The 112,959-nt window shown below is 36.4% G+C and overlaps 1 protein-coding gene across 1 annotated transcript; it reads left to right on the top strand.

Moving 5' to 3' along the window:
• The first annotated feature begins 397 nt into the window (after nt 1–397).
• Nucleotides 398–52,605, top strand: otog (otogelin). Its single transcript, XM_041276374.1, has 52 exons — nt 398–401; nt 911–1,009; nt 1,179–1,336; nt 2,674–2,795; nt 3,207–3,415; nt 3,761–3,891; nt 4,156–4,262; nt 4,820–4,929; nt 5,028–5,153; nt 5,689–5,797; nt 6,164–6,210; nt 6,872–7,017; nt 9,195–9,327; nt 9,459–9,636; nt 10,292–10,416; nt 11,153–11,365; nt 11,664–11,829; nt 12,912–12,986; nt 13,409–13,452; nt 13,800–13,965; nt 23,331–23,438; nt 24,876–25,014; nt 25,636–25,770; nt 25,972–26,118; nt 26,543–26,662; nt 27,133–27,249; nt 30,361–30,517; nt 30,809–30,835; nt 31,205–31,372; nt 32,330–32,608; nt 36,285–37,172; nt 38,433–39,868; nt 40,171–40,348; nt 40,862–41,007; nt 42,957–43,046; nt 43,411–43,597; nt 43,809–44,029; nt 44,371–44,509; nt 44,612–44,800; nt 45,124–45,333; nt 45,515–45,619; nt 45,970–46,074; nt 46,396–46,497; nt 46,684–46,782; nt 46,864–46,904; nt 47,001–47,076; nt 47,486–47,664; nt 47,949–48,053; nt 48,790–48,909; nt 49,168–49,213; nt 51,556–51,635; nt 52,311–52,605. The coding sequence occupies exons 1-52, from the start codon at nt 398–400 to the stop codon at nt 52,509–52,511; spliced, it is 8,808 nt and encodes a 2,935-aa protein (XP_041132308.1). The 3' UTR covers nt 52,512–52,605.
• The last annotated feature ends 60,354 nt before the right edge of the window (nt 52,606–112,959 follow it).

Raw genomic sequence — 112,959 nt, forward strand, 5'->3', positions numbered from 1 at the left:
GCAAGTAGTTGTTGTGTAATTGTTATAGTGATTATACCCTCAACATTTTTTTCATAAGCAACTGAATAGGTCTAACAGTATTTAATTCACTTTAATTCATCCCTATTTAAAGTTTTCTTTTGGATCAGATGAAGGCTTTGGTCAGCATCACAATAAAAGTCAAAGAGTGTGCTTTTTCACCCATGCAGTGGGGAAATATAGGGTGGGGAACTTTCAGATCTCGCAGACAGATAAACAGCAGGCAGAGAGGCTTTGTATTGTTATGGGGGCGTTGATGGTTGCATTCAAGGGGAGTGAAATGCAATGCAATGATGACATTCTTCACTACCTGCCATATGTTTCGAAGCTGAGATAAGAGACTAATGGCAACTGCAACCACTGAAGCTTAACGTTAGCCATGGGTATCGCTGTCGTGTAAGGAAATGCTGAAGAAGGAATGAAATACTATAAATGGAAGAACACATACAAATTCTGAGTTTTAACAATATTTTCTTTTTTTGGAGAATAAGCATACACATCAGTAGTTTTCTTTTTGTATGTAGCATTGGCATGTTCTAGCAATTAGGCATATCTAATCCTCCAGGCTTTTGTTTGAACCAGAAATATTTTTTCAGTGCTGCTTTACAGTATGTCATGTGCATATATAAAACCGCACTCCTGGCTTTTATGGGCCTCCACCACAGGGTACAATACAAATTTTAAAGGCACTTGCTAAACAAACATCTTGCCTGCTGGGTGAACTTGAGGACTATGTTTTACAGATCACTGAACATAGACAAGAAGAATAGTAAAAGTAGATTCTGCTTTCCTTATATTTTTCTTTCCATAACTGTACAATGTATACATGTGAATTCTTAGCCTGCATCCTTAACATTGTGATCATAATTTTTATTTATTGTGTGTATTGCAGAAGCCTGTTCCTTTCCTTGTCTGAATGGGGGTGAATGTGTACACCCAGACTCATGCAACTGCAGCCAATATCAAGCCACAGGAGATCGGTGCCAAACAGGTTTTAGCAATATTAATACAGCATCTGTGACAAATGACAACTTGGCCTAGTTTTCTGCATGAGAAACGCTGGTTTTATGTGCATGTTTGTGGTTTGCTCGACTGATTTTTAAAATGACGAGGGTAGCAAGAATGATTTGAAAATGATGATTGCTGCACTTCTGTTTTAGTTCCCAACGTAGGTTACGAAAGAGACATGATCTGTCGGACGTGGGGACAATATAACTACGAAACATTTGATGGACTTTATTATTACTTCCCTGGAAAGTGCACTTACACTCTTGTTAGAGAGTGTGGTGAGGAGACCGAGCCTAGCTTTGTGATACAGGTAACTAACATTTACGTATGTACCAAAAGAAGAACAAGGTACTTGACAATTGAATTTATGAAAAGTGTATCATTGAGTATGATTCAGCATTATATGTAAGCAGCCTTTTGTTTTTTTTTTATGTTGCTGCTTTTTTTTCCATCTTTTGTCATTGGAAGAATAAACCAGGACATCATAAACAACAAAGACAGTACGAGTCAGCTTTAAACAAATGCCAAACATAGCCTTTATAATAATAATAATAATAATAATAATAATAATAATAATAATAATAATTATAACAATTATAATAATAATGAGATTTAAAAAAAAAACTTTACTTGCCTGGTCTGTTGCAAGTCTGAGGATCACTGTTGGTCAGTGCTTGCCGATCAATGATTTCCTTTGTTCTTTATGACTTTTCTTAGTAGTTCACAGTTTGCATTGGCAATGGCACAGCACAACACCAAACTGAATTAAAAGACATTCTACAGCCTTTTTGCCATTTTTATTTTTGATCAAACAATTGTGCAAGTTAATGTCATCCAGAATGTTCTCAGATCAGCTGAGCCCCCTGGTGAATTCATATTGTGTGGGAAATCTGTTTTTATAGGCTTATAGCTTATTCTTCCAGATCTTTTTTTTTTTCGTTCTCATTTAAATGTTTTATACATAGGGGCTCCTTTTACTGGACTTTTTCTTTGTCAACTTATCTAATGGGAATTCTCTTGCTTGAGCCCCAGGGAAAATATTTATTCTGCAGATTAGTGAAAGTGATCTCACCACTAGTTATTTATGTCAATTACAGTTTAATTCCGTAATTACCTGCCCAGCAGTCTATCACATCTAAAACAAAATTGACTATTGTTCAGAGCAAATCTAAAAGCCTCTATTTCGATGCAATCAAAGAGCAAGAGATGTTTTAAAAGAGTTTTCAAGAATAACAAATCCGTTTTTTTCTATGAACCATGATGGTTTAAAATGTGAAACAAATGTGAAGAAGATACGTAACACTTTTTTTTAATTGGACGCTGTGTTGAATCCACAATGATCCACAATAATCCACATTAAAGTCTATAGGGCACTGTATGTGCAAAATCCTTCATAATCACTTTGAAAGCTGACAGCAGTATTCATAACATTTTAAATGTGTCGTAGCATTTTCTACTGTAAATCGATACAAAATATTTAATAGGTCTCAGTAATTGCAGTTAAATTGTTAATTGCAACGAGTCACAGATAGGCACTTGAGTTTTCAATTACAGTACATTTGGGTTAGCCCTGTCGTGTGTTATTGCTTAAAAAAAACTACTAATGGCATTAACAAGTACCTTCTTTGATTTCCTTGTACCTTGTAGGTTCATAACGATCCAGAATGTCATTCCTCAGCGTATTCCTGCAGTCGCTCTGTGAGCTTGTTTTTTCCGGTGGAAGCAGAACTCAGATTAAACCGGTATAATGTTACCTATAATGGACAAAGGTTTGAAAATTGTTCTTTTTTTTCTTGTAACAGAAAATGTTCTAACTCAAATTCATTTCTCTTCACTGATATTGTCTCTAAATGTAACATAAATAAATCACAAATCATAAGTCTGGATATTGTTTTGTTTTAAATAAGTATAATAACCTTGTCTTTATCAAAATACACTAAAGACACTTTGATGCCTATTCTGAAACAAGAACAAGGCAGATAGGAATAAAGTCATTTAAAAGGTATAAAACTTGTAAGAATCTACTCAGAACAATACATTTATTTGATCCCTGTCTGAAAATGTGTCTTTGCACTTGCTTGAAAATAGGTACCCACTGTAGGCAGCTTGGAAGATTATATACTTGAAAATGCCATATCATATCACTGAACAAATGTTATCCGTATTTGTACACCCCTTAGTATTGAGCTCCCGCACATTGTCCATGATGTGGAAGTGGAAAGAGTTTCCCAATATACTTTGGTTACCCTACAACATGGATTCACTCTGGCCTGGGATGGAAGCACTTCCTCAGTCTATATCAAAATGAGCCCAGAGTATGTGGGGAGAACCTGTGGACTGTGTGGCAGCTTTAACGCTGATATACATGATGACCTACAAACCAGCTATGGTAGGCAATTTTAGACCTTGCATTGAAATAATATGAAGCTCCATTAGGGATGTCAGAATGTGTTTTTATTCCAGGTTAAATTGGTTATATGAGCTATATGAGAGTTCCCTTTAATTTACTATTGTTTGGTGCACTTGTCAGTGTCTATTTAAGGATTTCAGAAGCACAGGCAAAGGAAGCCTCTTCCTACTATCTTGAATTATTTGAAAGGAAATCGTGGTTTCGCTGGGGAAGACATTTCTAACAGCTCCTGCAATTATTTATTGATATTTTGATATTACCCACTGATCAATGAAAATATTCTCGAAAATGTGACATTTGCTGTTGAACTTTGTTTTTCCTCAGATTTATTCACTCACGATACAGCGATCTTTGGAAACAGCTGGATGGAAATGGTTCCACATGAGCATTCTTGTCCCAGTGTGCCAGCAAACTACCCATCCCCATGTTTGACTCAAAACTATGAGACCCGCCAGGTGTGTGTATCACCCACTGTACTAGAAAGCAAATGTATAAAAAACAATACTTATTATAAACAGTTCAATATAATAGTAATCCTGTAAAACCTATTGTTGAAGAATTGCATAAATTAAAGAGAAAGTGTTCTAAGAGTTAACAGAAAGATAACTTGATCAAAATATTTAAACCATTGGCAGACAAAGGCATTTAACAATTCTAACCTTTTCTTCACAGCATGTCTTTTTGGACTTTTGCTAAATATGATGTCTGTTTAATTTCAGAAAGTGCAGGAGATGTGTATCCTGCTGCTTGAAACTCCATTTAAAGAGTGCCATGACTTAGTGAGCCCCTTTCCTTTTATGGCCAGTTGTTCAAATGATCTCTGCATGTAAGTATCTTCATGAACTACTGTAACATTTACCAACAAACCGAATAGAGCTAACAATAGGGCCTCATCATACTACTAGATTATTTGAATAGATTAATTTTATGACTGCTTCCTGTCACTTGCAACAAACACCTTGTTTAGGTGGAGGAAGTTAAATGAATGTTCGGGAGTGGTTTTATACTAGGGTGGTGTAAATTCCAATGCTGTACTATTTTTAAGTAGTTAGACACCTTGCTTTGCCTCTTCCTTTAAAGCTTAGCCATCAGTGGTAATATCTCAACATTGCATTCATTACAACTTGGTGTTATTTCTTAAATGCAAAAGAGTATAGCATTACATACTACCCTCCAAAAAGTAATGGAATACTCTGTGTCTCTGGAAAGTGCTTATTTTGAGTTCACTTGAGCAGAATATATGGTAACAAAAAATGCACTAGGATAGTTTTTATATTTGCATGCCATGTAAGTACATTCATAATTATAACACTTCAACGCAAACATGATTGAATAAAATATGAATATGATCCTGTAATTGTAACATTGTGTTTTTCATGTAAGAGCTGGGACTGATAATCAGGTGCTGTGCCAAGCGTTAGCAGAGTATGCAAGAGCGTGTGCTCATGCTGAACATCCTCTGTATGACTGGAGGGAAGTGATTCCAATGTGTGGTATGTACCGAGTCGACTTCTCCAATCTGATATCGCTTTGCTCAATTATAATGATGGTCAACATTGACTGGCTTGCATTGCTTTTGTCTTTGCTGCAGCAGTGGATTGTGATGATGAGTTTACATACAGGGAGTGTATCACCTGCTGCCCTGTCTCTTGTAACATTGATAAAATGTGCATTGATAGTAAACTTCAGTGCCTGGATGGATGCTACTGTCTGGAAGGTATGTATAACTTTTAAATTAAATTTGAAATGTTAGGATGGCTACAGTGGGCTATAGCTATAACCCTTAGTTGCATAAAGCCTCAATATTGGTGCATCCTGTGTATAACATCATGTTTCAAATGGTGTAACCCTTTAAATGCATGTTTGAAAAATCCAGTGACCTTCGAAAGCAATACAATTGAGACTTTAGATTACAATGGGTTTCACTAGTACATTTATTAAGAATTTGAATATGTTTTTTAAGTAACAGGTATTTGAGTGCCATAAGAGTATCAGTGTTTTTGGTTTTAAATCTGATTGTCTCTATCCATCTACAACCTTATATAACATTTGTCAGTAATATGTTGTACTATATCAGTCTCATTCAGTGGAAGAATAAAGTATATAGTCAATTACTTACTGCAGGTAGGAGTGATATCTGTTTTTTTCACTGTGGGGTGAACCAGCTACAGGGAACCATAGATGAGCTAAATGGCCTGCTCAAGTCTGTACAGTACATTCTCTCATGTTCCTATATGATTTCATTGTTATAGATTTGATTTATGACAATGGGAGCTGTGTTAAGGCCACTGATTGCCCTTGTGAGTACCATGGAATGCTCTACTCCACTGGGCAAGAGGTTCAGGACGAATGCAACAGCTGGTCAGTCCTTCTCAGTCTCAATTGTACATGCTTTAGAATTATAAAAAGTGACATTTCATTCATTCTGGTTTTTAAGGTTTAAGCTTTATAGTATTTATACTTATATTTAGAAAGAAAAGTTGTACATTTGAGTGCTTATTCATTATAGTGTTTTTTTTAAGTAATAACTTACTAGCTTTACATGTTTGTAAATGCTAGATGAGTAACATTTTTTTCTTAAATCCAAGCTATTTTGATATGTTAAATGCAGTACAGTATATTCAAAGAAAATAAATTGTTCTATGTACTGTACCACAATTTGTGAACTCCTCAATTCCATCAGAATCATAATTGAACACATAGGATAAGTGTAATATTCTGTTTCAGTTCTTGTATGGGTGGATCCTGGAACTGCACGGAATATAGCTGTCCAGGTAACATGCACTAATTATTATTATTATTATTATTATTATTATTATTATTATTATTATTATTATTATTATTATTAATTTATTATTTATTAGCATTTATTTATTTATTAGCAGATTGCCCTTACCCAGGGTGACTTACAGTTGTATACAAAATAAAATACATATCAAGAATTACAGTACAATTAAGAACAAGATACAAAATACAATGACTTCAGTTCTAATGCTATAACTATATATATATATATATATATATATATATATATATATATATATATATATATATATATATATATATATATATATATATATATTGTTATAAAACAAGCAGCTTTAGAAATGACCACTACAGGTGTGAAACTGTTATTTCTGCCCACTTTTTAAATGTGGCAACTGTGAGTTAGTAAATGGAAAATCACTCAACAAAGTCACATTCTGTAAGGTAGAAATGGACCCCTAGAAGTCGTGTTTCAAACCACCTCACTTCAGAAATCTACTTTTGAAACATATTTGCTGCAATGGTTGTTAAGCATGGTAAGTCATGATCTTGGTAGAAACAACGCTAACGGGATATTGAACAGGAAAGAAGTTACATGCTGTGAAAATGTAGATTTATATCAAAGTATCCATTTAAGCTGAATAAACCTTTCTAATACATCTCACCTAGGAGAATGCTCTGTTACGGGAGACATTCACTTTGAGACATTCGATGGACGTGTGTACACATTCCAAGCTACCTGCCAGTACATCCTGGCAAAAAGCCGCAGCACTGGGAAGTTTACCATCTCGCTACAAAATGCACCATGTGGAGCGGTGAGCGCGTTTTCCTTTTCAGGGATTGTAACAGGGATTTGTTATGTATGGAAAATACTAGGGCAGACACAGAGCAGTGGGAGTTGACACAACGCACAGACTCGCAGATTTAATAAACACAAGTACTGACATTAGGTTACCAGCAATGGTAGCCCTAGTGTCGCATTTAATAAACAAAACCAAACAAACAAAACTAAAAATAAAAGTTTGCCACACAAATGGCAAGCACTAGTCCAACTAAAAGGAAGATCCTGCCCCAGGAACCTACTTATGCAAACTCTCTCCACACTGTTTGGGATCAAGATCCCCTATAGTGCTCTACTTCTGGGCTCCTGGAGTCCCGACATTCTCACGGCGACTCCAGACTTCAAACTGCCTTTTTGGCTAGGCAATGCCTTCACGAGCACAGTCTTGGAGTGGAAGGGTTTTGTGTAGTAGTTCCTGTGTAGTGGACGCTCTCTTTCTTGATGTCAACAAAGCAAGCTTTTGCTCAGCGCCCTTCTGTATGGCTGTGGCCGTGCTGTAGCCTCTCGATCTTATTTGAGCACCGCGCTGCCTCCCTGGGCACGCCCCCCAAACAATCCCTACCTTCTGATCAGCTCAGCGCCGGGTGAGCCTATCTGCTCAATTAGTTCCTTAGCAACACATCTCCTGTTTCACGTCCCAACTGCTTCCATAAAGGCACACATGCACCCAAGAACCAGCGACAGGGTCTCCCTGTCAGAGTAATTGACAAATGTTTGTTTTTTGTTGTTACTATTTTTTGTTTTTGTCATTGAAAGGCATGAACAGAAAAAACATTGCTGCTCAGGTTTTATGTTAAGCCATAATGCATTCCACAACAATAAGATACAGGAAACTCTATGAACAAAATACATGTCTTTAGCCAAAGTTATAAGAAAACTTTTTCGGAATTTGACAATAATGTCATTACACCCAATAGGTAGCATTCAGTGATTGAGACCTTTACCATGAGTGTCAGTTGAAGATAAAAGGCCCTCTCTCTGAACTGTAGTATGTAGTGATCAAACCCCCTAATACTCTGACAGGTACAACGTGAAAAGCTACAAAGGCTGTGATCCTGTCTGCTACAAAGCATGCAATCTTCTAGTGCCACTGAGCTGATGATATTAAAACTCATCCTGCGGCAAGTGGAATCGGTATAAAATGTCAGACACATTCTGGACAAGGAATCAGACAAGCAATTGACTCGGATTACCTTATCTGTGTCTTGAGTGACAGTCTTAGCGTCTTTGTAGTTGTAGATAAAGAGAGTAGTTGTGTTTAAAAAAAGAATTCTGTAAAGTGCCTGGTGAAAGAACCAGCAGCTAATGTGAGAACACCTGCTGATTGACAGCTATGGCAATATTATGAAAGAAGCAATTCAGAACGGAGATTTACTGTCAGGTTACATTTCTCTCACTTAAGACTAGTCCTGGGGAAAGACAAGTTTTCTATGCTTGTTGATTCTTACAACACACGTTATAATTGATTGCTGTAGCTCTGTGGGGAAGTTCACAGGTTGTAAAACAGGCTAAAGAGACATTCACTGATAAGCAGCTAACCGTAAAGGTAGACAGGTTACAGACATAAGTGTTTGTAAATATACTTGTTGTAATTGCATGCCATTTAAAATGCCAATGCTCTAGATGTCTTATAGTGTTCCTTGTATGGAGAATCCCTTGTATGTTCCATTTATCTTTGCATGGCTCTTTTTCTTATACTGTATCTTATGAATGACTGGCTGATTCATAACAGAAGCAGAATACAATATTGTATGAAGTGGTGATGTTTAGTAGTGTACAGGCAAAGTACACATTTATTGTAAATATGCCAAAATTGTTTGTGAAGAGCCCATAGTGAAATAGCAATACATTTCAATCTGATGGGAATTGAAGACGGAAATTTACCATGCATGTTTGAAATTGGACCATATGCATAACCACATGACTGAAATGACACACACATCCATGCTATTATTTCTGGTGGTGTCCCCATCTCACACGCTTTTGCTCATCAGGGGCCCAGTATTTCAAGTATTAAAGTAGTCCGGGACAATACATTTCAAACCTGTAATTCTTAAACATTTTGCAAGTGTTATGTCAGTGGTGTGTATTAACATTAATTTCAGATCTCTGTTGGTAATTTATAATTTATTAAAACTCTTATGTCTGCAGAACCTGGATGGAGCCTGTATCCAGTCAGTAAACATCATTGTAGATGAAGATCCAATGAAACAGATCACAGTGACTAATATGGGAGAGGTGTATGTGTCCAACATGTACCGAATCAGCCCACCTTATTCAGACGGTATGTGTAAATCCCATACAAAATGCATTAAAAAAAGCATTAGAAGCATGCTTAACATTTTCAATATACAGAGCATTTAATATAATAAATATAATCTAAATGTGATCTCTCTCTCTTTCTTCCTTCTTAAGCTGTATTTCAGATCCATGAGCTCTCATCTATGTTTTTGCAAGTTAAAACTGAAGATGGATTGCGTTTGCAGTACAACTGGAAAGAGTTAAGGCTGTACCTGCAGGTAGATGAAAGCTGGAAGGAAGACACTGTAGGACTCTGTGGAACCTTCAATGGAAACATTCAAGATGATTTTCTGTAAGCATTGCTCTTGAACATGGTCCTGAACTTGTATGTTACTTTACAGTGTATGCATTTTTTTTTATACAATGTACTGAAAGCTAGATGAAGTAATGCAATGACAACCCAGTACCAATGTAAAGATACATTTTACTTATTAATTTCTCTATTTTCCTTGGGAAATTATATTGAGACATACTCTTGCCTTTAAATAATTTGAAACTTAGCTGGGGTTTGGGACTATTTTTGCCTGTTTACTAAATATCTTGCTATCCCTGAATAGACAATCATTTGCTTTTCAAATGTATCACACATACTTCATTGAGCAAGCCATGTAACAAGTGCAGTGGTTCCCCAAAAGATTCTAGGGTTAACAAATGACTGGAGGTAGGATATGTACTGCACATTTATCCCTATTCAAATCTACCTTGGTATCCTTGAAAATATAATTTCTCCCTTTTCAAAAACAGGCAAGTTCAATGTCAAACCAAAAGACATCCATTTTACTACCAATGCAGAATGACTGGGTGGGATTGTATTCTTCAATTCCCCCCATTTAATGCATGAGTTTAGTAAATTCGTAGTACACTAAATATGACAACTTCATCCTCAAGCAATTACTAACACATGTTTTACAGGAGAGTAAGTGACTACAGCCTCTTCTTTTCTGCAGATCCCCAGCAGGAATGATTGAAAGCACGCCTCAGCTGTTTGGTAATTCTTGGAAGCTGTCCTCCTCCTGTGTTCCAGTCCACAACATTCCACAGCTTGACCCATGTGACATACACCAGCAGGCAGGTAAGTCTTGGAAAGCATATCCTGTAGAACCAGTCCACTGATAGAGTTACCAAAAACTATCCAAGTAAATAGAACACCACGATTAGCATCCCTCAGGTAGGGAAAACAGTTTAAAGGAAACAAGAAGCTATCTGCTGCTCGGCAGTTCAGATGAAATCTAACAAACATTTAAAACTTAGGGTTGTACTTAAGTAATCTTAAGTAATTAGGTGCTTTTAATTAACATATAAATAAATAATCTTACAAGCATTCTCCATATGTTATGTGTTTCAATATATATATATATATATATATATATATATATATATATATATATATATATATATATATATATATATATATATATATATAGCTCAGCTCAAAGAGCCCCAACGTTTCGATATGTTGAACATATCTTTCTCAAGGGAGCCCATATATATATATATATATATATATATATATATATATATATATATATATGTTTACAATATGAAAAACAATATATATATATATATATATATATATATATATATATATATATATATATATATATATATATATATATAAATTGTTTTTCATAGCTGTAAAACATATCAATACATATCAAACTATTTGGCAGCCATGGAGAGCTCACTTATAAATCTTTGGTAATGTTAGAGAAGCACATAACCGAACAGACAGTACAACCTTGTTGTATTGCGAGTTGTCATATTTGTTACAAGTTGAACCTTCCTCCTCATTTGCATTATTTCAGCAGCATCCTACGCATCTGAAATGTGTGAGATCCTAAATAAAGAGCTGTTTGCCCCGTGCCACGAGTACCTGAGTCCCACAGCCTTCTACCAGCAGTGTAAATCAGACACCTGTAAATGTGGGGAGACCTGCCTGTGTGGAGCTCTGGGTCATTACACTCGACAGTGCAGAAAACATGGAGTCATTATAGACTTCAGAGCTCACGTATCAGAGTGTGGTAAGTGATTATATTAAATGTAAAGAGTTTACTGTAGTTCCTTCATTGTGGGATGGGAAGCAGTTGGCTCCAGCCTTAATAATCATCGCTTTGCTTCAGCTATTCCTGAACAAATGGGAATAAAATGTTATCTGATCATGTACTGTACCATGGGTATTAACATTTTTGTAAATTCTTTGCTCATTAAAAATTCCATATTTAAAAACTCGTTTAGAATTTTAAATTTGAAGTTCTGTCAGATTGTTCTAATAATCAATGTTACATATGAAAATACACCAGTAATATGTATATTTTGCAGCTGCTCAATGCCAGGAAACAATGGAATATGGTACCTGCATCTCCTCCTGCAATAGAAACTGTCGCTCCCTGTCCTTGTCCGAGGCCTGCGGTGAGGAGTGTGTTGAAGGCTGTGTGTGCCCTGGTGGCACTTACTACAACAGCAAATCCCAGAAGTGTGTGCAAAAGTACGTAACATAACTGTATTTAGACATTGTAGACACAACAGTTTAAAGGGTACATTATTATTGTTTTTGTTATTTCATAACACACAAATTTTGACCGTGAACCTGACTTAAATTGTTTACATGGACGTTTCAAAGTTCCTTTTGGGGAAAGGACAGGGTGTACAAAAAGTTTTCAAACAACACTAGTTTTTACAGCAAGTGCAACTGCACTGTTGTTACTGATTCTGTCCCTTGTCGTTGAGATGAAATGAGGTTAAAAGCTCTATACCCTTACAAAAGTTTACTATGGTATTTTGGCAGTTTTATCATACTGTTATGTTAACGTGTTAAATTGTGTGTTTTTAATAGTGTTGCAGTTGACAGGCTTGGTATGGATCTAAGCAAAGTTACATTAAGAATGTGTTCACATATTTGCTTTAAAAAAACAAAAAACAAAACATGTATAAATGGTAAATGGGACTTAGAAAGAATGATAGGAGTAAAATAGGGTTAACAGTTTTTGCTTTTTAACTTTTTTTTTTTTTTTTTTTTTAATATTACCTCAACACATAAAGCCTCATAGACTTGTGCTTTGCAGCATTTGAAATTGGGTACAGTAGTTACAGTACAGTACGATCCCAAAAGCTGGCCAGTATATTTTATTTAGAGATTGTGCATGTTACTGTAGCTTTGTGTCTTTGTTCTAAAGTTGCATTAAGGAATTTGTAGTGAAACTACCCATTCATTCCCCAGGAACCTGTGAATGACACAGATATCTGATAATCAGCACTAAAGGATTTGTAATACAGAGCCTGATGTGTTGCAACAACTTATACATTACAAAGACCTTTTCCTTTCAGGAAAATAGGTTTAGAATGAACATGTGATTTCAAGTTACAGTATATACAATAATTATTTCTTTTTTAAAACTGCAGAAAGGAATCTCTTGACTACAAAGGCACTAGCTTCTACTGTGAATTGTTTATGAAATCCCAGAATCCTTTGCTTTAGCTCTAGCTGTTTTAATGGAAGGCATTAAAATAAATACAAATAAAAACTGTATACTGTTTCTAATGTGTTATTAATTGTAAATATCTTTACAGAAATGAGTGCTCTTGCAATTTCCTGGGAGCGGAATATGCACCAGGGGATATAATCATCATGTCTTCTGGAACCCAGTAAGACCTACTATATTTTTTATAAACAACACACCTTGTGAATTAGAAGTGCATATTCCCTACACAACTGTCTTATAATTTGTCAATGTACCTGGGTTTTTCAGTGTATAGGAATCCTATGGCGACAGGGCCACTCCACAGGACCTCTGACACCTATCCAGTGGTCTGGGAATGTGTTGTCTCAGACATGTCCTGTAATATTTTTTTTAGTTTAGAAATCACACTTTATATATTATATATGAACTTTCCCTTTTAAAAATTAATCAGAAATTTGAAGTGCCTGCTCTGTTTTCATTATGCCTTACAACAATTTATTAAGCTTTTATCATGGCATATTGTAGTTTCTGTAGTAATATATTTACTGTACAATACATCCTAGGTAAGCAACATTATATGAACTAACAATCTCTTAATCATTCTAGAATTTGTAAAGATGGCCAAATGATGTACCAGGGTCCCAGTATTGGTAAGAGTATTTATTTATTTTTACTTGCAGTATGTATAAACAATATCTCTGGCAATGTTTAAAATGCCAGCAGTTAGTAACACAAACATATCAGAATAGACAATAAAAATGTTTTCTAATGTTGCTACAGCTACAAAATGATGAAGTACAACTTATTATATATATATGACGAATCAAATTAATAATAATAATAATAATAATAATAATAATAATAATAATAATAATAATAATAATAAACCAAAATGTGTCTGCACATAAGTGCAAGATTCAAGAGTATACCTAAGTATAATACATATTGTTTAAGTAGTTGTAACACATGAAATATTATGCGTATGTGTGTTTTGCAGACACAAAATGCCCCCCCGGCCAGTTCTATTTCAAGTGCAGTGATTCTTTAGATAGTTCTACAGTGAGTAAAGGAGTAACTTGTGAAAGGACATGCGAGAGCCATCTTCTGAACCTCACCTGCTCCGGTCATGGTCACTGTGTTTCTGGATGCATTTGTCCACCTGGGTAAGTCAGAAAAAAAAGTATTTAAAATGTTTAGTTTCAAATATGTTTGGGTACACTTATTGAAAGGCTTGTTCTGATAACACGTTCTTCAATACTTTTGGAAATAATTTGTAGCAACATATTCAACTTTTTTTTCATTTCTGGATGTGTTTATGTTTAAAAAGAGTTCAGCAGGTTCACTAGTTGATACTTTAATGACCACCTGCCCTTCATAATGCAAAGAAGACGACTGATATATCAGTATTCTGGTTGAATGTTTACTTGATTTATTATAACCAATGGGCTCTAAGGATATCTGGCTATTAGCTTAGAATGGCTGTGTGTTATTTAAATAACTACTTGAGGTATGGTACTAAGGCATTCCTCACTTTACTTGCTGTGTTTATTTGTCAGTCTACAACTGTTAATCAAAGTAGAACTTCATTGATTCTGAAAATAGTTTATGAAAGTACCTGCTTTTGCAACCATTGACATTTTAGTTTATCACAAAAAGTTAACTTCCCTGACTTTTGTAAGAAAGTTTAGCATCTTTCTAAAAATCACTTTATTTCATTGCATTGCTTTATTAAGTTTATTTTTAGGACAGTACTTCTATACGTACTCTAGTTTCTTGGCAGGTAAGTTCACACCCTCCACAATCTCTAGAGAGTTTTTTGGTTAATCATGTAGGAAACCAGCTATTACTTCAGTTCGATGTGGGTGTAGATCAAAGCTGGTTCAGGTCCAATTTGTGGTGGAGACACAGGGCGTAGTGAGACCATTGTTGTGCGAAAAAGGAAAGGAAGACTTATCAGTTCAGGTACCAACAACCCATGAACACTGCCTGTCTGGGAAGGTCAGTAGTTACTTTGGCTAGTTTTGTGTATAAATGTCTTTGTAATGTCAGAGGGAGTTAGCTAATCCTTTCCACTCTTCAATTTCAAAACCTTTAAGTGTTACTTATTTTAGAATCTATTCTAAAGATCGTATTACTTCCTTTTTGGTCGCATGGTAAAACCACTGGGTTTGTGGTTCCCATCATATAATTATCCTTCAGTATACAGCACAGAAATTTAGAGGCATTAGGAATAATTTTCAAGGGGGATTTCCAGGTGCTGTAAAAGGTTCCAAAAATAAAAATCATCTGGCGAGGTCAGGGTTGATCAAATCAGCACCTTAGTTTAGCTGAGTGCACTTTAGGCATACCTTCAGTATGGAATGCATTACACTTCATTACGTTAATCTTGTAATGGAACATGTACCATAATAAAAGTATGAATAAACAATCACTGTGTAGACTCGAGACTTCAGTATCTAAAATGGTAGACCTATAGCATTCAGACTGGGATAACTCCATCTAGCTCAGGGCTGACCAAAAATTGCCATGGACACAAAGTTTTACTAGTTTATAAAATTTCAGAAAAATCATGCATTTAGGGGTATCTGTGCACAAGTTACGACCACACAATCAGAAATTGATTGTAATAGGTGCGAGCTGTAGTAATGCATTTTTAACCTTCTCACCTCTCGGTGGCTAGATCAGCGAACACATAATGATCCTCAACTCTATTCCTCTTGACAGATCAAACGGAGTCGAGTGTTCTTTATGGTGTGATACCTTGACACTTTTCCTTTAATCATACCATATTAAATTTGTTTGCAAAAGATGCTTTTATAGCAACGGTACATTATTACACTTTAACTATTACCAAATTGACAATACCATTTAACCCTATTTCATTACTAATCATTCATGTGTATTTTAATTATTTGTTTTTAAATAGGATTCTATTCAAATGAGACTTATTAAAGATTGTTGTTTCATTGTTTCAGGAGCTACCGTCACCCTTTCCTTCTTTCTGCAGCTATTTTGCGCTCACTTTACTTTTCCCAGACAGAATGGCTTTTGTTTGAGAAGGCAGCGAGGGAACCTGACCTATTTTACTTCATTATTTTTGTATTCCTAAAAGACAGCATTTTAGTAAACAGGGAGAGCTAACTGGGCTCTTGTTACTGAAACCACCCACTTACATATGTAAAATACAATACACATCACTTGGCCAAATATATTGCAAATACATTTTCCAATTTTTTTTGTTGTCGTTAAAGTTTAAAAATGAATACTATCAAATGCTGAATATGGTTTTGTGGCAATCTTCATAATAGTTTAAGTAAATTTGCCATTATTTAAACAATCTTCTTAGAAATAGTTGAAAAATTGTACCAGAATAGAGTATCTTACCTTTCTGTTAAAAAAGCAATAGTGTAGGCATGTATAAACTACAGTGATTAAAAAATCTGAAAATGAAACTGTTCTAGAAGAGTTTGCAGCTATCAGTACTGTCATTTCAACTTGGATACAGTAGGTTTTCAGTAAGACTGCTTGAATCCAAAAGAAGAACGACGAAAATAATAATCATCTTGAATTAATTTGATCTTCCACATCCAGGTTAAGGACATCATGGCTAATAATTCTTTTTCGAGAATGCAAATTAGTCTAGTCTTTTTACATAATGTATTAAATGAAAGATGATTTTGGTAGAAGTTTTCTATTGTCTTTCAATCCTGTATAACCTTTTAGTGCAATATCAACTTTAATCAACCATGGAGCCAAAAAAAGAGTAAAATGGCCTTTATCACCTTGACCTTTAGCAAAACATATTTAATTGTAAAAATTCTGTCATGAGAGATTCATAAATTCCGTAACTTGATATTGTGGCATATAGTTTAGAACAAATAGTGTTACAAAGACCCCTTTTACTGCAAATAGAGACAATGAGTTGTGACTATTCATGAAGCTAGGTGCAGGGCACTTTGAGGCTGAAAATGCAGCACTGAGGACAGACTATCATGGGGTGTTTTTTGCGTACAGGAAAAAAATCAGGCTGAATGCAATAATATATATATATTAAACTCATTGCTTGCTAGTGCTGCCTCTTGGTCTGTTTATTGCTGTGATATTGAAGTGTGCAGGAGGATGGCCAGAACAGGTATAAAGTCAGTTGATGTGGAAAATATTTGCTCTTGACATTGTGCAGTTCAGTTTAGAAATGTGTTTTTTCACAGCAATAGCGGTTCATTCGGGCTAACTGAGTGTTATGCCCACCCTGTTTTTAATGTCCCATGCTATATAATGGCCCTTGGAGGGGAGGATTTAGTATGCTAGTGGTGACATATACATATCCGGGTCAAAAAGCACGCCACAAACTTGGCATCTTGTATGCCTGGGGGCATAACTCCTCCTTGTGGATTTTGATAATTGCAGTCCAATTAGTTTGGGATCAGGGTAGGGGATGTCATTTCTGCAGAATGTTTTATTATACAGTATAACTAATGCAACTAGTGATATCAAAGAAGAGAATCAAAATAAATGCAAACCAAGTCTGACAGTTTCATGGGTAAGACAGAAGAACCTCTTCTATCCAAACTGTTTCTGGGAGGTTATTCAAAAAGGTCATGCTAATAAAGCAGCACCAGATGTTTGACTGATGGAAAGGTTGCGAGGTTACTCTTTCAAAGCAGAAAAAGAGGTCTGGATTAAGGGGGTTCTACTTTGCACTAAAGAAAAGTTCAAGTTCAAGAATCCTGTTAACCCACTGACTTTCTTTGACTTCTAAATGGAAAGCAAGGGCCAGTGCACTGCTCAATATGCTGGTCATGCCGGGAGAGGAATAATAGAGTTTAGTATTACACCTGAGATTAGCAGTCTCTGCCATGGTCTGTAAAAGCAGCTCTATCCAAACTGTTCCTGTCTGCATACCACTTCACAAGGACACAGGTTAGTTGCTAAGACGTTTGATATCCACCTTCCCTATCTTCATTCATTTCTGTCACCACAAGTATTTATGAAGCAGTATTCAATTTGCTGTAAGAAGATTGAGAAAGTGTATAATACTCTATGCTTTTTAATTATAAATGAGACTTTAGAGCTAATGAGACTTTAGGGTCTTGAAACTTGACTCAATCTCGGGCAATAAACTGCCACCACGATCAATTATACAGCAGACAATGAGCACTGCCTCTGACATTATTGCTTAATTAGTACACTTTTATCAAAATCTATTTATTTAGTTGTCTGGTTTTTGGAAAACAGGTGTTTCTTTGGCAGCAAAACTATGAGTTAAAACTGTTTGAAAATAGCATAGTTTTAAAATAAAAATGATATAAAAATATTAAAATACTGAAATATATTTAATTGCATTGGATTATTTAAATGAATGAGCCAATATTATTAAATATCAATATCTAAGAAGAAAACCCACTTTATGGTCGCTGCAGAGTATGTTTTCAACAGGCAGTGTCTCAGCTCCCTAACAGCCCTAGGGAGACAGAGCCGAATTAGTTGGAATTACTTGGTTAGTTTTATGTGGGAATAGTCAAGGAATCTCCTGTCAGAGTTGTCATCTGGAAACCAGACAATGCTTGTATGTAATCCCCTTTAATTGTGAGATGGGAACTTCAACCCCAGAGAAGCCTGGGGGCAGGATTAATATATTACAACAAAATACTCTCAGACTCTGGTCAGATTATTATAAAATAGCAGTAATTACATTGTGATTCAATACATTGTACAGTAATAAACGCTGAGGCTCAAGTCTATAATGAACCTCCTGCATTCTTGTGAAATTGCATTGCAGGTGCTTGTGATACAGTTTTTAATCAAATACAAATATTAAAAAACTTCTTAAACTGGGTCTTTTTTCATTATGCTCTTTGTTATATACGATTTCTTTAAAATCAGTCAAAGGAGAGGTTTAGGGTACATGCAGAGCGGTGCATCCTTGTGCTTTGGCCTATTGTTTTGTTACATAGATGAACTTCCTCTCTCCTCTCATTCTAAAATGTTATCCTCCAAGTCCATTCTCATGACATATCCCGCAAAAGTATGAGAAAGGACTTAAAACAAATTAATAAAGTTGATGACAAATGGAGTTCTGTGATTAAACTCCAGCTCTATACTGCATACTTATTTGATCTGTCGCTGCCATATTCATTAAAATAGCTGGGGAGAATGTCAGCACAAATCAAACAGCTCCCTGACCCCTAAGTAGTGTGGAGAAATTATTACTATTATAAATATCCTAAATAATAAAGGACTAAAATAATAATAATAATAATAATAATAATAATAATAATAATAATAATAATAAATTATTATTATTATTATACCCATGCTTACAACAGGAGAGAGAGAGAGAGAGAGAGAGAGAGAGAGAGAGAGAGAGAGAGAGAGAGAGAGATATTTAATTGTATAATATTGAGAAGGCTGAATTGTGGGCAGAACAATGCCTGTTCCCCATAATACAATGGAGGTAAACAACCGTGGTCGTTACAAAGACTATAAAGCATTCCTTCAAGGTAGCAGTGCGCACATCATTTGGATTTGAAGGTCTGGGTTCAAATGTCCCGCTGCTTTTATTTCAAATAAAGATATATAGATTTGAGGGTAAAGAAATTCCTTAAAAATACTGTTATTTACCTTGACAAGTCATTGATACTAGGCTGATAATGTAAAACCCAAGAGTTTTGTGATGATGGAGAAGTTTGGGTATTGATAGCTTATCCAGTGTAACACTACTATAAATAGGAGAAACAGTTCCTGTCAAGATTTATTGCAAGTTAGTGCTGTGTACCTGAAGGGAGCTGTACCGTGTGGTACCTAATTTGAACAAGAACTTAATTCTAAAACCTCTGAGCTTTTGTAAACTGTAACATTGGACAATGGGAAACACAACACAATATATTCCCACCATGGCCTTCAGGGAAATGTCTTGCTAGGAGTTTCTTATACCCCCCGCTTTGCAGTTCAGCCTGTGTAAGGAGCGGCAGCTCAAAGGCTTTTGACTCATTTCCTTTGAGAAATTCTGGCATGCACCTTTCTTTTTTTTTATTATCACATTTGAAAATTGGAGCATTCCAGCAGTAATGAAGTTCTGCAACTCATCCAGGGTTTTTTCTCTCGATTCTATAAATCGCTACTTTTTTTATTTATGCAATAAACAGATGGCCTGGCAGATCAGTGACCGGTAAGATCCTTAAAAGAATTCCTGAAAACCTTTTTTTTTCTTTCTTCTAGAGCATCAGTGCCTTTTAATTTGAACAAGAAAGGGTGTGCAATTCATTAGAGAAATTGTAAATTTGCAAACTATTTAAATAAATATTGCATAGATGCTGTTTGCTGCTCTGATAGATATGATTGGAGTGGGGTACCAAGTCATTTATCGAAGATTAGAATAGGTAATTGTAAACTCCAGCTTGGATCAAGTGGCTGAATAGCTGCTCCGATTAAAAAGATTTTAATTTCAATAAACTAATACATTTCTTATCTCAACCATGTAATGTTAGTCAAGCATATTTGAGGAATGCAGGTTTATTTACAAGAAGATGTGGTAGTGACTTATTGCAATAGTTATCAGGCGTGTTTTAAAATGAACATATATATTTTTTAAATGTTGTATATTCCATTTGCTTTATTAAACCATTATGCCCTGACTTGACACACATTTAAAACATATTTGGCATGATTAACCTTAATCATGGGCACCTCAATGTTACCTTAGTTAGACTTGGTTTTATATTTTTTTTAAAGCCTATTGTTATTTCTCTATCCTGGTAAACTAGCTGATACAATTACTAGAGCTAGGGTACAATTTAGTCATGCTTTTTGGAGATTTTTTAAAATAAAATTATCAATGTGATTGCTACCCTGTGTTGTATGAAGACATTTGTTTTGTTTTCTTAAAATGTGTATAGATATCGGAGCGTTATTCAATTGTTACATTAGTTACGGAATTCCACAGGGTAAATGGAATAAATGTGGCCATTCTGCAAGTTGCTTACTTCATCCTGGCCAGAGGCTTACCAAGCCTACTGTATAAGCTGTTGCCTCATAAAATAAGCATACATGTTACATTGTTTAATATTGCACCCTGTAATAGTATTCCTAAACTGCTAACCCAGTTAATTAGTTGGCAGAAGTGGTGCAGAATGAGTCATCTACAGTGAGAACACTTTTCTTCACTTCCATATTGTAAAATTCTTTACAGATTTAATAACTGGCAAAACCAATGTACACTAGAAAAGTCAGCTACAGGTTTGGGGTGGGGAGGGGTGTTATTCCTCATTAAAAAGCCCTCAACCATAAAATTAAATAAGCAGTTTAGTAGAAATTAATTTATAATTATGGCAGCATGCCCCAATGCAGTTAAGTGCCCTTTGTGGCTAGAACAGGTTTGCTTCTATTTTATTAAGCCCTTTACAAGAAGCTGTTATTGTAAAAATGCTGTGTTTTTAGTATAGAAGATAAAGCGACTGTAGCCAAATGTATGTTTATACTTCAGCACCTTTCCAGTTCTTTTGAAGTGACATGTACTGCAGTTTTGTATTTTACGGGGGTAGGGGTGTGGGTGAGAACTAAAGGTAAGGTCTTGCCATCTATGAAAAGGGAAACCCACCTTACAAAAGTAGGAGCAAACAACTTTAGAGTCATTGGGGTGTATTCAATTGATATAAACATCAGCACCATTTGTGTATCACATCCATGACTGTGAAAGCCAAACGTCTAGCATTGTGAGTCTCCTACGTGTATTTTTACCTGTACAAATATGTCAAACAATGAATTACAGAACATCATTGTGGTTTAAACACCAACAGTATTTAGAACCACTACAATTTTTGATCAATTCAATAACTGGTTTATTTATTTTCATTAAAGTTCAATTAAGACTGGGGCAAAAGCCTCTTTAGTGAAGGGTACTCCAAAATACAGCAGATACTTGCTGTTGTTTTACCATCTGGAAGATATGCAATTTGATTGGAGTCTTGCTTTGTTTCGACTACTGTTATTTTACAGGTCATTTGCTACTTAGAGATAGAGACTTGCAGTTAGATTGAGTCAACGATGAAGCTATTGCATGCTGTTGCTTTGCAATACATGGTACATATTTTCCCTGTTCTTGAATTTCATGATTGGTTTCAGATACTACTCACATTTATATTATAAAACTTACACATCTTAGCCAGTCAGGTTCTGAGTAGAGAGACCATTATTTTAAAGGTAAGTGCTCTCTAAAAGCTAAAAGGACTTTAAAGTCTAGGCAATCTCTTTAAGCAGCGACATCAATTTCAAGCAGCCTGCGATATAACCTTAAAACATATTTTAAAAAATGTCTGCATGCAAGAAAAACATTAGTTTGGTTTATTATATCATTAGTACCCTCTGCAGCAGCCATTTCCTGTAAATAATTGATCTTGTCTTTCATTAAGAGCGCTTGCATTTGGTTTGGGAGTTCTAACTGTCGCCCAGGTCGATTATTGCATAGAACTGATAATGATTGCTGCAGCAGACATGCATTCATGATTAATTAATACTCTTAATGTCTTATATCGATCCAAATTTAAAAAGTACAGCATATTGGACTGTATTCATAATACATATATGCATCTAAGAACATAGAAGACTCTAAGTAAAACGTGTACGTGAACAAAAATACATTGGCTATAGCTCATACCTTACAATGTGCATCTACTTTTTAAATTATTTTATAAAATATGACTTACTTAAAAGATAATAATCAGATGATTTAGTAGCTAAAGGATGAATTGTTGTAAATTCTTTGATCTGTTTTCTTGGCCTGGTAATAAAGAACCCTGTTAACACCGCTTTATCTCGGGTGTAACATTACGCAGATGAACCTTTGGTTTGTTCTGACTCTTGTGAATGTGTTGCTTTATTGTCTGTGAACATGGCAGTGGGAATATTTCACTTCTGAGTATTACAAGGTTAGTATCAGGTACGTCTTTAGCATTTTGGAAACAAAATAAATTGGGAAATGAAACAAAGAACATTTGATTTAGAGTTTGTTCCTCTCAGAAAAAAAAAAAAAGCTTCTTAAATAACTTCCTATTTTTTATATTCATATTATTGGTTATTATTTTTTTGGATGCTTTCTTAATACTTGTATCAAATTCTTAATGAATTTTTTTTTTTTTTTTTTGTTTGCTTTTACTTTTCCAGAATCATACTGTTATTTTAAAAATTGAGCACTAGATTGATTAGTCATTTCTACAGACATTCCAAGTTCCTTTTTTTTTTTTTTTTTTTTTTTTCTGAAAGGAAAAAGTACCAATTATAGTAAAATGAGTAAAAAATAAATAGATAAATAAATCTAAGGCTACTTACACAAGCCCCTCAATCAAATATCTCAACTTTTTTTTTACTTAATTATTCCCTTCTTAATGAAAAAGAAAAGAATGATTTGTACTAAAGAGTATTGAGAAACCCAAGAAGTAATCCATGTAGTTTTACTAATACAGTACTCCTTGGCCAATGCATGAACTACAGTACTTAATGTAATTAATATTGTTTATTCTGTTTTAATTTGTAGGTTTTTGAAACATGGTGATGAGTGCTTTGAACCTGTTGCGTGTCCGTGTTTGTGGAAAGGAAAAGAATATTATCCTGGGGACAAAGTAACTTCTCCATGTCACAGCTGGTAAGTATACACCCAATGAATTAATGGTACATGTGTATGTTTTGACTGCATGATATTTTGTACCTAAAAATAATTTGGAGGAATCTCAATTTGAAACATAAATCCTGCATCTAAAACAGTGGTCCTTGTAATATAAAGCCCTGATGCTACCAAGGTGTGGACCTGTACTTTAATTTTAATTTGCACATCCACTAAATTTGCCAGAGACGTGATCACTAACCAGCCAGCCAGCAAATCTGAAGCATTTTTTCCTACATGACTGCTGAAGGAGTGGTATGAAATTACAAGTCTATTTTTCACTGTACTGTAATGATAACACATGGTCTACTTAATTTAGTAATGTTACAGTGTTACAATTACACCTATTTTATATTTTTCTTAACCTTTGTAATTACATTAATTTTCATATTACATGCTTTCTAGACTGGGCTATTTGAGTAACAGGGATATTTTCAACAGAATTTATGAAGGGGGAAAGTCCTGCCTTACTTGACTTGGGGAAAGTGTGAGGAAAAAAAAAAGTAATTTTAAATCTCTGGGGATTCAAAATGATTATACACCCAGACACGGCTCTCCCATTTTTACTATGGAGGTCAGTCATTCTGCTGTTAGTAACAGAAAAGATAATTAATGACACCTGTTCTATAACCAGTGCTTGCTGATGATGAAACGTTTCACATTGATGCTTGAGCCCTGCTCTCAAAGCTTACTCTTTCATTTCACGACAATGATGATGTCAGACAAATCGAGGTAAATAAATAACTTTAAAAGGTTGTAGTATAATAGTGAAAGTGGCATTGCTTCATTATTGGTAATAGTGAACCTGCAAAGTTTAAGAGAGGACCACTGCTCTAGAATATTTTCCTACCAATGAAACAAATAGAACATTTTGTATGTATTATTTACTGTTCATTCTTTGTGTGTGTTTAATATGTGTTTTCTTTGATTTATTAAAAAATGGTCAAATAATATAGCATTTCAGTAATATTTTTGAAAATTATTTCCCGCTTGGGCTTGATTTGAACCCAGATTGCACAGACTAACTGTGGGGAAGGTCACTTGATCATCCAGTCCCTTTGTCTGCTGTAAAAGCTTCAAGCCCGCTAAGTTTTTTGTGACTTGACTTTTCCTTCTGGGGATACAGTAAATGATTTCACGGTGAACACAGTCATAGAGAAGCCCATCTTTCCCATTCATCTTGGAGATTCTTGCAGCAGTGTAGGAAGAAAAGATAAGGATGACAGCTTACTGAAGTATAAAATGGTGATTCAATATTTGGCAATCACCTCTACACTTTTTGTGGATAATTGTAGCCTCGCTATAAAGGAAATTATTTACAGATCCATTAAAAATGAGAGGAGTTTTAGCATTACTTGGTTATAACTGGTCTTTCTGTCAGATTTGCAAAGGTTTGAAGAATAATAATACGCTTTTTAGTGTTTGCCAGCATGGATCATTTCAATGCATCTTCCATCCATGCCCATCAATGTGCACAGTTTACGGAGATCGCCACTACAGGACTTTTGATGGACTCCTATTTGATTACATTGGAGCTTGCAAGGTCTATTTAGTAAAGGTAAGAACTATGAGGAAACTTGCTTCTATTTCAAAGTACAGTTACACAGAACAGTACACAGTACAGAATGTAGTTATATAGAGCATGTTAGATTCTGTGTATTTTTTTTTTACTATATCAAAGATGATGGTGTAATAGACAAATGTAATTACCATTATAAAAGTTTGCTATGGCATGTTTGATGGTATTCTTCCATTTTTACCATGCTTTTCTTGTGGTCATACTATGCATTTACCATAGTTGGTGTGCTGTGTTTTTTTTGTATATGCTTTATCATACCTCACTTTGCTTTACAATGCTTGCATATGCTTTACCATGCTTTCCCCGTGCTTTATTACACTTTGCTATGTTTTTACTCTGGGAAACCTTTGTAAGGGCAATTATTAAACACTGGGGCCAAATCTCATAAACTGTTTAAAACTTTTGAAACAAAAATCTGTTTTGAGGTATAAGTAAAGTTTAAATGAAATAAAGAAATCCCTAGATGGATTAATACAGAGTTAAAGAGCTGCAATATTTAGATCTATCGCTGTTTAGATCATTAAAATTGACACACACACACACACACACAACCTTCTCTTGCTTATAGCTATAATGTATATCTGTTTTTTCCCCTTACAGAGTAATATCGATTTAACTATGAGCGTCTCTGCAGAAAATGTGGATTGCTATGAAAGTGGAGTCATCTGTAGGAAATCGTTATTAATCAACATCGGGAGGTCGTTCATCGTGTTTGACAATGACAGTGGAAAACCAGTAGGTTGTGGTACTTCATCTATAACTCATAGCCATAAATAAAACTTCAAGGAACTAGATGTCCATTTTCAATGTCTTACTTCTGAGCTATTTTTGTTAAATATCTTCCAATTAAAATGCAGGTATTGACTATAAAGAAATAGCAGCCTCATTGGAATTTGTGTTTGCCATTCTTAATTATGTATATTGCTTCTTGAACAGAACCCCTCAAGTCTGATAGATAAGAGGCAACCTGTATTTATATGGCAAGCAGGTTATTACACCATTATCCATATCCCTACCGAAGATGTTACTGTGCTTTGGGACAGAAAAACAACCATACATATCCAGGTTGGACCTCGCTGGCAGGTGAGCATTCATTCATTCATTCGTTCATTGATTGATTGATTGATTCATTCATTCATTGGTTCATTCATTCATTCGTTCATTCATTCATTCATTCATTCGTTAATTTGTTCATTCGTTCATTTGTTCATTCGTTCATAGATCAAAGTACAGTACAGAGCAAAGGTTAATAAATAGCAGTATTGCACTTTTAAAGGAGGAAAGCATCCTGACCAAATTGGGGAAAACATAACTTTACATGGTGACGATTTTTCTCTGGTTTTAGAGAAAGCTTGTGTCGTATGTTATCAAATCTGATGGTAATACAGGACACAGAACAGGAGTGACAATGGGCCAGAGATATAGTTTAATTAACTACATTATCATTTTGTTGTTATGAAGGAAAACATTGCAAAGGTTAATATTGCTGACATTACTTTTTTTTAAGGGTAAATTGACTGGACTCTGTGGGAATTTTGACCTGAAGACAGTAAACGAAATGCGAACCCCTGAAAACATTGAATCTGCAACACCGCAGGAGTTTGGGAAGAGCTGGACAGCTGCAGAGGTAATAATGTATCTGAACAGCGTTGTGCTTATATTATATTACTTCAGATTAAATAAGGATCACGCAACTCAACTCAGTGTTGGGATGCACACGCCAGCAGCATTACTGTACCAAGAGCTAATGTCACGTGAAATTTGGTCCTCCCTGGAAAATGGTCCCCCCCCCCCCTCCCCCACTGGACTAAATTTCATAGATCAGACAATGGAATCTTCAAAATGCTCAAAAAAAAAATATGTAAAAGCATGCTCGTCACATTCCTTTTCTGCATAAATGATAATATTTTGAATTTTGATCAATTCACAATTCTATAAATAATTGATCACCTTCTGAATGGTATACTGTGCATCACTAGTGAAACACATTTGGAATTATTTTTACTTTCTTTAAGATTCAAGTGTTTTAAAGTGTATGACATATTAATTATACTATAATTTTTTGTTGACTTTCCAGTGTTTTTGTTTTCCAATTAGTGTGTGAACAGCCCTGATATCCGCAACCCTTGCAGCATGAATCCTCTAAGGGAGCCATTTGCCAAGAGGGAGTGCAGGATCCTGCTGAGTGAAGTTTTTCAAGCCTGCCACCCTGTGGTGAGTATAAGTAATAATGCTTACATTTTTTTTTAAAACCTGTTTTGTATTGTACATGTTTTGTATTGAATTGTGTAGGACTTAAATGGTCTGCTTGTTATATTTAAAGGGCAGTTTAGAGCATCTAAAATGTCAGAATATTTCATGTCTTCCCTGTTTAAAATCCTATTGTGGGCGTTCTCTATATTCTCCGTTGCCGTCTCCGCTCAGATCATTATTTACCAGGCTTACTATCCGTTCCACTTACCGACTTGTTTCAATCACTTCTACAGACTGAATTTCTGAAGCAATGGGGCTTAGAAATTAGCATAAGAGCTCAGAACTGTTACAATAATTGGCCATTTAAGTTAGGAGCAAGTTTCGTCATAGTTCTTACAATTACTAAATAGACCTTGACGGCTCCAAATGTAATCAAATAGGAATCAGTTGAAAGTCTTGTAGTGATCTCCTTAATTATTAGAGAGAGAGAGAGAGAGAGAGAGAGAGAGAGAGAGAGAGAGAGAGAGAGAGAGAGCTAGAGAAAGAGAGAGAGATTTTTTAAGAACAGAACATTGACTCATATCTTTGCCAGAAACCTAAGAACTTAAACAGCTGTTTCAACCATATCCAATCGTATCAACTCAAGCAGAACATGGACTTTGTCACTCATAAATCCTCAATCTTTGAGAGGGCTTTGAGAGGAGGAGGGGTCTTAAAACTGCAGTTCCTTTTTGTACATATATACACACACTATAGCTCTGCCAACTGTTTTAACCAGTCCCACTGTTGTGGTGTATTAGATTGTCACCTGAACAAATTTTAACAACAAGCTTTTTCTTTTCTATTTCTAGTTGGTAGTGTGCTCTATTAGAACACTCTAACCTGCAATAGCTATTCAGAACAGGTTTAGGCAGGAATTTGGGATTACTCTAGGTGTACATTCCGACCTGTCTGAGAAGAATGTCTCATGAGGCAGAGACACTGCTAATGCATGCAGTTCACTAGGTTGCTGGTTTTAGGACTCATATCAGATGTCCACCCCCACCATAAGCTCAGAAGTATGGAGTTTATACTTCACAGTACAGCTCTTACTTCCCAACATGGAAAGGGATCCTTCATAGGTTTAAATTAAAAGACTCTTTGATAAGCCCTGAGTCTAGTGGATGTGAAGCAAGACAGAGTAAAATGCTAAAGCTTCTGAGGAGTGTACTTCTGGGATACAGCTCTGACGTGTGAACCTATAAAGGCTTTTCTAACACAACAAGAGAAACTCTGGGTCACTTAACTGAGTGCAGACAAGTTTATTTATTTGACATTTTGTGCAGCATGTAATACAAAGATTATACGATATGTAAAATTTTTAATGACATTCATGGGAGCCTTAGGATTACCTTTGCTTTGTCTATTCTGAGCTCGTCACAACTTGCATTGATCAGATGTTCATTTATGTACTTCTCTGTGCATTACTGCCTTCTGATACAGGCTACAGGTTAACATTATACACAATTATTTGGGTGAAACAACATATTTAAGAGCCTTTCTGTTTGTATTTTAAAATCTGTTTTTGCAGGGTTCCACTGAGATTAACCAAGTTGTTTACAGGAGCTTGTCGGTAGGAAGCAAGGCCATTTAATAATAATAATAATAATAATAATAATAATAATAATAATAATAATAAGCCTCCACAAAGTGCTGTGCATAAAAACACAAAATTAAAATAAACAATAAGAAAAATATAAAAACTGAAAAAAAGCCAGTTTAAACAAATACGTTTTAATGGCGAGATTTAAAAGAAACCCCAAAGATTCAGAGTCTTTTGGAAGGGCATGCTACAACCTAGGGGCATAGGAACAGAAATCTCGATCACCCTCATTCGTAATCTGGTCGTGGGGACACATAAGAGTCCAAATCAGTGGACCGCAAATTGCGTCTAGAGGTATAAATAGAGACACACCCTTCAAAGCCTTAAAAGTCAATAGCAAGATTTTAAAATCAGTGCGAAACTTAACAGGAAGCCAATGTAAGGATTCCAGAACAGGGGTAATATGATCACCAGATCAAGGCCTTGTCAAAACCCTGGCTGCTGAGTTTTGAACAATTTGTTTAAGTCTGTGGATGAGACAAAGGCATGGACCAGTTTCTCCGCAGCAGGCATTCCAGCCAAAAGTGTATCAAACCTAGCTTGCAAATCTTTCATTTTTTATTAAACATTCGTAACCTCGTTACTCTCTGACCATTCACCCTCTTTAATGTAAAGTTTGATTAAATGGACGCTGCTGTTAATATGAATGTCCTGCTTGCTTGCATCTAGGTATAGCAATCTGTTATAAAATGTTTTAATAGGTTGTTCTTCCATTTGGCAAATGCCAGTAACTTGAGGGCAGCTGCAGAGTAGACTTCCCTAGTCTGTGACTCTGCTTGCCAACACACCTCAGCCCTGACCTGGGGGCGGGACCACCCACTTCTAGACGAAGGGGGGTATCGTTCTTTGCTGGTTCAGCTGTTTTCAAGTGTTAGTTTGGTGGTGTGGGTCCAGGGTTGAGCTGAGGCCATCAGGCTTGTTTAATCTAGCTAGCCTAGAACCCATGACTAGGAGAAGTATTAATATGCATAAGACCATTTCATTGAACCATTCAAAGAATAGCAAGTTTATATGACCTTAACCTGAAATAGATTTCAGGTGCCCACTTTTGTTAGCACAGTACCTACAAGGATGTTTGCTTAACACAGCAATTCACACCAATACACACATGCAAATCATTTTAAATTTATTAGTAACCGCCCCCCCCCCCCACACACACACACATTTCAGATCAATCCAACAAGGCGATCACAGGTTTTAAGCCACACAGTCTTTCACAGAAAACAAACAAACAAGAAAATATGTTGCTTGCACTGACTTAGTTAATTTATCATGTAAGACTCTTTCTAGAATTAACACTAAAGGAGTCAAAATGCTTTCCTTATACATTGCTTGCTGTCTAATATAATGGTGCGCTCCACCTGAATAAACATTAATGAAAAAATATTTTAATTGTATTATTTTTATGAAATGTATACTTCGGCATCTACTAAGTCGCACAATAGCAAACCAACACAGAAATAACATGTCTGACCATTTTTAACGAACAGGTTGATGTCACCTGGTTTTATATGAACTGCCTCACAGACACCTGTGGCTGTAATCATGGGGGGGACTGTGAATGTTTCTGCACCAGCGTCTCGGCCTACGCACATCGCTGCTGTCAACAAGGAATAGCCGTCGACTGGCGCTCACCCACTGTCTGCCGTAAGCATTATTGAAGCTAGTTTACTGACTGCTCAGAATATCAACTGGAAAAACTACCCAGGGTCGCTGGGTCTGTCACACCTTGAAACTGCATGATAATTTGTGTATCTATGGTTACTTCTGTTGTCATCCCTGTTATTTTTCATATTTTTGTGAATTATTATTATTATTATTATTATTATTATTATTATTATTATTATTATTATTATTATGTTAAAATGTTTAGCTGAAAAATCCTGTATGTTAGCAACATTTAACACACACACAATATTATCTTTTTGTCTTTTGCAGCGTACGATTGTGAATTTTACAACAAAGGTAACTTTTTAAATATTATTATTATTCAGCCTATCTGTTATACATGTTTCATATTAAATGTAAATTATGCATTTGCTAGATATTTTTCAACATCTAACTATGTTTATTATGGAAGACAATTGCTTTACAAAAGGTGGAACCTGCAACAGGAGACAATATCTAGAGAATTGCTGTTAGACCTCTAGAGGGCAGTAGATCTTTATTTCTAAAACGATGCTGCTCTCAATTTATGTTGTAAAAGAAAATCCTAAGTCAAAGATGTTAATACATTTCTATTTGAGAAGGGATTTCTGATATCCAAAATAACAACCAAGTTACTTGAAAAGAATTATGCTATGGCATTCAGTAACGCATTACTTTTCTCCCCAGTTCTGGGAAAAGGCCCTTTCAAACTAGTCACTTACTTGGAGAGTGAAACAGTCTTGGCAGCCAATTTCTCTGGCGGTGCTGCTTTCCCAGTACAGGGAGCCGTCTCCTTTCCAGGAGTGGCCATGCTCTTTATGCTGACCCCAGGATTGTCCAGGTCCAGACCACATGGTGAGCGCACACTGGAATCACATTCACTCACTCTCGTCAACATGGCATGTCATTGCATTGTGCACACTGAGAACGTATGTGCAATTTTCAAGTGGTAAATAAGAGTATAACTCCCTCCTGTATTTTATGGGCTGGGTGATTCTGTTTTTCAGGGTGCCAGTTTACATGGTAGTAGGAACAGGTGTTCCCCACTGTGAAAGTAACACATTTGGAGGTATAATGTGTACAAATAGCTGATCTCAAATTAACATTTGCTTCTAAAAAGCTGCAGTTAGCACAGATACAATGCAAGTCAGACTATAGACTATCAACACTGTTGGGTGCATGGCCCATGTGTTTGTTAACGTCTCTCTATAGCAATGCTCTGCTGACACAATTAAAATAAAAAGTGAATGAAAGGACAAGAAATCAACAGCATTAATTACATAGATCAAATAGGTTAAGTGTACGATTTCATCTTAAGAAGGCAACTGTTCAGGTTATAACACAGGGAAAACACAAAAAGAGAAAAAAAATAAGAGAAAAAAAAGAGAAAAAAAATGTTACTGCCAATATGTCCCAATAATGTGTAATGTGGCCATTGTCTAACATCAGGGCCTATCTATCAGAAATATATATATATATATAATATATATATATATATATATATATATATTATATCTATATATATAATACCACTAAGTATTTCTACCTCTGAATATGTATTCCCCTATGTAACAGGTGTCCCTATCTATAGACATGATATACAGTATGTAATCTATATTCTACTTTCAAGATAGCTGTTTCTGATCTGTACTATAAAATTAGGGTGCTGCATTACATAAACTTTGTATTACTTTCTAACTGAATCTCAATTTCAACAATAACACCATTTAAAAAACAAAACAAAACAAAACAAAAAAAACACTTGCCAATAGAGATGGTTTTTCTTTTAAATGTATATTTTTTATTTCTCAGATACAACCCTAGTTTCATTAGAGTCTGCGGAAAGGCCAAATTATTTCCTGCATTTGGGACCCAGTGGATACCTCCGTGTGAGCAAGTGGGAAGAGAGTGAGCGATTTCAAGAGGCGTCTACGTTTATTATTCATAAGGACACTTGGCTTGCAGGCTATGATTCCTTTGAGTCCTACATGAAACCTGGGTTCTTTGTTCACTACATGTTGTCTTCCATCCATCTAATGAAATATAACCACTCTGGAGGCTTCAGGCAGGCAACCCTTTTTAAACTTGAAGGTCAGTAAAATAATTAGCAGTTTTTATTTTTCTTGTCATGGATGAGATGGGTTAGGGTTAGATATCATTGTGAAAACAGACATTGTAAAAGAAAAAGAAAAACTAAAAAAAAAAACAGCCAGACTTGCAAAACAAACATCATGCCCACTGCAATATACTACTGGTAACTTTATGAATGTCCAAAAGTTTTCAGGTGGTGTTATGCTTGAAATGATAAGGAACAGGGGCTTTAAAATATGTAATATTAGATACAAATCAAGAACATTTAAAACATGCAACAGCCTTATAAAGAAAGTAAAGAGGAAAAGGAGTCTGTGGTCCATTTGTTAATATTTTCAAAGGGAAAACAGTTTTGAGGACAATGAGGATCTAAATATTCTAATTGAAAAGTAACAGCATCTTACAGTGGGTCCTCTGACACTTAAAACATAGAACAAGGACTGCATTGAGACAAAGTCACCCACTGGTATATGTTTCATAGTCTGCTGTTAACAAAACAATCAATGCATGTGTTAATGGCTGCATTGTGAGTCTGCTTATGTTTTGAATTGCACTGTAAAGGCAGACCTATGCAGCTGTTGACTGGCACACTCCAACTCCACAGAAATGACAGGTTTTGTCAGTGCCAAATGCCTGTTGTCCACCGGCAAATGTCTTTAATCATGGGGATGTTGAGATCTTGAGAGGCAGCATGCATGGTCTGCAGCTAAGGATGTTAAAAAAAACATTAAAGTCAAGCCCCTCTTCTAAAAAGGCACTAGGAAGAATTCGGTCTTCTCTTTAATCTTAAGGGAAGGGGTAAGGGGTAGCGGCCTAAAACCGAGCTGCGACCCTCGGTGGTGATGCAGTAACATAAACTGGTATGCCATTTAAAATGTAAAGACCTCGCTCTCCAGCTCTTTATGCCAAAAATCTGATCTATGCCAATGGAAAACTAAAACAAATGACAAACAAATGATTGTGAGGCATTTCATTAATTACCACATCCGAGGGCTCAGATTTCTGAGATGTAAAAGCAAAGCAACATGGGACTCAAACCTTTCCCCAACACACTTCTGCAGGCCTGGCCTGCTGAGGCAGGGTAATTACACAGTCTAAAAATATATCAGCATTTGTTTTAGTTAATGGAAAAGTTACACCAGAGTGCAGAGGCAAAAGCAGATTGGGTTTCCTGCTGACTGCTGTAAATGCCTGGCATATTAGATCTGAGAAGGTCCATTGGGGGTGCAGCAATCCCAGAGGACGGAGAGGATGAGTATTCAGGACAGAATAATAGGGAATCTTCTGACAGCCCAAACTTACTCTTACAACTGTTAGTCTGATTGTCCAGTTTTGATTAATTTAACAGGACTTGATGTTTGTGAAAGTGTTTTTCCTATAAGGGTTTGCTGGCCTGTGTTTAAATACACAATCTAAGCTTAGAGAAAGTTTAGAAAACAATTTTCATTAACTTAGTTATAAAATGATATAAACATTTCAACGAGAAATCTTTGTCCAAAGTCGTCTGAGTTACATTTATGTTATATAATGCATTTTTAGTACTTCTAATTAAGTGATATAGTACACACAAAATATTCTTTAATTTACTGTAAATGTGGTAAAAGCAATCATTATGGTTAGCTGATGTTGTTTAAAAATATATATATATATATATATATATATATATATATATATATATATATATATATATATATATATATATATATATATACAATGTATAGGTATAATGGGACAGTTTATTTTGAAAGGAAAAGAAAACTCACAAAACCAGTAACAACTTGGAAAGTTAATAGACAAAAAGCTGTGACAGTTGTTTTGGTACTAGTTATGTAACATTAACAGTTCAGTTGTTCTTTCAGAATTGTCCTTTTTGTGTAAAATCAGTGACAATTCTGTTTTAAATGTGTTTTAAATTGTAAAGACCAAGCAGACATGGTTGAAACAAGTATTAAAATACTCTTAGGAACAGTAGAGGGCAGTATATGCATTTTACATTACAGCTTTGTATATTTAGTCTATACTTTTTTTGTTTTGCAACTCTTGTATGCACATGACATTATGTAGAAGGTAGTGTCTTCACTGAAATAAAGTTGCTTTGTGAGCTTGCAGAAGTATAGTTATTTCTAGGACCTTTTGTAAGCACTTCCTATGCATCTTCTTCTGGAACAGTCACTGCCAACCGGGATTCTGCAGCAATTTTCCTATGTATTATCATTAAGATGCAGTTATGTGTTTGTATTTTTTTCTAGAAGCTGAATTCCCATCCCATTCTACCTGTCAGTGGAGATATGATGCCTGTGTGAGTGCATGCTTCAAAACTTGTAGCGACCCTGCAGGAAAGGCCTGTAACACAATCCCAAAGTATGTGGGGAAATCATTTTTATGAATTCTTAATTTCAATGAACGTGAAAGGATATATTTTTCATTCTCATCAAACACCTACATTTATTCTTTAGAATATTTTAGTAAAGTACTGGTAACTATATAAAAAAAGAAAACAACCTGTAAATTCAGTTTTGTTGTAAGTATTGATAGTCAGTTTGTTTTGACCTCTTATTAATAGCCCTGCTATCGTACTTATACAATAAATGTGCAATAGCTTGCAGCCTACATATGGTTTCTATACATTTACTTTTATTCAGGTTGATGTACAGTAGCTGTTCTATGAAAGCTTGTAACTTGGATTAACTTGTAAATTTGTATACGCCTCCATAATGGCAAACACCTTTTTAGTTTACTTTTCTACATTTATTTAATATTAAGCACCAGTTAGTTATTCAAAGTTGTATGTTCTTTTTAAAATTGAAAGTTCTTTTTAACCTGTGATTTTAGAGGGCAATAGTCTTGTTGATTGTTAACCTCTGCGTGACATCAGAGGGCAATAGATCTTCAACTATTAATCCGCTAGAGTGACTTTTTTTGGTCAAGTGAATACGTATGAGTTGAAATCTAAGGGTTTTATAAGAATCAATAAAAAGTGTTTCCTCTTTCAGAGTGGAAGGATGTATGCCACAATGCCCACACAACATGGTGCTGGATGAAGTAACCCAAAGATGCGTCTACCTCCAGGACTGTAAGCAATATTTTATGTCAGAATATTCTTTCAAAATTCAAACAAATATTATTTTTTGTTATTATTATTTGAATTAGCTGAAGAAAATGTACCATAAGTAACATATTACAGTAAAGAAATCCCAAATGAAAAATAAACCTGGTACCCTATCAAATTACCTTAAAAACAAAGGAGATAAACTTAAAATATTCAGATACTTGTCTAAATTAATAGCTCTTTATTTTTTATTTTTTTTTAAGGGCTGACATTATTTACAACATTGAATAAAAAAAAAAAAAATTGGCTTCAATGAACACTTTCTTCTCTCCCCAGCAGGGTGAAAGATTATCATGATATTAATACAGTAAAAACTACACTTTGCACGTGCTCTTCGGCTTATTCGTTGAGCCCAGTGTATATTACATCATCACTGTAAAATATCAAGTTTCTTAGAAGTTGAAATATTCATTCCAGCATCTGTTTAATTAAGCTTTAAGCAATAATCTTAGATGCCAAAGCACGGGTGCTAGGATTTTACTTCTGCCACAAGTAATGCATTTAGTTTTTTTTTTTTTTCTTAAATATCTGTACTTATCTAACAGTTGTTTTATTATTTATCCCCAGGCATTAAGCCAGCAGTTGCTGTTGACCCAATCACTCCCCAAAGCACAGTATCAACACCTGGAGCTGTCACTTCACCCTCTGTTAAAGCTACTGTTTCACTGGGTTCAACCCTGCCCACCACTGCACCCACTGCTGCAGCACGAACCACAACAGAAACACAACGCACCCCCCCAACACCACCAGAAGCCTCTTCCATGACGACCATCTCACCCAAACCTTTAGGTCCTACCATTCAGACCATGCCGGGAAATGATACAACAGAATCATTTTTTACAACTATCACAACACAGGCACCTAAATTCACCAAACCTGAAGGAACGGTTACTTTTTCACCGACAGTATCCAACTTGACGTCGGTTACTGAGTCATTCGAGACAACTGCAAAAACATCTGCGACTTCAACTAGCACCCCGGTTAGCACAAGTGAGCTTCAGCCTACACCAAGTTCTCCATACACCACAGAAACAACCACAGAAATCACAACTGCCTCTTCTGCAGCTGGTGCATTTTTGCAGACCACAACTACTAAACTACCAGAAACCTCCAAAGTGACAGCTATTTCTGCAGTGCCAGAAACAGAGTTGCTTCCTACAGTGGACTGGACCGCAAGTACCATAGAACCACAATCCAAAGCCACCACAATACTTACAAGCACATCCCCCCGACCTCTCGAGGAGACAGAAAAGACAACAGTGTCTTCAGCTGAAGTAACTGGTTTACCTGTTTACACAACCACCAGCACAGGGCCAACAAAACAACCAGGGACTTCAAGATTTACAGAAACATCTTCTGCAACAGTGGCCCCTACAACAGTGTATGTAGATACCGGTACAAAGGTGGCGGATAAAACTATTTCTCCACTGACTACTAAACCCCTGACTTCTGAAAGTACAGCATACTCTTCTCCATTTAAAACTGTAAAAACATCAGCATATACCACTCCAGACACCAAATTACCCCTTACTACTGAAGGAATAACTTCACAAAGCCCTGGTTATTCTCCTCCAGTTGAGACTGGAAAAACAACACTTACAAGTGTAGAGACTAAACCTCAACTTTCTACTCAACTAACAACTTTACAAAGCCTTGGTTATTCTCCAGTTGAGACTGGAAAAACTACACATGCTACTATGAAAACCAAACCCCCACTTTTTACAGAATCAACAACTTCAAAAAGTACTACATATGTATCTCCCCTTGAAACTGTAAAAACAACAGCACAAGAAATTAAGACACCACTAACTACTAAAACAGTAACTTCAGAAAGTACAATATATGTATCTCCATTTGAAACTGAAGAAACAATAGCATCTACGGCACATCTAACTGTATCTGAATCTTTGGCAGCTTCTACAGTTTCTGCAGGACCAACAGTGTCATTAGAAACAACTGCATATCCTTCAGCATACACACAGACTACTGTAGGACTTATGACTGAGAAAACCACTTCATCATTCCCTACTAAACTTACAACCACAACAAAAGCAACTGCATATCCAATAGAAAGGGTCAAAACAACCCCTGCTTCAGCTGTACCTTTAGTTTCCACAGAGATGGGCAGAACCACACCAGAGTCACCTCCAACGACAATTGCTTCAACTGAGACATCATCATCTACTCATCAAGTAGGTGCGGAAACCACCAAAACCACCATTTCTGCATCAACTGAAGAAACTACAGCAGAAACAGTTGAATCGACATCTGCTGAGTTGACAAAAACAACCCTAGTGACGTTGCACACAGTGGATAAGGTGGACAAAAATATCACAACATTAAGGACCCCCACAGTGTATCCATTCCTAACTGAACTCTCTAAAACTACCTTAGAACCTACTAAATCTGAGACAACAGTAAAAGTAACACTGTATTCAATGGCTTCTGAGAAGGTCTGGACAACAATAACCTCCATTACATCTAGTGCTGTATCAAAATCAGTAACGAGCTCCACCACCCCAACATATCCAGGCTCAACAGAACATACTGCAGAGACTACAACAACGGGTTATATATTCTCCACAAAGCCTGTTATGCACCCCAGTACCACACCTTCACTAACCTCTGAAGAGTTAGTTTCTACCGTAGCTACTGTACCATCATTACCACAGTTAACCACCTCCAAGACAACATCTCTCTACCAAACTCTCCTAGATGGAACTTCATTAACAACAGGATACCCAACAGAAAAGAGCACAGCTGAGCACTCAGCCAAGCCAGCCACCCCATATCCAGATACAGCTGCAGAAACAGTGCAAAGCAGCTCTACAACTAGCCACACTTCCTCAACAACTTTAATAGAACCATCTACCACCAGTTTGCAGACTGTTACTTCACAATCCATGTTCACCTCTGAACCAACAACTACAGCAACCACCAGATCTGTTTTTTCTACCATAAAAAGTACAGCCGGGACAACTCCCTTTTCATCTGGTACAACTAAGGCAAAAGCACCAGTATTACTGTCCACAACTGTTCAGCTGCTTGGTTCAACTCTATCTACAAGGAAAGTGACAACTTCATCAGAAACTCTGCTTGTTCAGACACCTGTAACTTCTAAATTGTCATCTCTAACCACTTCTCAACTGAAAACTGAGGTAACAAATGCTACAGCAGTTACAGGAAAGGAAGGAGCATCTACTGTTCTTCCAAAACAAGAGGTGTCTACAACACTGTTAAGTGCATCTTCTGAATCGCATGCACCAACACCAGCTGTAACTTTGAGAACAATGGGTACTTCACAGGTGGCACCTGAAACAGCGAGCACCGTTACAACCACATCTCCAACACCAAAACCCACTTTGAGTACAACACCTCATCCAACCACACAGTCCACTTCATCTACAGAAACACCGAAAGAAAAATGGACAACTATAGGCAAAACCCCCACTGAAGAGGTAACTGTATCAACAACGACAGTACCTCTTTCTACTCATACCACTTCACTAATCTACTCTCCAGTCACAGCAAGTACTGTCACAACTGCAGCTACCACTACCATATGGACAGAAAAGCAGACAACCCAAGCAGTCACTCCATCCAAACCAGTCACGACAGCGAGCGTCACTGCTGTACTTAATACCACAATACCAGCCACAACTGGTAAAGAAACAACAACATCTATTACAACTGCAGCCCAAACCTCCACTACGTCCTCATATAAAACAACTCTACCAAGAACCGGTACTGGTCAAACAACAAAACAGCCGGCTTCTACACTAGAATCAACTGCTGCAACTACTCAGGTTACTCCAAATGCTACCACAGCTGCAGAGAGTCTGAGGACCACTTCTTCTGAATACTGGTTAACAACATCTAAAGAAGCTGTTAGCAATATGACTGTATCTGTTCTTAGTACTGTTTCACCAGCTTCATCAATACCAGTAACAACAGCTCAAACACAGAGTTCTTCTGTATCAGGGCCATCAGTATCAACCTCCACCTCATATACAAATGCAACAGAGTACTGGTCCACTCAGACAACAGCACCCCTACTCAGCAGCAATGAAACATTGATACCATTATCACCTCAGTCAACAAGTGATCATACAACAACAACTACTTTAGTTACATCAACCAAGATGTGCACTGTAAGTAATTTATGTTGACACGTGATAATATACAGTACTTCAGTGTAAAATGCATAAAATTAAATACAGGCTACAATGGTGTGTTTGTGAATTCAGCATAAACCTAGAATTGCTGTACATACTGTAGGAAGTCAGAGTTATAAAGCTGGTCCTTTTATATACTATGTTTTGTGGTAGTTTTTCGGTAGAATGTAAATGCAGTACAGTAGCTTAGGAAGCAAGAGTGTCAAAGCTGCGGTTAGCTTTGTTATTTAAAAAAAAAAAAAAAAAAATTGATTTGTTAAATTATATTTTTTTTACAGCCTCAATATTCTGAGCTAATTGATGAATGCACAAAATATGTCTGCATGAATGGACAACTGATGCTGTTCAATAAATCCCAGAATTGTCCCTACAATGCAACGCCTCCTAATTGTGGTCTCCTGGGATTTGCTATACTGGTGAACGGTGACAAGTGCTGTCCACAGTGGGATTGCCCCTGTAAGTTCTGAAACCTGCCTATGGAGCACAGTTCAGTGTTACATGTAACTGATACTTTAGATCTTTTTTTTTTTAAATTAGCAAAAATGGTCGCATTTTACAGGTGCAGATATAAATGTCTTTTGTTTTGTACTGAGATTTGATAGCATTACAAAACATAGAAAAAATACAGTAATGAGAATATAGTACTAAAAGATATTAGTCAAAAAAAGAAAATGGATAAAGCTGTGAATTCAGTACAAGGATTAGTATGAACAAACTTTGCTTTGGCTACATTTCTATAACACAATCTGCAAATTATGAACCATACCAATGTCACATGAGCAGCCTAATTTTATTAACAGGTTTTTTAGGTGCATTGCTTCCTAATAGAATCAAGGAAAGCACATTTAATCGGGCAGTGGTACTGCAGTACAGTTTTAGATCAGGCTAAGCAAGACTTGGAGTTTTATTGAAATACAATGCAAGCTTTTCCCATTCTAACATTGCTCTTTTATCAATGTATTTCCCTAGGTCGCTGCTCTGTTTTCCCAGATTTAAACATTATTACCTTTGATGGTAATAGTGTGGCCATTTATAAAGCAGCTTCCTATATTGTAACTCAGCTGCCAAACGAAACCGTAAGCATTCAGGTTCAAGAGTGCCAAAGCTCAGACACGGTATATTTTTCTGTTTTTAAACTTTTTTAATTCTTAACTTCACATGAAGCATTGCTTGTTGGTTTAACATGTTTGTAAAAGTCCATCATAGATGGATGAGTGTGCTATAAGTTTTTTTAAAACCATTGGATTTACAGTTATACTTTTTAGAATGTTTTTAGTATGTATTTGGTTTTGTTAATTTATATACAGTACTGTGCAAAAGTTTTAGGCAGGTGTTAAAAAATGCTATAAAGTAAGAATGCTTTCAAAAATAGACATGTTAATGGTTTATATTTATCAATTAACAAAATGCAAAGTGAGTGAACAGAAGAAAAATCTACATCAAATCAATATTTGGTGTGACCACCTTCAAAACAGCATCAATTCTTCTCGGTACACTTGCACACAGTTTTTGAAGGAACTCGGCAGGTAGGTTGGCCCAAACATCTTGGAGAACTAACCACAGCCTCATTTGCTTCTCTCTCTTCATGTAATCCCAGACAGACTCGATAGTGTTGAGATCAGGCCCCTGTGGGGGTCATACCATCACTTGCAGGACTCCTTGTTCTTCTTTATGCCGATGATAGTTCTTAATGACTTTCGCTGTATGTTTGGGGTCATTGTCATGCTGCAGAATAAATTTGGGGCCAATTAGATGCCTCCCTGATGGTATTGCATGATGGATAAGTATCTGCCTGTACTTCTCAGCATTGAGGAGACCATTAATTCTGACCAAATCCCCAACTCCATTTGCAGAAATGCAGCCCCAAACTTGCAGGGAACCTCTACCATGCTTCACTGTTGCCTGCAGACACTCATTCATGTACCGCTCTCCAGCCCTTCGGCGAACAAACTGCCTTCTGCTACAGGCAAATATTTCAAATGTTGACTCATCAGTCCAGAGCACCTGCTGCCATTTTTCTGCACCCCAGTTCATGGGTTTTCATGCATAGTTGAGTTGCTTGGCCTTGTTTCCACGTCGGAGGTATGGCTTTTTGGCCGCAAGTCTTCCATGAAGGCCACTTCTGACCAGACTTCTCAGGACAGTAGATGGGTGTACCAGGGTCCCACTGTTTTCTGCCAATTCTGAGCTGATGGCACTGCTGGACATCTTCCGATTGCGAAGGGAAGTAAGCATGATGTGTCTTTCATCTGCTGCAGTAAGTTTCCTTGGCCGACCACTGCGTCTACGGTCCTCAGTGTTGCCACTTTCTTTGTGCTTCTTCAAAAGAGCTTAGACAGCACATCTGGAAACCCCTGTCTGCCTTGAAATTTCTGCCTGGGAGAGACCTTGCTGATGCAGTATAAGTACCTTATGTCTTGTTGCTGTGCTCAGTCGTGCCATGGTGTATGACTTTTGACAGTAAACTGTCTTCAGCAACCTCACCTTGTTAGCTGAGTTTGGCTGTTCCTCACCCAGTTTTATTCCTCCTACACAGCTGTTTCTGTTTCAGTTAATGATTGTGTTTCAACCTACATATTGAATTGATGATCATTAGCACCTGTTTGGTATAATTGTTTAATCATACACCTGACTATATGCCTACAAAATCCCTTACTTTGTGCAAGTGTACCTAGAAGAATTGATGCTGTTTTGAAGGCAAAGGGTGGTCACACCAAATATGGATTTGATTTATGATTTTTCTTCTGTTCATTCACTTTGAATTTAGTTAATTGATAAATATAATCTATTAACATGTCTATTTTTGAAAGCATTCTTACTTTACAGCATTTTTTCACACCTACACCAGTACTGTATATATATTTTAAAGCAACTCAAGTTATTTATATGAGTAAAGGTGTTTTTTGTTGGTACATAATTTATCATATGATGGGTTAAATCCTTTATAAAATGTCATTGAATGGTTTTTAAAAGAAACGTCTTTATTTGTTTAAAGATGTCCAATTTTCACAAAAAGAGCACACCTTTAATTCTGATATTTTCTTTTTTTTATGTTGCATCACAGCTTCTATGGAATTTCACTAACCTGTGCCTGATAGCTCTCAATATAACACACAAAGCACATCACGTGCTGATTGATCGTCTACAGAGAAGGGTACGTCTTTTGGTTACTGTGCTTTACCATAATTCACTAGTCTTTACAATGCTTACCTATGCGTTACCATGCTTTCATTATGATATATCACACATTGCTAGGTTGTTATTATAATAAATACAGCACCCTATTCCAAGAGGATACAACAAAATATTAATTTAAGATATTTTAACATTTTCAGAAAGTTGATATTATTCAGGATTCTGTATATTATTATATTGTGAAAGCCTTTTATTGAGATTTGAAAGAATAAACAAACAATAACATGCAATTATAATATATATTTTATCCCCCCCCCCCCCCCCCCCCCCCCCCCCCCCCCCCCCCCCCCCCCCCCCCCCCCCCCAAAAAAAAAAAAAAAAAGTTGTATGTGAACTCAAGGTATGCGCGGCCACGCTTTAGGAAAAATGGATTTGAAATCTTGGACACTGGTAACATGTATTTAATTAAGACCCCAGCTGGACTCAAGATCCAGTGGTTTCACAGCACAGGAATGATGGTCATTGAGACAGACAGTCCCAGCCACAAGCTCACCACAATGGGATTGTGCGGTATGTATTGGATAAACCGTTATTATGTGCAGCCAACAAATATCATAGAAATATATATATATATTAATCATATAATATATATATATATATATCTATAAGATATATTATAGATATATATATATATAATGCCTTTTTAAACAAGTGTTGACACCTGCCGTACGTGGATGTCATGGTATATTACATTTGCTTTTGATATACCAACTTTCTGCAGGTTGCTGTGATGGAGACCCAGCTAATGACCTCACATTGTTCAATGGGACAACTGTGAGCGAAAGTGAGGACCCAACAGTATTTATTGACAGCTGGCAAGTGCCAAACACAACAAGCTTCATGGGACAGAACCGCCGCCGGGAAGTGAACTGCTCCACCAGCGACTGCTCTGAATGCTTAAGCATGCTCAGCAACCAGACCTTCAGCAGCTGCCATGCTTTTGTAAGTTTACCCTTTGAAACACTGGTTTGACCTTGTAGTTATCCACATCTACTTTGCCTTTTATGTCCTAGGGGATTCAAGCTGAAACAGCCTTTCGTCTTTGGACCAGGTTCTGTAAAGATTTAATTTAGCCTGTTTACTGTACCTATTTAGAAAGTAGCAAGAGGGAGTGTATTATGCCGTATACACTAAACATTAGTTTCCTGCCTTCTCAAACCACTGGTGTTATTCATAGTAAATGTACCAATGTGGGCCAATTTGCTCACTGTGGAATATCAGACCAAATCTTTGATTTGAAAAGAGTTACTTGTTACTGATGGGGTCTCATTTTGGTTTATTAGGTCCCACCCAAAATGTTTTGTGAAGTGTGGGTTCGGGATGCAGAGTATGTGAAGAGCCCCTGCACAGCACTGGCTGCGTATGTGGCTGCCTGTCACAAGTTCAGTATCTGCATAGAGTGGAGGAGTCCTGACTACTGCTGTAAGTAATCACTTTTAAAAAAATCAATCGCAATGACTATTAAGTTATTGATTGATTAAATGTTCCAAATTTCAATTTACCTTCTTTTTTTCCCTCTCTCAGCGTTCATGTGCCCTCCAGAGTTAAGATACCAAGCCTGTTTGCCAGCATGCAATGCCAAGACTTGCCCAAACCACGAGTTTGATTCGGATCCAGAGGAATGCTCGGGACTAACTGAGGGCTGTGTTTGTCCAGAGGGAACACTCCTTCATCGCCCATACTCTGCTCTCTGTATTCCCAGTGAAAAGTGTGGTATGTGCTTACAGTAAAGGCCATAAACAGTTTTCTTGTTTTATAAGCATTATTCACCAGTGCTCATAGAGAACTGAGACAAGAAAAAGCAAGGAAAATTCACCATATTAGTTTTCACATACTCTACAGAATTAAGCTGATTCTCCATGTAAACGGGTAGTAAGAAACTCCAAAAAAACAGCCAAGATTCTTCATCCAAACAGTCATACAGCAAATCGTGTATCAAAAGAAAACATGGGTGATCAAACATATAAACACATTTCAAAAGTGGGGTAAACCATATAAAATCTGTTGCATGTAAACTTAGATCTCCATCATTACAGCTTGTACGGACAGCTTTGGGACTCCTCACGCGTCAGGAGAGGTCTGGAAGGCCTCAAAGGATGGCTGCTGCATGTACAAATGTGACAATGACTCCATCATCCCAGTGGAGTATAACTGCACCGAGGTGCCGGAGCCTGTCTGTAGCAAGGCTGGAGAAGTGACCGTTAGTCTGGCTGATGATAAAAGCTGCTGTCCCCAGAAAGCTTGTGGTATGTACTATAGAGCCATCTATCTAATCTGAGCGAGTATTACCTCCCTTATATAATTTGTTCATACCACTAGCTACAGTTGTACTGTTCTAGTGCAATACTTTAATAAAAGACTATTGTATGTAGCAACATGGGTCAGTAAGTAGTTGCTTTTTTTATTTATAATTTATTTTTTGTCTAGTTTGCAATCAGACGCTATGTGACCAGTATGCTCCAGAGTGTAAATATGGCGAAAAACTCGTTTCCTACTACAGAGATTACTCCTGTTGTCCAGATTATATATGTGGTAAGCATAGTTTTATCTGATTAAATATATAAATACAGTACTGTTAATACGTAGTAATTCCTCTGTAAAGATGTATGAATCCTAAAACTTTAATGATCCTCAGATTCAGTGTCTCAGGAAGAACTACAGTTACCTCCAGGGGACAATGCCCTCAGCCTGTGGCTTTGGGCAGTATAGTCCCCTGGTGGTAACTACTGTATAGTTCTTCCCTCGGGGTCGATAATTTCCCACTATCAGCCTCCTCTCCAGTCCATATTTACTATACAGTAGATTTTAAGATGAGAGGCAACTTCAACACTATATAAAAAAAAGTATTTGGCTATGTTCATATATTCTGTTTGTTTCTTTAGAGTGTGACCCAGACAGGTGTGAGTCTGACATTCCAACATGCAGAGATGACCAGACCTTGATTGCTACCCGGACTGAGGGGAGCTGCTGCATGGCTTACATCTGCAGTAAGTTCTAATGTCACCGGACACAGGCCTTAAACATCACCAGTAACTACGAGAAAACAGTATTCCAGCCTATTCCTGACCATCCAATTGAAAATCGAGGTTGTATAAATCATATATGTTATTATATATTTGTACATATGTAATACAGTGGTTATCTGTATTAATAGACATTGGTATAGTGTGAATATGTTTCCTATACAGTTGCACATATATAAAAGGTGGTTATATTATATTTTATAGACTCATACAGTACCACATATGTTGGTATGGTGCGACTGTGTTTCTGATTTAAAGTAATTGTTCTGTTGAATTTGTAAACAGTGTGTGGGTCCTGCTCAGACACTATTCCTACCTGCCAGGAGGGAGAGGTCTTCACAGTCGATGCAAACAGCACAGACAGGTGCTGCCCTCCTTACCACTGTGGTGAGTTTGAATCCAGTGCAACAAGCACAGCTAACTGCATGTGAAGCAATAGAGTCTTGTACCATAAAATCAACACCTGTGTATATTTCACATTCTATATAAGCTGCAATCATTTTATAAAGCATACTGCAGCAAAGTGAATTGAAAACCAAAATCCCATGCTTTTACTGTCTGTATGTTTTTCAGTTTGTGAAACATATCGCTGTAGGGAGCACACATGTCCTTTGGGGATGTCTGTGGTGACAGTATGGAGTCCTGATCTGTGTTGCCCGTTGAACACATGCGGTAAAATCATTATAAGAACTTAGTTTCTGTTTGTTATTCTTGCTTTTCGTACAAACTGACAATTTATTTTTCATTTTCCAGAATGTGCCTGTGACACAATCCCTAAACCACAATGTAAACTGGTATGCAGACTTTACAAAATACATGTTCAAAACTTTTTTCTTTCTGTGTTTTTCTTTGTTGTTGTTGGTAATTTAATGTACTCTTTGTTTCAAAAGGGAGAAATGCTTCAAATTGACAGTGAGTTCCTCACAGACCCTGAAAACCAATGTGGCTGCTCCAAGTACAAGTGTGGTAAGTTGGATAATGCAGCATTATATTCAAGTAAGAAATCAAGGAATTGCATTGTAAGTACACTAAGTAAATGGAAATGCAACTGTTAGTAAGACAAAGAGCCCGGTTTCCAAAAAGAAACTTAGTCTAAAATGTTGACAAACATTTCGACTGGAAGACTTTTTCAATGTCTTCAATGGTGAAATGAGTTTTAGGCCATCAGGTGAGTATTTTATAGTTATGGATGAATTATGTTGGTAATGGGGAAAAAAAAAATCAGTCTTGAATATTGTACAGTATTTGTGTTTTTTGTTAAAATTGATTTAATGCATTTGAATCTTTAAGATTGTATTTTTCTTATATAGCTTCATTGGGTGAAAAATTCTAGGTTAGCAGCAGTTACCTGGCTAATTCTACAACTCTTGTTCAGTGAAAGAGCAGGTGTGTGTGGATGGGGAGCGGGGAGTCATGCGACCAGGGCAGACACTTGTTGAGCACACTGCTGAGGGTATCTGCTATACTACACAATGCACCTCCCATACCGATCCAGTAACCAGCTTCTACAAGATCCAAGCCAGCAGCACTAACTGCACAGCTCAGTGTGAACCAGTAAGAGTCCACTTCATATACAACTGAGTTCAGTAATAAAACAAACATGTTAGACAATAACTTTCTTTTGACCTGCACAGGTAATCCTGCTATACAGTATATTTAAAGATAATTACAAGGTCCACAGTAGTTTAACAATATTTTAACCTGACCTGGGTTTGAACTCTTCATGTTGCCTTAGTAAAGATGAATTGAATTGGTGTGTTTTCTCCAGTTTTAGATTCCAGCTTTTCAGACAAAAATAACACAAACTTTTTTTTTTTTTTTTTTTTTTTTTTTTGTAGAACCAGGTTTACAAACCTCCTGACGACCTAACAACATGCTGTGGAGTTTGCAGAAATACATCTTGCATTTACCAAATGGATAACGGAAGCATTGCTCTGTATAAGGTTTGAAAGAGTAACATTACTCAAAGTTTGCATGAAGTAATCTGAACTGTCTTCAGAGGGTCGTGCCACACTTTAATCAGGTGTAGAAGGACATCTCAGAAACTCTCTATTGAACCACCGCACAGTGTAGATTTCTTTTCAGATATACAGATTCATTCATAAATGTATCAACACTTGAAAATTGAACATTTTATATCTTGTAGGACATTTACTTAGCTAAAAATGTCATTCTACACCTAACTAAATGACCCAGGACAGGAATGTTGCAATAATTCTGCACCTATTCAATTGCACTTAATTATACAATGAGACGATATACGCACTGCATGTATTTTTTTTTTTTATTAACCATCAATAATGCAGTACAGCTTTTCACATCCTGGGGACAAACTTATTATTTATGTCAAATTCCATGACTTCAGAAGATTAGAAGGTTTCATTTTTAAACATAAACTGTGTTTGTCCATTTAACGAAAAAAAATGTAATCTTAAAAGATGGTGATAATCGTAACAGTTCCTTAAAAAAAAAAAAAAACTGGTTATTTGACTACATTGAGAAGAAAAGAGACTTTCATAGTATTACAAGTATTTCTGAGTTTTTCTTGCATTATTAAAAATACTACTACTTTTTTTCAAAATTTCCAGTGCAGGACATTTCCATTTTAGCATAACACTCACTGTACTGTAAACATGTTCAATATCAGTTAATACACAGTTTTCAATCCCCTTTTCTCAGCCCGGTACGACATGGATGTCCAACTGTAAGAGGTACGAGTGCATGGATACAATGTCAGGACCCACCCTCATCAGCTATTCTATTAGCTGCCCACCTTTTAACGAAACAGAGTGCATGAAGGTCAGTATGAATCCTCTACCACCAATCCCTTTCTGTACTCCACAAGTAATGAAGAACGTAAAAAAGAGATCTTCAATATGCAAACAAAATGAAATGCCTGCTGGAAGAGTGTATTGCCAAAAATGACCAGGTTATTAAAATGCATTCCCCTTAATAATGTTATGTTGATACATTTATAGGTGGCATTCCCAGTGTTACTAATGTACTGTTTAATCTAGTGCTATACTTGAAACAGTAATCCTTACCGTCTCATCCTAGATTGGTGGAACAGTTATAAGCTACATGGATGGCTGCTGTAAAACCTGTGAGTACATTACAAAAAGAAGACTGCTTTTCATTCATCAGCTCTTTAGTTGACATGTAGTGATGCACACGTGTAGAACTATAATTTTTTGCTGTACATTTCAGTGTGTTATAAAATGTTTTGTATTTCTAAATGCATCTTTATGTAACACCATATCACTGGCTTAGAGCAAGGACAATGTAACTTAGCAGAATCATAACCAATCAGATCTATATTTTATGCAATTTCGTACTTATGGTCTTGACTCAGCAAATTAGATTGTCCTGCACTGTAATTCCCGACACACCAATTGGAAAATGCAGAGAACCTGTTTCTAAGAAATGGTCTTGCTTAGTCACTCTCTCTTAAAATTAAAACTACCAGGATAATTCTGGTGATACTATCTCGTTTGGAAACAAAAATTGATCCAAATGTGTTCTTTTTTTAGTTTTAATACATTTTGCAAGAAAGGAAATTAGGCTATTAAATATTGTTTCATGCAGTTATTATAATTGTGCTCTTTTTAAAATGTTTTTAATGTTAAATGCTGTTTTGTGTGTGAAACTGCAATCTGATCAACATTAACAATCTCACCAGGTACTGGAATATCCCTGTTTCCATTCCCTGTTAGCCCATTGCCTCCAACAGTTAGCTTGAACTGTGACAAAGGTACCAGTTACTGGAAATCAGTGACTAAAAGTCTAACCATCACCATTGTTGATTTCCAACCATGTACTTCCCTAAAAGAAGATTCAGAACTCCAAAACATGAAACCATTTTTTTTTTTCTCTCCCAAACTTGCGCTGATGACATGTAAGACCCAGCTGCCGATTTTTCCATTGTGCACTGTCTGGGCAGTGCATTGTTGTTTGCCAACAATGTACTGTTGGTAGTGTCAGTTAGAAATCCTCTAGTTTTACTGCATGTTTTAGTCAATATATCTGTGCATTTGAAAATGTGCTAGAAACTAATCATTTAGTTTTGTGAAAACATTAGTAGGGTATCTGCCGTAACACTTTGGGTGATGTGGAATTGTTATTATACACTGTAAAACAGATTAGTCTTTTACAAAAGCAATTATTATGGAATAATTACTATTTTATATTGTTTGAATGCACTGAAAACAAACCTTGTTTTTCTTCACCGTTTTCAAAAACAACATACACAAACTTATCAAATTCTATCACAAAAATATGAATACAAACAATGGAATATATGCCAGATTACCCAAATGTTTACAGTAGTATCTAACATTTAACATTTTGTTCGTAAACACTTGAATTGCTTTTATCTGATGCTTTTAAAAACATGTATAATACAACATATTGTTTTATTTATAATGTTTTTATTTATTTTTTTATTGTTAAAAGAGGTCTTTTGGTCTGGGTTTCATAATTATTTTCAGGACGTCATTGTCCAAATCCTTTGGAACTCAGGCATTTTCCACTGACTTTTAGTATTCTGAACAAACTATGATATACACTAATTACAGTTAAAAGTACATTTATAAATGTGTGTTCTGGCCCATTAACTATACATGCAGTAGCTAAAACTATTGTTATTTTGTTAGATAATTTAGTTTATGTGGTTAGAAGTTCTTTCTTAAACCAGTAGGGAGAAAAATGTAGAGATATTAATAATGCAGCAGTCAGACACTGGAGATGATAATATGCACAGTTAGAATTATACAAAGATTTTCAAAGAAAAAAATACAATGGACACCACATAAAGTTTAATACTGGCATATTGATCTACTGAAGTTTTGACTTGCAATATGTATGTTTAATAAGTACTGCTATATGCCGCTTCTGCATATTTTGGGCAACAATAAATTCAAACTATAAGGGATGGCATTCAAGGGAATTCACCAGAATATGAGTTTGAAGATAAACTAAATCAGTTCATTGAGCCCCCTTTCATTTATGGATATAGATCTAAATTCACTGGGATTCACTGGTTGTAAAAACAGAACTTCATGTTGCTAGTGGTACAGAAACTAAGCATTGATGTTTGCTTATTAGTTCAGTTGTGTGCAATGTGGTGAGGCTTGGCAGATGTGTGTCATACAAAACAGGAACGTATCTACACTAACTTGGTATAGTCAGAGGGAGAGGGGGAATTGTATATTACATGGGTCTGCCTGGCCAAATTAACATTAGTGTTGTAATAAAAAATAGCAGAGAGCCGTAAAGAGATATTAAACATAGGATATTAAGTATTATTAAAGCAACATACCCTTTTCCCTTTGTTGCATACTGTACGCTGACTTTAACATAGTGTCTAGCACACAGCAACAACAGTTAATATTCCATTAATGGTAAGCAACACTATTTTTAAACAAGGAATTTATATCTTCCATATAGGTAAAGAAGATGGGAAGTCTTGCCAGAAGGTGACAGTCCGAATGACTATCCGGAAAAACGACTGTAGGAGTAACAGACCTGTAAGTTATATTTCAGTCCAGGGTGTTTTTTTTTCTTTATGGGGCTTTGAATCCCACAGTAAATGTGAACTTATATTACCCCCCACAAATATTACACAAAATCTAGCGACGCTTCTAAAAAAAACTGTATAAAATAATATTTACTTTTAAGAAGATGTCAAATTAACATTAAGTGTATGAACTACTTTACTGCACTATCTTAAATCTAAGTAATCTGACTGTACTGGTGGGTCCTCGGAGAAATGGTCTTTTTTGTAATGATCCTGTTGAAAGTCCAATATCAGCTGCCAGAGCTTGATTGTACCTCAGTATACATATTGATACTGCAACTCCAGTATAATGGTTTCATTATGTACAAAGTGTTGAACAAATGTATGTGTATGAAAAACATCTCTTAGAGGTATAGGCAGCACAATGATGATACAAATGTGCATTACTATTTCTAAAAACAAATTTAGAACATTAAAAGCAGTATGTTCCGAGTGATGCAGGGAACAGTTTTGTCTGTTATTTGGTCTGTTCACATCAGACTAAAAATACTAAGAAACCAAGTAAGATAGTACCCGGCATATCATTACCAATGCAATACTGCTACATTGCTAAAGATTCTCCCCCAAACTCTGTTTTGTTTCTTGCTCTCTTGCTAATTCTGAAAATCTCTGTGCTTTGTTACAGGTTAATATAGTCTCTTGTGATGGAAAATGCCCCTCTGCCAGCATATATAACTACAACATTAACACCTATGCCAGATTTTGCAAGTGTTGCAGAGAAATTGGGCTGCAAAGACGCTCTGTCCAACTTTACTGTAGTGGAAACTCTACCTGGGTCTACTACTCTATTCAGGAACCGACAGACTGTTCATGTCAGTGGTCCTAGTAACAGGCTAACTGATTATCCAACAACAGACACTGCAATACTCCACAGACCTCAAGTGGCTTCCAGTCATGGAGGATCGGGAGGGAGGGAGAGAATTCACACACTACAAAGAGCAATAACTGTGCATTTCAAATCGATTTTGCACAACATACAGGAAAAAATCTAGGGCTGGGTCAGTATTTTGATTATTGACTAACTAGAGAAGTGTATTTTAAAAGAAAAACTAAATGTGAAAAGCTATTTTGAAATATTATTTATATATTAAAATATAATAAATGTAATAATAAATAAATGTAGCCCTGGGCACCATCCAAGCAAAAGCCATTCTAAAGAATTATTATTCAGCTTTCGTTACAGATGAGGAAACCAACAGTGTTGTTTACAAGTACAAATTACAACAGTCTTTATAGCAGTGGCATTTTCTATAAGCTAGTAAAAATGAATTCTTGGAGACTGCAATGTTAGTCAGTAATCTGTGCCCATGCCAAGTCCATCACACTTACCCTTAAACCAGGCTGCACTGTTGCAAAACCCCAAGCTGATACAAATTGCTTTTGTAACAGACAGAGGAAGCAGCTTTTAGCAGTTTGGAGTTTTGCAAAGAGGACCAGAAAACTAGCAACACGCTCTGACCACAAGAGAGTGTGTGCACAGACTCTAGTAAAGTTAGAAGGGTTGAGTGGTATCACACCCTGCTTTTAGTATATTGCTATTAAAGTAGATCTGCAAAGTAAGCTCGTAAGTGTTGGGACTTTAGTTTTCCCAGAACGGACACTGAAAAACACAATTGGAATCAACAAAGATAGAACATGATGCAATTACATAGTATACACATTGTAAATGCTAACATGAAGGCACTTTTAAAGATGTTTGTTTTAATTGGATAGTTTTATACATACGGAACTTGGTCAAATGAAAATACTGACTTCAGCCAACCCTAGATTTGCCAAATTGCCCTTAAAGCTCTTAAATGCCACAGTACAGTCCTATTAGGCCAGACAAAGGTATGTACAATTGTAAGTATGCAGTAAGATGCAATCCTGTATGTAATATTTAATTTCACGTTCATCAGACAGCTTCTGGCATACTTTATTGAATTAATTAACAAGTCAATATGTTTTGTGATATATTTTGTATTTAAATGAGTTCCCTTCTATTGCCTATGTTTCTGTCAATCAGTATTTTTTTTTAATTATTCAACTTTTCAGTGTTTTCCTGTAGCAATAAAACATTTACCCATGTTAGTCAACTGATACCCACTGTGCAAACTCAGTACCAGTTCAATGCTGTATAGTAAATGCTTTACACAACTAGATTTGATATATTTTGAACACTTTATTAATTTATTCCTTTGCATTCAGAATATATTAGGCTTCTTGTAGTCATATATTAGGTTTCAAAAGTCTATACATTTTAGTTAATATATCTTTCATTTTTTAAATAAACCAGAAAAGCTTGAAAGCATTTAACTTGATTTGAAATAAAAACTGTAAAACTGAAGAAGAAGAAAGAATCAGGGCAGCCCTTGTACAAATCTGCCAGTATGTTCACAGTCTGAGTTTACACAATAACTGACCAATATGCGTTCTGATCAAAACATCAAAGAATGTACCTTTTGCAAGGGATAGCAGTCAGAAAATATGTGTAAGAAATCCAAAATGTGCTTCTCTTTTTTTTTTTTTTTACTAGTAAATATACAGCTTGTTATCTTTAGGACACAACCTTAATAGACTTGTGCACTGGTTCATCTTATATGCATGAAAGGGAACATAAACATCCAATCATTTTACAGTCTGGTTATGAGGAATCTAACATGTATCATGCTCAAGTATATATACTTTTTCAATAAATATTGACTTAGAAAATGAGTGTTTTCTTATGCAAGGGCAGTGAAACACATTGCTGAGTTGCGCTGAGGTGACAGCTGTGTCGTACAGGTATCCCTCTGGCATGGTGAAGTGTGATGAACCTTGCTGTTTTTCAATGTACATATATAAGGGGAGTTGAGTGTAGGGACTCTGCCAGCCTGACAAAAGAATCATGGAATTGAAAAACATTCCTACAGCTGCAGAAACATTGAAAATGAACTACAGTACTGTGTTAGTGTCTGCAAACCCAGGTCCAGGTAATGTTTAACATGCAGAGTGGGTTTTTATTATAGACTTCTTTTGTTGAACACCATTGCTGACTGAAGATAGTAGTACAATATGTGGTAAGGAATATGTAACAAGGTTTAATCACAATTCATTGAGCAATAGATGGATGCCCAAACTTGGTCTTTTGAAGTCTCTTAAATAACTTCTCTTAGCAGTTATATACACTACAAAAACAGTGCAATGGCGGAAAAATCAAAAGATGTTTTTGCAGTACAAATTTGCACTCATTTAAAAAACAATGGCAACGCCAGTAGTGTACAATTGAGAGTAAATAAAAATATTGTTTTCCTTCTTGGAAGACAACAAAGACACACACAGAACACAAATTGGGACTGTCTCCAGCTATAATAGATTTCATCTTTGAAGGAGAAGTTTACGTTTTTGTACATTAGATTTTTCTCTGAAGAAAAAAACAGACACAATCACTTATTAGAATCACTGGTTAGGGAATTGCTGATTGCTGTTTTATTACGTGAATCTGACCATTTTCCAGTGGATGGTGACTGCTCTGGGTCAAGAATACTGAGATAGAACCCAGTCTGACCACGATTTGACAATGGAAGCATGCTTAATGCATTCCATCACAAACAATTATTTTTGAAAGCTACTGATCTCTTGCCCCTTATTGTCAGTTCAAAGCATTTCACACCGAGGAGCTGCCTGCACCACACCTGTGCTTCGGTAACAAATAATTAATTTCTAGAGGTACCAGCCCTTGTCCTTGGTGACTAGTTTTCAGATGTTTAGAGGTTCTCATTAGTAGAAGCTTTCATCTGGCTTCTAGAGGCATGAGACATGGAGCAGTGGATAGTATCTCATCGTGCACAGCGAAAGAGGAATCAAAAACATCGGAACTGTACAGTACAGTATCTCTCCATTCTCATTCACCATTTAAATTAAACTTGCCTGCATGTATAAAACAGATTAAAAGTCCTTGTTAACGTCCATAGGGCCATAAATTGGATATTAGTGAACATTGTGGTGGGAATATGACAAGAGAGAGTGCTAATATTCATGTAATAGATACAGAAATGCTTTGAGACAAAATTGTGGAAGCCACTACAGTAAAAATGAAGGGTTTGGGAAATATAATATTGGGTAGATGAGGATTTTATTTGACTTGAATTAGGAGGAAAAAAAGAATAACATGGCCTAATATTATCCCCATTACATTACATAATTTATTTTTAATTTGTACTATATGTGTCTGTGTTTTAGATTTAATAAAATATCTGCACATATTCAAATAATCAGTATAAAATATTACTAGCATGTTGGTGTAAATAACTTTATCCATTCGGTTAAGTTTAAGTTTAAATAATGTTTCCCCATGACAGATCGGCTACCTTATTTCTGTATTTACCATATTAAACAAATAAATAAAACAAAAACAAATTTAGTAATACATCTGGATGAGAAGTCTTTATTTGTGTTTTTCTATATGTGCTTGGTTTGTTTACTTTATCAATCTCAAAATGTGAATCTAAATCAGCAGGTTTCACAGACCCAGATTAGGGCTAATCTGTGAAGGTAACATTAGGTAGTTTAAGATCACTGCTAAATCAGGGTCTATGAAACCAGATTATTTAGATAAACACCAACAATAAACCTGGTATTAATTTTAAATACCTGAAGTAATATTTGAATAGATGGTGTGTACAACGCATTTTTATTCTTTGTCTTTGCTAGAGTTATCAGCCTGTTTTGTCTGAGTGGGATTTGAGAAGAAAATAGTGCCAATGAATTCCAGCTGTACCCAATTTTGAAAGCATTGCTCTGTGAAAACAGACAAGCATATGCATTGATCCTTTGAAAGCCTGGTTTAACTGGGAGATTAGGAAGGGTATTGCACTTAAATCATATTTACACACACTGCCCTCTGCTGGATATGTTTGGAATCAACGTAGCATACATTTAAGCAACGAAGGGGGGGGGGGGGAAAAACGCAGCGTACTGGACAAAACCGACTAAATCATTTACTGCACATTGATGTCCCACCATAAGATAATTTGGAACTTGTAGTATACAATTTAATGTATGGAATATTTCCGGTAGTGACTTAATTTCTTTTTCTGAAAGCTGTTGCTCATATATTCTCTATTGAATTGAATGTTATGAAGTTTCTAGTTTCCCTTGATGAAAAAGAAGCAGCATATACCTTTGAACTGAGTTCATCACGGCCCCTAATAGGACACATGTCAGTTCTAGATGGGAGAGGGGAGAGGTCTACTGAGAACAGCTCTCTGTAAATCAGATCTTACAGCTGTAAGGCAAGACTGCTGGAACACATGCAGTGCACAGCAGAATTTGTGGTATGCCTTGATGGAATCAAGTCTACTGATGATTTGGATTTAAAGAGCCAGACACCTACATTGCACCTCTTCATCAGTTGCAAGATTATATGTTACAGAATGGGAGTGCGTTTCTATCACTAGACCATCTGAGGATAGTATCCTATACATACTGTATAAGATATCCAGAACATCTTGCATTGTTTAAGTTTTAATTCTGCAACTACTGAAGGAATCAAACCTTATTTATAAGTATTTGTATTAGAGTAATGCCATCTTGTCAAATTCTGTAAGTTGTTAAAAATTCTTTATATAACAAAGCAAAATAAAAACCAGGTTCATGGAACCATCTAACCATCTAGTACGATCTAAATCACTAGAAACATTAAAAAAAAAGACTAGATTCTGTCCTTTTAAATTAGATCCCCCTAGTAGAGACAAATGATGCTCTACCAAGAGATGAGCCTTGATGGGATGAAAATGTTCTTTACTGGGGGAATGAGTAGCAGAAACCGTGATGTCTATTGGGTGTTATGTCACTAGCGCCAAGGCTGTGTCAATCCTAAAAACACTAGAAATTTAAATCATTTCATAAAACACCATTTTACCAGATAGAGTATTTAAACAAATAACCATTTCAGAGTCATACAGCATTTCTTCAAAACACTTCATGTGAACAATTTATAAATTATATATTGATTTCCTTGCTATATTAGATAGATAATATTTGCCACCCATCATAATGGATACCAATTAAATATCCCCCCTTGCTAACATCTAAGGGTTGAAAAATAACAAAATGTATATTTTAGTGGAAGTTTCATCTTACCCTGTTGTGCTGTGCTTGTAAAAATGATTTCACAGTATCTTGGTGCTAGAGAGGAGAGAGACCACAGAACACATGCTGTGGATCTGTTAACTTAATAGGACTTACACACTACCCTTCACACATTTACTATGGCTTGTGAGGAGTTCTCTCTCAAAGGATACATCTACCACTGTGTATAAATAAATCTGGGAGCCCCCCCCCCCCTCCCCCAAATTATATTTTGAATCCTCGCACAGCTAAACCAACATCATGGGTGGTCGTTGCATTAAATATTTTTCAACGGTTTTACCTCTTTCCAAAACCCATAAAGTAAAAGTGTTTTTTTTTTTTTCAACCGTTCTTACTATTCATAATAAGGATAATTATATTTTCGTAACTTAATATAGTATAATGTATATTCTTATCTTTTGGACAAAGTTTATGTTAGACTTACATTAACATTAATCAAAATGTAGTTCAACAAATTAATTCAATTACTATTGGACCAACAACCCTCCCAGCTGGTTATTAATCCCCAGGAAATACCCTAGACCTTGTAAATTCTTTCTTAAGTAGTTTCTTATTTACTTGAAATTGCTAATAGCAATGCTACTTTCCACATTGCCATATCTTTTTTGTTAATCTGCCTAATCTCCCTCTTCTTCATGTTGGTCTGTACCTATTAGAGACAATAATGTGTTCTTGTCTGACAGAGAAAGTCCATTTCTCATTTGAATGACACAGATTGAAAAGCAAATACCTTTTTTTTATTACAAGAAGTGTTTTCAACTTGCACCATGGAGTCATTCAAGATTTTAGAATTCGTCAGAAACACGGGGATCGGAACACCAATGGGAGTTACATTTCTGGTGTTCTTTTCTAATTCTTATCATCAATAGTTGTATGGATACTCAGGTCCTAGTGAGCTCTCTCAATGACCACTGTGGCTGTGAGGGAAAAAAATACAACAGGTCCATCAATGAGTACAGTAGCTCTTCGGCTAAGGTGAGACAAGCAGTTCACTTGTGGCAAAGTGACTGGCAGTACTGAGCAAATACACTTTCGAAGAAATCTAATTAAGATCATATTAATATCAGATACAAATTGAAAGTGCTGGAATGTGTTAGGTGCTAGGGAATAATAAAGAACATCAGAACATCTGCTTTTCTCCTTTATAATTCTTCCAATCCATTGAAAGTAGACCCATTTTCAGACTGTATAGGATGCTGACCTCTGTCCCCTTTATGAATGGGCTGCAATGAGAGTTTGGTAGCTGTCAATTATTGAGGGTGGTTTTAATTTAGATTCAACCCAAGTTTGACTGGCTGGATTACAAGAGTTTATAACCTCTAGATTCATAATTCATGTCAGACATCATCTTAACTTTGTGACCCTTCATGTCTGCAGGCTTAGCTCCGCTACCCAGAGATAGCATTTTGTTTGTACAGTTGGGCTGTAGCAACCCATTCATTAAACATACTCCAGCCACTGTGTTAACCTGTAGGCGCTCTGTGGTGCAGAGGATTGACCTGAAGAGACCTCTTCTACTGGAGCTGCTGATAGCAATTTGGTCATGCTGAAATTAAAATGAAATTGAAGTGTCAAATTATAATTGCAGAAGAGACATACAATTACATACTAACATACAGTACATGCATACAATGGATAACCTTTTCACATTTTTCACATATACTATACTTGTACAAACTACAAGTATAGTATATGGATAATTCTGATCCCATTGTACAGACAACTAGCAGCCATAAATGTTTAATAGGCTGTTGTTTTATAACAAGCGTTTTGGTGCTGTGGAAATCCCTTTTCCAAAGCAAGTTCAAGTTTCTAAGACAATTTTATAGGCTTAACCTTCTTCCTGTTGAAATCAATAAATACACTGTAATATAATGATTCACATTCAAGGTTTCACCATAGCAAATCCTGGGCTACCTGCTGAGCCTAGTGCCATTGTTGAAAGGCGATCCTTCAAAGGATGGAACAAGTTATTCTTTCCTTAACCATTTCAGTGCTACACTATTCGATATACTTGACAAACTATATTTTTGGGGTAACAACTTTAATTTTTTAAATCTAGATTTGATCTGTCAAATCAAAGCATCTAATGATATTAAGATACTGAACTCAAGAGGCAAGGCCCAAGTCTGGGGGAGTCTTTGTTTGAAGACGAGAGGCACCTGACCAGTTGGGGGTCTCTGACGTGCAATGAGCCAAACTAAACCCAGATCATTTCCCACCTTTTCCAGAGGGAACAGAAATAACAATGGAGCACTCCATGGGTCCCCAGACAAGATCAGTGACTTGGTTCAAGATCAATGTATTCAAGATTAACCCTGCAGTGCTTTTACTAGGGACCTTGGGACCACTTGTGATCCAATTTTATGTTTTCAGCCTGTATCAGGAGATGTAAATACCTATACATATATGGGAATATTGCTACTTGTATATTTATAGTGCATCAAAGATTGTAACACTTTACTTTATGTCTCCAATTACTGTGTATTGACATAGTAGTTACTTAGTAAATACATGTGTACTTACACATAATTACAATGTTATTAGGCACAGTTACAATGTAATTAAAGTGTAAATCTTTTTTCAGGCTATAACCCTAACCCTCTCTCTGACCCTAACCCTAACACTTTTCTGGTACAATTGTAAACGTACATCTATTGTGTAAAAATATTTATACTTTAAGAAGATTGTAAAGATGCATAATACCATTGTAGTGATGTGTAAGTACACATGTATTTATTAAGTAAGTATTATGTGCATACATAGTAATTAGACACACTTAATGTAAACTGTAAAGATACAGTACACTTCTTATACTAGAGGTATTAACCCACCCCAATAACCAGCCCCACCCCATGCCAGCTATCTATGGGGTTGCCCCCAATGATTATATAGTTAGCTTCATAATATTCTGTGTAATTTACAGTAGTAAACATAAAATATTCTATTAATTCTTGATGTGAAAAAAATAATATGGAATATACTGTATAAATATCTAGATGGATTGATGACTTTGTTTTTCCAACCCAGAATGCATTTCTCCATAACTCCATCCATTTGCAAAATACAATTCCAATGCAAAATGTTTATTTTTTTTGCTAATATTTATTTTAAAAACTATTATTTTTCTCACACTCCCATCTTTCCATCTGATTCCAAAGACAGATCAGTGCACCATTCCTCCCATTTTAAAAGTGTGCCTACAGTGTCTTTGTTCTTTAGATCATATCTTGCTAATTATTATATGTTCATTCTCTAGTAGTTACCATTGTCATGTCAGCCCAGTCAGTAGAAGCACACATTTGAAATGAAAACTGCTATTTAATCCAAGCTACTTAATAGCTATTTCTTGGCGCATTGATGGTTACTATTGGCACATAATTTAAAATATTTTTATATTTATTAGCTGTTACAGGTGATTAGAATTGGACACAGTACTTAGTTTACCTGTATAGCAAAGCATAGTGAATTGAAACAGCAAGTGCACTGGCCAAGAGCTTGACTTGTACCAGACAATTTAACTTCTTCGGGACCACACACAGGCAGGCAAAGTGATACCTTTCCCTATTATAACAAACTTGCGTACAAAAATATTTTCAATAAAGCACTCCTTACGTCTTTGTATTTTTAAGGGATTGAAAGAATCATCATCATTTATTTTTGAAGTATGTGGCAATACACTCAGAAAATGATTTGGTATTAAACAAAACAAACAGACAAACAAAAAAAGCAGTACTCAGCTCTTTCCTTCGAATTATGTGATTTACAAATCAGCTTCTAAAAGATTGCAAATGTACCAGGGCTGTGTATACAAAAATCTACATTATTTATATTCAATTCTATTGAGATCACTCCTGCAAGACTCATTTTGAGGAAATCCAGCATATGTTAATCAAAACTAATCCCTGTGCATTTTCACCTTAACTACACACAGTAGGGTTTGTTCAATCATGTTAAACGAATGTCCAACTATATACCATGAAGTGTGTATAATATAGTACTATACTAAAAATGACATGTCTAGTCTGTATATATTTGATATACTTTCTCAACTTAAACCATAAATCAGCAGGGGTGCTAAGAATCTGTTTGGTGTAGAGCAATGGAGAAAAAAAGCTTTCTATCTTGTGAGATATCTTTTACACTGGAGAATAACCCAAAAACGAAGATGGTTAATATATATATGGATATATCTATAATATATATATATATATAATATATATATATATATATATACATACATATATACATACACACACACACACACACACACACACACACACAGTGGATACTGTTAGCAATAATATTAAAACTCTCTTAACTTAATTTGTACTAGTGAGTTTCACTATACATGTCACTGCATGGTGCATAGTGGCAAGCCCTGACAAATAGCGTCAGGCCATACCGAATAGTTTTAATATTCAAAGGCATTTTGAAGCAACCATTAAAAAACAACCCACATTACTATCCGGTAATGTGCAGGAGATTGAGGTACAGCCCTGTGCAAGCCTCTTGATTAGAGGGTTAACAGTACAGTACTGTTAACAGTGAGCCCTGACCCCCTGCCCACACTTACACACACTCTGTACTGTATGATACTAATCCCCTGAGCAATGGCTTCAGTGTAATTTGTGGTGCAGCTGTCCTCTTCTGGAACACAGGGAAATTGTCCTGCACATGGTCAGCTGCAAGAACAAATGTCTTGAGCAAATGAAAAAACAAGATGTCGAACCGCAGGCCTGTGCTTATGCACTGAGAAGCACGTGAGCAGGGTTGCGTGCTTAGTCTAAGTCAAACAGCATTATGAGAGGGATTAAAGACGAGGCTTGCAGCCAAATGGAAGCATCATGTCAGTGGTAAGAGAAGAATGTTGGTCACCGATAGATGTATAGCAGTCCTACGACAATAGGGTTTCTATTATTCGGTTTTAAGGCAGGATTAAAGTCTTTTACTCTTTAATCTGAGGCAGGCAACTCCTGTGGATACTGATAGTGTCTCAAATTTGAACTGGCACTCAGCTAAGGCCCATTTGTTATACTGACACAAATTTGAATGGTTCAAAGCTTGTGCTGTTCAAACATTTGAGGCAGAGGAAGGTTAAAGGTGAGTGTGCTGGTGTTTGTGTGTAACTAATAGGGACTAGCCCTGGCAACAACGATAATTTACAGAATACCATTTGTAGAAAAGGGTACTAATACAATTGGAATGGAAAGTATCAGTGATACTAAAATCAAATGCTGACACAAACTTTGGTCTCTAAATATTCTTGGTGTTGACCCTGATCCACGGACGCAGGCACAGCATGTTACTATAGATAAGGATTGCCTTGCACACATATAAGAAAAAGCTTGCAATAAGATGAAGCGTGTGAAGAAACAACTCCCTATATGGAATGAGCTGTATAGTTTTGTTACAGGAAATGTTGGGGGTGAATTCTGATTGAACAACATAACAAGAGGATGTAGCAAAGCAGTCTGTGTAATTTTGCTTTGAATGAAGGTGTACCCGATGTGAGTGTGCAATGCAGTTCTATCATGAAACAAATTCTACGAAATAAACGATTATCTTGGAAGAAATTGTTTGAGTGTTTTTGTTCAAGAAAGAAGATGTACACATTCTTACCTTCACATTTCTAATAAAGCATTTCTATTTCACTTACAGTAGGACCAGGAAAGAGTACACATAAGGGGGAGGGGGGGGGGTAGATACAGGAGAAAGTACAGCGATCCTTTATTTGAGGTCATTTTCATCTCCACCCTATTATACCTTGTATCCATGCACCACTCAACCCAGGTTGAAAACCCTGCAGCACCTGATACTGCATTTCATTGTTAATTTAGCCAACCCTACTTGAATTTTTTCAGATAGCTCTTATCTGAACTCGCTTCAACACTTGTGTGAAAGGTCAGAAAGGCTTACTATTCAAATGTATACACAGGGAGCTCATACATAGCTATTGTGAAGCAAAAGTATAACACTTTACATAAGAAATCTATGATAATCAGTTCATAAGAATAATTTAATTCTATAATATGTACAGACATTGGATGTATTGATTTATGAATTTTACAGTCACTTCTCTTGATAGTACTAAGAAGTATGGTTCATATAAATAAGGGTTATGGATTAATTGTTACATAAATTGAATTCTACAAGAAATCATATTGTATTTAAACAAAAAATATATATGTTTGAATTCCATTGCATGTATATATCTTGTTAATAAATAAAAGTACTGGCGCCATATAATACATAATGTATAAAAATAAGAATTTCAATTTATTTCTCCATTGTATAAGAATAATGTGTGCTGAAAGAAGGCAATGGATTCAACTATGTGAATAGGTAACCTTGGTAACTAGCATTGTCTCGGTTGTAGATCTTCATATATTTAAAATGTATATCATGTATTCAATGTGCATGTTGTTTATGTTTGGATTTTAGAATTAATGTATAGAAACATGTTTTTCAAATCCCTAGCTGTTCTATCCAGATCTCATTGGAAGGATTAATGTTGTATCACAAGGGTCCTGAAGATGAGAATTATGCTGACAAGGGACAGCTAACAATAAAATATTTTGTTTATAACTTTAATGGGACTACCATAAGGTATACACTATCTATAAAATTGAACTTGTCTATTGCTACATTCTTTTTTTTATTTCCCTGTGTCTATCAAATCCCTTGAACTGTGGGTCAATTCATTTTAAGATAATTTTGTATCCATTTTTAATGTGAGCACCATCTTTAAATAACTTCAAACTTTACTATGTTGTTGAACATTATTAGATGTTATAAATATTAAAATATGACATTTTTAATGGTGGCGCTATGACCTTAAAAATACATTCATACGTACAAACTTACATAATTAAAATGTTCACAACAGCTACAGTCCACTGACTATTGAAAAAGACCTGTTCTACCCCAGCCAATGGAGAAGACTGAAGGCTGGAGCACCTGGCTGGAAGACATTGAGCAGGATAGCAAACCTGAACCCACCTCTGTTAACTGGCCAACATCTCAAACCGTATCGCTTTCTTACATCAGTTGTCACGGGCCACTTGCAGAATGAGGGCCAGTGATTAGGGGAGATTAGGTGCAGAGAGCCAGCAATGACAAAGTCATTCTGTATTCCTCTGGCTTTACAGTGTGAGTGGTCACCCTGTTAGGTCCGTGTACAATTATGAACAGCTGCACAGATTTAAACAGAAACATAAACTGTGAAGAGAGTTTCAAAGCTGCTGGAAAAAATTTTTTTTCGTTTTTTTAATAAGAAAAAAAAAAGTTGCAATTTTTGATTGAGTTTCAACACCTTTGTAGAAGGCATACTGCTTAAAACACCCAATTTAATGTATTAAAATTAAAAAGATGTTTGCAATTCATGACCACATTTTTGGTTTAATTTATCATACACAGTAGGTGTTTTTTTAACTACTGGTATTGATATTTAATTATTATTATCAATAATAATAATAATAATAATAATAATAATAATAATAATAATAATAATAAACATAGTCCACAGTAGTACACTCACTAGGAAATGGTAGAAACCTGATTGCTCTTTTGGTACTACTTTCAAGGAAAACTTGTTTCGATGACAACCCGTGACCTGGAAATGCTGCCACAATACTGTTGAAGAAACGGTTAAGACTGTTTCACTTACTAAAGGGGACATTATTGTCCAACAGCTGTCCAAAAAAAAAAAAAAAAATGTACAACTAAAAACAGTCAAACAAACAAACTGAGAAGAGACCACGTTTCTGGGTTCTTGATGGGCTGAAGGCTGGAGAGGGCAGTATCCAGTGGTCCAATAGTAAAATATGGAACCCCACAGTAACCCCTGTGCAAATACATGTTGGTTTCGGTTGTTACATTCCCATCTTGGCTAAGCATGATTAAAAATAAACTCTGAATAGATAACCTTGACATGCAATATATTAGTGAAGTGTTTAAGCTTCAAGCACCTCAGTCTTTGACACTTTAACTTGTTAAACCACAGGATCGCTATATCTATTTAAAGTGCAGACTAATTCACAGAAATGAGACATTAAAAAGCAAAAGCATCTCAACAGTGGTACATGAAACAATTATCTACGGCAGCTGTTTCACAAACGATCATCACATCTCACATTTCCTGCTCTTATCAATTTCGCAAAAGCAACTGCTGAATGCTTCCAACCTTTAGGGTGCAAAAATCCCATTGCCTCGTACTGCTCGATATCTTCTGAGTCAATAACGAGTACAATCATTTTACTGAAACAAACTAACTGTGTTCATGTGTAATGTAACTTTGTGTCTGTTGCAGGACAGTGCTTCTAATGTGTCTTCAGAGAGTGAACTTGGAGGCTCTGCCACATTCCTTGAACAGTCTAAAGGTTGTCTCTAGTGTAGCCTGTGTTCCTAAGTAAGTTCAGTAATTTGCATTTTGTAAATGATGTTGGAGTAGCCATATAGTCATGTTAGAGCCTACTGGCATTAAAGGTGTTCTAGGTAATTAACCTATTCCTTAAATCTTACCTGATAACATCAATCAATCAATCAACCAATCAATCAACAAGACGCAGTAGCAACAAGAAAATCCATAATACTTCAAATACAGAGAAATGAATAATACATGATATACATTGGAAGGTGCATAATACATGATAGTAGCATAATATGTTAAAAAGTAGCAGCAACACAGCAGCTAATAGCAGAGATCAGGCATAAAGAGCACAGAGAGCAAGATAGAACAGATGGGTCTTGAGAGTTGATTTAAAGCGAAGAAGACGTGACAGGGTGGGACAAGTTCATTCTGCAGAGGAAATGACAGCGGAAGTGCAAGACTACCTGAAAGTAAAGCATGCAAACAAAGCTTTCTTCAACCTAGTACCAGATTATTTTGATATTTTTTAATTAATATAATTTTGCTATAAAGTCTAGACAGCTGCAGAGAGAATGGAAGTGCACAACAAGTGACATTTACGAAGTAATTTTGCAATCTAAAACACCTTTAAGTAAACAGAATGGTCAGTTACTAGTTGTAAAATAGATTGTTAGAAAGACATTTAACATATGAGATCTTTTAGCTATGATAAAGTCAATGCCAAACATCCACAGTGTCAAACCCTGTTGCCTTAAATAATGCACTGGTCAGAACACTCAGATAATCCTAGGGTTTAGTCACATGGCACTGAGACAGGAAAAACACCACACGATTCCACACGCTGAAGATCTGAAACTGTATAGCCGACACAGGCATACAAACAACACCAGCTATAGACTGCATGACTTGCCAAGCTGAAGAAAATAACAGAAAGCTTACTCACAATTCATTTCTTGTCTGACTTGACCTAGCTTTCGACTATGAGTAGGCCCAGATGGGAAACCAGTGGACCAAGATACTGCTTCTATTTTGTTTTTTTATGGTTAAAACAATAAAAGTAAATGTTTAATCTTTGTTCCTGAACTAAAATATACTTTTGACATTATAATTGGAAGTCAGGAATAGACACATGATGGCTTAAAAATGGAGTATCATTGATCTACAGGAATGGACTCTCCGAATTCAGCCTTTTAATTTAGGTTTAAACACACCTTCTTTTCCATATATTGTACTTGTGTTCAAACACCTCAGTGTCTATGAGGCATTCTTCACGATGGCCTATGGACCTTCATAAAGTATTAAATGCTATAACTCCATGTTTAAACAGTTGTCACTGTTGACAACAGGCTAATTTCAGTGTCACAGAATGTGATGCTCTACAGAGCAGAGGTGACCTGTTTAAGACATGCTATTCTATTAGAAATTCTTGAAATGATACAGGCTTCCGACAGTATTATCAGGTTTCCAAGCGCGAATTCTGGTAAGACCACGAATCTTGGAAACAATGGCTGAATGGGTAGTGCTTTAAGTAGTACCGGTGGAATGTCATCTTTTGCTACTTCATCAAAATTGGCTAGTGGTAGCAAAATATGACACATATCAAAGTTTGCTACCTTGTCAAAATCTGCTACCTGGTCAAAATCTGATACCTAAACCAAAATGTAATCTGTAGCTATACACAATTTTATTTTTTTGGTTTAATTAAAACAATGCAACAATTCATCTTGGTATATATAAAGTAGTTTGAAAAGATTAAAAAAAAGAACAAATAGGAGAACTAAAAAAATTTAATATAATAAACTAATATCAATAACATGATTTGAATTCACACCAGGAAATATCTCTAATAATAATACTATTATGATTACAACTACTACTACTAATACTAATAATAATAATAATAATAATAATAATAATAATAATAATAATAATAATAATAATAATAAATAAGAAGAAGAAGAAGAAGAAGAAGAAGAAGAAGAAGAAGAAGAAGAAGAAGAAGAAGAAGACTACCTTTGCAAAACAATTTTATAAATGTGTACTTATAGCTACTTTTATTTGTAGTCTGTAACTATTAATATATAAATCTATCAATTAATCAAGTCAATCACATCACATCAATAAATCCATAATACACAGTAAGTAACTAAGGTAGATTTTGATATACTTCCACAGGGATTGTCATTTCCATCATCCATTGCCTGTCAATTTGTTTATTTACCCATGACAGTGTCCTTGAGAATCCTTTGAATCGAGTTTAAGGTGTTGTACTATTAGAAATGAGCGTGCACAAAATGAAAGGCACAGATTGCATTCTGCCCGGACACCTAATAAAACTTTTATTAGTCCAGGCAGCAGCATGTAACTGCTCCCTCTGGTGGTACAAACATGGTAAAGCTTGTGCATAGTGTAATATACTTTTCATGCAGAAATCGTACTTTTATACTATGTTAAGGTTTCTTAAGCAATATGCAAACCAAGTAGTTTTCACTTCTGGCTGGTAACAATTTAAAACGATACCCTTAAACTCTCCAGACTTCCAATAGACACATAACGGTTGACACCTAAATTTCCTTCCATCTGTAACCGCTTAATCCTATAGAGGGTCGCGGTGAGCCGGAACCTAACCCGGCAGGCACAGAGCGCATGGCGAGACTACACCCTGGATGTGACCTCCAGTCCATCGCAGGGCAACTAAGGGGCAATTTAGAGAGGTCAATCCACCTAGCCAGCATGTCTTTGGACTGTGGGAGGAAACCGGAGTATCTGGAGAAAACCCACGCGAACACGGGGAGAATATGCAAACTCCACACAGACCGAACCTTGAGGACCGAATCGAACCCAGGGCCTGTAAGACATCAGCGCTAACCACCTCGCCACCGTGCCGCCCGCCCGTGCCCCCTAAATGTGTCTATAGAAAAGTATGAGAAGACCTTTTCTCGAGGTCCTTCAATTTCAACTAATTTAAAGTCAATGGTAAAATGTGTAGTAGTTTTAGTACAGTGTTTCGTTTTGATGCTTGTAGTCCAAGTGTCTCATAATATAGTAATTGAGGACGGTGTAGAATGTGTTACAATTCTTCTGTAATATTTGAGAGACTACTCATTCCGCCAACACAGTCCTAAACTATCCAGAATGGCTGTGGCTCCTGATATAAGCAGTGCATGTGGTTTTTCAAACGACACTTGTTATGGATAGGGGGACAGATGTGAGCACATTTTGAAAGCAGAAAACACAGTCTCATTGCTGATGGAAATTCAACAGGGTTTTCACTTTCTGTATTCCACCCATTGAAGGAAAGCCAACTGAAATGCCATATCTACTTGTATGCTATGACCACAGGGGGCCTTTTTTTCTCTATTGCCAGGGCATGTATGTCGGTACTCCATTATAAGAGTGGTAACATTGATTTGTATGAAAAATGTGAAATAATTTGATACTGTGTGCATTTACCTTGGTTTCCCACACTTTCCCCATGGTTATACTATGAATATACTATGGTCTACCATTATTTGTCATGTTTATTTTAATATGCGTTACCATACCCCTCTGGGCTTCATAATGCTTACCTGTGGTTTACCATCCTTTTGCTGTGGTTTATCACACTTTTCTGTGCTTTTATTATGGGAAACTTTTATAAGTGATGCCAAAAGTATGAATTCACAACTCTAAAATAAAAAAGCAAGACTTATCATGTTGTTTGGGAGATAGTCACTGCATAAGTGACTATCTATTTTTATAAGTCTGCAAGGGTGCCTATGCTCTCAGTAACACTGTTAGTGAGCAGTCTTTTCTTAACACTATATCTATCCAAACACCTTTTCAAAATCAAAGATTCCCAAATGTTTGCATAAAAAAGGTAGGTCAATTACTTTAAAATAGGCCATAGTTTAGCAAACCATAAAAATAGCTTATCGATATTGAGGTCTAAGTAGGTAAAAGTTGTACATTGTTTAAAGGAGTATACTCCTTCAGTTTGAAATTGGTCTTTCAGAAATACTTTGTTTTCATGTATACAGTAGTTTATCCAACCACATCTATTTCTTCCTAGCAATGTTTACTTGATAGGTACTGTATGTATAATTGCTAACAACAAAGATTTGACTTACTTTAGAATACTGAAAGATCATGTATTTCCCATTTATCTGTTTGATAAATATTGATGCCAAGTGTAAACTAAAGATTTACGTTTCATGTATTTTTTCACAGATTTATTTGTTAGATTCACAGATTTAATGTGTCAGCTAAATGTTGAGACTCACCAAGTGTAGGCGTTTTCAATGTTTATAAATTTTATCTGAAAGTATACATTTCAAAACTTCTAAGTATATTTTTGTTAACATGTATTAAGATAAATCTTGTAAAAAAAATTTCATTTTTTTGGTTGATTCTAGAAAAATTATATAATAATTACAAATCTGGAACAAAAACACCTGGTAAAATATTTGTGTTTTTTTTTTTTGTTTGTTTTTTTACACTTGGTGCCCTATATGAGACAAGAATAAAATGCAAGTTTCAAACATAAAATGATGCTCTTGTCAATTAGTATTCCAACTTTTTGTTCATATTCTATTAAAAAAAAAAAAAAAAAAAAACAGCGATGAAAGCATTAGCCTAAATGTTTGGCCACTTGACTTTGTTCTAAAAGTGTTTCAAGTTGTGGATGACACACTTTTAATATATGATCTCCTTTAGTGCCATTCTATCTGTGTAAGATGCAATAAGAGAAAGGTCAAATATTTAGCTATGCACATATCTCTCTGTGGCAGCACTTACTGTGACGTTAGTGATAGAAATAGTAAGTCATAAAGTAATATATCAAACAAAATGTGCCAAAGATTAGCTACGTGTGACATCACAGGGGAGGAATTGTACATTGTGCAAGATTAACCATCAACCATTTAATGAGCTCTTTCAAAGTAATTACTGTTATTTTGTATAGTATAGTATAGTATTATGATTAATTTCAGGGAAATGATCAAACATTATGTTTGGTAAACTAACTTAGGAAAGTTAAAAGTATCATGATTTTCTCTAGTTTTCCACTTCTTATGACAATGACATTGGTAATGCAGCAGTAAGGGTAACATGCTCTTGGGAGCCAGAATCTTTTCAGTTATGAAGTCACAGAAATTAGAGGAAGTAATATAACAGACAGCCTTAGGATAGAGAAGGATAACCAAGTTCTGCATTCAGCTACTTGTAAGGAAGGATTTGAAACAAAAAAAAAGTACTTTTAAGATTGTATTTCTATAGAAATAGAAATGACACCTTGGTCACAGAAAATCCTAGGTTTACAAGTACATTTAAAGAAGAATAGATCGATCAAGTGCATCAGTAGGAAAATTGAATCTGCATACTTTATAGACTATAAAGACATCAAGACACATTGAATTAACGTTACTGGCTAGTAAAAATTAATGTGTTTAAAATGGTGAATTTTGTAATCTGAGAAATCTTTATCAGAATAAAACTTGTCTTGATGCTTTTCCTTTTACCTTAAAGTAAATATGTCATGGTAATTCTGTACATTTCCTGTAGGTGTGAAAAAGCAGGTCCAATGAAATTGATATCAGAGCTGAAGAAAGGGGCCAAATTAAACCAAAACAGTCCAATCGCCATACAAATTCAATTCCTATGGAATAACAAACCAATTAGAACTGATAATCAACTATAAATATCAAACAATCACTGATCGCAGATGTAGGGGCTTATCTGCATTAAAGTTATTATAAGTCACATCCTTTCCCTAATCTTTCAACTCCTTCCCATCACTCTCTTGTAATCCCATGCAGGGATCATTTTCAATGTTAAACTCACTGTTTGCCAATGGGTTTATTAACATCTTTCCTTCACGGGGCCAAAATAAATGTTCATACTTAAAGATAAAAAGAAGAAGCAGGATTGAAATCATATCTTTCCTCTTCTCACAAACCAAATTATTGGGAAAAAAGAAAGCATGGATATTGAGTGCCCAGCCTTTTTGAAGTACTGGGCACAAAGTTCTCAGCTCTGTATTAGGTATCGGAAGAGGCTTGAGTTGCCATGGGTGTAACTGGACACTTTGAGGAAGCTTAGAGTTCTGTACTAGATTTTTGATATCAATTAGACTGGAGGCCACTTAATAAGAAGACTCACATGGAACATCTGCTGAAAACAATGACCAGACACACAAAACCATCAGCCTGAGACCACAGGCTTTCTGGCTGTCTCACCTTGGTTTGCATTGTGTTGTTTACTGCTAAAAGAGGGCTTCCAGTCATCCATGACTTCATAAAAACTCAAGCAAAGGTTCTAATGTGAAAATAAGAAACTAAGTCAAGTAGACAAAGGTATTGGCAAGATGTTATCAAGACCCAAATGAGTTCTCATGCAGTAGTCCCCTAGGTCATCATTTCAGTAATGTAGGCATTTCTGAAACATTTGGCTACTTGAATTGGTTTCTTATTGTTTTTTTTAGAATTTATGATTGAGTGTTTAAAGTTACAGATGAGACCTTTTAGGCTCGTGCTACAAAGTCTAACTCACCACAATGGAGCTGAAGGGGCTGCAGACACACTCCAATCTTTGAGCCTAAAGTAGTGCTCCAACCATGATTGTGGAAGCACAAGGGTGTGCTTTGATTGTGAAAGGCATGATAACGTGAGAACATGGTCATGCAAGGATTAGGAAACAACTCAAAGCTTTTTCTAGAACACAAAATAATTGAAATGATCTGTATTTTATGTGTATTGCTAGCAAATGCCTAGCAGGGAGGTTAGGCCAACTTTTTTGTTTGTTTGTGTTCTCATCCTTTACCTGTGTGGAGAACATACCACATTGGCTGGCAAAATTGCCGGTTTGCTTGATGTCCAGAACCAAATAACTATGGTGGTCTTTTACTTTATCATTGAAATGCGTTGTCTTGGTTTTTGGAAAGCTTTCATTGAGAGTACCATGTGTTTCTCATAAAAAAAACCCCACAAAAAACAAAAAAAAAACAAATCCATGTATAATTTATAAATGGTGCAAAATCTATAATCCAACATCTATAATGTGTTATACTGGTCTCTAGATATGCCTGACCTTACTCAAAACAAAAACATAGGCAAATGTACCTTCATCTGTTGCAATTAAAGTCCATTCTGCAAGTGAAAGATCTAAGAGTTCCCCACTAGTCTTATTTATTTGCCGATGCAATAATTTGTATCGATTTGAATTTAAAACCTTTTTGACATTAGCTGGAAAGAGAAAGAACAGGGTGAATACCAAAGATGGTGGCCACACCAGCCAATACATTGGTTGGAGAGTGGAGAGTAAGTGTGAATTGCTCACTGATATGCCTAATGAGGTTAGTAATGAGCTAATGTGAACTAATTAAAAGTCACTTTAAAGGTTGTCAACACATTGAGAGGAACCTGGACTTTACTGACAAAACACAATCACCTTTACTGAACCTTGAAGCTGTTGCCAGGGAAATAGTCCTATCCTTGTTCCCTCCTCTAATGCCATTTTCTAGAATGATGATGTAAAAAGCATGTTCAAGTGACATGTAAGGTTTGACTTGCATTGTTGAAGCACTTTATTCTGATTTCCATGTTATGTGTTTTTTTTTTTTTAGATGTAACTGAAAGTAGCAACATTACTTTTTCAGATAAAATATAATCTATTACCATATTACTTGTCTGAACAAAGAAACCATTACAGTTACAAGTTACGGAAAAATGTAATGCGTTATATGTAGCCCACTACTCCCAACACTGTGTACTGAAAAGGAGGGGGCAGCAGAACCAGACTGGGAACCACACCAAATGTTACCTCTGACTCAAAACATTCCTTATGACCTCACACGAGAGCTGCAAAATGAGGAATGGGTGCATCATCATGACCTCACACAAGAGCTGCAAAATGAGGAATGGGTGCATCATCATGACCTCACACAAGATCTGCAAAATGAGGAATGGGTGCATCATCATGACCTCACACAAGAGCTGCAAAATGAGGAATGGGTGCATCATCATGACCTCACACAAGAGCTGCAAAATGAAGAATGGGTGCATCATCATGACCTCACACGAGAGCTGCAAAATGAGGAATGGGTACATCATCATGACCTCACACAAGAGTGGCAAAATGAGGAATGGGTACATCATGATGACCTCACACGAGAGCTGCAAAATGAGGAATGGGTACATCATGATGACCTCACCTATCAGCTGCCCTTACTTTGTATCATTAGCATACCGTCTGTCACTCTCAGGCCGTAACTGCCTTGTATGACAGGAAGGCATCATTAGGAGCACCAACAGTAGCTGGGAGTATGACACGTCACTTCTGACCCATTTGACACACATTGAGAATTCCCTCTTCCCTGAAATGGTCTTGTCACGTCAGTCAATTACTATTGCTGAGCAAATTTAGACAAATGTGAGTAAAAAAATTAAATAATTAAATTATTAAATTTTGTAGTATAGCGGACACTTGTATAAAAAACAGTGACTCTGTATTTTATCAGAGTTAAGATGTGGATGCATTTTTTTAATGTCTGTAGTTTGATTGCATGCTATAAACCTTTTATTTATGTCATCCTTTTTCCAACAGTTTACTAACAAGGTCGCTAACTTAAGTTGCTGCTAATTGTACTGTGCTGTATATAAACTGCTTGAAGCAAGTGGCCATGGATAGCACATTTTCTTAACGACCTGCAAACTTCCAATTACCACTATTTGCAAACCACTTGGAATACATTATATTGATGTCACCCCCTCTATGGCGATGACATATAACACCTTATTTGCTAGTATTAAAACTGCTTGATTGCAAACACTGTGGGCTTGGATCACTAAAATGAAGGTAGTGCTAAGATTGTGGGGAAAAGCCTTAGCATTCAAAAAACTTTTAGCCACATTAAAAACTGGTGCAAAGGTAATGTCTCACCTGAAATTATTCTAATATTAATGTGCATTTGAACCTGCTGTAAAGTACTTAATTTTGATATTGCAGATACAGTTTCTTTTAGTAATGATTACTAATCCAGTAGGCAGAATGACTGCAGTTTAAAAAATAAATGACCTGGTCTACCCCAATTACCATATTCATAAGGTGATGCAGTGACTTCCACAGGAGTCACTTTTAAACATACAGGGTTTATTCAACATGGTTGCAAAATTTGCTCCATAAAAACAGATGCAAACTTCCATCCCTTCAAGTTCTCCTTTCCTTTATGTTTTTTTGGAGTATTGTACTAAAATAAGATTCCATGCAATTCACCCCTAAAATGAGCACTCAACACCTGCAATAACTCCAAAAAAATACCAGACAACACATTCCTAATGGGGTGCCCCTGCTGTTAAAAACACATTAAAAAATCTTTGATACATTGGATTTATTTTTCTGTTGTAGCTCCAGCTCTCAGGAGCTGATTACAACCTGCAAGACAAAATAAAGCTTGTTTTTGGAATAATGTCATCATTTTACAAGATATATAGGGCGACTCTACAGGGCTGGAGGTTGTTAGGCACGTGTAGGCTGAACCCAGATCAAAAAAACATTGTAGCCGATTATTTGTCACTTTAAAAACACTCCTTAAAATGTTTACAAAAGCGAGCAGGAGGAAAGATGAAATAACGCCCTGGCATAGCTGGAGCTTGGGGACTGAAGCAGTCTGTCCATTAATTAACACTGTGCCTCCAACCGCAAACCGTTTGCAAACGGCATGCAAGCATCTCTGCGATGTGCTCAGATTTCAAAGCTGCTCCTCCAAACCAGCTGCATCTGACGAAACTATATAATGCTGGCTCTTTTGAAATGAAAGCTGCATAGGCCTAGCCGAGATCAGCATTGAGGGAAAAAAATGACTTGTTTGATAAGCAACAGATGTTCCACTCGCATTGCAGAGAGTGCTGACAGTTTCTGATACATGACAGCTTGTGTTGTTATACTTTTATTTTGCCCCTAAATCTATTCCCCCAACATTACGGTATGAACACCACAAGATTTAAATTGATCTTTAGGCACAGAGGCTTTAGGCCCATGTGAAAACCCATCCATCTGGTCAAGTGTCTCATTTACCTGCTTCAGGGATCCTTTTTCTACATTGAAAAAAAGCAGCAGGTTTCCTCCACACACGGATACGAACCAGAATTTACATTCTTCCCCAATCCTATAATCTAGGTTAGGAAAGCATTATCATAACAGTGTTGTTGACAGTTTCACAACATCAAAATAATTCTCCAATTAATGTCCTTGGCCAGATGAGCGATTAACCATTTGAAATGGGGTAAGAGTGCAAGCTGGTGAGATTCCAGAAAACTGATACTTTTTCTAACTTTGTTTTTATCTTTTCTGCTTTGTAAGGAAAAGGGAAGCTTCTCAGGTCCTTAAATAATATCTAATTGGAGATGACTGGGATTGAACCGTGGACTCTTCTTCATATGCCAAGATCTTACTAATTGGCTAAAGCCACATTTTGCCTTGCTTTGGTCAAGATGCAAGGAGTGGACTAGGAAGAAGACATATACTAAAATATTGTAGCGCTGTTGGTATCCTGAAATGTTCCAGTTTGATGAGACGAGCTGAAATATTTTATTCCACTTAGAAAAAGTCAAGAAAGCCATCATATTTGAAGTATTGATAAACGTTTGTCAATGTTGTTGCTGCACTTTATAATGTGTACTATATTACCACTCTACTAAAGAAATTGTACATAATCAGTTCTGTATATCTGCTCTAGCAAACCATGAAAAATTACAGAGGCACTTGCCCATGCACCACACCACACCCCCATTAGATACACTGCAGTTTACAAGCCCCTTCCACTAGCGTTTTAGAATTGGACTACCAAGGGAATGTACTATCCCTTATTATTAGGCTGATATGTACTTCTTTCTAATCAAAATCATTACTTTGCCTCACCTTGTAAGTCGCTAATAATTCTTGGTAACTTCAAAACCTTTTCGAACATATTATGGTGGTTTGAACTGAGCAGTGTATCTGTAATAATCTGCAATGGCAGTCAAATATTTTGAAGAGCACAGAGGCTATATATCATCAGCGAGGCTTGGGAATGAATACATGCACACAACAAATGATGAAATGCATTTTATTTTGAGGCAAAGCAACGTGTAAGAGAGCCAAAATAAATAACGATTAGTATGCGCTTATATATTTGTCTGCCATATATATTTCCACAAAGCTTCAGTCAACATGTATCCTACAGTATATCTCCCTGTGGAGCAACACCATTACATTTTTATAGTACAATTCAAGATGTTTTATCGCCAGTGTTTTTGCTATTATTATGAATGGTGTAAAACAAGTGCACTTGAGACTAGTGTGTCTGAGACCAGCAGCACAGCTGAGTTGTGTTGGCCATACAAATTCCACTGATGCAAATTAATTATTTAATAAAAGCAAAACAAACAACGCCATCCCAACAAAAAACAAGCCTCATCAAAAACTATGTGATATTTCTTTGTGTTGTGGGTGGATAACTAGATCAATTATGAAACAAAGCTGAAGACTAAAGTGGAATTGAATTAGAAAACTTTTTTTCAGTTTCTATACAAAATGTTTTTTTAAACTTCAGCTGGAGCCAAAACGTCACTTCAGCTTGGTTAATCAGGTAACTTCCTGTCTTATAAGACACTGTCTGCAGAGGTTCCTATACGGTGGATTTGAATCCCTTTTAATGAGCCCTCAGCAATTATTTCTTATGTTTTACAAGCTAACATACATAAAAGGTTTTCACTCACCTGTCAGCAGGGGACCCACAACCCTGATCTCGAGGGGTTCTCTCCCTTCATTGGATTAGGATACTTCCTGTCTGGCCTATATACAAATCCAGGGTTTAGGTTGTGTGAGGAAGCTCTATTTTAAAACACGTATGGAATTTCGTGAAGCCTCGCTGTAATTAGGACCTCACCTTTCAACAGCAGGGTCATCAACCCTCCGAGGAGTAATCTACTTTCTGTGCACATTCAACTGAGTTCAATGAAAGTAGCACAGTAGCAACCAATTACTCAACTTTCCTGGCTCAGTAATCATTGAATATCTTCATGTAAGGATTCATTACTGGAAAATGTCAGGACATGTACATGCTGTCTAAGCTGCTCCAGATATCCTGATTAGTATACCAGATAGGTTGTCAGTTGACAGTTTTTTAATGCTCCTCTTAGATGCCACAATGGGTTCTACTTTAATGATCTAAACAGCAGATCTCAATACAGTCGCCATACAACATGTAACCCTGCTCCATCATGAACCTCTTTGCACAGTGTTTAGTGATTTCAAGGGGAAAAAACAACAGTGGGATTTATACAGAGTTAAAGTTCATCTGTTTTCTGTCACTATTTTGATCAATCAAACAAGTCCCAGTGTTTTCATTATATTACAAGATTGATATATTTCACTCACGCACTAGTCAAATAACTGCAACACATTTGAATGTACATTATCATCCATTTAACTTTATTTTAAGTTATGTAAATCTCAAATCTAGTTCTCCAAATTAATTAGTTTTATCATCTCTCATGGTGGTTGTTTTACTAGTCTACAGTTAAATCTGAGCACCCTGGACAAACATGAAAATAATATCTTGCAAACAGCTGGACAGATTTAAAATATTATAAAGAAAAGACACATATAAATTAAAATAAGTAATACATGAAGGTTTGTTTTATTATAGCAATAAGGCCATTATGAAACAGTTGTTTCCAGTTGGCTAATTTCCAGCTAAACCTCCCAATCTATACAGAAACCAAGAAGCCAACCCCATTGTCCTTAACCACATTTCCTCTGTGGTCATGTGACAGGCCCCTTCAAAGAGAAGCTGAAGTGTGAAGGTTTTACACAGTGATCTGTAGCAACACCATCCCAGGCTTAGAGCTAAAGTGTAGTGTTAAGAAACACAGCTCTGGCTCTTTGGGGAATCCACATCGTCCTCTCTGGACATGAGATAGTAGCATAATACTGATGAGCAGCTAATGAAGCATTTAAAAAATAGAGGACTACTAGTGCTAAAAGTGGGACCTTAAATACAGAGAGAAAAAATGGTCATGTCTTTTATCGGTTCTTACCATTAGCATTTAATCCTTCTTCATTAAAACATGTTGCTCATTCTGAATTTCTGCTCTTTTTGCTCTCTCTCTCTCTCTCTCTCTCTCTCTCTCTCTCTCTATCTCTATATATATATAGAGAGAGAGAGAGGTAAAACTTTAATAAATTAGGTCATGTGGATGGAGGTTTGGCTAATCGCTTGTGCCTAAGCGTTTTAAGACTCTTATATAGTCCTTTCCAATGCCTAATACAATCAAACAACATCATTGCTAATGATAAAGTATATAGTATAGTTGCTCTATAGTACATGTAAGAAATTTGTTACATACTACAAAATGTTTCTATTGTGAAGTTAAGCGTTCCCATTTTTTTGTTTGATCACAGAAAATGAGAAGTATACAGCACACCCATTATAGACTTTCAAAGTTGCCAGACATCATGTCAATTATGGGCAGTTTATGACTAAGTTATTTTTACATTAATGTTTAATCCACTTTTTTGCTTTTTCTAAGCTGTTTTAGCACCCTGCACATCCTTTCACCTGCAGTGACAAACATTTCCAAAGCTGTTGGCTTTCCCACCATCTGGCCCTCTGTCCCCTGGAAATCAAGACACATCTATATGTGTGGTCCTCCACACTGCATGCAGCTGCCTTGTTGGTCCAATAGGGTGGTGTGATAGTGGTGGACCCCCAAATTGGGGGCAGCCCTCTACCATAATGCATAATGCCACCAGCACTGAATTGAATATAAGCCTATTTCCCACAGAATAGGGTACTTCAATGTAATGGTAGCACTTTGTTCTCCTTTCATATGCCCTTTTGGTGTTGCTACCAGGGGAACCAGCAAACAGCTACTGCTCGTCACAGGGTTTAATCAGCCCAACAGGAAGTGCTTTATTTAACACCTCTGTGGCTTGTACCAAACTGAGAGGTCTCGCCTGGCCCTTGATGGCACATAATGACTTTGATGCTCTCACTTGGTAAATCTGCCACCACCACCGAGATGCAAGGAATGCATCCTTTCAAGGTATTTGGTGTAGTAGCATGTAGGTGATAGCAAGTGCATTAACTTAACTGATACTTCATCTTACAAGGGTACAGTAAATATTGTTTCATGGATCTTTTTCAATGCAGTTTTTTGAGCTGTTATAGACCATAGCTAATTCATAACAAAAGTACCAGCCTTGTCCCCAGGGCAGCTTAGTAACAGAATCTAATAGGACTTTTGAAGTATTTTCTACCATTATTTCAGTGTGACTGTGTTCTTAACAATACATTACCACCACTGTTCGTTCCAAGGAAATGAGAGTGCCTTGGCAGCATTTTGCGCTAAAGAGGGATTTTCCCATTTTGGCCGTTAACCAACTAGATTCCGAGTTTAGGATTGCGTTGCTGGTAAATTAAATAGTTGGATGCAGAAAAGACGCTCTGCAGAAATGACAGATTCATCCAACCTGTGCTGTGATACAGGAAACCGGGCCATGTTTTGTAAACCAGAGCTAATATTTTCCATCTGTAATGGCATATGAAAATCAACAGAAAACTGACAGCAAAAATGTGAACTGGAAGGGAAACAGAATACCACCCAAGTCATTCATTTGCATTGCAAGTTTCTATAAGAAATAACACCAGTTTAACGTTTAAATCCATCTAGACCAAAAGATTAGCAAACAAGTCAACACAAACATCGGTCCTTCAAGAAATTAAAAATAGTATTGAAAATAAAAGCTCAGATAAACATCTAAAGCTTTTTTTGTTTTTTTGCTCATAAACCGATAAAAAAATACGCTTCCATACCTTGCCCCAAATCATTCATTTCAAAGAATCCAAGCATAATCTCAGTTACGCAAACTTTTCAGGTGACTCACATTTGGCTGGTGTTTCCAATATCAAGGTACAGTACTATTGAATATGCTTTTATTGTATGTGACAGCATGGAAATTGTTTTGATAATCCAGAGCTTTGGAAACAAGCCAGCTGTATCCAAAACAAATGCATCCCAAATGAACTATTTTAAAAATCATCTCGGGTTAGTATGTGGAAACACAAGAGGACAATTATACAAGGCTTTAACTCATGAGTTTTTTAAAGAATGTTTTTGGTCTATTGTTATGGATTAAATACAATGTATGCATTTGTTTAATCTGTACATACATCATAAACCTTTTGTATAATGTATATGACCTGAAAGCACTGCTCTTCATAAGACATCTTGTTTTTATTAGCTTTATATTCAAAGGGAATTTACACAGAGTCACACATTGGTAAACCCTTTATTACAGATTTATCCAATTACTTCTCCATGTGACTTTGACCTTGGGTAAATATGTTCTATAGCTACTGAATGTGTCTATTTTTTGTTAACACCTAGTTGATTGAATAAAAAAAATAGATGCTTAGATTTACAACATACTATTCCAGCACAAAATGATGTAAAGAATTTTGATCATGCCATTTTAACATTCTTGACAGGATAGCTACGGTCACATTTTAGGGTAGTATTCTCAGCACTAACAATTTGCATAACACTTACAAAGCTTTCAACCTCATCTCACTGACAGGAGTCACAATCCTTTAAATAAATTTAATCACACAACACTGCTCATTAAACATTTCCCAAATACCGATGTTTATTCAGTTTCCCACGTCAATTTCACAGTTCTTATAAAGTGGGTGATTAATCCTTCAGTTTTTTGTAAGATATTATTAAGTCATTCTACAATCCAGGATCCGAGATGTTGGTGGCAGGTTGCTTTTCTCTGTGTACAGGTCTGTACATGACACCATGAGCTGACTTCTGGCTTCAATGGAAAGATACTATTCAACCAACAGCATATTGTTTTAGTCAGACCTGCTCTCTTTGTGATACAAATAATGTAGTGTGCCAGGCCCAGCACCAACACTTTATCATGATTGTAGACAGTGGTGAAGACATTAAATACAGTACAAGAATATAAATGTTTAAAATGAGGTTGATCAATATGATTGGAACCAAGACTGGGCCTGGAGAGACCAGGGTTTCCCATCCCTGATCTATGCGAGCAGTTAGGGGATCTTTTTCCACGGTTACGGGTTAGTGTTATGTAACATTCAATACTAAGATTAAAAATGACCTTCAAAATGTTCATAGTAGGAGGTGAATAGGTCAGTATTCACCACAGTGCTTCACAGTTCTTTAAGTCTTCATTTTAACTCAGCTGAATCAATAGGGTTACAAAATGCTAACTACTGTAGAAGTAGCAAATGAGTCAACATAGACATTTTCTCCAAGACTGTATTTTTCTGATATACTGGGTAAAATGCATGTAGCTCACATTTTCTTTTCTAGGTTATGGAGGGGAATGGAGACACATTGAGGACCCCTTTCCTCTTTGCATATATTATAAGATCTGACCATATTTGTTACATAATGTCATTGCTCATTAAAACAGGAATTACATCAACCAATTTTGCACGGTAAGAATTTGGCTAGTTTTATAGAAACATTCTTTCCAGTTCAGTTCCTAAAAGTGATAATTAGTCCCTTTGTATCTGCAAGTTCTGTAACAAATGAAGGAGCCCCAAATGGAAACATATTCTTCACACATGATTTATGTTTTCTTCCCCTTCAACTTTCCAGATGACACCAGCATTAAAGCCTGCCCCAGTAGTCTCCAGCACTGACTGCAAATGTTCCATTTTGTAATTAGAGAACAATACATCTCCTCTGGAATTCTCAACCATGGATACAGTATCAAATTGTAAATAAAACTGTGGGGAGCCCCTGGATCTTAGCCAAGAAGGTAATGCTATTGTATTCCTCTGAAATACAAGCAGTATAGGTTTTGCTGTAGTCCTTCATTACAAATTACCACTAATTTGTTTTTCTGTAAAATAAATAACCTCCTCTTTTCTGTGAAGGTTTACATGAAACAGTTGGTGACTATCACATATTAATACAAAACAAGACTGCATAACGTGTGCCCTGATAGACTGGGTCTTGTTATGTGGCTGTCCTTAATTGATGCAGCATCTTGGGTAACAATACACTTGGATAAATAAAGAGTTGACTGATGCATGTTTGATGTGTTTTAAGCTGCTGCAAGTAGTAAACAGTTTCCTTGAAGCATTACTCAAGCTGATCTTCATTACAAACTGCCAACATACTGGAACATGAATGAATAGTGTAATATAGTAGAAACCACCAAGGTAGGGTAGGCGATGTAGGAGAAGGGAGGTGGGGTAGGGGAGGGTAGGGGAAGGGAGGTAGGTTTGGAGAGAGGGAAGTAAAGGTCTAACAGTTAAGTAGTATGTACTGAGCTTTGACCCCCTGCTGAAGCTTGCACCACCATGTGGGAAATCAATCTTAGGTCTAATGTGACTGATTTAGCATTTTGGTTGTTTTTTTGGTCTGAAACATGTCAAACTCTGATAGCATCCTCTCCACAATCATCAATATCTCATGGGGATTCCCTGAGATGCAAAGTTTAAAATGTGAATTGAAAGAAAAAATTAAATTTAGAAGATGTTTAACGTGCCTAATTAGGGGACAAAGTAGTCTAACATTCTCACATATGAATGCCTATTGTTTCTATATCACTGACAGAAAATTGAAATTCTCAGTAGGAGACTTTCATGTAGGTAGCAGACAGCTTGATGAAAGCTGTTTGGCTGAACTGTTGCTGTTTTTAACGTTCTTTTTAAATAATAAAGAATGTAAATTTGATCTACGATCTATTGTTATGGTGTTGCACCTCTACTTGCATCAGTTGTGAGCTATATAAAGGATATAAAAGACAAATTTTGGTGTTCTAATACATTTGTACACTACTGTACATGCATATTACATTTACTTATACCTTCATTCTTCCTTATTGAGTATTTGAAAGGTAAGTCACCGCCAGTCAGCAGGACAATGAAGCTCAAGGAGATAAAATAAGTTTTGATTTGTGTATGGCTGCTGCGTTAACAAAAAGAGTCGCCCAAATTGATAATCAATCAGCAGTGTAGAAGATGTGTCCAGGGTCAGGTAGGGGGTGTTTTGATGAGGGTATTTACGAACGTCAGCCGTTCCTCAGCCTGCAGTTGCTGTGGCTGCCTGGACATTGCGGTGCCCTGGGGAATAGACACTTGGTCACAAGGTCAAACACTGATGGGAGTGATCAGCAAACAGGTGGGCACTGCAGAGCCCAGGACAGAGAGCAGGACTGTGGACATCTGCCTTTACTGTCAATCACTGTTCATTTCTGCTATGGCTATGCCCTGGATAAATGTATGGGACACAATTCTCCTTAGCATCTGTCTGTGAGGATATAAATAAATGAATAATGATATTGATACTGAGTCTAGATAGCAAGTAACTTAAAGGAAGAGCTTTTACTTATTCACTTTGATTGATGATATCAGGCATAGGATGAGTGTTTCTTTAAATACATTGATTCCTGTTTGTGAGTTTGGTACTGTTGGGAGCTGGTTGAAATGGCATTAAGAATAGAATCGGTCAATGAAATGTTAACCAGGCTATAAATTAACAATTATCTAAATGTAAGCATTCTGTTAATTTAAAGGTTTACAATAGAATCAAGTACCAGCTTTAAACAACCACTGATGATTTAACACATGAGTTCAGTTTCTTGATTGTGTCTTTTGCATTGTGTGTCATTGTGACAAGGTAGCTGAGTGGATACAGGTGCAGAGGTGATGCAGTGCAGGAATGAAACAAACAGTGACTGTAATCCGGTTTGGAAAGGGTTGTTTTATTTTATTCCAGGTCTGCTGACCAACAACAATATGGCAAACAATAAACGGGTTTGCAGACCCAAACAAAAATAACCAAAAACACGTATCCGCCCCACAATAGTGCATACAGGGTCACCAGTCCTGGGTGAGTGCAGTAGTGCTCGTGATGGGTGATATAGTTTAGTTTTGTTTCAGTTGTGCAGTGCTGTACCGGCTTTAGTGCTGGCCCTCGGTGACAGCTTCGGAATCGTGTTTGCCGTCTAGTGTGGTGTAACAAACAAGAAGATTACAGACAGTCAAACAAACAAAACACTCACAGTCTTTCTTAGTTTTGAAATACAAATCAAATGCAAGAAACAGATCAGATTCACCGTCCCCTTTTATGCTGTCATGCATGACCCCTTGGTAAACAAGTGCAACCGCCTCTCCAATCTACGTCTGCCACGTCGTTTCCCTTCCGGGTCAATACATTCTTGCAACGGAGTCTCGCCTTCTTCCAGACTGGCCGACTTCCCGACCCTGGGAAAGAACTGTCAGCCAACCCATCCAAAGATCTCTGTTCTCGCTGCTTAGCACCTCATAGGTCGGGACAGAGATTTACAACAAAGAATCATTGTATTTCTGTCACAGTTTTCTGTGCTGGTCACCTGAAATTGACATTATTGTTGGATTTACAATTAAAAAAAATCATGAAAATGAAAATCCTCATTTTCATTTACTGTTCTTCCTGAATAAATGCAATGTAGTCTACCTAATTAACAGATTTTGACCATATAAACAACAAATCCAAAACTGTCCGAATTGACAGCCTGTTTTAAGATACAGTATAGAATATCCAGTGTATACATGTAAAAAAAAAAAAAAAAAAATAAAAATATATATATATATATATATATATATATATATATATATATATATATATATATATTAGCTTTCGATTAAAGCATTTCGTAATAAAGCATTTCTCTTAATATAGATCTATGGCATATATATGTCGCAGTGGCACTGGAACAATTTTTAAAGTGGGGGTGCTGAAAGCCATTGAACAAAACTGTAACACCTGTATATGATGGAAGCCATGCAAAGCCAAGGGGTGCTGCTGCACTGCACCCAGCACCCCTAGTTCCGGTGCCCCTGATATGTCTATACATCTGGAGCACTATAAACAAAGACTTAAGACAGTTTCAAAGATCTAGATTGAACAGCTTTTCTATTTCTTGAATAAAGTTGGTGAATGACTAGAGGCTGAAAAGTGACTGCCGTGACCTGAATTAAGCAGCAAAACAAGAGAAAGAAAATGAAACAAGATCAGGGTTACAGCTGACTGTTACCCTTGTGCAATGCACAACTCAAGTATGTGTTGATTATTGCTTTATGCACATAAAAACACATCTGTTATGCAAAAGGATTTGTAATATATTTCGTCTTTCATGGCATGACAGATTTTATTTCAAAATCATTCCAAATCAAAATCCAGTTTAGGGGAAACTATAAAGCTTCTTACTTCACACTAGATCATGTTTTGCTGTTCAGAACATTAAAAAAACAGACAAATAAATCATACTGATTCCTAACTATGAATGAGAGTTTTGGGAACAAAAGCAAAGCATCTCCGATAATTGAAGAATGGCATTTATGATTGGAATAGTTTGTAAACATGATGTATAATTGATATGTGAGGGCTCACAGCACATCTGGTAAAGACACTTCAAGTGGAGTGCAAGATGCGCCCTATAGACTGGAGGTTGGCGGTTCGAGTCCAGGCCATTCTATTGCCGACCGTAGATGGGAGCTCCCAGGGGGCAGCGCACACTTGGGGGGGGCTTAAGTCAGCCAGGGTGTCCTCGGCTCACCGTGGACCAGCGATCCCTGTAGTTTGGCCAGGTGCCTGCAGGATTGCCTGTAAGCTGCCCAGAGATGCATTTTCCTCCGATGCTGTAGCCCTGAGGTGGCTGCACGGTGAGTCTGCTCTGTGAAAAAAAGTGATCGGCTGACAGCACATGCTTTGGAGGACAGCATGTGTTTGTCTTCGCCACTCCTGAGTCAACGTGGGGGTGGTAGAGGTGAGCTGAGCCTAAAAATAATTGGACATTCCAAATTGGGAGAAAATAATTGGCAATTACTAAATTTAAAAAAAAAAAATTGATATGTGAAACAGATCACCAGATAAGTGATTTGATTACCTGGTACTTACAACCCACCCCCTTTAAAGAACTGAGCTCTTGTTGAAAAGGTTTCTTCTTAAAATACATTTGAGAGTGACTCAAGTATCACAAGGAAACTGACAATTTGGATGACCAGATTCAACCTGTTGGTAAATTGTTTTGTGCACCCCATTGCAAAAATAAGAAAGTTTGCATTTTTATTTGTGGAACACATATATCACTTATACCTTAAAAGGGTAAAACTGAATACGTATATTAGCAATGTATTGCCATCATAAATACAATAAAATCACAGCAATAAGTTGATGTTATGATGTCAATCGGATGGTATTGAAGTGGATTGAACAGCTAACATATGGGGATGCTCAAACTCAGGTTAAGTACAGTACCCCCATAGATACTGTAGTGAAAGTGAAATGCACGTTACATCTCCAGCCAATGCTTTCTTTGGAAACTTAAAGTGTTAATTTAGAAGTTTATTAGAAATATATATATTTTTTAATATATATTTATTACTTATAATTAGGGCTTCTATTTTTCAGTTTTTATTAATTGTATTGGAGCTTTCGTTTTTGATATACTGTATGAAATTAGTGTTTTCGGTTACTTTCCTGTCAAAATATGTATAGTAACTTAACAGTAATTACACACTTAAGTTGTACCTTCTTTCATTTGCTGTCTTCATGGGCACATTCTTCTGGGCTTTGTGAGTGGAGGCATTTTTTTTTTACATTTCACCACAATTCTGTTTTAAATCCTCCATATCTTAACTGTAATGCACCTTTATATTCCGCTAACAAGTCTCCATTCCTGATAGTAATCTCGTTTTAAATCTCCAGAGATTCCAATAGAAATGTAGGAATGTGCTGTCACTCAGTAGTTGGGGCGGGTTTAAAGTATTTAGAACGAATCAATGATAGATACAAGTCAGGAAGGCGGGACATTGACTAACAACACTGGAAATGTGTTTATTATTGTGTTTGTAGAAGGTTTATTTTTTAATGGGAATAGGGTAACGTCAACGTGAACTCATTAACCATTTCCACAGTTTTACCGTTGTTTACTGTTTTTTATTGGCTATCCACCGATTTCATTGTTTTTGTATCGGGAGTGTTTTATCAGCTTTTATCTGTTAAAACCGAAAATCAGAAGTCCTACTTATAATATTGCTAATAGACACAGGACAAGCAGCATTATTTTAAACAAATGCATTCTTTTTCAATTATTTATAAGAAACACAATGACAGTGGATAGTGTTAATTAAAGGATAGATTAAACTAAGGATGGAATTATGGGTTATGAATTGATGTTTACTCCATAAGAATTCAATAGAAATTCAATTAGTTTCACACCAGGATTACGCTAATTGTAGCCTACCTATCAATGTGCTATTAATCCCAGCAGCTGGCTTAAATTGAATAAGAAATTAAATGTAGTAAAAACATGACAACCTAAGAATGTATGTTAACAATTTGTGATTGGCCAATGGCCACTGAAAATGTATGAGAAAACAAAGGACATGCACAGTGAAGAATAGGCTTTTGGCAACTAGCTAACTAATGTCAACTGATGGATCATCCTAACGATTCAATAAAGGGGACTGAAGTATAAACCTGAACAAATACATTACGAGAGAGGAGTGCTTTTTTGAGCCCTGTGTTTATTTACGTCCCCCTCTGTCCAGTCTTGTGTATTCAACTGCAGAGACTCTCTGGACTTTTTTTGTTCAAGCAAGCCGAGTGTCATGGCTGCAGCTGTCACTATTGACATCCGCGATCTTCAATGGTGATGCAACCATTTGTAACAAGGACAAAGGTGTCATAGGCGAGCACTGTCAACCCCCTTTCCCCTTAATGTGAACAACACCAACATTGTTAGGCATACGCCCATACTCACGATATGTGACAACCCATACTACAGTACTACAGTAATTATTTTGACAAACTTTGTTGCAATTCTCATCGTTAAAATGCCGGATGACAAAATAAAACACGAAATGTAACGGCATCAAAACTGAATATTTAATTTGCATGTCCTGAAGCCGTTCTATGAATAAAAAAAAGACCACCAGGCTCTGCTTTAAACTAAAGCAAGGTACAGCATGAGACATTTGTAAGCATTTGTTTAAAAATGGCAAACCATGGTGAACTATGGTAAATGCATAGAAAAATTACTGTGGGGAACTTATATAATGGAAAGTTCTGTTCAAAACTTCATTGTCTTAAAAAAATATATATATATATATATATATATATATATATATATATATATATATATATATATATATATATATATATACACACACACACACACATACATATATATATATATATGCATTTGTTATCCACATTAAAATGTATAGATGGTAATGTACTAGTGGAATATTTTATATTATATTTAAATATTTTATAATATTTTATACTGTAGACCATTCAGATTTTTTTTTTCTTAGTATACCAGAAAACCCAGCTGGAGAACAGACCTATCTGGTGCACAACACACACACTGCCACAGTACTGATTAATACTAATGACACTTTGCCCTTGTAGAGAAGATGGCTTCCACTATGGTTTGGAATATGGAGGAGCTCATTACTGTAAAAAGTATATATAGTGACCATAAAATCAATAATGATTTGCGTGGAACATTAAGGAAAGCATTATTAAAACTAACCTCTAATGGTCTTCCACTCGATTTCAGATCCTGTGCTACAGTAATTCAGGATATATCACGTGAAAAAGGAGCTAGACAATGAACTCACTTTTTTTTTACAGTGGCAAATTTAGAGAGCTATAGCATAGAATTATTTTCCTGTGATGAAAGAATGATTAAATAAGGTAGAGCTGATTTATCAAACCAAATCGCCTTGGCAAAGCCTGGATGCTGAAGCTTGAATAGTAAATGGTTAGTGCCTTAAAATTAGGATGAAGGAATGATAAGTTAAGAGAGAACCTGCATTGCAGTTTGTATAACTTAACATGACATTGAAAACATTGAGAAAGACTTCTAGTCGAAACATTTTTAGTTTTACACATTCTGCCATTGAGGGATTTATAGTTATGGATGGTTGACATGTGGAAGGATTATTAGCTTCAGCTGCCATAAAAAACTATGTGACATGGTAGTTAAGCAGTATAATAATAACAAATAAAAAAAAAACTAAAATGAAATTGTTAATCTTTAGCTGTTGTTGCCTTTGGACATTCTCATATCATTAATGGAAACTAGATCTTGCCCTCCTTGTGGAGCAAATTTTATCACTGAATGCAAGTTTTAAGTAAAACATTTTCAGAAAATGTATGTCACTGAGCTGCCACGGTCCACAGTAGCCTGGGGCAAGGTGATCTTTCACCAATTCCGCCCATATCGTTGTAAACTTTAAAAATACCACCACTAATTCCCTGGGTGCAGCACAAGATTAATTTTGATGCCACCTGGCAACAGGCTCTGGATTAGGGTTGATAGGTCTAATGTGGTCCTAATGTTCTGTGAACAGAATACTCGTGTCCCCAAACAACTAGTCTCTTGTTGAAACAATGAACTTATTGGTTGTATTCGGCAACCCTCTTATATTTTCATTTTTCTTGGTATGCAGGCTGCGTGTGAAGTGGAAAATAGAAGGGCGGACAGGGGACTGCAAACCCATTCAACAGAGGCAAATTATCAGGCCCAGCTGTCAGGCCTAACAAATGGCACTGGCTCCATGAAAAGTAAATATCCTTGGCTGAACATGGCAGGCACGTTCTGACACTAGAGCAGACACGGGGCTTCTGCCTTTTAAAAAATGAGCCTTTGTCTATTCTCAGTCATTAAGACAATCTGATTATGAATAGAACAAAGTTCAACACTCAGGGTGTCAACTTAGTCAAAGGGTAATATGACACTGAAAGTGAACCTGTAGATACATATGCCGCCCTCCGGATTAAGTATTAAGACACTGCGTTATTTTTTTTTTTTTTAAAACAAACTTATTTATGAGAATATCAGTTTCTACTTTTGTAAACCACCCCAATGAATGGTCAAAATTATATAATTACAATTAGCTTATAAGACAGAGTGGGCAAGATTCTCAAGTCATCAATTGCACAATTTTTTTTTTTGTGAAAAGAGAAATAAACAATAGCAATTCTGAAACAAATAATAACCAACTTAAGACCTCTCACAATCCCCCAGTCCATAAATCAAATGAAAGTGCCAAGTAGCTTTGAGAATCTAGCCCAGTGTTCTCTAGTCGGCTCTATATTGTTTTTTCAGCATCCCTGGAAAGTGTGGCACCCAGGTCACTCCCAGGGTGACTGGCTCATTAAGTAACTGTGCGTGGTGCCAGATAAAAAGCAGGTGTCCAGGTAGCATCCACTTCCTACACATACAAGCACAATTTGGCATCTGTAAGATGGCATTGTGAATTTCTATGCAGAGCCATATGCCATGCATGCACAAGGTGCTCCATCACAGGCTTCCAGATATGCAATGATTATCCAGGTTCATTGGGAACAGGTCTCTTCTGTATATAAATCAATTTGTGTTCTGGTGCAGTACAGTGCAGTTTGTATGCAGATATCAATCCTGGTTGTCTGTTGCTTGCGGCCGACCACCACCACAAGTGCTTCTTCACCCTAACACAGCACCTCAGACTGGCATAAATGCTCTAGGACCATATCGACTGTGCTGAAGTCACGGGTCTGTGTTCTTTATAGAGCTCAGAGACCATCTGCCTTGCAACTGTGCAGCAGCAGGTGTGATGATGGGATCACTTCAGTTAATACTGGTGCTGTCCTGCTCATATTCAGAACATGGTATAACCCAAGCAGCTTGATCCTTAAACTGCCATGAATATCAAAACACTAAAAGCAGTATAAAAAAAGAAACACTGTTCCAAGCCCAAGGCTATGATAGTTGAATAGTTGCCTATACACTAGAAATGATTGCAGAAATGCATTTTACAATCTTAACATAATACAAAATGATAACTTCTTAGAAAATATTGGGTTATAAATTTTTTGTATCATAGTCCAGTTTTTTTTTTTTTTTGTTTTGTTTGTTTTTTCAAATTCTAATGATTAATTTCAGTTCAAGGGACTTTCATGATGCTGGACATTCAAAGATGCATATCGTTTTGAAAATTGGTGCTAAACTGTTTTGAAAGTTTAGCACCAGAGAATCTAATCAAGACCCCTCACAACTTTTCACTTGACACGAACCTTCTCTCCTGTGTATGTGGCTGAGGGTGGGTGACTCATTTGAGTAGTCAAGACCCATTGAGAAACTGTGATCACTATGCTTGCTAAAGAATATAAATAAATAAAAAAAATGTAGCATATCTACTACCGCCAAAATGTAATGTTGCTGGTGCTATAATGAGGTACCCTGGCTCTAGAATGTAGCCAAATTTGCACCCCTGACAATCATACAAAAAGAACAGAAAATGATAGAAAATGTAGTATTAGTCTAGGACCTGAAGAGGGCACTGTATCTTCTGTGTTAATGGACAGAGCTCCAGTTCTCTTTTAGAGGCCATGAGGGACTCTGGGTTTCTCCTGTTGCAGGCAGTCAGACTGGCTGGCACCCCAAAAGTAGCTTCTTCATCCCAGCGACAGCTGCTCTCGCCATGACGACACACTCGGCCAATAGGGAGCAAGCAGGACAAGGCAGCCAGAGCAGGACTGGAGCACTCATACCAGTCATGCGGCCAGTTGCCTGAAGGTAGTAAGCACCATTCCAGGACCATCAGGGAGACAGGAAAACCTGTCCATTCACACAGACACTCACACTTCTGGGGCTTCTACTGCTGGTTTCTGAAGCAGACATGGGATTTCTGTATTCAGCTGGCTTCTGGGGTTAAGGATAGCTGTTGGTCAGGCCAGAGACAGACACATGTTGGTGAACTTTACCGTTTAACCCACTGTAACCTTGAGAGTGAAATTGTCCCCACTCCTTTCACTGGTTTCTTTCCTGTAAATAACCAATCAACTGCTTCCTCAGAAGACACTGCTGAGTTGAAATGACACAGGAAGTGCAAGTGCAAACCAATAACCTAAGAATAAGGCATAGAAACCGAGAGCTTCCTTTAATCTAAAGTATTACCAGAAATCATGTTTTAAAATTAAAATACATATGTTTATATGAAAACTGTTTATTTGAGCCATAGGTACAGTAGCTACTACAAGTGCAAAATGGCTAAAATGTATAGAATTATTTTGTTAACTAAAGACTTAATGATACCAGATTAGTCCTGTGCTATACAATACTGTACATGGAGCAATATGACATCTCAAAGCACAGACTGGTTTCAATACGGTTTGTGTTTTTCTCCAGTGGTACTAACTACATGTATTTTCAAATTGTACAAGGGGGGCCTCCAATACAATCAGTCACAAGTAGCTTAATATATCTGGAACTGTTTACAACCTCAAAAGCAAACAGAGAGATAATAGTAAAATATTGTTCAACGCGTACTAGCTATAATGTAACTTTTTTGGAGAGTTTGATAAAAATATTTAATAACGCTTATCTGAGTGACTGGTAAAACATCCGAACCAAACGCAAATTGTGAGGATGTCTTTTCTTCATTTCTGGTTGATGATACATGAACACGTTTCGATTGAGAGAATGGTTTGAGCAGTGTAGTGCATGCCTTACATGGTGAGAGAGTGTCGGAATGGGATTATAATGAGCATTTTGATAAACTAGAAAAAGATTGTTATTATCCTTCCAAAGCATGTTTCAAAGGCTTCCCAACAAAAAAACTAAAAAAAGGTATTGCTGTGAACCAGCGACGTACAAAGCTGAGTAAGCATCACTCAAACCAGGGGAGTGCAAACGGAGCTGATCAACAATGTATTCAAACTTAAATGGAAACGGTCAGCAAATACAGAGGTAAAAGATTAAAGCACCCTGCCAGCAACGTTTCTGAAACACATGGCAGCACATCAATAAATGTGTAAAAGCCTCTATAAGATCAGGGGCATCAGATAACTCCTTATTCTTGAGATACTGTGCCAGTTGTATGAAAAGACCTTACAGATATTCCAAATGGGAATATCAGAGGTCTTCAGGGAAATATAAGTGACACCAAGGTTTTTGGCAGATGCTAGGGGCTGTGACATCATAGCATATTAAAACAATTTGACATTTATATAAGGGGAACTTCATTTCAAAACTTTCTGCATTTGTAAGCCACTTTAAAATGTATAACTTGTACTGTACTAGTGGAATATTTTATATTCTGAAGAGTGGCTGTAATTGGCATTAATGTAGACCATTTTTTCTTATCATATCAGAAAACCAAACTGGAGAACAGACCTATCTGGTGCACAATATATATGCATTTGTTATCCACATTAAAATGTATAGATGGTAATGTACTAGTGGAATATTTTATATTATATTTAAATATTTTATAATATTTTATACTGTAGACCATTCAGATTTTTTTTTTCTTAGTATACCAGAAAACCCAGCTGGAGAACAGACCTATCTGGTGCACAACACACACACTGCCACAGTACTGATTAATACTAATGAAGTTTTGCCCTTGTAGGGAAGATGGCTTCCACTATGGTTTGGAATATGGAGGAGCTCATTACTGCATAAGTATATATTGCGACCATAAAATCAATACTGAATTGAGTGGAACATAAAGAATATGAAAGTATTATTAAAACTAGCCTGTAATGGTCTTCCACTCGTTTTCAGATCCTGTGCTACAGTAATTCAGGATATGTCAAGTGAAAAAGGAGCCGACAATAAACTCACTTTTTTTTTACAGTGGCAAATTTAGAAAGCTGAAGCATAGAATTATTTTCCTGTGATGAAAGACTGATTAAATAAGTAGAGCTGATTTCTCAAACCAAATCGCAACTTTACATTAGCCTTGGCAAAGCCTGGATGCTGAAGTCTGAAGAGTAAATGGTTAGTGCCTTAAACTTAGGATGAAGGAATGATAAGTTTAGGGAGAATCAGCATTGCAGTTTGTATAACTTATCATGACATTGAAAACATTGAGAAAGATTTCTAGTCGAAACATTTTTAGTTTTACATATTCTATGATAGTTATGCAGTATAATAATTTAGATCAAGTCATTTAGATTAACAAATATTTCAGCTTGGATAGCATATGTAATTAAGAGGTTTGCCAACAGCCTCTTTGCCCCATGTGCTTATTAATCTATATTTGATCAAAACAAATACAAAACAAAGGCAGACTGTCCTGCCAAGGCATGTGTGCAATGTGTTTGGACTGTGGTGTACAATGGCACTACATGTAGAGCACAAGCTTTACACATACAGCTCTGCTCTTTAACAGGAAATCCAATAACTCGGTATTGATTTCTTAAGTAGATAAAATAAACTTTTTTTAAATGTATTTTTTAAATAGTAAATTACATTTAAAAAAAAAAAAAACATAAATAATAAATATATTATTATAATATATTTACTAGGCTTAATATATTGTTCACCTTTTTAAATGATGTGCTACATAATATATTATTTAGCACATCATTTAAAAAGGTGAACATTGTTTTACTACAAGATGTAACTAAGCTTTAGTATCCCTAATTTTGCTAGCCTGTTAGCCAAAGGCTTACTGACTGTGGTCCTTCATAAGCTAGAACTGGAAGCGTTTTCTAAACAGAAACAAATTTGGCTATAAACACTATCACAAAAAAGTAAAGAGTTTAATTCTTTCCAGGTTTTTTTTTGGTTTTGAGTGGTGTATTTGACTAAAGTGTTGGGGGGGGGGGGTGGGAAACATTTTTATTGTGACTTTCAATAGGTAGTCTGATATCAAGGACTGTATCATGATAAATGTTAGATTATGTCCAGTATACTGGAAATTAGCTTACAGAACAAGTTATATTATATAATATGTTAACTTGCAATCACCACAGAAGCCAAGGACAGTTTACTTGTGTCATGACCAAGTTCTGCAATGTTTGGCCTTAGCATTGGAAGACAACCGCAGCATGACCAACAGGTTGCCACCAATGCCACCAATATATAACAGACAAAAAACAACATTCCTCCATCCAGGGGAGCAACCACCAAGAAAATGTATTAAAAGTGGAAGCTGCTAGAGACTGGAAAATGCTGGCAGATGTTGGGCCACGACTCATTTCCCACCTGAGATTGCCACCACTAACCTTCAACCTGATATTGTCTTGTGGTCTGGATCAGCACGCCTTGTTCACCCTGTAGAGCTAACAGTGCCATGGGAGGATGTTGTGGATGAGGCATACGAAAGGAAGAAACTTCGGTATGCTCAACTTGCTGCTGAAGCAGAACAGCGAGGTGGGAGAGTCCAGGTTTACCCAGTGGGTTGTCAAGGAAACACTAAGGATGGAAGGTGCACACTTGAAGACCCCAGAGAAGAACCCTACACTTCAGCCATCAACACCAGGCAGAAGGAGATATACATCATCAGATGGAAGGAAACACAGATGGATCACATTAGTTTACAGTAAAAGAAGCTACAGTACAGTATATCTTAGTTTGTGCTTATCTTGGGGAGAGCTGAGTCCAATATCAGCATGAACACCTACTATGTAATGGAAATCATGCTTTCTAAAAAGTCATGCTGCTGTCCTGTCTATTTCCAAGACATTCTTTGATTAGAAACAGAAACCAAATCCATTAACTTTTGGTTAACTCTTGTAGAAGTGTTGGACAATTATACAGAGTAGTAGAAGCACATGTGCCTTCCTTCCTCGGAAGGGATTCACCTTTAAACTTTTGGCAGCCGCCAAAGCCCCCGAGCCTCTCCAATTCCCGGCTGTAAACAATGCTGAAAGCTGACCTTGAAAAGACAACAGCAGGTGCAGGACGGCTTCAGTAGCAAGAGCAACTGGTGCTGAAATCAGACTCTGATTTACATACGATGACAGTGTCAGAACTGACTGAAATGATTGGCTTACATGGGAATGGCACTAATGTAAGCAATAAGCGAAAGGTTTGTCTTGTGTTTTGTTTTTTCTTTACCACTCTGATTTTTTTCAATGAATACCATTTGGAAAGGTTTTGGGTGGGGTGCTTTTGGCTCCTACAGACAGAATCAAGTAACAATTGCACACTATTTAAGATTGTTTCCTGAGATATATTAAGAAAAACATTGACTAGCATTCATAAAACTCTGAAAATGGTTTTCAATAGTTCTGGTCTGTTTAGGTGTTGTGACTTGACTTATTTATAAAAAAAAAAACAAAAAAAAAAAAACATGTTTGATTTAAAATAGTGTAGCTTCACCTGGATACATTCATCACACACCACTAAAAATGCCCTGGGTTCTCTGTATTTAAACAGTTCTCATATGCATATGACACAGAAAGAAACAATTTTAAGATTTTTCAGGAACCAGTCTCATGTTTAAGTATTACCTTGGATCATAGCACAGCTCTTAAGTTATTTAGTTTGTAAAGTTTTTGAGTTCAGAACCATTGTTTTGACTATCTTCAGCCAAACGACCAGCAAAACAAAATAATGTATAATATATGATCCTGACCAAGTCTTGTCTAGGACAACCTAATAAATATATGCCCAATAACAGAAAATTATGATGCCGATGTACATAACTCTCTGCATACAGGTGGGCATGTTAATAATTTTTCTCGTTTTGCTCCTGGTCCAGTAGTTATTTAACTTCCCATGCAATTTATTGAATACCTGCTGATAAATATTTCTTAAAGACAATTTCGAGCAGGAGTTTCTGCAGACCCCTATTACAAATTAAAAACAAATTAAATATTAACAAAATATTAACTTTTTCTCAAACATACGCATGTTTGATTTAGGTTTGTTTCTGACTTAATTGTTTATGTATGTATTTATAATTTAATTTAATTTATTTATTTATTAATTTATTTATTTATTACCGCATTTTGCCCTGGGTACTATACCGTATAGACAGTGTATTAACAGTTCCTTGGTTATTCAATTCCACTTGCTTGGCCTAATAAAACCCTCAAGGAGTTGATAGAACTTCCTCTTCTTGGGTCTAATGGTCTGTGTACCCGAGTGCTGATGCAGTCTGCAGACGCTGTGTACTCATACTGTAGGTCTCCTGGTTTCCGTGATCAGGTTCATTGCTGGACTGACTGTGTCATTGTTCTAAGAGAGAGAGGGAGCGAGAGAGAGATGGTTTCACAGGGCTTCCCGTGACAAGCAAAGCAGCTGTGGAGATGACCTGCTTGTCAGAGGTCATAAATCTCATGGCCTTGGACTCACGGAAGGTACATGTTATAATTAATAGACTTTAAAATATACCTCTTTATATTTACAGTTTCCATGCTCAATCTGCTTCACATAAACTAATGATATTCAATAGAAAAAAAAAACAAACAAACAAGTTGAGAATTTGTGTTCTTCACTGATATGATTTTGTTTTTTAGTTTAAATATTTTTTATATTTTTTTTACTCAATAGAATAATATCTGTGTAGCATAGCCTACTACTTTTTAACCCTGAGTACTGTTAACTTTTTCATCACTGGAGTAATTCAGCAACAAAAATTAAAAACACATTTACCTTTACTGGAATTCACTCATAGGGTGCACATTTTGACTTCTCTGAAAGATACTTGTTGAAACATTGGTCAGCTAGACAAAGAAGTTGTATCAAAACATGATGATAAACTGTTAAAATTGTGGACACATTAGCTTTTTTACATATCAATGTAATGTATTCAACCTGGTAACAGGCTTCACCTGTGCACCTTTTTCTCATTATCACTGCAATCACTGCGAGACCTTAGCTTTAATGCAAAAATAGTCTATTGTCAGAATCATATGAAACATTTGCATTTCATGACAATCACAAGCACATGGACATTACATGCTCAAGAAAGAGGGCAGAAGTGTTTAGGGAGTGTGGAAAAGTGATTGACTGTGGGCCTATAGTAAGAGAGGGCGTGACATTTGTACCCAGAAACCTTTTCAGGAAGTCACCTGACCCTTTCTAACATGTAGTGGCAGGAATATGTCATCTGGTTTGGCCAACCATCACTGACTTATCCTTTTCTAACCCTAAAAAGAGCTGCATTGGAAACACAGCCAAGATAACACTATGTAACACAATTTTTGTTCCTGGGTAGTAAGTGTTATTTCCTTATTGCTTATGCCTCAAAAGTATAGAAAATGGCTATTATTCCCCACAAACTTTGCTTTGTGACCAGGACAGTGATATTTTGAAATTTACCTATTTCCAATGAGAAAACGGGCGAATTTGTGTCTTTTCGTTCACATAAAGTCAGAAAAAAACAACAGATGAATCCAAACTAACATGTATTTATACTAAAGTAATACACAAATGACTACAAAAGATTTAGAAGTGAGTAGTTTCTTGAGATTTACGATTATACTGTAAATCACTTTCACGAATCAGCCCCTAAATGTAGTCTCCCATCATGTTCTCGTTATACTAGCCCTGGTAGCGACGTTCAAAGTCCAGTATATCCTGGTGGAAGTGCTCGCCTTACTCCTCCGAGTACGCTCCCATGTTCTCCTTGAATTTATCAAGATGAGCATCAAGGATATGGACTTTGAGGGACATCCTACAGCTCATTGTGCCGTAGTTCTTCACCAGAGTCTCAACCAGCTCCACATATTTTTCGGCATTGTGATTGATCAGGAAGCCCCGAACAACTGCGACAAAGCTGTTCCAAGCCGCTTTCTCCTTACTAGTGAGCTTCTTGGGGAATTCATTGCACTCCAGGATCTTCTTTATTAGTGGTCCGACGAAGACACTGGCTTTGACCTTTGCCTCAGACAGCTGAGAAGTCTTGAAGGTACTTGAAGGCTGCCAACTCCTTATCTAGAGCTCTGACAAATTGCTTCATAAGGCCCAATTTGATATGCAGTGGTGGCATCAACACCTTCCGGGGGTCCACCAGTGGCTCCGACTTGACGTTGTTCCTCCCCACAGAGAACTCGGTCCACTGTGGCCAATCCCGCCTGTGGTAGTGCGCCTTGGTGTCCCTGCTGTCCCAAAGGCAAAGATAGCAGAGGAAACTTGGTAAAACCGCCTTGGAGACCCATCAGGAATGCCATCATTGCAGCCTCTTGATGCCATCTCAGAAAAATGCAGATATGTATCCACTTAGGCAGCTGCAACTAAACTGAACTGGTGGGCTTAAGGCCCCTGTATTTATACTACGGTTTATATTACTGGAAAGTTCTAGAAGTTACTCCAAGTTTACTCAGCACTGAATCTATCTGGAATGTTCTGGAAAATAGGTAAATTTCAAAATATCACTGTCCTGGTCACAAAAGCAAAGTTTGTGGGGAATAATAGCCATTTTCTATACTTTTGAGGCATAAGCAATTAGGAAATAACACTTACTACCGAGGAACCAAAAAAAAAAAAAAAAAAAATTGTTACACAGTGTAATGTTCATCTTTTTCCTAAATGCATAAAAATGAGGATTAGTGTATGCTTAATGACACTTGTTATGTATCATGTCAGATTCAGCGACTACGACCCATGACTTGCTAAAGACCATTTGATTTTAAATCCTAATTTTGATATTAGTTCCTGCATTCCAAAATATTATTAATCCCTACTGAGGATGCATAGCCACACTATGTACATCTGTCCCACTTTGGGATATATTTCAGCACACACACTTGACAATATCAGGATCTGGGTGTATTATGCAGATGGCATCTCTCTCTACGCCAAACCTACATGTTTACATGTGCACAAAGTAGATATAGGCTGTGGTGACCTCCTTTTCAGGTTACTAAGAGCTCTAATTTTTAATTGATAGCCAGGACAGGGGATAAATGTCAGTGACATGTTTCTACAGTTGAAGCTAGTTAGCATGTGTGTTTAGTAGTGGGAACATATTGTAAACCACCTGCTGGTCATTTCAACGGTTCTGACAAGGCACTTTCAAAAAGGAAAACAAAAGTGCATAGTTGAGGTTGTGGTGGTTTGAGTCCAGCCTGTAATCAAGTCTCATATTTGATATAAAAAAAATAAAATATAAGTAAAAAGACATAATACTAATAATAACAGTGCATAATACTATATACAGGGTGATTAGAAAGTAAGGTCACCACATCAATGATATGGTGTGTTGATGTGGTAAACTTACTTTCTTATCACCCTGTAAATAATGTCATACAGCTAATATTAATATACATTTATTGGAGCTGACTGAGGGAGCTATTCCTATGATTCAATAGAGATTACATGTTCAGTTCAGAAATACTATAGCTAATTTGAAGGTTGGCTTTATTCCTTAAGATTCTCGGGCGTGCATTTAGTCCACTTGTGTCTCTGGTAAATGGAGGTCTGCAATTACAGCCTGTCATTCCTAATGGGATGTGGAGGTGTAAGTGCAGAAAACATGGCCAGTTCTTCCGCCAACCCATCTGGATTGACTAAAACACAAATAGCTCTGGGTTGCATCACAATTACAAATAGGATTTATGGATAGACTCGGAAATATGATACTAATGACTTTAAGTTAGTTTCACAAACCACAGCCAGAGTAGAAAATTTTGAATAATACATGATAAACCACTAAAGGATTTTTCAACCAGTTCAAACCCTACTGGAGTAATTGTAAGACAAATGGCTTGACCTTTACAATATTATTTTATATCTTTAATGTGCAAGTGGTACATTACATTTTTTATGAATGTTTATAGAATTAATGCATTGCATTTGTGGGTCATTCCCTGTGAAATCAACACATGTCACCTGTTTAAAATTGCACAAAAGTCAGTATATGGTATTTAGAGGTATTTTGATTTTTTTTTTTTTTGTCCCTGTGACTTTTAGTACTTGAAATACATGGTTTAATTATTTTTGTCAAAAATGCAGCCTTGAACTTTGTTATCTGATTGAGCTGCTCTAGTTTCTGGGCTAATTTCCAAACACTTTACAACAATACTTCACAATGTGATCTCATTTCAGGGAACTAATGGAAGAGACCCCATTGCTAGTGACAACCAGTGACATAACTGGTGCAATGATTTCACATGGAATACATCTCTTTTTGGGTCCTATTTAATCACTGCTATTCTACTGTTGTTACCTTAACACATCTGCTAGATTTATATTCCCACATGAAACTCAAAACCAGTGAAAAAGTGTCAGCAATATGGCCAGAAGTTAAAATAAGGTGGCAATGTACTTTTTTGTTACTGGACAATCTCATCCACAGCAAAATGTAAAACTAAATATGCAAACCTAATAGATTGATTAGTAGTGTATAAATGTGATATTCTGGCTCTGCATATTCTTCTATGCATTTATAATGTTCCATAAATGAATAGGGACTTGCTTACATTTAGGAAAAACAAAGTTGCAACACTGTATTCCTTTGTTTAGAGCTAGGATATTTTTGCTGATAAAACATGAATACTTAATGCACACAAACCATAGACAGTTAGTATTTGTCATCATGGGTTCTAAAATTGCTTTGCAAATGTTGACGAAAACCTGAAGTTCTCATTTCCCCCCAATATTTGGCCAACTTCATACATGGTCACCTTTTCCCCTTAACTAGCTGCTATCATCCAGTATATCATAAATCCATGACTTTAACAACCTTTGGCAGGTTGAAAGGTCTTCTGCCACCCAGCTCTCCAATAGATATCACACTAAGAAGTAACTGCAGTTGGAGATAGTGTTACGCTCCAGCTTGATCAGTGCAGTCAGAGCCACCCTGGTGTCTTTCCATGACCTGACCTTCGCCCACCTGTGCAAAATTTGCCAGAACGCAGTAAAAACAAGTGGGAAAGCAATAAGTGTGTTTTGCTTGGAAACTGAGAAATTACAAGGGGCTTCCATTAAATGTGACACTGCTTAAGCTGATAGAACACGGTATATAAATCCATCTGGAAAGAAGAGAAGACAACCGTCAAGAGGTTGGTGTGGCTTCATCATGCCTTTCAAAACTTATAGTATTGAAAACATACAGAAATTACATATAGAAACCCAAAATAGTATTCAAAGAACACAAACCAGATGCTAAAGCAACATTATGTTTGTATAGCTAGTGCACAAATAAAACAAAGAGAAGTTGGATATTGACAAGACAACCATGGCCCCAGCCAAAAGTTGAATGCATATATTGTAGAACAGTAGACCAAGGAATAAAATACCTTGCCTGCAAATGTTACCACTGTACCAATGGTGCCATTGACCCTTATTTGTAAATTCAACTGCATTGTCATTTATGGTCATTTGGTAAGGGAAGGGTTGAGAAATATCTGTAACCTAAAATTTCCAGAAACCATCAAGCATTTCAGTGAACTGGGAAATGTGTCCTCCAAAGGTGGGTTGCATACTTTCAATTCCTGTCCTTGTGGTTTAAGATAGAGTGAACATTTTAATTTCAATGCACTTCACCTTTGGCATAAAATACAATCATTATCAAAATACAAATTAGTCAAAGAAAGAAATTCTCACAATAGGGTGAGAGGTTGCTTAGATAAACAAACATCTTTTAAGCATTTTGGAAAAACACTATTTTTTACCCAAACATTTTTTTTTCAGCATTACTGAAGGTATAAATTTTGTAGAGGACCACACATCTATGCTCTGCGACATTCATGCAGCCCCCAGAAAGTGGGTTGAGAAACACTGCAATAGAACATTAGGCTTATAGAATATCACACGTCAACTCCTAGCCCTTTACTTTGGCTGGCCTCTTTCCCTATGCACAGTACTGTCAGCAGCCACTTCTAACAAGCTCCTTAGATCATAGGCAGCCCTTGCTAACGTACTGTTCTCCTGGCAAATCGTCTTTGTATGCAGTCACCCTGTACACTTACTGGATTTCCTCCAAGGTATGTTTAATAAAGCTGATGAAAGACAGATTGCAAATAATTGGACTGAGATCTGCCACCTTTCCCATTACAATGGGTTTCAAATCTAATTAAGATTCCGTTTTTTATTTATTTTGGGAAGTTTGGGGTACCAGACCCACTCAATGTGCACTTTGATCTTTAATGAAGAAAAAGTGTAAGAATAATGGAATGTGAAGCATGCTGAAAACTCTCCCCATTGTTACAACATTTTAAAATTTGCCATCATTTCAGACAATCAGTCAGTAAGTTGGTTAACTGCAGAATCTACAGTGAAATTGTTAAAATGTTCAGCTACAATACATTCATAATTACTATAATGGCTTGTTTTAGGGGTCGGTAAAGTTCTTGGCTATTGATGATTAAACGTATAAAATTATACTTAGAAATGTATCTAATTTAAATGACAGTATAACAAGCATATATCATCATGATCTATATCCACTATATACACTTTGAATTTTTTTGTTTTTTTGTGTTGCTATTTTATTTTAGTAACTTGTTTCTGTGAAGAAATATGTATTTACTCTCCATACCCACTTGAGGCCATGTTAGTGGCTGTTCACTCCTCTGAACTGATGAGGTTATAGATAATTTGACAAAACATATAATTCACTCATTTTGAGTAGTTCCTTGACTCATGACCAAGGATTTTTGGCACTGTACATTTTCATTATATCAAATATTTTTGCAATTTACATTGTTTATTCAGAAATTTACTTCCCTGCACTCTTTATTGTTATGTTTAACAAAATTGCATCACATTCCTGCACTAAAGAATCCTTTAGTGGCAAGTTTACTGACATGGAACCAATTACTGCAACACATTTAAGACATGCTTTACATTTCATTGCAGTTCTAAAATATTAAACAAATGAGAAAGTCAATCTAGGAAACTGGAGTATTTCGTTAGTCAAAGCTGCACTTGGGAATTATACACAACATCACAGAATCTGAAATATACATATAATATGCCTCGCAGTAAGCAATGTCCATACAGTAGTTCTATGTTTCTTTTGTTTTTACTTCTAGCAGATCAGCTAGTTGTTTTCATGGCTCAGTTACACTTTAAACATGCCCCTTGCAGTCATCTGAGTTCCTTGTTTTAAGACCATCAATCTGCATTAACATGGATCATACACACAACCCAACCATTGGCAATAGGTTTAAGCATAACAGTTGGGTAAATAATGAGACTGCCCTGCCTAGCATATCTATTACAATGCTTAAGGTATACTATAGAGTACTTAAAGATGCCACGCAGGAATACTTCTCAGTGCTTTTTTTAGCAGAATATTTTCTGACAAGGAGATCATTGCTTCATTACTCTAAACTACTCTCAAATCTGCACATCTATTTAAATATGTTCAATAGAACTAATTCATCCAAACACCTGGATTTCCATTGGTTTTCGAATAAAATGTATAATTCAAGTCAAGCAGACAAGCATTTTTGGATAATGTACATATAAGTTTTACTTTGGAAATACATACCATTCATTTTAAAATTGCTTTTAACTAAATCACAGTGGCAGATTGAAACACATCATTAGAAGCTATAAAAGCTATAGCAGTGCAGTAACATAATTTTTTATGTATCATGTGCGTTCTATTGTTTTGCCATGTAAGAGAAGTCATATATGTCTGTCTCTCTTGATTCAGAATGATCAATCACCTGAATGTCTCTGGGTAAACTTCCATTAATCTTATATGCACAAAATAAAGACAATATTAAAATTGACCTTGCTCATACATGCAAGTAAAGCATATGTTTTTTTTTTTTTGTTGTTTTTTTAAACATATATGTCTGCAGATTAGCAGGCTTGTCTCTATTCCCACTCTGTCTGCCATCTGACTGACAGTCTGACCTTTCTGTGCATCTATAGACCTGCCATTCACCACTTTCAGTAACACTGATATCTGTATTGTGTGTACTGTGGATGCTCTAATACAGCTCCTGTTGTTTTAGCCTATTGCAATTCATCAAACTGCTCATGCTCATTACTGACCTTATCCTAGAAGAGGCAACCCCTAGGTAACACGAAGCCAGGTTAACATAGATTTCTATATCGTCTCTATTGAAAAAATATTTGGTTTAATTGCCATGACCCAGAGGCTGCAGTGAATTAAGCAAAACCTGATTTGTTTCTGCAGTACTGTCAGGAGCGTCTTCCTGCTTGCATTCAGTTTTAAAAAAATGTTTTGGTTTGAATTTTACGTATCTATGGTAACCCTTTTCGTAGGCTATGTGTGATAGCTAGAGAGATAGCTATAATTAAAGCTGAATATTTTCTAAACACAGTCAGGAAATAACTTCTTCAGACTGAGCAAGCATTTGAAATTGATCTTACTCCATTTTAAGTACCCATTCTTATATTAATTTGCCCAACATTGTTGGCATTGTCTCTATTGTACCATGTAATATACCAAATTAGGAAAGACTAAAGCTCTGTTATGCTATTGGTAAGGTATGTCATGATTTAAATGAACCAGTATAAGCCATTGATGTAAGAGTAATGCATATGTATTTTCGTATTCTGTTCTTAACTTCCATCATATTTCATTTAATATCGTTTCACACATGTGAGCTATTGTTGGTATTTTTCCAGTAGAAAACTTCTACATTATGTGACGTTCCATGAACAAATTGCTGCTGCACCTCTTGAGATTTTCTGTTTGTAACAAGCGCCATGCCTGGTATGTAGTGTAGCCCCCGTTTGTCAGCAGTGGGGCAGAGAGAGAGAGACAGAGAGAGAAGGGTGAGCAAGAGAATATAGGTGACCATTACTTGTTAGAGTCTACTAAGTGCATTTAATTAACAGGCCCACACCAAATGATCACTTAATGAACATTTGAAATATCGGGAATGTCTATATTCCTCAAAGACTGACAGAATTAATGAGGGGAAGTTCAGCAACCTGTAATTGATCATAGTTAGTTAGCGGTTGACCACGAACATATTTAATTTCTTAAACAACTCTAAACTGCAGAGGTTGATGAAATGTTCAATAATGATTTGGTTTCACAAGTTTGCCAGCTTCCGGTTTCTTATACAGAGTTCTAAACCCGTAGGGAATACAGGTTTGGCCTGTATCATTGTAGAATACACCCATGGGACTCATTTGCACTATGTTCTGCAGCTCACAATGTTTTTTTAAACCAGCGCCAAGTGTTTCATGCTTGAAAAGAAGCGGAATGGCTGTAGCCACCATGTATGCTTCTAAACAGCATTCCCATGAAGTTCAAGTGCTTTTTCACATTTAAAACCAGGTTGGCTGACCATTCATTAGTACTAGCAACGGTGTCACTTCTGTTAAAGGTCTTTTGACTCTTTGCTTGCATTTCGTAATATGCAGCTATTTGAAAGCCAAGAACATAGCTGAGAAGTTGCTGCTGCTTCCTAATCACTTCCTGTGTTGTAGTTCAAACTCATTCTGATGGTCTCGCTGCAGTCAGACCATGTTACCTACAAAGAGAATGCACCAGGACACAGCACTGAAATATTTGCATATCCAGAATGAACAAATAAAACAAGCGAGTAACCAAAAGATTCTCACCACAACAAAAGGGGGGCCAGTATTGATGTTAAATTGATTTTAAAGCACTGATGAGAACTTTAAGGAGAAACTCAAACAGTATGGGTCATTTTTTATTATCAGAAATGACTCAGAATAAGGGCCTCCTCACTGAATCTAACAAGTCACCCTTAGCTCTGTGAAATGAGAAGGATACCAGTTAGCTTTATCCAAATATGCATCATTTTGACAATGTGTATGACAGGATTCATATTCCAGACACAAACATTGAGAGTAAGTTTATCATGCACGTGACTCAGTGAATACAACAAGCTTTGTAAGCTGTTTTCAGAAATAGCCCACACTGTCATTACCAATACTGTTAGAAGATATTGTAATGATTTGCATCTACTGTTGTGTGCAAATGTATTAGAACATATATTTCACTGTATATACCTACCTGCATGAAAATCTCAGGGTGTGAGAATTTCAATTTCTGCTGAGTATTCAGTGATATAGAACAAACACTAGGCATTCATGGGAGAACATGTTAAACCACTTTATGCTTGAATTAGGGAACTTCTAAAATTTTAACATGTGTGGCTATGTGTTACTTTTCTTTTACAATTTAAAATGAATTGCATGCGTGGCCTATTAAAGTCATCAATTAAATTAGACAATCACAATTTTCCAAGATGTTCAGTTACATGGTTTGATTTCATATGTACAACAAAAATCAAAACTACAGAAGCAATGGGGTGTTCTAATACATTTGCACATTACTCTACATGGGCATATGCTTCATACATACAGTGTAACACAGTTGTATCTTTCTGTGTGCTAATATCAAACTAAGAGCTGATCAGGAATAATGCTGAGTTCCCAACAATACATTTCAATATGACAGTATCATAGCAACAACCTGCGTGGAGAGGTCTATTCATCTGCATACAGCTCAAAGGGGACATGATCTGTGCATGCCAGCACATCCTCTCTGAAGATTACTGTCATGCCCTTGGTATCTTAATGTGAGCCAGGCTGAACTGATTAGATTGCAAACACAAAACTATCAAACCACATCCAGTCAGGGGACAGCTTGATCAAATCATTTGGAGAGAAGATAATGAACATGTAACCAAAATCCAGCAGGTGAATTAGATCATGTCAGGGGCTCGACTGAGCTCATGGGAGGGGCAGTCTTTCAAGAATATGTCCAAAGATGGTTATCAGATGAACTAATCAAAACCATGAACTTGCTCTGGGGCATACCTAAGAGAGGAGTTGGAAACTGACTTCCATCATACTGAATGGGGTGGGGGTTCCAATTACTATCAAGACAATATCTGTATACAGTTACTGAGAGACAGACAGAGTGATACTGAAATAGACTTTAGTGAATGCAGCACCCAATCAAAAATCACAGTCCCAGGTCAGTTTCAGTTAAAACGAATTTTTGGAAATGTTTTTTTTTTTTTCTTTTTCTTTTTAGAAAACAGTTTTTGTCCTGGTGATAAAACACTTATTCAAAGTTAATCTTCCCTTGCAGTGCAAAGTGGATTGCAGCTTTGACTGGCCTGTTTAAAAATTCTAGGCATTACTTGCTATTTTTGCCTGGCTATTTGAAATGCAATAGTCAAACACAGGATTGGTATTCTTTTCATGTTAATATGATACAACAAGTGTGAGTTATGTTGTCGGTTACTCAATACTAAAACTATCTTTGATAGCTTCGCTGTCCCCTTTTCTTTTTCAAACTTTCTAGGGCATTATAGGAAAGAGGAACATATTGCTGCAGATTTGGTAAGACTTTATTTGAAATATTATATATCTGTGATGAATTAATAACTCATTTAAAAACTATATTAAAAAAGGTACAGCAAATAAGAAGCTAGACATGCATTAGCACATCTGCGTGCCACCAAGAGTACAAAGAATTTAAATCCTATTAGTTAATCATTAGTAATGGGATTAATCAGAATTCATTAGTTAAAATGTAAAGTGCCACTTTGTCTCTCCACAAGCATGATCCTCAAAACATTTTAATTAAGTCATGCCAGTCCAGTCACTCTTTTGCAGGAGGCTCAGTATAATATTTTAGTATCACATCATTGCACATTGCCATTGTAATATTTTCCAGATGCCAGTCAATCACTTTATAATTTTAGAACTCAATGCAAACTATTTACCGTACATCACAACATGCGTCATCTATTTTCAATGTGTCATAACCTTAGTCATCAATTCAATTGGGTTTAGGAAAGGGAAAGCCAGCGAATAATCCAATACCTGATTAACGCAGATGAAACTAACGCCCCCTACTGGGGATGACTACAACAAGATGTCAACAGAAATAAAACTATTTCCACCTAGAGTGGTAGTCCCTAATGGATGTTTATCTTTATATTTTAAACACAAAGCTCCCCTTATTTACCCATGTTAAGGTGCCATTCAATTAAATATTCCGCAAAGGTAGGCCAAAGCTTTTATATTTAATGAAGGAGAGTTTCACATTTTGCTAACATAAGGCTGTGTTGGGTGGGTGTCTTCCTATGTGGATTGGATAGTACAGGGAAATTGCAGTACATTGATCATTAAGGGGAGGAGAGAGGTGCTTTTCTAAAGTGGGTTCTTGGCTGAATTCCTTTTGCATACATTCTCTGAAGTCATTATTGAAAGCTTGACTGCTTGACTAATTTAAGTTAGGGTTCCATATAGGTGAAAAGTGAGTGGCACCATTATTCCTGCCACCCTGTCCTTTATTTAGCGTCTGCATTCCTCTGCATGCCATAAAACTGGAAAAGCCCATGACACTAGATTTCTTTTAAACTGATCTGTGCAGAAAAAAAAAAAAAAAAATAAAAGGACTGCAGCTTGAATAGGGGATAATAAAGGGACATAATGATATTAAGAAGGGTATTGCACACTCTTTGTACTGTTGGAAAAAAAAAAAACACTACAGGAGACCAACCTAGTTAGAGATTGTTGTACAGTGTGGTGCCTCATATTGTAATACAAACAAAAAAATGGTTTGGATCTCTGTTTATAGACATTGTCGATGAAATATGAATGTACCGCTATTCAAACAAAAACTGCAAAGTGTAGTAAAAATATTCTGGTGTAACTCTGGCAGAAACAGCTTGAAAATCTCTGCTATGAGTGTACCTTACCAGCAGTGAACACCATGATCCAGATTCCTGCTAATAATAACCCCTATGGAGGTTCTGAAGAGAGCAACTATCCAGTAACACAGTGATTCACGGTAGAAAAAGTTGTTCTGGCCTGATTCACTGCTGAAATTAGCATTTGAGCCAGCAGCATGACTCTTACTACAAGCCAAGCAGCCCAGATCATTACCCTGATTATGGTATGAATATACACTGGGAAAACCAGCAGATGTTTGCTGTCATGTTGTTAACACGTTACAATCCAAATGTTCCAGGCATTTGGGCATGGCCACCACTTTTATAAAACTTGTAGGAGATGGATAACGGCACTTGCCCAATCATTGTATTAAAACAGTACTGTACTCGGGTTGGTTATGCTTTAAAATAAGTACTACAAGTATATAGCAATAGATTTCCCACCTCTGCTATAGCTACATAACTGAAGCAATGGGAGGAGAGAGAGAGAGAGAGAGAGAGAGAGAGAGAGAGAGAGAGAGAGAGAGAGAGAGAGAGAGAGAGAGAGAGAGAGAGAGAGAGAGAGAGAGATGGATGAAGAGAGAAAGAGAGTCATGAGTCGTGAGTCTGTGAGCCAACCTCTAGGAAGGGCTTTCCTATCCAGACAGCTAAAGAAATCCGGCACTTAATTCGTTCGTAAAAATGGGAAAGGGATTTCAATACGCTGTATTTCTTTTGGCACCCAGTTCAATGAAAAGCACTTTCTTAACATTCGGAATGCATTGGATGAGGTTAGTGTTTTCTTATGAGCACAGCCTAATCAAATGGCATACGTATGTGTTTGGGGGGCACCTTGGGTTGAAAGAGCTTGCAAAGAACATTAGTTTAATTATAAGCTGGTCAAATAAGATAACTGTCACTTACCATATAAAACTACAGTTAGGATGAGCTCATTTTACCTGGTATCCCCCAAACAAAAAACTAGGCCACTTGTCTAGTTTACCATAAGCCCTAAGCAACTTCACTTTGTCACTTTGTCACATGTACCCATGACCACAATATCTTCTCACATGATGACACTAAACAAATAAACATGAAGAGCATTTTAAAACCACTATATTCTACAGGAAAATATGAATATTTTTCAAAACCATACAAATTTAGTTCTGACCCTTGTGAACAGTTTTGCATGTGTAAAAACATTAACTTTTTAAAATTCCATGGACATGATTAACCTTGATTCAGCACCTATTTTAGCTCAAACTCTATCCTCCCTCAACATCCCCAAAGACCAGGAATGACCATCACGCTGTACAACATTAAAACAAAGTAAGAAAATGCACCTCTTTGAGTCCACTATCACAGCAGGAGCTGTTAAATGTATCCAGCAACCTAAAAAGAATAAAAATGTGACAGTAGGGGGTTATGGAAAGTGTGATTTTTAAAATGTAAAAGTTGCCCAGGGCAGATACATGTGCCATATAAAGAAATAGCAGACAAAATAAATAAAGACCTGATTCACCTTAAATGTGCACCAAGGGAGAAGGTAGCTTTAGAGCAGTATAAAGACAGAAGAAAACTTGGCTTCATCTCCTTTGTATCTAAACCTGCCACGCAGTGGGAGAACACAGCGTGATAATTGGGGAATTACAGCTGTTAGTCACACAAAATACGTTACAGTTGTGGGTCATGGCACAGGAAGCAAACTTGTAATTTAGAGGCTGTGAGAGGAGCACCCCAAGCTCACTTCAGGACTTTTTGCCACGAAGGGCATCTCCCCACCTGTTAGCAGTGCCTGGGTTAGTGACAGACTAAACACATTCAAATAGTAATTTATATCAATTCACTTCTCCCTTAATCACAAAAGTCAGTGGATCCTTGAATGAAGATTAATATGCACTAAGCATGTGTTGCTTCATAGACTAAAAATGCAATTGCCATCAGTAAGTGTGGTTTAAAAAAGCATTTAATTAAAAGTAAAAGTGTTGCATCATTTAAAAAATGTGTTTAGTCAAATTACACAATTAGCCATGGACTAATTCTGTATAACAAGGGATAATACACTAATTCCACACGTCTGGACATTCACATTCAACCCCAAATAAGGGCCCACATTTCAAGGATATGAAACCTGAATGTTTTACAATGATGTATACAATGATTTATGACAAGTGCTGAGAGAGCTAGTGTTGAAAAACCCAAAGTGATCCCATTTTGCAATCAAGCTTGCTTTCATTCAAATGCTAACAGAATTACCAGGCAAATCGCACTGTTCCAAGTTACTTTACTAAACTTTCTAATGCATACATTGCACTTATTATAGAAACACAATATTCCATGAATGTTTATGTAGTGCTGTGGTTATTTCATGTATGAGGATGGCCAACTCCTTTGGGGACTTGTTGGTTATTCAGCTATCCTCTTTT

The sequence above is a fragment of the Polyodon spathula genome, chromosome 17, assembly GCF_017654505.1.
Source record: "Polyodon spathula isolate WHYD16114869_AA chromosome 17, ASM1765450v1, whole genome shotgun sequence".
Lineage (NCBI taxonomy): Eukaryota > Metazoa > Chordata > Actinopteri > Acipenseriformes > Polyodontidae > Polyodon > Polyodon spathula.

Excerpts from the sequence above, each read along its gene's own strand:
- otog (XM_041276374.1), top strand. Across the intron at positions 1,337-2,673 it reads AGCCTAGCTTTGTGATACAG|GTTCATAACGATCCAGAATG; the intron begins GTAACTAACATT and ends TGTACCTTGTAG. Across the intron at positions 2,796-3,206 it reads GTTACCTATAATGGACAAAG|TATTGAGCTCCCGCACATTG; the intron begins GTTTGAAAATTG and ends TACACCCCTTAG.